Here is a 107,868-nt window from a genome sequence, read left to right on the forward strand (position 1 = left end):
CACCCGTTGTCCTGGTGGGCTACAGCTCTACACGTGTCTTTCCAGATTTTAGATCGCTCGCGGTCGGTTATTTTCATTTTCTCTGCCGTTTCCTCGCCAGAAGTCATGGAAAATCGGATTATAAAACATGAACACATACGTTTACTTACGATTTTTTCTGTTGTAGAGAAGTGAAGCAAAAGTTTCACACGTGATCAACAGTAATCCCTGCCCATTATATGCATCAATCTTCTCAGGGCTTCCCCTCTTAGTAAATTTTCAACTTTTATGCACATATATCTGGGGCTGCAACTTGGGTCGGGTTTATCCGACCTGCATCAACCCAAGAAAATAACATCAGTCAGTTTTAGAAAGGGAAATATGATTTCACTGCTCCAATGTTTTGATAAACATGCGCTCACTTGTTTGACGTGTAGTATTTAAACGGTTTAAAGAGCTTTCTGAAAACCGTAACATCCTCTGACATTCCTTTAAATACCACACGATAAACAGGTGGAGCGCATGTTTATCAAAACACTAGAAAGGGAAATATGATTTCAGTGCTCCAATGTTTTGATAAACATGCGCTCACTTGTTTGTCGTGTAGTATTTAAAGGGAGAGCTTTCTGAAAACCGTAACATCCTCTGACATTCCTTTAAATACTACACGACAAACAGGTGGAGCGCATGTTTATCAAAACACTAGAGCGCAGAAATAATTTTCCTTTAGAAATCTTGGGTCTTACATATGGTAGGGTTTTAAATTGAAAAACCCAACTCAAACTTTAGTAGGGCCAGGTTTAAAGAAAAGAAACCTGAAACCCAACCCGACTCATATGGGTGTGCTGTGACTTTCTTAAATATCACTTGAATAACAGAGCAAATTATTTTCCAATACATTGATACAATTGTTTTCACTGAGGTGATCATGTCTGTTATGTGAAAATATGGTGTCCTTAAATTTATACACATGATAGCATAAATTTAGAGATTTTTGGTGTGAAGATATGTTTTTATTTTCTTCAATCTTTAAAATTAGTCACTATCATTCGCTAAAATATGAAATCATGACCCGATCCAAACCGAGAAACAAATCTTGGGTTCTCCTATAAAAAATTATACCTGCCCGACCCGAGTTGCACCCCTACATATATCTCATTTCCTTTTCCCCGAGAAATCTTTCAACAAAACCCTATTTTCCTGTTTTCTTCCGGCAAGGTCTAATTTCCCCACGAGCACAAACGCAACGGCACCTGTGTAAGTTTTCATCTGCACGTGGTAAAAAACCGAAACCAATTAACCTCATTAACACACCCATGCAACAGACTGGTGCAGTTTTTTTCTGCCTAATGAAAGAGTGTAATATAAAGTGAGCAGGGTATCTATCAAAACAAGAGATAAATATGAACATCAACCTTCTTTACATGATATACAGACCATTTATTAGGCTTCCTGGATGTTCTCACCATTTAGATTGCAAGTTGCAACTTCTGCTTCCCATCTGTACGATTTATTCCCGACATACCCTCATCTATTTAATTGCGCGTGCATGGATGTGCCTTTTCTTTCATCTCTTTAATACCAGTTATCCTGTCCTAGAAATAAAAAGGAAAAGAACCGGGTCCGGGTCCGGGTGATGAACCCGGATAACTATCCATCATTCCATTCCGTTTGCCACGTCCTCAAACTCCGTTGGCCAGAGGACGGGGAGTGGCTGTATCCAAACGCAATGCGGGTTCTCTAATACTCCTTGGGCCCCACCACTTCTCTTCTCTACATCATAGCTTCTACATACGCGGAGAGATTATAAAAATATAGATATTTGTCTTTGGAAGGGCCACTTGGGGAGATGTAATTGGGCAGCTACCAGAGCGTCAGCTTTTTTCTCAAGTTTCAAGGAAAAAACAAAGTACCGGCCACAAGTATCATTACCAGAAAAGTTACAGAATGACAAATCTGTCCTTCTGAGCTTAACCAGTAAGATAATACAATAGAACTCAATGCTGGGAGCTTGTCTTAGGCGATATCGGCTGGAGAGCATTAGAAAAGGGCACAATACTTGGTCCATTGTTCACATGACACACGTGTTGGATGACAACAACCGTTGATCTTCTGAGTTGCACCAGCTAGGGGATCGACCCTATTTGTCTCAGTCTCATTTTGATCAATGGAGATTCTATTTGTTAGATAAATAATGCAAAAATCAATGGCTACGTACGCTTTTTCTACGAAGCCCCCTAAAGGTTGCCTTTTGATCAAAGGGCTAGGATCATCTGATCAATGTGTGAGATTGTCACTGATGAATTGCTCTCATCGTGCCTGACTGTATCCATGCACCCAATCACCTCATTGTCCAAGCAAATTTCTAGTTGCACCATCATTCACCACATCCTTTGCGTTTCTTATTTGTTCTTAAGGATGTTAATATCATTTAACTGTCCAGTAAGAATTAACAAATATTTTCTGATTAGTTTCTCATTTAAACTTAGTTGATTTTACTATACCTTCTTATATATGGATGTTAATATCATTGGCCAAAGCCATCATTCACCACATCCTTTACTTTGTGAAAGATGTAAGCAGTGGGACCCAACTTGAGACCCTTGTTACACGTTAAGCGGTTGCCTATGCCAAGTTGGCAACACAAGGATGGAGAAGGATGAAGAAGCTTTTGCCTTTTTTATTGAAAAGAAGAGGCTCAACCAATGGACAATGGCGTTTTGAGACACTCACATTTGCACACACAGGATAAAATGGTGAATGTATTTTTAAGGATCAGTCTGTTTGTGCAACTCACAATTTCATATTCAGAGCGATTTGTGTCCAAACTGCAACATAAGAAGCCTTTCTAGGTTTTAGTTGATACAAATTGCACCCAATATCCACTTGAGTTTTACACACAAATTAACCATAAGAGACTCATACTTTATCGAACTTATACTTTCCAACCTATCATAACTTGGAAGATATTGATTAAGAACAATATTAGAAAATTTTTTGACCATGGTTAATCTAAATGGGTGCAACTAGATAAGAAGAAACAAGTCGTGTTATACAAAATGTTTAGTTCAATATGACATCGGCACATTTTAGATCCACATGATCAAGGAAAATAGTATAGTAAAAAACAACCCACCGGCATGTGTATGGACAATTAGGTGTTTGAATCTTGTCGTCACTCACAATCCGATCCATTGCCTTCCAGTTCTCCCTCATCAGATGATCCTACTTCTTTGATCAAGGGTGATGAAATTAAAAGGTAACCATTTTAAGATATCTCCAAGCCATTGGTTCTCTGCCCTTTTACACCCCTCAAATCGAATCTGATCGACCCACTGGGCTACCATGTGATGACCCATCAAATTAACGGTCCCTATCACCAAAACCATCTCACTAGTCTGTCTCTTTTCTAGAGCATCCAGAGATGGTGTCACTACATCTTTAGAGTGTGTTAGAAACATATATCCATGTACTCATTTCAGTTATTAAGGTTAAACTAGGCTGCGTTCGAGAGGAAAATAAGAGTGGCCACATGGGAGCACGTTCTAGGAAGAACGCTGCTTCTGCTCGACAAAATTCATTCACACTCTCACGGGGGAACCCCACGCGCAAGGACACCCTATCCTCTTTACTTATTATTGCTCTACATGTACTTTCGGCACGTGAAAAATGTAGCTAACCATGAAAACGTAATGCTCTCTCTCTCTCTCTCTCTCTCTCTCTCTCTCTCTCTCGTCTTCTGTTAAAGGGCATACTTGTCATTTTAAAATAATTAGTGTGAGTGGGTTGAGATATTATCATCACTAACTGTTACAATATTACTATATTAGGGACCTTAATGAAAAAAAGAAATATTTCTTTCTAATAGAAGAGATGGGAATCCTTTCCTAATTTGGCCTGCGATGATAAAATTTAAATAAAAAAAAGGCCTTTCTAATTGAAAGTGGTCATGGTTTGACTGAAAACAGCCTTGGTCAACTCTCTCTGACATAGTCAGCCAAAAAAATGTGCTCTCCACAGCTTAATGGCTCTAATAATTACTGTTCACTGTCTTTTATTTGTGTTCCTGTCTGTGTGTGATATTATATAGTTATACATAATAAATATTAAGTTAGGAAGTTAATGAAATCTCACCTTTAAAAAAATAATATCATGAAGAATTATGATTACATTTGGTTTATATGTCCCCTTCAAAATAATAATGACAATTATCACAATAATAATAAGAATAAGAAATAAGAACAATAGAGAGAGAGAGAGGAAATTGGAATGATGAGGGGGTCATATGTAGAAGGGAGCAGAGAAATTGCCTGCAGAGATGAACTGAAAACTAGATAAAGATGAAAGTAGAGAAAACTGTAGAAATAGGGGTGTGGTTGAGAAGTTGGAGGTGAAGGAAATTTTAATTTATCGTGATATATATATGATAAGTTGTAGGTGAAAGATATATGCGATCATGATTAGGATGGAAGCGTGGGGTGGATGGGAGAGCTGAGTCAACGAAGATGGGTGTCCATATCATTACAAGGGGGCCGTATTTGTTCATATAATGTAGCATCAATATGAGGAAAATGATTGTGAGCTTGAAGCTCATATAGCTTATATGAGCTTGAGGGCCAAATACATGTGGGCCCACATTGTTATGATGATCCAAAGCATTCATTTGACAGGCCCTTACATAGATAGGGTGTGTACAAAAAATCAGCTCCATTGGATCATCCTAACCCATCCAAAAGTGGATGGCAAAATGGACAGACACCGTTTGCCACAAATTTGCCCATTTTTGCCCTCCGCTTTTCGAGGGGTTAGGATGATCCAATGGAGCTGATTTTTAGTACACACCCTATCTATGATGGAGCCGTGCAAATGAATGGTTTGGATCACCACAAAAATTGTGGGACCCATGTGTTTGGGCCCTCAAGCTCATATAAGCTATATGAACTTCAAGCTCACAATCATTTTCCTCATATATATATATATATATATATATATATATATATATATATATGAGGAAACTGTTGGTGAGCTCAAACTTATGGTGAGCTAGCTTGCCCAATCACATGAGTCCTACATTTTGGGGAGTGATCCAAACCATTCATTTGCAAGGCCTTATCATAGATAGGGGGTGTACCAAAAATCAGCTCCATAGGATCATCCTAACCCCTCCATTTGTGGAGGAAAAAAATGGGGCAGATTTGTATCTGTCCATTTTTGTCCTCCACAAATGAAGGGGTTAGGATGATCCTATGGAGCTGATTTTTGGTACACCCCCATCTATGTAAGGGACTTTCAAATGAATGGTTTGGATCATCCTAGCAAAGTGGGCCCCCATGTGATTGGGCAAGCTAGCTCACCATAAGTTTGGTGAGCTTAACAGTTTCCTCTATATATATATATATATATATATATATATATATATAGAGAGAGAGAGAGAGAGAGAACGGTTCCTACACACATGTGTAGATAAGTTATCTACACACTAGCTTAAAATACAGTGGGGGCCACATTATTTGGGTGATCCAAACCATTCATATTTAAGGCCCTCTCATAGATAGGGTGTCCACAAAAAATCAGATCCATAGGATCATCCTAACCATTCGAACTGTGGAGGCAAAAAATGGACTAATTTGTGAAGGTTTAAAGACATTCATTTTAACTCCACAAATCGTAGGGTTGGGATGATCCTATGGATCTGATTTTTTGTAGACACCCCATCAATGATAGGGCCTTTAAAATGGATGGCTTAGATCACCCAAACAATGTGGGCCCCCACTGTATTTTAAGCTAGTGTGTAGAGAACTCTCTACACATATGTGTAGGAACCGTTTTCTCATATATTATGTGTAGAGAGTTCTCTACACACTAGCTTAAAATACAGTGGGGGCCCACATTGTTTGGGTGATCCAAGCCATCCATTTTAAAGGCCCTATCATTGATGGGGTGTCTACAAAAAATCAGATCCATAGGATCATCCTAACCATTCGAACTGTGGAGGCAAAAAATGGACTAATTTGTGAAGGTTTAAAGACATCCATTTTACCTCCACAAATTGTAGGGTTGGGATGATCCTATGGATCTGATTTTTTGTAGACACCCTATCTATGTGAGGGCCTTTAAAATGGATGGCTTGGATCACCCAAACAATGTGGGGCCCCACTGTATTTTAAGCTAGTGTGTAGAGAACTCTCTACACATATGTGTAGGAACCGTTCCCTCTCTCTCTCTCTCTCTCTCTCTCTCTCTCTCTCTCTCTCTCTCTCTCTCTCCTCTATATATATATATATATATATATATATATGAGGAAAGTGTTTCTACTCGGTCCCCTAGATAAGCTTATCTACTCCTCCCTTTAAAAAAATACAGTGGGCCCACGCTGTTTGGATGATCCAAAGCATTAATTTGATAGGTCTTAACATAGATAGGGTGTGCCCAAAAAATCAGCACCAAAGGGTCATCCTAGCCCTTCGTTTTGTTGGGCACACCGTGTCCAAAATGGACGCATATGTCCATTCTGGGCACCACAAGGCACTACAAAACGAAGGGCTAGGATGACCCTTTGGTGCTGATTTTTTGGGCACACCCTATCTATGTTAAGACCTATCAAATGAATGCTTTGGATCATCCAAACAGCGTGGCCCCACTGTATTTTTTTAAAGGGAGGAGTAGATAAGCTTATCTAGGGGACCGAGTAGAAACACTTTCCTCTATATATATATATATATATATATATATATATATATATGAGAAAAGTGTAGCTACACATACGTGTAGCTAACTTAGCTACACCAAAGGCTTAAAATACAATGGGCCTCACATTTTTTGGGTGATGCAAACCATTCATTTGATGGGCCCTCACATAGATAGGGTGTGCCCACAAAATCAACTCCATAGGATTATCCTAACCATACGATTTGTGGAGGCAAAAATGGACGTGTAAAAACCTTCACAAATCTGTTCATTTTTGCCTCCACAATTTGAAGGGTTGGGATCATCCAATTGAGCTGATTTTTTGGGCACACCCAAACAATGTGGGCCCACTATATTTTAAGCCGTCGGTGTAGCTAAGTTAGCTACACATACGTGTAGCTTCACTTAACTCTCTCTCTCTATCTCTCTCTCTCTCTCTCTCTATATATATATATATATATATATATATATATATATATATATATAGGTCATAGAAAGGGTGCTAGGCGTCCTTCTAGGAATAGATGTTTGATAATGATGTGGGACACCAGGATTGAGCCTTTGGTTCAATTGGTTAAGCTTTGTTCTTCAACCTTGTGGTTAGGTGTCAATCCCAGCTTACCTATGAAAAAAAGGGAGATGATATATTCGCCCCTTTAGTTACTTGGGATAGCCCTCTAGTGTATTTATGACTACATTTTTATACTCAAGGGGCTGTCCCAAGTAAAAAAAGAAGGGGGGCAATATATCAATATGGGACCCATCAATGGTGTTGGGTCCGCCGATTAGAATGGGCAAAGGCAATTTGGAGACTTCCCACGACGGGCTCTTGAAGAAATGTCCAGTAAAGTTTAATACTGTTTCGATTGGATGACAGTTTTCGGTCCCTCAGCAATCCATGGTGGGGTCCACCTGAATATATCCATGCTGCGTAATTAAAAGAGAACAGAATTCTTATGTTTTTTAGGGTGAAAAAATACATTTATCTTAGCTATTGGCAAGAAGAAGAAGAAAAGCAAAGGCGTTGTTGAATTTCATTTAATTTCATCATTAAGCTACAAAGAATTACAAACATAAATTAAGTTTCTTAGATTTAAGTCTGATTTAATTTCACTTACTTTAGGTTTCAGTTTGCGTGGTGAGGAAATTGGCTGATAGAATTAGTATTTTGTAAATTCGGAGGCTTGCTAGGTGTTCCATGTTGAATGATAATAGTGTTTGCTAAGATTTCCCAAAAGATCACCCATTGTAATACCACTGTCACCCAACCATGCTTAAATGTGTAAATGCATAGAACTCTAATGAGATCTGGTGAATTAGTATTGTGTGTTCACACCCAAAAAGAAGAAAAATAATAAGTTCAACACACGGACTTCCCAAAGGATACCACACTCGAAAAACCAGGAACAAGTTTCCTTTGTAAGCCAACTACAATTAAAGAAGTTAAAGACATAGAATCTAGGCACTAGTCTGATTGCTAATCCATAGCTAACCATCTTGACATCACGTTAGAAAAGTTTGTATCATATGTGAGCATGTTCATTTACTTAGAAGAGTATGCCCAAAAAAAGGGTATAACAACGCTAGCACTGTCACTGGATCCATCTATGTCTTAGTCACGATCCATTCAAATCTCTTATCGGTCAGATCGGACTCATAGTGTTCTTCGGATCCTACTTCGTGCACCTCAATCACGATCCATTTCAAATCAGACCGTCCATTGGAGTGTAATAGTGGATTCTACTATACATATGGCAAGCACGAGCTTGACTAGTAGTTGCAAGGGGTGAGCTGCAACAGTGGTGACGCAGTGGGGTAGGGACTTAGGATCAATAGTTAGAGAAGAGAAGAGGGTGATTAAATACAAAAATATACTTTATACATAATTTGTGGGTATTTTTGTAAAATAGTATAATAAAATCGAATTTTGGACCGTACAATGAGCTTTTCAATAGTTGTTTGGATAAGGGTCCCAAAATATGTCCATGGATCTTGGTACTCTGTCTAGATCCTGTCCGTTTAAGTTCAGTTTTGGATGGCCCATTAGACCATGTGTGTCCATTGACACCTCCAAATAAGGCCCACACATTTGCATTATTTAAAGGGAAGTGATATATTCACCCTTTTTTTTTTACTTGGGACAGCCCCTCTATTATATTTGCAGGTTCTTTCAAGCCCTGAACATTTTCAACTATCTCTACTGCCCTAAGCCTCATCTGCAGAGGTATCTGTTTGGTTCCCTCTATAATATTGAATTGTAAGATAACATGTAATTTTAGGGTATGGAAATTAACCAAAGCAATCGTCTACGTGTTTACTGTAATGATTACTACCGGCTCGGCCATCATTTGTATAAATCAGTAGTGCAAAGTTCCTGTAAACAAAAGAGAGGTTAGCAGGCGGAGTATCTATGTGTTGAGATGGAATCATACAGTTTATTTCTGAAACTGATTTTCTATACTTCAATTATATAGGTATTAGGAGGGAGTGTAAAGTGGAAATGACTCTGGATGGGATGTTTTACAAAGAATACAACAATATTGCATTACATAAAACACATTAATTTGCTCTTTCCTAAGATTGGGTCATGACAATATGAGTAGGGTGTTTTCTCACCAAATGGTGGTGAACAAATGTTACGAACCTACATTGGTTCGTAAGGGATTTGATCTTCTTAGAGGGAAGATCAGCCTCTTGATCCGCTTCGAAGGAAGGATAGTCCTCCTTTGTGCACAAAGACACACTTTCTGGAATAGATTGCTTGATTGAAAAAAATGATTTCTCATTAATGATAGCTTGTGGTTTCTAATTACAATTCTTTGATCAGATGTCTTTTCAAAGAGAACCAGATTGAGGAAGCTGATCACTGATAAGGTTCATACAGGAAAGAGGCATAGCTCCTAACATGATGACTTGTTGTGAACTTAGGACATAGAATTGGTCCTCAGGGTCTTTGAACAAATGATTGAGAGAGGAGATCAAAAACATGATCTCAGCCATGAACCTAAACTATGATCAGTTGGCAAACTCAGTGGCTTTGGTCCAACAGAAGCAGTAGGGATCGAATCACAGTTCTCCTCAACGAAACATACGGAACACACAGTTTATGATTCCATCATTGGTTATTTATGCTCATATGAAAGGTTGAACAAAGCGGAATTCATGTTCAGGCAGGTGTTTGAGGCGGGGGTCATACCGGATGACATTGCCTTCACACATCCATTAATGGTTACTCTATATAGAGGCTTATCGATGAGAGGATAGGCTATGGATTTCGACCGAATTTTTATGCTTACACTGCTCTTATAGATGGATTAACAAAGGAAAACGTGGTTGAGAAGGGATACCAATGCTTCATAGAATGCTGGAAGATAACTTTGTATGGGACACTGTTCTTTATGTGATTCTGGTCGATCACAATGCTACCAGATTGATGTTTAGAAACCAGATTGAGCTTTATTTGTTCGCGTGTGGAGCACTGCTTAGTGGGATTCTTGACCATGTGATGTTTAGAAATACAATGGGAAGCAGGACATTGATGGAAAGCGGGACCTTTGGTTTGCTTGAATATGGGAGAAAGCAGGACACATGCTTTTATGTTTGCTCCCCATAGAACTGTAACACCGTGAGAACTGAATTGAAGGATTTCTTGCTGTTCTTGTGGAGAAAAGATTGACTCATATTAAATCCGATGCAAGATATCATAGATGCCACGTTAATGCCAGACTCGTGTATGAAATGCAACGATCAAATAATCAATGGTTTTTTCAGAACAAACATGCTGTAACATACATAAAGTTTGATGCTGATGTGGTCCTCAATCAAGTGATTTACAATGGTCATAGTGATTAAGTCAAGTTGATTTTGACATTATGGTATGCAATGACATGAATGTATGGGGCACTGACAATGTACCCATAAGAAATGGCTTGGATTTTGCGATTGATAAAAATGTGCTCATTTGTCTTCATTTTCCCACAGCTGGGCAAAATTTGTGAGAACTTGTTTTCATTTTCCCACACCCGGGCAAAATTTCTTGAGTAATCAGTCCAAAAAAAAGGAAATAAGAAAAAAAGTGCAATGCCGAGTTTCTAGCTTGCTGTGCACAGAAATAAAAACTGGCCATGGGGAATTGTACTCCTTAGCGATAAGTTTTCACCTTTTGGATAATCTTATCTTTTTTCAGTTGTATACTCGTGGGCGCATCATTGGACTTAAGTTAATCAATATTAAATCCTGAAATTCCGTTGTTGATTGGTTTATTTTTATCAGGGAATTGGTGGAGGCTGTGCACCTATTCATGAGATATACAAAGCCTATTCTGTACAGCTTACAACCATCAGGTAGTTTCTATAATATGAAAAACTATAGGAAATACCTCTGGCAACTTTGGTGGTTCTATTCTATAAATATATCAGTTTATGTTGTAACATCCATTGTTTCTCTATTTGAAATGATTATGCAGTTACAATGCAAGGTAGAAACCTCAATGTTCATTTTCATATGTGCAAGACCACGGCAACCGAAAAATGATTGGGTTCAATCTAGATCACATAATTTATCAATCACCTTCTCTTCTTATCTTTTCTCCCTCAATGATTCATCAAATGCATTTTACCTTCAAATGAATGGGTTTAGCAACTCTTATTTATGTTGGGTAGTCCTTCAAAAGTACAAAATAGTAAGCTTTTAAGATTTGAAAGCTTTATTGGTGTACCTATGTAATCCTCTAAACCTATACAGTTGAACATTGAAATATTTTTTGATGAGTATGAACATTGAAATATCTTACTAGTATGTTGTTTCCTGCAGGATTTGTTGCTACCCCTGCCTTTTTCAAGAGTCTAGAGATGGGTTCGCACGGGATGGACACTGAGATACTGGAAAAGAGATTTCATTTCATTAACAATTGGAATTATAGACTTTGATCAAACTGACAAATCAACTTTTACAGCTTTGAATTTAGTGGGCACAAGAGAAGAGTTAGCAATCAGAGGAGAAATGGACTGGTTACATAGGAAACCAAGGTCATCTTGGATCTTTGAAGGATTTGTTTGGACTCCCCCATCACTATAGTAATTCCCAGACCGCCACCTTCAACCTGTAGATTGGACCGTCACCGAAAGAAATTAATTTCTTTTTTTCAAAACTGGGAACATGGCTAACATCACCTAGTGTTATCACCATTCCATCAAACATTTTTATTTTAATTGTTCCTATTCCAATGGTTTTTCATGCTGCATCATTTCTGATTAGAACATTCCCCCACATTATTGGGATTTGTAAGAATTAATCAAACCACTCCCACTTGAGCACATGTAATAAGAGAAACCAGTGTCTACTATGCATCTTTCAAAATACAGGAGCACATCTGCTAAGAACAACCAGTGTCTACTATGCATGTTTCGAAAAAGATAATTTCTACCTGTTATGACCAATGTTAGAAGATCCGCATCAATATCTGATTACATTTTTTGACCAATAGAAGATACACAACTGGACTATCTTTTGCCCCATCTACTTGCTCCGAAGTCATTTCCTTATTTTTATTCTCTCTATGCCCCTTGATGTTTCTTGCAGTCCCATTTCATAATCCCTTCTTGCAACAGGAACACTGAATCTTGTTGTTTTTCCATTTAACGAGAACTCTTCTTATTTAACCCTCTATCATTTGATCTACCCCATGAATGTTTGTTTTCACCTTTATCCACCAACACTTATGCTTGGAAATCCTCACCGGTCGGTATGTCGTTCTTCAAGAGAGCCGCAGTGACTTCACAGGTCTCTTTTCTAAATAGAAGAGTACTTACCAAATTATCATAAGATAGGAGAGGGATGCAAGAAGAAGAAAGGCCTCATCTTCTTCCTCAATCTTCACATCTATACTTAACCGTTGAATTTTGATTATGTTAAAATTGTTAAGAGCTGGTCCCTTAGATTAGTACTTCTATCTGTAGTCCATGTTGGGGTTACCACGTAAAAGCAAAGATCCCACATCGGAAAAGTGAGAGACATGTGGATGGGTTTATGAGGTCTTGAACACCCTCTCCTTAATGGCTAGCTTTTAAGGGTGAGTTCTACCCAGGTCCCAACAGTCCATGCAGTTGTTTCTTTAGAAACAGTTTTTCAGTAAAAAGATTTAACCATGTACAAACTTTCAAGTTTCTTCCTTAATTTAGGAACAAAGTCCTCATTAAGATCATTTTACATTACCTCATCTGCGAGATAGAGACAAATTGCAATAGCTACTTTCATCACCAATTCTTCTCTTTCCGAGTCTTCCATCAATGTTAGTTGTTTTCCTTCGTGTACAATGCATTAATCAATCCTTGATGCACTAAGATGTCTTTCACTCTGCACTGCCATAGACTGAAAATATTTCATTCGTCGAACCTCTCCACCTCGAACATCGCATTCAATCCCTTTACCAACTGCATGTAAAATCCTAATATTGAGAATCCTGGAAGAATCCAATGGTCATCGACAATTAATCTCGATTCATGATTTGTGTTTGCCTAGTACTCATCAATGACTAGATGGCTGATTGACGACTCTTGATCACCCTCCTCTGTCTGACTCCACATGCAGATGAAACCCTCTCCTTTGTCGTCTGCTTTTTCTTCTAGACTTCTCACCAAAACCCCGCTTTGATACCACTGTAGTGATACTTTCAGCAAAATCTACCATGAATATTTCTGTCATTAAAACTAAAGAAATAAATAGAGAAAATAGAGAAATGTAACACGTGCATGCACATCATTTTTTGTGGTTTGGCAATGGCTTTCCCACGTACATGGGACGACATATGTTCTTCTGCTATGAGAAAGATACAAGATTACAAGAGATCCAATAACCGACTACTCTGTTTTTCCTTTTATTTTTTAAATTTAACTTAAAAACCTTGCGCTCTCTCTCTCAATCTCATCCTTGGCGATTTGTGCATTGGATCGATGAGATTTTGGACCGTGTGGCAGAATCTTCTATCTCCTTTCATTGTGTTCGTATGTCGGCAAATGGTGAGTGGCTGATAGGCTAGCCAGGGAGGGAGCTTCTAGAGTGTCATTGGAAATCTTCGATTTCCTTCCTCGTTGATTGGTCTTGGTTTTGTATTTGTTGATTTTTTTTTCTCTCGTGGGTTGGTTTGTTCTTGTTCAGTTCGTTCGCCAGGCTGCTGCCCTAAACCCTAAACCCTAAACCCTCATTTGATATTAATAAAATTCTTTACCATTCCGAAAAAAAATCAATTTTAGACAGATTAAAACAGTAATAAATTTGATCAAACATTATCAAAGTAGAGCCATTCAAAAAAAAAAAAAAAAAAAAAAAAAAAAACATTATCAAAGTAGAGTAAAACAAATGAAAAAACTTGTAACTATTCATTAACCTCTAAAAGAGTCCAGCAATTATACATTAACCTCTCAAAAAGTCCATCAAAATTTCATGTTTCTTAGTTTAATCCTATCATTTGTATATGATATATTTCAACTCTTAGATCAACCTAAATAAAGCCTAACTTTTATTTCAATGTTGGCATCACACTAGTCGTAATGCTCCATTCTTACTATTCTTACGCAAGATCTTAGGGTGCCATATGTCTTGATTGCTTTTTGATGCAACTTGACAACTTACTATCCCGTTTTTCTATTGTTTTTTTTTTAATTTACAATTATAAAGCATTATCTCTCTCTCTCTCTCTCTCTCTCTCTCTCTCTCTCTCTCTCTCTCACACACACACACACACACATACATGAAAGCTGCCCCTCGTCATTGTCTGATTAAATTTGATTCTAGTTTATGGATAATATTGTCTTTTTTTGCATAAATTAGTAACAAAAAAGAGCAAAATAATTTTAAAAAATAACAGAGATTAGTCTTTTGATTGCTTGAAAATGGTGTCCCCCAAATATGTTGCATGTTGAGAAGGCGATGACATTCCATCCCCATAGAAATCTTCTATTTCAGAATGTCCCAAAGTAAAATTAGAAAATGTATTGAATGTTGTTTAAAAATCCCAGTAACACCAACTTACGAATCTACTCTACTTGTTAAAATCAATTGGCTATTTTTTTTGTTGGGAAAGTTGCCTTATTTCCCACCCATGGTGGTTGCTTGGGTGGGAAGGCAAAGGCAAAAAATTGAGATTTTTATTTTTAGCTTTTGGGGAAAACTAAACTATAAAAAGAGAAGTGTTTTTCTCTTGGGTTGTTGCGAAGCAAGACGTCTTTAGTGTGTCGGCTGCCAAAGGAGAGAGAAGAAAAAGTGAGAGAGAAAGGGAGAGAAAGGGGGAAGAGGATTTTCATCTCGGAGTTTTCTCTTGGGTTCTTTTTCAGGTTTATCTCTCACGTTATCTCTTGTGTACGGTCTTGGGTTTGAGAAGCAAGGAAAGGGTTGCGGGTTTATGGGTTTGCGATTAATCCATTGTAATCCTTGTATATTGTTTTTCTCATAGTGGAAGATCGTGTTTCTCGCCCGTGGAGTAGGCGTGGTCGAACCACATAAAATATCAGTGTTCATCTTGTGGCTTGTTTGTTTATTTTACTTTTCCGTTTAATTTGTGCACAATCGGATCGGATTGCCCGGCGGATTTTCTCAACATTCTCTATACAACTTAGTGATACACCGTAAATATACTGCTTTCTTAACTCGAAAAACTTTTTTTTTTCTTTGAATGGTAACTCGAATTTTTTTTTTTAAATAGAATGGTTTCAATTTGTGACCTAAAAGTAGTATTCATGTTCACTTTCCGTAGGGCCTACCAAAACCTATTTAAACTTTACTCAAAAAGTAAATTAGAATTCTTAAAAATAATCATAAATTATTGTGATTTAATGCTCCAATTTTCACTATGGGCAGAACTCTATAAGCGCCATAGAAGCATAAGCATGAGGTTTCCATCTCCTTTGGCCTTCTTTTGGATCTGGGTCACACCTCTTCTCCTTTTAAATCTGAATTTTTGGCTTGATGGACTTGTTTATGGACTTTGCTTGCATAAAAAAAGGTTCTTGTTTGTCTTATGGTCTTAGTGAGTATCCAATCATTTCTCTTTGATAGGCTTTAATTCCCCCTTATAATTCGGGTTGGCATTGGGCATTGAAATCTTCTAAGAAGATTCTCATTTTGGAGTTGATTTCTACAACTTATTTCCAAGTTTGTAATTATATGCATATGTTCCTTATTGATCGAGACCATTCAAATAAATTAAGGAAATAAAAATCCTACGCAAATTACTTGGGTAAATGTGATCATATGCAAATAATGGTTATATTAGTTTTAGAAATGATATAGTTAATGACTTCCAAAGAGGCCTTGATTTCTCATTTGCAAACAAGATTAGATTAAGATAATTTTATCTGTAAATAAGAGGACCTGCTCTGTTGGCATCTAAAAGAGGACCTTAATTTTATCTGTAAATAAGAGGACCTACTTTGTTGGCATCTAAAAGAGGACCTTTAACAGGGTTAAGACTAAAGAAACCAAAACAGAATGAGTCAGTCACACAATGCTAATAAAAAAATAATGTATCATATTGGCTCATTGCCATTACAATACATTAGAAACCAGTAGTTTAAGCTAAGTTAGTTTTCAAACAATTTTCTTTTAGACTCCAAACAATGTCGTTTGTACTAATCTGACACTTGAAAGACACTATACCAATCTCCCTGCTATGACTTTTCTTGCTTCTAGAGAGGAAGGTCTAGCGCCCATTTCACTGTGAACATTTATAATACAAGGTTGATTGTATTAGTTTGTTACTTGTTTTAGATTCATTGGCTTGTATTACTTACCATGACTTGCACGAGATAATGTAGACATACTAAAATCTAAGAGACGAATTATAATACTAGAGCCCAGCAATCAAAGGAACTTTGTGAGGGTTTGAAAAGTAGATCGTCCAATTAAAGAAAATAAAAACTTGTTTCAAATGTGAGACTGCTGACTAGTATATGCAAAATCAACATCAACGTTGTATTTCATATCTTCTTTACCTAAGCTTGGATCCTTTTTTTTTCTGTTTGTGTGTGTCTTTGCTGTGGACTTATTGGGGAAATGTTGATTAAAAATTTGTCATGATATTAACATCTGCCGACTCTAATTAGATTGAACCAGTGATCTTGGGCTCTGATGGTTTTTGTAATCAAAATTCCTGGTTGCAATTAATTGGCTGGAATTTAATTCTTAATCAAATACTATCATATTAGATCACAGCTTTGTTTTAGGTTAATCATAGGATCTGATTACTGAATTAGCAAGCTGATATTATTGTTTCATTGTCTTGTGGCCTGTAACACAGAATGTGTGATTTCTCGTGCAATGAATGACTAAAGCTGTTTTCTAGTCACCTTCCGTGGGTTCTTAGCACAGGCAATAGATCAATTGTGGACCACTTGTAAGAGACTCTCTGAATCGACTTTTCCGTAGACGACTTCAGCACAATATCATATTAATCAAGGGGGCCACGTTAGAAGAAAATAACTACACTGATTTTGGGTCCTTATGAGACGTATCTACGAAACAAGCAGACACGAGGGTACGACCATGTACCATTGGAGGTAGGGAGGGTGGAAATATAAAATCTAAACATATATTTATATAACAATCAAAGAGTACCGGTAGAATAATAGAATGAGACAATTCTTGATATTTAATATCTTTGCGCTATGTTTGTATTGTATTTCTTCAAGGTCTTTGTCTTTGCCTTCCTTTTTGAGTCAATGTCTGATCTTGAGATATTCTACTTATCGATGCTATTACAGCAAGTACGCAATTTCCAATCCTTTGGTCTTTCACTAAAAAACAAACTCATGGAAGTGAATAAAGGACACACCACTTGTCCTCTTCTAGAGAAATTATATGGTGTAAGGCCTTACGTCAATAAGGCCCTTTGTACCGTGGAAGTACCACCCTTGACATTTGATCCAACAGCTCCTCAAAAAGCTCAAAAAGTAAGCTGCTGCCGTATTGTTGTAAGGCCTTACACCATATAAAATCTCCTTTTTTTTTTACTTTTTTAGTTGTCATTGTTAGTGTGCTCCAAGCACCACTATTTTTATTTTAATCACTTTAAAATGAAAGGCTTTCCTTCTCCTCCTTTTTAATCGTTTATTTTAAGAGAATTGCTATTGCCCATCGAAAAAGGGTTTTCGTTGCTGGTCTGTCGCACATCAATCCAGCCACCTCGTTAATGAAGACAACAGCTTTTGTCTCCATTCACGAGGTGGCTGGTCTGATCAGAGGCGTGCATTTCCTTCTTTGTCCTTTTTCCTAGGTTTTTAAAGCGTCCTGTTATAAATCATTTGTAAGAACAGATGCGTAACAGCATACACACAGATGTCACTAGTATAAATCATTTGTAAGAACAGAGATGTAGCAGCATACACACAGACGTCACTAGTGTTACGGGTGTGTTTCTTTGTTTTCTCTAGCATAATCCTTACCCCTATTTTTGGGATTGATATCCGCACTACCATTTTTTATTATGGCGTAATCACCATATTTTACACTTTTTTAACCAGCTGTCAAAGGCTATTGCAGTTTTAAAAAACTCTCATCAGCCAATTAGCAAAGTGTAAAACAAAGTGACTAGTGATTTAGTGCCATTATATCAAAACGTGGTGGTGCTATATGTGTGCGGACTGCGGATCTACTTATTTCAAAACGTGGTGGTGACTAGTGACTAGTTTCGTAATTCATGAAAGTACAAAACTACCCCCAGTATAAAAATACCCTAAAAAGAGAAAAAAAACCCTAATTCAAGATAAGCGGGACCGCCGTAGTCGGGGTAGAGTGTACAGTACTTTCCAGATTAGACTGAGATCAGGCTTCACCAATAATACGTATCAAGAGCTAGCCGAACGCCTAGTCTCACTGTTTTATGAGGTGGTTTTCGTCCATGTGCCTAGAGACAAGAACCACCTAGCCGATGCTCTAGCTACCATGGCCTCTATAGTCGAGATGCCGTTCAACACCTGGAGGGTCTCCCTTCCCCCAGAATAAGAGATGAAATGAAACAAAAGATTTTTGATCAAATCGAAAAGGGTATTCCAGAGATTATGGTAGTATTGGTGGAGAAGATGGTTGAGCTAATTCAGATTCAATAGATCCAGCATATGCAGATGCATATCGAGATGTACCAGATCCAGATAAAGATCTATCCCACTATCAGTCTCTTTTCCCATAGCTAGCAGGTATCAGTTCTATCTATCTCTCCCATGGAACAAGATAGATAGACTTGTCCCAGATAAACTTGTTCCATAACAGGCTTGGTCTCACGTAGTTTCATACCTAGACGGCCCCACTTAGTACCGTAACATTCCACCATAAAGATCTATCCCACTTAGTACCATAACATTCCACCACACCTCTGCATCCGTTATCTTCACTGGATCACTTTCACTATAGCCTTTTTTCCTGGGTAGCCCTTTCCACAGTCACCCCTTCTGCGGTAGTCCACTATGTGGTAACTCTTACTCTGGCTTTTATACCGAGTATCCCTTTCTAGGAAGCCCCTTCCATGACTTGAACATGTGATGTGGTGGCTACTCCAACACCAAATGTTACGATGTTACGTGCCTAACTGATGCATCAAAAGCTACATAGCTAATGGAAAGCGTTAGGTTAGGCCCTTTAAACCTCTCCCATACCACGTTGGGTCCCACCTAGGCTTATACATAAGCTTCCCTCACTCAAGACCGCAACAATGTCATCCAGACCCTTCATTGGATAGGGTTTTTTTTATATTGGAGGTGAGATATCGAAAATGAAACTTGTTGGGTGATCCCAATTCTCTCACCGATTGCCATCAAATGGATAAGTTAAGACTCTCAATCTTGAATATAAATGTCCATGGCTAAAGAAAGCAATATTGGAGATTATAAAAACCACCCTCCTGAACTTTGACGATTGGAAACTCACCCACTCCTGAATTTTGACGATTGGAAACTCACCCACACCTGGCGTGAAGCTAATAGGGCAGCAGATTTCCTTTCAAAAATTGATTGCCCAATCAAAGGAGACGACATAGATCCATCTAGTATCCCCTCTCAGCTGAATGAAATTGTTGTAAAAGATGCCAGTGGCTCTACTTACCTGAGGTTGTAATGCCTTTTGCCATTTTTTTCAATAAATCTGGTAGGGGTCCAGCCTAACCCTAGCTTGCCAATAAATAAAAAACCGTATCAATTATCAAACGCTTAGAGAGGCTTGGATTGAGTGATTTACGAGTTATTTCGAGCGTGTTCAGCATGGCTTCTAAGTCTCTCTTACTACATGGGGAAAAAAAGAAGTGGTGAGAATCTTCCACACCGACTCCTGAGTCATTAGCCACAAAATAGGTAAAACGTGATAGTTTTTTTTTTGTTTCTCTTTTTACTGTTTTACGGAACCTAAAAATCAGGTGGACAAAATCGGGTGGACAATGGGTGCCGAATGCAACCTGGCCACATCCACATCATGTGGGTGATCTATAAAATCGTGTGCTTCTCTTGAGAGCTTTTCTCCCTCGCTATAACTGATCTCTTTCTCTCCATCACTTGAATCCTTTCTATCACTTGAATCTCATCTTGATATAAACATCTACAATAACTCAATCTAACTCTGCATTAACTCAAATCAGAGTTTTCTAGCGTTTTGGTAAGATTCCTGCTAAGGAGACCAAGAGTGGAATAGAACAAATCCCACATGCCACATGGTATGGGAGAGTAGTTTGGCCATTTAAAGAATAAAAATAAAAATAAAAGGAATGAAGATTTCTAAGGTGTGAAAAGGCTATTTGTTTGGTTCCACACTTGGTACACAATGCACAATGGTGATCTGAATCCAATGGGGGCGCCCCTTCATCCCATTTTTGCAAGGGCGGCATTGAGTTTAGCATTCGTCTTATTTATAACTTTTTTTTATTAACTATATTAGCTACCAAAAGAATATAATTATAATTTAAAATAAGTATGTACTGAGCTAGATGGTAGACCCTCGCAGAAGGCATTCGTGGACTGGCTTTTCTGGCTGTTGCCTGAGAGAGCAGCCACGCTGACTTTTCAATGGATTTTGTCTTATTCATTTGTGGCTGATTTTCGAGAAAGTAACTCCAACAATGGGAAAGCATGAAATTCTAGATATGTATTCAAGAGAAATTCCAAACTTTTCAAGAAAGTCACTCCTGCAATCCAGCATGGTCGATCCAAACAAGGTTTTAACTTTCGGTTTCGATACCGGTTTCGGACCCCCCGGAAATTGAAATTTCGGCCAAAACCCTGCTGAACAAAGAAAATAGTATTTTATTTGATATAAAATTTAGGTAATTTAGGTAAAATATTAAAATTAAAAATTAAAAAAAACAGACATTTTGGGTGAAATTTCAGAAAAAAACGAAATTTCGGCCGAAATAAAATACCGTTTCAGGTAAGTGTGATTTCTGTGTTGGTCTCCACCGAAATCCGAAATTTCGGTCCAAATTTAAAACCATGGATCCAAATAGGCATGCCTAAGCAGGCGAGGCGACCACAATTTTCCGAATCCGCGTTTCTATAAAAACGTTTCGCTCTCGTAAATCAACCCAATTTCTGTAGTAAAAGAGATAAAATATGCGTGCCATATGTATGTGACCCGACTATTTATTTTTCCTAAGTTAATGTCCATAAGGGTAATATTAGAATTTCACTACACCTAATTATAATAACGAATAAAGGAAGGCAAGACTCCGCGGGCAACGGGAAAGCGATTTTCGAAATCCTCGTTTGTATAAAAACATTTCTACCCGCAAGGACAAATTCCAAACACCACGCCTTTAAAAACATGCCACTTAGCCTAGGCGCGATAGCCGAGAAACTTCTCATAGCTGACCCTTGACCACCTCTATATCTCTCAAGTCAATCCTCTCCTTCCTCCTTCCTCTCTATGCGATGTTCCGACCCTTTGCTTCTTCTTCTTTCTTCTACCTTTGACCCTCCAACACAAATCTCCTTATATAAACAGCTTTGTAAATACAAGAAAATCATTCCAAAAACCATTTTTCAACTCATCTGCACGAAGACATATCAATAGAGAGAGAGAGAGAGGAGGAGGAGGATAAAGGAAATGAGGAGATGGAGAGAAGGACATGGTAGAGTAGAAATTAATTAACCATGACTAACATTCCATCTTCCCTTTCTGATATCTGTCTAACCCTATTCCATCTCACCATATCCACCGCAGACCCTTGGCCCTTTTCTTGAACAACACCCCTTCTTTTTCCCTCTTCCCTTTTCTTCTTCCCTCTCTTTTATTAGTAATCGCACTCCTCTTATATTATCCTATGAGGAAAACCAGGGGTTTTAGGCTAGGACGGAAGCTCCTCGGTTTTTGGAGGAGGGTTCTCAAACCCAAGTGTAAATCTTCTGGGTATATGCGATTAAATGATCAGGACCATGGAAAAAGCAAGATGATGACGAAAATCTGCAAGTGGGGCAAATGCTTAACGACGAAGCTCTGTTTATCGAACCGGTCAAAACCTCTGGGCTACTCCCTATTGGATCAGAACCGGTTTGAGTCTAAACCGGTGTCGGTCCCGAAAGGACATCTGGCCGTTTATGTGGGTGAGAAGGACGATGATCCTCACAGGGTTTTGGTGCCTGTGATTTACTTTAATCACCCTTTATTTGGAGAGCTCCTTAAAGAGGCTGAAAAGGAGTTCGGTTTCCACCATCCGGGTGGAATTACTATTCCTTGCCGGATATCTGAGTTTGAGGACGTGAAGACCAAGATTGCTGGAGAGAGTTGCCTGAAACTAGCCTTGAATCGTCGGTTCTGATGACAACTGTGATTAGTGATTTAATTTGTAGTTTTTTTTTTTTTTTTTCTCTGTTTTGGTTGTGGAAAGTTGGGATTAGTGATGTAGATAGGATTTTTATTGATGAATTTGTTGTTAAAATGGAAATATTATTTTTCTCGAGGGATTAGAAATGAATCTTTATTTTTGTTGTCGTTTTCGTGATTTGCTTTCTGGGTAGAGGAAGGAATTGAATAGGTGGTTCGAAAGGGTGGGTTGTTTTAAAAGGGGATGTCTCTCTCAGATTTTTTTTACTGGTAAGCAGGGGTTTGGCAGGGACCCCTACTGGGTCATGATGATGTGAAAGCTATTACAATCAGCATACAAAAAACTAACCCTAGCACAGGAACACTGAATAGGGATGCAGACCAGGAGAACAAAGACAAGACCTATCCTTGCAATCTAAGAAAAAGTAGACCAGGAGAACAAAGACAAGACCTATCCTTGGAATCTAAGAAAAAGTGGAAGAACAAGTATCTCAAAAAACCACTAATAATCAAGGGCGTCTATCATAGTTTTAAATTTCGACCCAAATTTTGTATTTCGTTCAGAAATTTTGGTAATTTTGATCCGAAATTCCTTTTAAATGCCATTATTATTAAAAAAAATTAAAAGTGTAACAAAATATCGGTTTTCGGTGGGGTCCAAAACGGTTACCAAAACCGAGATTTTAAGCCATGGGCTCAACTTCCTAGCTCTCCTCCTCTTCCTTGAATTTTGTAACACAAAAATTAAAAGTATCCTTTGAGATTGTGGTTCTACAGGACTTTGGAAGTGGTGGTCACTGCTCCCCTCTGGATTGGGATGTTATGGAAGGTAATTGACCTAAACAACTACTGCAGATTCTGCACTGATTATGCTTTTCTTTCTTTCTTTCTTTGTATGGTCTGCACTGATTGTGCTTTTCTTTTCTTTTCTTTTTTATGGTCTGCACTGATTGTGCTTACAGCACAATTTCCATGGCTCCAGCCATTTGATTCTTTTTTTCCTTTTGGCAATTTGGATGCTGATAGTGATAGCTCCTTCAACTTTGTTTCGGTACCCCCACAATCCAGCACTTATGCCCCATTTGGATTGCAGGAAATTTCTGGAAATAAAAATCTTTCTAAAATTTTCCTACTTTTACACACGAAAAAACATAACTTCAACCAGCCCTATTCAATTTTACTTTACCTTCGATTTACAATGATGTCCCTCTAAATTAATTATAATTATATCAATTCCCTCTAAATCGTGGAAAGAAAAAAAAATTCTAGAGAAAAAAATTTCCCATCAGACTTCTAAACCGGGCCTCAATTTAGAATATTTTCTAGTGAAGTACTTAGTACCCAGGAGGAATACATGCATAACGTGGTTGTACGAGTGGATGACCCTAGGCTAAAGATTTTTATTGGAAAGGAATATTCCATGGAAAAAATATACAGGGTCGAGAATGGTTTAAATTTTCCTTAAAAATATGGAAAAATGATTATTCTTGACAAATTTTCCATAAAATTAAGTTACCCAAATGCTATAAAACTCGTTTTCCTTGGAAATATAGGTCGAATAAAAGCTATTCCTATATCCAATCAAAAATCAGAACATCCTATCACAGACCTTCGGCAGTATGAATTTTGTACAATGACCCATTGATGGCATATCCCACTATGGAGCTTCAATCATCCACAAACAGCCACTGCTTCAATCATCCACTAACAGCCACTTGTATGATGGTGTGACGCAAGAACAATGAACCCAGAGGACTTCTAGGCAATTTTGTGGAAAACCATTTGGAGGTGAGGACACCCACCTCACCTCAGATGCAGAAAAAGACAAAAATCTGCTAAAAAAATAAACCTGTGTGGCTGTTCTCTCCTGCAAAACTGAGACACAACATGGCTTTCGGTGAAATTTCCTAGAAAATCCCAAAAAAAATAAAAAAACTTTTTGCACCTTCTTTATCCCAATGTACATTCCTATGCACAACTCTTACTGCATTGTAGGCCCGAAGGGCCAGTGAAACTCCAGTCGGAAAGCACATAATGGGGACATCTTTGTAATATAAATAGGGAAATGATAACAGCACAACCATGTTTGTGCAATTATTAAAACATGTTATGCTGATATCATTTCCCTATTTCTATTTTATAGTTTTCTTGTTGGAGTGAAACTTATTCACATTGGAATTAGGGTTGGGATTTTATATAAGGTCTTACTTATACTTTGTAATCTGCGCTTATAGTAGAAGTTCTTAGATCTCCTTCCCCCTGTGTATGTAGTTACAGAACCTAACCAATCATGTAAATCTCTTGTACTCTATCCGTGTCTTTGTTTGATTTTTCAGTTGCATGTTTTTATCTTTTCATCAAACCTAGATTGAAGTTTTAAAATTGATTGAAACTAATTTTTGTTTTCATGATGATGGATGTCCGAATGATGATCTAGATCGTTCATCTCATTGGCCCCACCATATATAGATAGCCCAAATACAACCTCACCAACAAAACAATTCAACCCAGATTATTCAGACCATTTTGTCAGGGTCAATTGGTCCATAAGCACATCATCATATGTGTGAAGAGTAAATTACGAATCCCCATTTGGCACACCTTTGATTGGTTGGATCCGTTAGACTTTATGGCATGGTACATTTTTATCAAATTCTAGTCAAATCAATACTAGAAAACCATGTGTTGATCTAATCAAAGAGGCGTAATGTAATGATGTAATGCCTGGCCAGTAGCATCGTATGTTAACTCTCATTTTCTAGTTGAGCAAATGGTCAATATAAGGAAGAGAATTTCTATGGTGGCCGACCGTCAAATTTACAATGGCAGGTGGCAAAACCCTGCCCTTTGATTTTCTATTTGGTCAAACCATCTTCTTTTACTTATCTTTTAGATCAAAAATCAAAATTTTGACTTCTCTTTTAGATCAAAAATCAAATGGGCAGGGTTTTGCCACCCTGCCCTTGTAAATTTGACGGTCGGGCATCATATAAAAACTCTTTTAAGGAATAACCTTAATTGGAATTATCTCAAAATACTAATAGAAGACTAAGGCAAAGACGGTGGTTGGGTTTTTGATGGGTGTAGAATATGTGAAGTCGTTTTGGTTTTATAATGGCACTAATCTGTAAGTATGTTGCCTGCCAATTTTAATAATGACACCCTCATTTCCCTATTCATTGACAACCAAGCACTACAACCACTCGACATTCTACATCACTAATCTTGTCTCTCATATCAACTATCTGCACTATTCTTGTCCCTATGTATATGAAACATGCAGGAATGCTTCATTAGGGCCCAAGGCCACTACAATTTAGTGGGACACAACTTTGATTAATCCTAACCGTTCATTTGATAGCCTTTGCATTGGATCTCCTAATATCCCAAAACTAATGGTGATCATGTAATCAAAACATCCAAGAATGCATATTGTTTTGTTGAATGTGAACTGTTGCTTATTTATAATTTTAGCCATAGGAGAGGATCAGACAATCCTACAGTGACATCCAAAAATGGGGCCCCTTGGGCACATCCTATCTATGTCAGGGGCCATGAAAGTGAATGGTTTAGATCATCCATTCATGTGGGCCCTGCTGTACTTTTGAGCCGTGGGATCCATATACCCGGATGTACCAGACGAAATCTACACAGAGAAAGCTCCTGGATGTAGCTCAAATGAAGTTATCAAAGAAGCCTGTTCTAAATGATATTCCGCTAAATAACATATCCCACATTAAAAACCTTACGCCGATTTTAGAAGTTTACTTCAGACAACTAAAATCCTACCAGTTTAGATAACCTAAACCCCCTTCACAAATGGCAAAAATACTCGGGATAAAAAAAAAAGTTTCAGTATATAAGTTGTTTCCTAGAGGGTATTTCCTTCCACACATTAAATAGTTTAGAGACCCAGTGACAACCTAAGATACTCCCTGCAGTAAATATTAACATATACACTGGTATTAACAACACCTGCAATATGATATGAACTTGCTTATTCCATATACCAGGTAAGATACTTTCTTTACAAACCCCCCCAAAAAACTCAGAATCCAACTCACAAAAAACCAGCAGTTTCACTACGATCAAGCACTATAGCCATGGCTTGATGGGCTCCAGGATCCTGAAAAGTAACTGCCACATGCACCCATACATGCCTCTTCAACAACATCCTTTGAGATTCCCCTGTTGCAGATGTTTGCAAATGCCCGCATATATTTCATGCCATGTTGAGTAAGCGAACCACAGTGCAACTCAAACACTTGAACCTGTGGTACAAAGTTCGTTGTTCAGAGGCATGAACTGTTCTGTATTGGTGAAAATTGGAATTCTTTCAAGGTATGATGAAAATGGGTGTAATAAACTTATTGAATGCCAGGCAATACGACTCAAATACACCAGTCTTTGTCTAAAATCAAACAGATCGTGGGACGAATATGAAAACGGATACCAAATTATGCGACATCTACACACCTAATTGCCCATTGGAGAAAATTGGGGCCATGTTTGGCAACCACGAAATCTTTTTCGTGGAACATTAGCTTACCAAGTGTTGAGAGAGAGAGAGAGAGAGAGAGAGAGAGAGAGAGAGAGAGAGAGAGAGGGCAAGAGGAGATGATGCAGAGTCGCAGAAGAATAAGGAAAAATAACTCTATTTTGAATAGGAGGAATGCTAGACTGAAGGGCACCCTCGCAAGAACCAGCCACAAGAGCTCCCCTATTGGATCCGCATCACCATAGGGCATAACTGCAATGAAAAATGTAAAAGGAATAAAAAATGCCCTTTGGTGATGTGGATCCAATGGGGGCGCCCTTGTGGCTAGTTTTTGCAAGGGCTACATTCAGTTTAGTATAGCATTCCTCCTATTCAAAATAGAGTTTTATTTTTCTCTATTTTTCAGCCACTTCTCACCCTCTCCTCACTCATGCCCTCTCAATTCTGTTCGTCTCCCACCTTCCTTTCCCCCCTCTCTCAACACTTGGAAAGCCAATATTCTGTGGAAAAAAAAAATTCATGGCCGCAAAACATGGCCTAATGGTCAGGTGGAACTAGCAAGTGCACCAATTAGACTACCCTTCGTGTTCCTCCTAGAAAATCCATTAGTGAAGTTTTCATTTTTCCAGGTAACAAGATTAAACCAACATAATATTAACAAGTGACGCCACTACCATCTAATGAAATGAAAAAATAATTTTTCTTACCATTTCTTTCAGGCAACCCCAGTCATCAACGAGGGCCAGACCGGATGGCCTCACTGTTTTGAGAATGGAAGGACCTTTTTCTGATCCAAAAATAAGCTTCCCGATAAACTCGATGCTGTGGTCAAGATGCATCCTGTGCGTCATCACCTCTGTGATCTCTTTGAGCGCTTTCATCTTATTTTCAGATCCATCCCCCAATTGTTTGTACTGGAAGGCAGGGAAAAAACATGAGAAATCATGAGAATCATCATAGATTGCACAAACCTCCATTTTAAGGGATAAAACTACCCAGGAAGAGATCTGCTAAAAAAACGCTTTCTTGAAGAATTTGTCGAAATTGTATCGCTGCTTGAATTTCATGATACAAACCAACCTTGGGTGAAAACTGGAAAATGGGATAAAAAATGACAGCAAAATATCAGCTATGTTACCTAAAGGGCGAACATTATGCAAACAAATAATTTAGTCCAGAGCATAAGAGTAAAATCTTTTTTCCCTTTGTTAACTGAGTTTAGTCTCACAGAAATTGTATGACAGTATAATGACATGAGACCACTACATTGATGAATCAAGGTCTCCATGTCAATATTATTCCATATGTTTCCCTTGTTGTCTCCAGGCCAAGTAATGGGTATTTATCCCATTGCTAACCCTAAACAAGGCAACTAAAATGGATTGCAAATGCCAATGTCTTCGAAGATGAATGCTTGGTTGAAAACAATTTCATTTTATTTTATGGATAATCTCTAGCGACGTGGCCCGCCTTCGAATGACATACGTACTCTCCAATCTAAATTGAAAACCCAAAATCCCAAACAACCTAGAGTTTCTACAAGACTTCCCCTAATATTCCTAATCCTACCAACAATAGTCATTACATAATAGAAAACTACTCCAATAAATTCAATCAACCAAAACAGGAACTCCAAATTAGAAACTAACTCTAAGCAATAACACTAAAATTCTTAACCCATAATAGAAACTACTATATCAACCACACGTGGCCCCAAGTGTAAAGAAAGACTCTTTTGTCACCCATGATTGTTTGACCATGGTCAAACCAGTCAACGATAGAACTGCCCCGTCTCTCTTTCACCTTCATTTGGTACCTCAATAAGGAGTAGGTGGTCCACTTGGCCCCACTTGAGAGAGTGGTGAAGAACAACTCCCCTAGTCTTCTTTTCTTCATGTAGTCCCCATCAGACCATCTTCGCTCGAACTTTTTTTGCTCAAAACTCTACTTGGAAGGGAACCTTTCCTTTATGAAGCAGTAATTGAGGCTAGCAAAAAGATGAAGTGAAATCAGCTTTCATCTTTAGAGCTCCCCTTAGAGGGGGTTCATTCATAAAGGATAATGTGAGCAAGGCAAATATCCTCGAGTGCCTTGACACAGGAATGACATCACTTTTTTCAGCAAAAAAGTATACCAAGGCATACAGTATCCAAGAACCAGCTTTACAACTCAGCAGCACTACACAGTATAAAACCCAGCGACCATCCGCACATAGTGGATGCAAAACACATACATACAATGCATAGGTGGATATGGAAAACCAACCTCTATCTCTTGGGACTAATGCTAGCTTGCATCATCCTTCACCTATGTTGGGTTGTATCTTTAGTCTCCCAATCTCCACAGAATAGGTTTAGGCATGGAATTATGTTCTTTATTTACAATCCTAGGACATCAACAAAGGCTCTAGGATCAGTGGTCCTTGGTCAATTGATTGATGGAGTGCTTTGTCCAACTCCAATGGTACATTCTATTGTGAAAGACGAACTATCTAGGGTCCATGAGAAGAAAAATAAAACAGAGCAAGTCAAACAAGGAGACACAAGAACATGAGAGATTTTATGTGGTTTGGCAATGATGCCTACATAAGGGTGAAAACAATCAAAGACCTTCACATTAAGATTATAAGGTGATACAAATGGTCTACAACCAAACCTTATATAATATCCCAACCTTAGGTCCCAATATGGAAGTTTCACTTAAACACGAAAACAATGTGACTTTTACAGTAAATGTGCTCTTTGCGAATAAGGCTCAATTTTCTTAATACAAGCACCCTATACAATTTGGAGAATTGTGCTTCCCAACAGAATGGGCTTGCACCTTTTTTGAAATATATGCCATTCCGTAGTAAATGGTTACTGTTGAAGCATTTCCTATATCTTAATCCGGCAGCATTGCCTATCAGGCAATGTAAAATAGTTTTTTTGGGTTGACTGTAGAGAAGATGCATCATCTATGCTCCGAGATGCCACTCTACTAGATGGCATTTTCTATGTAGCTGTCTAGCCTCCACCCTCTCATTGTGTCCCTTATGTTCAGCCATGTCCCAATTATTTTGCTTGTCCATGATAATCTACAAAACTTGTTTACTAGAATTAAACAAAATGGTTGGCTATGATACTTTCCTGGTATAAAATGTCACACCCCGACACCACCACTATGTAAATAGTCTTGTTCTGGTTTTTCCCACCCTCGCCAGTTTTGTTTTCCAGTAGCACTAACCGTGCTCGACCCACTCTGTGGGGCCACCCCTTGGAGATGCTGAAAATGCGTCTACACAAGGAGAAGGAGAGTTCACATATATAGCCCGGTAACTTTCTCTCACTTTCCGATTTGGGATCATACAATCCACCCCCCTTAGTGCCCAGCGTCCTCGTTGGCACACTGTACTGCAGGAGGTACAACTCTGATACCATTTTTTCACACCCCGACACCACTGGGTAAATATTGTCCAGTTCTAGGTTTTCCCACCCTCGCCCGGTTTTGTTTTCCGGCAGCACTAACCATGCCCAGGCCACTCTGTGGGGCCCACCCCTTGGAGATGATGAAAATGCGTCTACACAGGGAGGAGAGTCCGGGAACTTTCTCTCCCTTTCTGATGTGGGATCTTACAATCCACCTCCTTAGGGCCCAGCGTCCTCGCTGGCATACCGTATTGCGGGAGGTACGGCTGTGATACCATTTTGTCACACCTCAACACCACTGTGTAAATATTGTCCGGTTCTGGGTTTTCCCACTCTCCCCAGTTTTGTTTTCCAACAGCACTAACCATACCATTTTGCCACACCCTGACACCACTGTGTAAATATTGTTCGGTTCTGGGTTTTCCCACCCTCCCCAGTTTTGTCTTCCAGCAGCACAAACCATGCCCGACCCACTCCGCGGGGCCCACCCCTTGGAGATGCTGAAAATGAGTCTACACAGAGAGAAGGAGATTTCACATATATAGCCCGGTTACTTTCTCTCCCTTTCCAATGTGGGATCTTACAATCCACCCCCCCCTTACGGCTCAGCATCATCGCTGGCACACCATACTGCCGTAGGTATGGCTTCGATACCATTTTGTCACACCCCAACACCACTGTGTAAATATTGTCCGGTTCTGGGTTTTCCCACCATTGTAAGATCCCACATCGGAAAGGGAGATAAAGTTACAGGGCTATATATGTGAACTCTCCTTCTCCCTGTGTAGACGTGTTTTTAGCATCTCCAAGGCGTTGGCAACACAGAGTGGGTCGGGCACGGTTAATGCTGTTGGAAAACAAAACCTCGGAAAGGGAGAGAAAGTTCGTGGGCTATATATGTGAACTCTCCTTCTCCCTGTGTAGAAGCATTTTCAACATCTCCAAGGGGTGAGCCCCGTGGAGGGGGTCGGACACGGTTAGTGATGCTGCAAAACAAAACCGGGGAGGGTGGGAAAATCTAGAACCGAACAATATTTACACGGTAGTGTCGGGGTGTGACAAAATGGTATCAGAGCCGTACCTCCCACAGTACGGTGTCCCAGCGAGGAAGTTGGGCCGGCGTGGATTGTAAGATCCCACATTGGAAAGGGAGAGAAAGTTCCCGGGCTATATATGTGAACTCACTTTATCCCTGTGTAGATACGTTTTCAGCATCTCCAAGGGGTGGCCCCGCGGAGTGGGTCGGGCACAATTAGTGCTGCTGGAAAACAAAACCGGGGAGGGTGGGAAAACCCAGAACCGAACAATATTTACCCAGTGGTGCCGGGGTGTGACATAAAATCTTTCCAAAAACGTTTAACATCATTTTCCATAAGAGCAAGTAAATGTTGGGCATTTCAACAATCAGCCATTTCATGAACATTAAAAAAAAGAAATTAGAGAACCATAAACTGATGGAAAAATAATCTGTTGACCTTTATAAATGACCAAACAAGTATATATAGGTCAATGCCTATTCCGGGAATATGATTAATCATGAAATATCTAATGTATATTATCCTTCTCATCTTTCTAATTTAAATGATCATTAAACTATGCCAAGTTTTAGAAACTTTAAGAAGCTTCTATACTTTTTTTCTTTGAAGAATTTGAAGATAATTGACTACTTCAGGGGAGGAATTCAGATAATTTCAAAATTCAGGGTGATTAACGTACAGGGACTTTTGCCCAGATGTTACTTTGGAAATCTAAAGATCAGTGCTTACCCTTTGCCATAAGAAGAGAAGATCCGCATCTCTTTGATTGACAGCGTCCAAATGAGTATGATGGCGAAGTGTATTCTGGCTAATGTTCTCATTGGCAGGGTCAAAACCTTGATATAAATACAGCCTCTCAGCTTTAATGCTTTTGTTCCCATATTCCATCACATGAGATCCACCATTGTAAGTGTTGTAGTTGGAAGTCCGGTCTTTTACCTGAACAAAATGAATCTCCCTACTTAACTCAATTTGCACATGGCAAGACTAATGCACGATTACATTTGGACAACAAGAAAGAGGTGGTTGTTTCATCTGTATTCAACTATTTAGAAACTATCCCATCCCTACTACAATCATGACACAACATATGCTTAAACTACGTATAACTTACTGTCACATATTGTTGTTGTATTGTTTCCTCCTTTAGATTGTGAATCTCGCTGCAAAAGGAAAAAAGAAAAAAAAAGAAGGAAAATGCTAATAAGAAAAATCAAACCAATATAAATATAATGCTTTGAAACGAAAATGAACATAAATTCAATTGTAGACGCATTTCTTAATCCTACCGCTTCACCTATTGTTCTTGGCCGGAAAAACTAGAAATATGGCTTTGACACATTAATTGTAGCAAATAATTGTCATTTCATTTGTAAGAGGTGTACATATTTCATTGGCTGCATTTGGGTTTGCTCTGACTCTGTCTATATATTATTATATTGCGTAGGGCTTGGACCATTTGCGATACCAAATTAGCATGCAACCCCAGACCAACAAACCAACATCTGGCAAATTCAAATTGGCAAAAGTAGAGACGATCTTTCTTTTAATTTCGCCAGGCTCAGTGAATCAGGCAACACTAGCTTTGGCAATGGTTGGTGATGCCATAGCCATGACTGTTGAAGGAATGAAAATCTAAAACCAATATTTTTACGAAATATAATGAATCACCAAGGGTTAGACATTCTTTTCCAGACTAATCAGATGATTTAACTCTAAGCCACCAAATCGAACAATTGGAGACTGGCACAAAAAGATTAACATAATTAATGTTATAAGGACATGTGTGATGATGGTGTAATACATAGAAGGGCCTAATGAGAAAATGGTGTGAATTCAGTGTTGCCCATGGCATATTTAATTAATTTCAGGTTAGTAGGTTAGTGTTGCCCATGACTTTGTCAACTGAAGCTAGATGAAGGACAATGACGATGCCAATATGTAGTAATTTTTTATATGTAACATGAAAAGGTAACCAATATTCATCAGTGTCATCACATACGCCAAGCGTGTACAAGACCTTTTAGTTTGTATGTTTTGTCTCAGTCATACCCATGTTTTTAGGTTATCCGAATTTTCCTCCAATTTCTGCTTCTTCTATTACTACGATTCATGCAATTAAGAATATCAATTACCGTGGCCTTCCCAAACAGAAGAATTACAGGTATAATTTTTCCAGAGAAACAGAGAAAAATCTTTTAATACAATTTGGGAATTTAGCTTTGAAAATGGAAAAAAAAGGCGTGCTTGGGGGGAAGGGAAAGGGAAAGGGAAAGAGAATATATCTATCTATCTAGAGCCAATTTTCCCTTTACCTGATCCGTGATTGCCGAATCTATTACTCTGAAACAGATGCGCGGGAGACAAAAAGAGGAGATTCGAGGGTTCCAGCTGCCGAATCGAAAGGAATAAAGAGACAAAGAGCAGCAGGGATTTTACTATCCCTTGTTCTTTTTCTTCTTCTTTCGCCCAAAGAAAGGAAGCTAAAAGATGCCTATATTTGCACGGATGAGCCCACAACAAATATTTGATCAAAACCATCGTCCCCCCTTGACGGCCAATGTCAAATCGAATGCTCCTAATCATCTTATCTATATATTTCTAACTATTGACTCTACAGCATTAGCTCCTGTTCTTTTGTTATAATGGATTTGTAGGGTCTTCAATGGACACCTGTGGTTGTGTCTAGGGTGCAACTTGGATAGGGCTCAACCCAAACCTGACGGGTTTAACCCGATTTCGGCTCGTGTTGAGTTGGCATTTCATAGGGTTGAGTTGGGATTGGGAAAAGCCGACCCAATTCAATTTCGGGTTGGGCTAGGGTTGAGGCCTTTGGCAACCCGACCTCATCCCTAATTTTATCATGATTTTTAAGGTTGTGCTGTTTTCTAATAATTTTCTGTTTTTGCCCTAGGCGTTAACCCAACCTGAGTCAACCCTAGGGTTGAGAGACTGAGATGAGTTGGGTTAGGATTGACCATCCTCGACCTGAGGCTTGGGTTTGCTCAGATTAGGGTTGAGGTTTGGCCTCAAACCCGACCCAAACCGGCCCAAGGTGCACCCCTATCTGTGTCCTTGGTTTTTATGTGTAAATATGGTTGTTGCTAGTACTATTAAAAAAATTTAGAAAAAAGTGCAACATATAACAAACAATCCAAACCTGTCTTCCATCCATGCAACACTATACAGGTCTCCTAAGCAAGTAATGAACTCTGGAGGAGGAGGGGGCTCCATTCCAGGACAGTAAGTCCCAAAACTGCTCTCTTCTGCATTGGAAGCCGTTGTCACATAGATGTCCAGATTTTCTGGCATCAATCCTTCAAAAATACTACCACTTTCGCATGCTTCCACATAGACAACCTACACATATACGCTGCTACCATTCAGCTATGATAAAGGATTCCCTTTCTAAACTACAGATTTGAAGTAGCCATGAATGAAAAGAAGGTACAACACACTAGTTCTAAGCAAACAAGATATAACTCACCATCTTTTTGTAGCTTTTGGATGCATGTTTCTTCTTCAAAACCTCTATGAAATCCCCAGCATAGAGGAAAGGCATATTGGGCATTCCTAAACTCAAGAGGAAAAGTAATCAATATAGCAACATTACAATTCTAATGGACAAGAATTTGCCCAAGGTAAAACCGAGTTAACCCAGCCCGAGTTGCATCCCTAGGCAAAAGAGAGTCCATTTGAGTACCAGGAAGTTTTTAAACGTATTCCAACAAGTATATATGACTTTCACCCTTGCCAAACGACAGTACGGCCCACTTCACGGGATGATCCAAACCATTCATTTGTTGGGCCACACAGTGCCCCAAAACTCATTCCCATAGGATGATACTAACCCTCCGATCAATATAGGTTTCCATAATGTGCAGTCCCTTAATAGATCAGAGGGTTAGGATCATCTATGGAAGGCACACCCTATTTATGTTGTGGCCCAACAAATGAACGGTTCTGATCATCCCGTTAAGTGGACCGTGCAGTCCTTTAGGAAAAATACTGGACTACACGGCCACACACCATATTCTATAGGACTTTATTAAGTAGAATGTGCAGCAAGGCTTTACCCAAAAAACTAGAACTAAGAAATACACAAATGAATTGAAACTACATGAAAGAAGACAATATCTAAAACTAGGAATACACAAATGAATTGAAACAACTTGAAGGAAGACAATATCTAAAACTAACCAAGCACTCCTGGACCTCCATGATCAGAGTAGTACACAAAGATCCGATCGTTTGCTTTGCTATCCACGACCTTCCCGCTTCCACCTTCAACACCGCTCTTATTGCCAAGGAGCACCGCGTATAAATTCTTTGTATTTACTTGCTCCCCTGTGTAATCCTATCACAGGGAAAAAAAAAAAAAAAAACACGAAAACCCATGGTTTTCTTCTAACATCATTACACATCAATTTAAGATACCAAAACCAGAATAAAGAAGAAAAAAAGTGATTCTCTTGAACCTTAGGCACGCCCGAGTAGACATCTTCGCCTAGGGGATGATTTATAATAACACCAGGCCTAGGGTTTAAATCATTGGTGGCAATATCATCATACATGAAAACCACTATATTTTCTTCCTTAAGACCCCCCTTCTTCAGTAACTGATATGCGTGACAAATATCCGCCTACAGATAAACAATCAATCAATCAAAGGACTTTAATAGAGTAGTGGGTTTTCTATTAACATGAAGGGTGTGCTGTTATCAACTTACCTGGTGCCTGTAATTTCCATAACCTTTAGAACCCGCAACCAGAACGGCCCACCTCGTCCCGATTTCATCCCCTTCTTCTCCCGATTCTGTCGGCATTCGAATTACAGAGTCCCATGGATTTAGTCGAGTTCCAGCTCGCCCGCTAATGGTGGGTTTGGAAAGTAACAGAGAGAAAAATATTAGGAAAATGAAGCGATTAATTGCCGAGGAATTCTCCATTGCGTGGAGGAGGAGAAGGGTAAAGGAGGGGGAGAGAGATTTGAAGGAAAAAAAAACAGAGGAAAAGCGGTGGTCTTAGTTGCGGAATGACGGAGAATAGTGTTCGGTTGCCATGCAAAGGAGGGGAAACAAGTGAACGACACGTAAGAGAGATTTCAGAAAGAACGTAAGCGATGTGGGTCCCACTCTTTTCCTCGCTTAGCATGTGTCCTCCTGCTTTTGTTTTTCTTCCACCGTCATTTTTCATTTCAGTTTTCTCTTTCTCTGCACTCCTTCATCCCTCTCTCGTGTTCTGCAATCACAAAAAGAAACATTGAGAAGATGATATCTGCAGCCTGACATCCATGTGCGATAGTGACCGTTGATCTGAGCGACAATGACGTCAACTCATCTGTAGGATAAATAAACCGATAAAGGCCTAAATGTGCCTTGATGATCGTTCAATGAGCAAGGATCGTCGGATCAATATCAAGCCTCTATGCTAATGACTAACGAGTTACAAATGAATATGTACTATTTTTTAGCAATTTTCATAATGAAAATGATGTAAAGAGAGCCTTTGATCAATGGTTATTATCAGTGTTAAACGCGGATGTGACGCGGAATGCAGTCAAGAAAAATCCTTGTCGACTCGGTGCGGACGCGGCCAATAACGCGGTTGACATGGTCATAATTCGGGAAAGTCAAAGAATCGAGTTTATTGACTCTGTAGAGCAAAATACGGAATGCTGATGTGGTGCAACTCGGAACTTGGCTAAGGTAAAAAGGAGTCGACTCGGCCGAGTTCCTTATCGAGTCAAGGAGTTTTTAAACGCTGGTTATTATAACGCAACTAGGTGGGTCGCAACGTTGCGCAGGAACCTCCCGTGCAACACACTAAAATAAGGGGAAACGCTGGGGGAGGAAATATCAAACAAGAAGTGTAAAAATATCAGACCATGGGATTGATATTGCCACACCCCCTGTTTCCCTTGATTTTAGCGCGATGCGCAGGAGGTTCCATATTATCGTGTTGCGCAGTATTTGTGATGGACAGCAAGATTCATGGATTAAATAACAATGTGGAAGTCATTGATTAGAAAAATAAAACTGATTTTGTGCCATATTATCGCAATGATGGGGCCTATCAAATGAAGGGCTCAAATCCCTTTAATGCAGCTTAATGGGATGGGGGGGCATAATAAGAATAATAAGATTAAAAAAATGAAAACAACTACCATCTGATCTTGTTTTTTAAGTTTGAATTTCAAGAGAGTTTAAGATAACTCTCCCAGCAGCAATCTATAACAAATCTATCCTTCCTGTGAACATATTTTAAATATAAATTCAAATTCCATCTCCTCACACAATCGATCATGTTAAGGGATCCTCACACGAGTGAGGAGATGCAACGTGTTAAGGGATCCTTGACGTCAAGGATTAGATAGACGCAATCCAATCCCTTAACACATGGGGCGACGCTGAAGAAGAAGAAAATTAGTAGTAATTAAGAACCACTAAACCAAGATGAGAGACTGCAGTGCGACCCACTTGTTCTTGTGACTTTTCACCCATCTCATTATTTTGATTATTTTTTAGCAAAACAGCTTCAACTGGTGGCTTGGTATTTTATTGCTCCACACTTGCAAATTCCATGTAGAAAAAAAATAATTATTGCACCCAAATGGGGCAATGCAAAGCATTTATTAGGATCAAATAACAATTAACAAAAAAATCAACAAAGAATTAATTATTCATTTAGGGTTTCCCTGCTGAGTTCAACATGTACAGTAGATCAAATCAAAGGCCAGGATTGAAAGGAACGCCAGTCGACGGTATCCATGACTCGCCCGATATGAAGTTCTCTACGGTAAACTCGGATGCCTTAGATGGGTCGGTAAGGGCATGATAGCCATGCCATTTTACTCGATTGGACGTTGAAGAACCTGGGCCAGTGTTCCTATACTCTCCATAATACAAGTTCTTAAGAGCAAAATGACCAATCCATCTTGACCAACCAGATGGGTCAATTAGGCTATCGAGAAAGGTTTCGAGGTAAACGGTCCGGGAATACTTCTTCCATGGCCTTCCTAAGTATGTCTTTACTGAGCTTTGTACCTTTTTCAACTCGGAAGAAGCGATGATGGTGCAATTATGTATGACGATTCCTGTATTTTGATCTGGGCTTGTTCTGCCATGTGCTGTTATTGTGATATTTTGCTCATTTAAAGGCCTCCTTGGGTAGATGGTGCAGTTCTGGAGAACAACAGCTGCATTTCCAAAGATAAAATCTACTGTCCCATATATGTCGCATTCTCTGTAGAATTGCCTTTGTGTGTAGACATAGAGGGTGTCCTGGTATCCTTCGAAGCTGCATCTGTAGAAGACAGAGTTGTGGGACCCCGAGCGAAGAGCAACTGCTTGTTCGTTGCTGGGACCAGCAGTGTTACGAAATGTCATTCCTTGAGCAATAAATCCATCCCCCATGACCCCTGTAATTTATATTGTACTGTGAAATATACTATGGATGAGATTAATACAGGATTACATACAAAAGATTCTTTTTTAGGACAGGGTTTGGGTTGTTTAGTGTAAGCAATAAAGAGGTCAAAAGGCCAACCAAAAGTAACAGGTCAGAGGTCAAACGAAACGCCATGGCTGCAAATTGTACTTACCGAAGGTTGCGGACCTAAAAGTAGTATAACCTTGTGAAACGCTTTTGCTGCTGGTGACTATACTCTTTCCAATCCCATCACCCACAAGCATAATGTTCTTCAATGAGTGTCCGATCTCCACATTCTCATTGTAAATTCCTGCCTTAACATAAATCACAAGCCTCCCACTTTCCTTCCTATTCGAAGCAGCTTTGATAGCTTCTTTAATGGTCCGGAAGTCCCCGGACCCGTCTTGGGCCACCACGATATTAGCCTGCGAATCCGACGGAGATGAGTGCAATAGGTTCCGATCACCTCCCGACACCCAATTTGGAAGCCCGGAATTGTATTTTTGTCCGGACGATGGCTTAAGCTTGTTAAGTGCTAGGGCATTGACAATCAATTCATAGACATTGTTGGACAATAGAGATAACATATTTTTCTGTACACCTAGCTCAACGAAGCCCGTCCTGCACGTCTCAAGGTTTGTGAGGGCAGCACTTAGCCATGTCTGGATATCGTCTTGGGTGAACCGGCCCGACCCGTCCATGGTCCGATTGAGTTGGAGTATGGTGATCTCATAAAGCACGAGACAGTCTTCCCATGCCACCTTCTCAAGCTTGTTTTGAAATTTATCTTCTAGTGACCTGATATGGCTTTGCGCGTGAAGGGCCCGTTCCAAGGCAATTTGAATTGCCATCTTGTGGAACTCGGATTCTCGTTTCTGACTCGAAGAATAAGGCCCATGGCTCATGAATTGCTCACAAGGCGCCGGGTTTGGCGTGTGACTGCACCACGACTTCATGTCCTTGGCAGACAGAGAGGGGAATGCTAGGAGGCAGAGGACGAAACCAGAAATAGATACAGCAGATAGCACTAAGAATATCACAATTAATAGGCCTTTTCGTGTTGGCTTAGAGTTAGACCCAACGGTTTCTGGATTTGTGTCTATCTCTATGGAAGCTCCTTTCTCCATTGGCATGGTGATGAGGATGCCAAGTTTTTTCTTCTTCGAGGAGGGATTGTGACAATAACAAACTCAAGAGCAATACGCAAATATATAATATTTTCTGCATGTTAATAGAAACAGCTGTCTCCAAGAGCAGCAACTTACTGTTATTGTCACAGATTTTAGAAGCAATAAAGGAAGTGAAAGCGGCTGTTTTTAGTTGCTAAAATCAGGTGCTGAAACTAAGGAATCTAAAAAGTGTGTGTTGCTGAATTTATCACTTGCCAACCCAAGAAGAATAGCTAACTTAATTTGGGTGAGAATTGAAGTTGCTACCGTAAGCAGATTTCAATTTTACTTCCAAAGTTAGGGATTTGAGAGGGACAATCGCATAAGGCATTTCGCGGACAGTCGGTTGCATCAGAGAGCAGCCACCTCAGATGAATTAAATGAATCAGACAAAATATGAGCCAATGTGGCTGCTCCTTCATGCAACAAGCGCTCTACGAAATGCCTTCTGCGATGGACGCTAGCAAATCCCACAAAGTTATTTAGTTACTGAATATTGCTTGGAAGTAGCTGCTCATACTAATTTTCTATTTGTTAAAATAGCAACACATACTAATGAGACGTATGCTGTTTCAGAGCAACTAATTTTATACTGTAAAAACAGCAACCCATACTAATTGCACGTACGGATTTTTTTTTTCTTCCCATCAATTAAAGGAAATAATTTAATTATAGTTAATTTAGAGAGATACTATCGTAAGTTGAAAGTTCCTCTATGTAAAAATTGAATAAAGTTGGTTCAAGTTACCATTTTCTTCTATCAAAAGAGTAGGATATTTTAGAAAAAAAAATTTCTTTCCAAAATTTTCCAGAAATTCCCCTCCAACACAAACAGGGCCTATGTGCGGTCCAGATTTAAATGGGTTGAAACTTGTCATTTAGGTATGGTCAGTTTCCATTTCCGCTCACCCCTCCCTCATCTAGTTCTTTAAGTGGATTTCTTCGTTTTTTTCAGCAGCTGATCAATAACAGAACGTAAATCCAGAAAAAATGTACTGTTACATATTCATCAGAATGTAAATCTAGAAATGGAGAAAAAATTGAAATGTTGAAGTATAGATGATCAATAACATCTTTTCCAACAGCTTAAGCTTTTGGAGTTATTGGTAGTTTGACATGGTATCAAAGCAACATGTTCTGGTTCAAAACTCTTAACTCCTCTATATTAAAATGTCCAGGTGTATGTCCAGGTGTAAGGCCAACCAAAAAGACAGAGGGTCCACAAGTGAGGGGGAGTGTTGAAGTATAAATGATCAATAACACCTTCTCCAACAGCTTAAGCTTTTGTAATTATTAGTAGTTTAACATGAAATTTATTAGTCTTGGATCTTCTCATTGGCACTGTTCAAATTGGAATCCTTTGCTACCATCTTTGATCTATATAAATGCTGAGAGAGCAAGGAGCATTAACATACAACATGCTAGCCCATGTAAGCTCTAATTGCATTGTATTCAATCAATGGAAAAATAAATGGTGGTCCATTTTCTATCCCATCCGTGCATCTTTCCAGTGAAATGCTGGTACTGCGATGAGTTCAATTAACATAAATTCTTATGAAAATGAGCGGATGATAGAAATATTTTGTACGAATTCCAATCCGGCTTATTTATTTAAAGAGATCGGTGATTTGGTGAAGAAATGAATATGAATAGGATTGAGAAGTCAACATCTAATGTTGATTCCAAATCTTGAAATATTTTGGAGTCGGTCCCTAACGACCACAGGCACTGGCTCGAGCTCAAGAAGGTGCTCCATCGCAATTATCGAAATTCCAATATCACCGCCATGAGTTCTACAGGCAATGAACTTGAAAGCTGAACTCTCATACTATGTTTCTCATTTGATATAACATAGCAATGATCTTGAAAAAAAAAACTGCTATGGGATAGCAAAGTTTTGAGAATATAGGCATGTATCTTCTTCAATTGTGCCATGCTGGAGAAATTTTGCAACATTGGTAGGACATGATCTTCAGTTTCTCAGATAATTAAGGCAATGATTGTCTTCTCTCTTTTTTTTGTTCTTCAAACTGAACTACAGATAAATCCAATACTCTGTTTCCATTCATTGTATTGGCGATGAAGCGATTTCGCCTTTGTCGAGATGTAGGTGAGACGGCTGAAAGAAATGAGCCATGTAATTAGTGGATGCCAAAGTGGGCATTGGCCCAAACTGGTATTCATGTGTAAGGAAAGTTGTGGGTGCCAAAGAGGCCATTCCTTCAATTCTACAAGGGTATAGTCGTACGTTCAATAAGAGTTCCAACTTGAAAGCCTTTTATAATACCTAAACTAGTGCAAGGTTTTAAATTTCGGTTTCAGTTTCGGTCACTACAGAAATGGAAACATTTCGATTTCGGTGAAAATCATGTAAAATCAAGGAAATGCATGCAAATGATAGAATTTAAAGATGAAACATCAGGAAATGCTAGAATAAGCACAAATGCACACGTAGAAACCATGATATAGGCAAGACTACCATCCATAATTGTTTTAAAATATCAAACACCTAATGAGATGCATCGTCGCACATTTTGCATCAAGTGTGTCTGTGTGTGTGTGTGTGTGTGAGAGAGAGAGAGAGAGAGAGAGAGAGAGAGAGAGAGAGTTTCTACACACAAGTGTAGATAAGTTATCTACACACTAGCTTAAAATACAGTAGGGGCCACATTGTTTGGGTGATACAAAGCATTCATTTGATTGGCCCTCACATAGATAGGGTGTGCCCCAAAAATCAGCTCCACAGGATCATCCCAACCCTACGATTTGTGAAGGCAAAAATGGATATCAACCCCTCTCCAACTTTTCAACTTTCCCCTGTGAGACTATGTGTATCTTCCCACAAAGCAGTTTTCACCTCTTCCAATAAAGCAAACATATTCTACATTAAAAAATTCTTTTCTTTATAAAACCTTTTCAAAACAGTTTTTTTATTTTGAAAATCCTCTAACACAAGAAACCTCTTCGCCTTCAATGTTAATTGCAACAACATTTCTGTAGAAATCTCATAAATAACCAGGTAGGTTCTGACATAAATGCCTTCTTTGATAAAAGTTGTATATAATAATAATAATGATTTTAGAGTCATCTAAGAATAGAAAACTTAAACATCTGTAGTTTTGTCATTTGGTCCATAGAGAATGATTAGTTGTTGGTGTTAACATAAGAGGAAAATGGTCCTAAGCTATAGCTTAGATAAGCTTATCTAAGCAATAGCTCAAAAACACATGTGGCCCCACATTTTTTGGGGATCCAAAGCATTCATTTGGAAGGCCCTTCCATGGATAGGGTATGTACCAAAAATCAGCCCTATAGGATCATCCTAACATTGCCATCTGTTGAGGGGAAAAATGGGCAGAAACATGGTCCATAGAGAATGATTAGTTGTTGGTGTTAACATAAAATAGATAAGTAATTCCGACGACATAGAGAGAGAGAGAGAGAGAGAAGTGTTGGTGCGCTTAAGCGCACCATTTTTTTTGTGCGCTTAAGTTGTTAAACGCCTCCCATTGGTGCGCTTTAGCGGGACCCAAACATTTAAACGAATGGGAGGCGTTATAACAACTTAAGCGCACCAACAGTTTTCTCATATATATGCGACCATGTTATGGTGTGACAATGTTCGGCCACATATCGTACAACAAGTCAGAATTTTCAGAGCCTTTTAAGTCCACCCACCTCATTATTTTTGTTTTTTTCATTAATCAAAAAAATCGTAAGAAACAGTATAAAAAGCACAAAAACATGAGAAGACAATAGCAAAGCAGCTTCATCTGGCTTTGTATTTTATTGTTCCACTCTTGCACGTTACATACAGAAATAAACAAGTAATTGTTGCACCAACTTGGGGCTATACAAATCATTTATTAGAATCAAATAATAATTAACGAAGTATCAACATACCATTTTTTATTCAGGGTTTGTCTACTAAGTCCCACAAGGTCAAGTTTGACAGAGCAAACCTCAAGTAACAAGGATTTGTTACAAGTTATTAGTCCCAACAAGTAAACTTGCCCCTACTCCACATAGTAGATCAAATCAAAGGCCAGCAGTGAAAGGCACCCCGGTCGATGGTATCCATGACCCGTCCGATATGAAGCTCCCTATGCTAAACTTGGATGCCACAGCTGGGCTAGTTATGGGATGATGGCCAGGCCATTTTACTCGATTCGCCGTTGAAGAACCAGGGCCAGTGTTCCTATACTCTGCGTAATACAAGGTACTAAGAGCGAAATTATGATTCCATTCCAACCAACCTGCAGGGTCAATTAGGCTATCGAGAAAGGTTTCGAGGTAAACTGTCCGAGAATACTGCTTCCATGGCCTCCCCAAATATGCCCTTACTTGGCTTAGCACCGGTTTCAGTTCTGAAGATGCGGTGACTCTGCAATTATCTATGGAGATTCCTGTATATTGATTTGGGTCTGATCTGCCTTGGGCTGTTAATGTGATTTCCTGTCCCAGTATAGGCCTCCTTGGGAAGATGGTGCGGTTCTGGAGAACAACAGCTGCATTTCCAAAGATAAAATCTACTGTCCCATATATGTCGCATTGTTTGTAGAATTGCCTTTGGGTGTAGACATAGAGGGTGTCTTGATATCCTTCAAAGCTGCATTGGTAGAAGACTGAGAGGTGGGACCCTGAGCGCAGATCTACTGCTTGATGGTTGTTTTTTTTGTTGAAAGTTAACAGAAATTTTATTAAAAAGGAGAGAGGGGACAAGATGTCCCAGTACAAAGGTGCTTTAAACTATACAGCAGATCAACAGAAGGTCATAGCCCCTGTAAATACTACAATGACAGACATTAAGATAACACCCTCTTTTGCCAGCGTGTCTGCCGAGGAGTTGGCAGTTCTCCTACGATGTGTGAGAGTAGGGCGAATGGCCCTTACAAGGTCCCGGATTTCATCAAGGATATTATGTAATCTCCATGGCCCTCCACCGTTATTAGTTGCCCATGCTAAGATATTAGAGGAATCCCCCTCCACCATTAAAGGCCCAAAGTTATGAGAGAAGTACCATCTGAGTCCGAAAAGCAGACCCCTAGCCTCGGCTTCGTTCGAGTCGCAAATCTCTGCGGGTCCGGAATATGACATTATAGTTCTCCCAGATGAATCGCGAATCAAACCCCCAAAACCAGCAGGTCCAGGGTTGCCTTGGGAACTGCCGTCAAAATTAAGTTTTAGCCATCCCTCCTCCGATGCAACCCATATCTGTGTTATCTCCCTCCGAGGTAGCCTCTCATGCGCCATCACAAGCCAGTTTTTCAATGCCAGACTAGTAGAGTAGGGAATGCTTCCGTTCCCCTTTGCGCAGGAGATAAGGGCTAATCTGATTTCCAGAGTAATGTGCCTCCAATGCCTCGCCTTGTCGTTGAATATGCGGTTGTTCCGTTCCTTCCAAATGTACCAAGTAATGGCCATCGGAAGAGGTTTCCATAATGCTTCACCTATGCAATGTTGGAAGGCCCCTCCCCAATTAAGCAATACATCGGATATTCACGCCTGCAAAACCCATTGAACTCCAAAAGCCCGGAAAATAGCATTCCACAATCTGGTTGAGAAAGAGCAGAGTGAATGAAGATATGATCGAGAGACTCCTCCTCCATACCGCATAAGACACATCTACTAGCGAGATGAAAGGAACATCTTTTCAACCGGTCACATGTATTGAGACACCTATGGGTGACCGACCAGGTGAAAGCCAATATCCTAGGCGGAATTGATTGCTGTCAAAAGGTGTTATAGGAAAGAACGAACCGTGAACTCACCTTCCGATTATGGCTGGTAGACAATTGAATCCTCGGCATTCCAGGATACGTAACAGCCCTCCAATAATTGAAGGAGGGAGGTGTAATTATTGATCTCTTCTTCTTTCAGATTTCTCCGTAGCTTAACATCCCACACCAAGCTATCAGTCCCTGCCCTTCTATTGAAGTTGTCTTGCACAGATGCAAGGTTGTTACGGGCCAACCTGAATAGGTCTGGGAATCTATCCATTAGCTTTTGTGTCCCAATCCATAGATCTTGCCATAATCGAACATTCGCGCCCTGACCCACCTTGAAACTGCTTGATGGTTGTTGGCACCAGCCATGTTACGGAATGTCATACCTTGAGCAATAAATCCATCCCCAATGACCCCTGTAATTTTTAATGTAATGCAAAATTATGGATTAGATTAACAGGAATTATAGTGTTAGACTCGTCAAACTTGGCCTTCTTACAAAATAATAATAACTATTATGATAATAATAACAATAATAATAATAATAATTACTATTATTATTATTATTATTATTATAAGGGATTCGCTAGGAAGAATCACACAAGGCATTGCATGGGCGGGCTGTTGCATGAGAGCAGCCACCTCAGATGAATTAAATGAATAAGACAAAAGCTGTTGAAAAGTGAGCCTATGTGGCTGCTCTCTCATGCAACAGCAGGCCCGCGAAATGCCTTCAGCGATGGTCCTTAGTAAATCCCTAATAATAATAAAGAATTTTAATTGATTAATGGGATTTCTTATGGAATCACCATATTTTGAAATGACTCTAGAAGTTGTGTCCAATAATCATTTTTGGACTCACATATCAATTTTCAAAATCCAAAACAAAGAGGGCCTAAGCAAATTGAATGGTGTCCTACTGTTCATATTTCATTTTGGGAGTTTAGAGTTTGGACTGAGTCTACTTTCACTAATATGGATAAGACATAAATGATATAGATTATCTGTAGAGGGGTCTGGAATCTCTTGTATGTATGTATGTATGTATGTAGTCTCCTATATAAACAATGTACTTTGAGATATCTTATTGGAGAAATTATATGATGCCCGACCGTGACTCACGTGAAGCTGGTACTTCAAAAGTACCACCTAGATATTTGATCCAACAGCAGCCTCTTAAAAAGTGGCCTGCTGTTATCATGGGTGGTACCGTACGTTTTGACTGCACTTACGGTCGGGCACCGTATAAAAACTCATCTTTTTTTTTGAAGAAAGCAACAGAATATATATTTATATATATGAATAAGCAGAACCGAGATGGTCCTGTCGGAACAATGAGCAAATAAAATAGCAAGACAATGACTCAAGGGGGGAGATAGTCAAAACACTCCAATTCGGCCCGGGAAACACCACTCTTAGCCAGAGAGTCGGCTGCCACATTGGCCGATCTCCGGACATGCTGAAAGACCATGGAGTAGCCCTTTCCTCTATCCTCTATCTCCTCAAAGAAGTGCACAAATCTCCAAGGGGGAGAAGCGTCTCCCGAAAGCCAGCGAATAACATTTACGGAATCGCCTTCGACAATCAGACTGTCGCACTCCAAGCGAGGCATGGAAAGAATCCCACTGTGAATGGCTCGAACCTCCGCCTCAGACGAGTCGGCAAATCCAAGAGGCCCCGAATAGGCCCAAATGACTTCCCCTTTATGGTTCCGACATAACCCCCCCACTCCAGCCGCTCCTGGGTTACCGATAGAGGAACCGTCAAAATTGAGCTTCAGAGACCCCGGTGGCGGGGGGGACCATGAGGGTCGGGATTTCACTTTGTTAACCGATTCCATGCATATGGTTGACCACCCTTCCCAAAGGGCATACGCAGAAACAAACCGAAAAAGAGGAAGTGAACGGGCCCAGGAGATGACCGCTGCTACCACCTGTATATAAATCCAATATGGGGACCTGACCTTCCCTTCAAAGACCCGCGCATTCCGCTCTTTCCACAAGAACCACCAGGAGGCTAAGAGACACATCTTCCACAAAATTCTACCTTTCCTCTTCCACGGAGCCCAGTCCCAACTCCTAATAAATTCGGCCATAGAATTGGAAGCAACCCAACTGACTCCAAATCTAGAAAAGAGATGACCCCAAATATATGAAGCAACCTGGCAATGTATAAATAGGTGGTCGATGGATTCCCCGGCGGATAGACATAGGGGGCAGTGATCCACCAGCCACATTCCTCTCTTCCGTAAGAAATCTATCGTCTGAATTCGTCCCCAGCTAACCGACCACCCAAAGAAAGCAACTCTTGGAGGGCATGCGAGGCGCCAAACCGCGGAGGACGCATGCTCCACTAGAGTGGGGATCAGATGGAGATAAAAAGATTTAACAGAGAAAATCCCCGACGGATTCCAAATCCAAATACGACGATCTAAGCCCGAAGACTTGATGAAGCAAGAGCCTAATAAGGAGATAAGGGCGCTGTAATCGCTTAACTCCCGAACAAAAAAGGCTCGACGGAACTTGGGAATCCACTCCACTTGCCCTTGGACCCGTTCGAAACATTCCGATACCCAAGCTTCTTTCTGAGAAGATACAATATATAAGTCAGGAAACAAAACTTGAAGAGAATGGGACGAACACCAAGGGTCCTGCCAAAACCGAATTCGATCCCCCCTATAGACTCTGAAGCGAACTCCAGGGGCAAAAAAGGACTTCAAACGCAATATGTCCCTCCATACTGTGATTCCTTTGATTTTGAAAGTATCAACGGAGTCCCAATTCCCAGGAGATGAACCATACTTACTGTCAATGACCCGAACCCACAAAGAGGAGTGTTCTTCTCCGTATCTCCACAACCACTTGCCCATAAGGGCCTGATTAAAGAGCTGGACTCTCCTGATACCCAAACCTCCGTTTTTAATTGGAGAGCAGACTAGACTCCATTTAAGAAGGGAGACCCCCTTGGAAGTCCTTGAACCACCCCACAGAAATCGTCTCTGAATTTGCTCTATGCGCTTAGCAACAGAAGCTGGACAATGAAAAAGGGATAGAAAATAAATTGGCATATTAGAGAGAACAGCCTTTATAAGCACCAATCTACCTCCTTTGGAAACCAAACGGCGCTTCCATGTGGCCAACCGACGCTCAATCCTTTGTATAATAGGAGCCCATAGGTTGTGTCTCGGACGGCCCACCCCGAGAGGTAGACCCAAATAGGTAGCAGGAAAGACATCTAGACCGCACCCCATAATTCCGGCGAAGGATGAAGCCTCGCTCTCAGATACATTAATCGCATACAACCGAGATTTGCCAAAATTGGATCGTTGACCTGAGACCATCTCATAACACCGAAGCATGGCTTTAAGGTTGAGAAGCTGGGAGAGGACCGGTGAACAGAACAGGAGGGTATCATCCGCAAACTGAAGCAGCGAGACTTCCACCTTACTGGTCCCAATTAGGAATCCTCTATATAGCCCCATGTCACTACCCTTTTTCAGTATACTGCATAAGGATTCGGCCACTATCAAGAAAAGAAATGGAGATAGAGGGTCGCCCTGCCGCAATCCTCTAGAGGATTTGAAGAATCCTTTTGCTGAACCATTGAGTAGAACAGAAAACCATGCAGATGATAAGCAATTCCGGATCCACCCTCTCCACCTTTCCCCAAAACCCATACGACCCATAAGATAATCTAAAGCGGCCCAATCCACACGGTCATATGCTTTCTCCATATCAAGCTTACATAAGATGCCGCCTTCCCCTGACCGCCGGTAATAGTCAATTGCCTCATTTGCTGTTAAGGAACAATCAAGAATTTGACGCTTGCCTAGAAAAGCACTCTGATTTACCGAGATAATGGATGGAAGAACTACTTTGATACGGTCCGCCAGCACCTTCGCAAGTACCTTGTATAGGCTGCCCACCAAGCTAATCGGACGAAAATCTGATACTTTGGATGCTCCATCAATTTTGGGAATAAGGACTAGAAAAGTCGCCCCCGTCCCCTTGTCGAGAATAGCACCCTCAAAAAATTCTAGGAAGAAACGAATAAGATCCGATTTGACTGTGTCCCAACACGTCTGAAAGAAAGCCAAGCAGAATCCATCAGGGCCAGGGGCTTTATCCTGAGCTAGAGAGAATAGAGCGATTCTGATTTCCTCCTCGGAGAAGGGGATTTCCAATCCAGCAGAAGCTTCCAGACTCAAATTTGAGAAACAGATGTCTTGGGGTATTGGGCGAACAAGCCCGTCATCGGAGTACAAAGATCGGTAGAATGCAATAGTTTCCGCAATAATCCTCTCCCGGTCCGAGACAACAGCCCCTTCCACCTCTAAAGATTCAATTCGGTTCCTTCGTCTGCGAGCACTGGCTATGGCATGGAAGAAGGCTGTATTTTTATCCCCCTCCATCAACCACTTGACTCGGGATTTTTGCCGCCATGAGATTTCTTCAAGCCTTAACAACTCTTTATGTTCTTGTATGAGCCTTCCTTGTTGCTCAAAATCCTCCGCCGTTGCCGATCCACGATCAGCCAATGAATGGATCTCCAACAATCGGTCCTCAAGGACCCTCTTCCTGCCGAGGGCAATCTCTTTCTGCGCCTTAGCCCATGCTTTTAATTTCCCTTTGATGAACCTTAATTTTTTGCCAATGACAACATCACTGGGTCCCGAGAAGGCACAGTCCGCCCACCATCGAACTAATTGAGCCTCCAAGAGGGGATTTTCCAGCCAAGCTAATTCAAACCGGAATGGAGGGGCGCCCCAGGACTCCATTTTAGGGGACAAAAGAAGAGGGCAATGATCGGAGACAGAATGGGGTAATGCCTGCTGGTAAACTTCTGAGATGCCTGTCAACCAGTCGCCCGATAAAAGAAACCTATCAAGGCGGCTCCGGTTCGTACCTCTTGCCCATGTGAAAGATGCACCGCCCAACGGTAAATCGACTAGCTCGTTGTTTGCGATAAAATCAGCAAAATTTCTCATACCCACAGTAATGCGCTGACCCCCAATTCGATCTCGTGAATCTAGAACTTCATTGAAATCCCCCCCAATACACCAAGGAGCGGAACATAGGCCACGCCTCTGATTTAATTCTTCCCAAAAGGAACACTTGTCGGAAGCGGACAAAGGACCATAGACGCCTGTGAATAACCATTCTGATTGATCATTACATTTGCAGAAGGCTACAGATAGTGAGAAGACCCCTCGCCAAACATCCGAGCTGGCCCACAAGACTGTATCCCATGCCACCAAGATACCCCCTGAAGCTCCTTTGGATGCTACAAAAGCAAAATTCCAATCAGAGTTGAACCCCATGCTACTCATATCTATGGAACTGATTTGCTCCATCTTAGTTTCCTGTAGACACACCACCTCGGGTCGCCGGTGTTTAACTATTGCTTTTATTTGAATTCGTTTCTCCCGAGAGCCCAAACCATTGATATTCCAGGATAGAATCTTCATCAACAACTAGAGTGCAGTGAGATCCTCCCCTCCCCAACTCCATTTTTTCTTCCTTTTGTCTTACGCTTGAGACCACTGCTATGCGATCCAGAGTCATAATTGATATCTGAGTGGAGCCGTATCAATTCTCTCTCCGTACGTTTCAGATTTGCATCGGATATAGGAGCAGGAGATGACACTCCATCGACCTCCCTCAATTCTGCCGCCTTTATGTTGGATCGGTAATCTTCAGCCGGCCCCGGATAAACTAGGCCCAAGTGTGAGCTGAGAGACACTGTATGATCCACCATCAATTCAATCACCTGATGGATAGTAACTGGACCAGATTCAACCCGAGAAGAAGAGAGTGATGGGGCACAAAGCAGGGGCTGTAGGACTGCCTTGCTACACCATCTTGGAGAAGGAGGATGGGAGTAGTTGCCGAGTGAAACCTGGACCAGTGAACAAAAGGGCCGCCCCCTAGGGGTACCGTAGAATAAAGAACGCATATCACCCCAGCAACGATTGTCAAATAGCACCACCCTTAGCCCCACCCGGCACTGAAGGGAAAAACAGTCTTCTCTAGGTAAAAAGAAACATCTGCTGGTGGGATTTATTGTCTTAGGTCCTCTCAACTGGCTGACCCCAGTCTCCTCTGCTGTCACATAATAATAAGATCGATTGTTACCCGAGATACTTAAGACTCTTCTGGGTAGAGCTCAAAACTGCCAAAGAGGAGGGGGTGGTTGAGCCAGGACATACGTGATGAGGCTCGAAATCCCTCTCCCCTTCCTGGGACCCAAGATCCGCCAGCGAAGAATCCCATCTGACTTTATCGCCAACCCCTTGTGCATCAATTTCCTCGCGCTCCGAAGCGAGCACGAGACTGACACCCACTCGAGAGGAGTCTCTTTGATACGGAGAAGATAAGATGGATATAATATCTGCATAGCTGTTGACCTGGGAGTACGGAGAATCGGAATAGGGAAGTCCCTGAATAGGCCGATCGGCACTGTGCCACCTGAGTTCCTGTGTGGGACCCTCTGTTTGAATTTGAACATTTGCCTCAGAGGAAAGGTTGAGATCCGGCAACTCCTGCTGAGCCCGAATAGCGATTGGTGGGAGCGCAGATTCCACCATTCCAGGGTTGGCGACATTGAAGGCCGACTCTGAGAGGATCTCTGGGACGACAATGGATGCATTAAATGCATGCTGGACTTCGTTGATGGACGGTGGGTCTTCATTGATAACACTCATGTTGTTAGTAATGAGATGATGATTTACCTCCTCCTCCTCAACCAGCATCCCATTTGAATCAATAGCTGATAAATTGACACAGTGCTTTTGTCCTTCGTCAATTTCCCGGGAGGCGAGAATCCAGCGAATGGTGCCATCGATAGAGCTCTGGATAGAGAGTTCATTTCCAGGGCGACCTGCAGTTACGATCTTCAACCTACCCACCCCATATCCGGAACCAGCATAGCATGAGACATCCACCTCCACCACTTGGCCTAATTTTTTACCGATGCGCCGAAAATTGTCTGCACACCAAGCATCAGGCGGAACGCCTTCTATTTTCCACCAGGACGATTTCCCCCCCTTAGGAAATTTTAGATCCCAATTTTGCAGGTCTGCCAAAGGAGAATCGAATGAAGAACTCCAGTCTCTGATCAAAATCGAACGATTAGCACCTGCAGGGATGGCAATGTGTAGTTCAAGAGGAGCAATTTTATACACCACTGCTTCACTCCCTTGTCTGCTATTCTGAACAAGCCATATCTCCAAGGCATCCAGATCACCATCCCAACCCTCCTTCATCTTCCCCCATAGTCCCAAGTCTGCATTACTGATAGATTTAAGGGGGACTACCTCAATGCTGAAAGCTACCCCTTCTGAAGTCGCAGGAAGCAAAGCCTCCGATCTAACTGTCTCCGCAGGGAGCTCCTGTGGTTGAGGAGGACGACTCACCACCGGAGCCGCTCTCTGTAAGTGTCGACCGGGAAAATTGAAGTCCAAACTGGACCAAGCTTTGTGACATTTCCAGCAGCTGGCCCTCCTGCTAAAATTCCGAAAAGTACACCTGTGGCATCTCCAGTCTCCCAAAGCTCGACTTTGTCTTCGGTGGAAGGCATTCTCCAGACGTCTGGTCTTCCTGGTTCGGACGGGAATCCAAGCCGCCTCTTCAGCTCGGCGAATCCGGAGGCTCACCTCATCGGTAGGCCCAGACCGTAACGGATGCCCACAGGCCGTCCGGGCGCCCAAATGACTAGGTTCATGTTGGATTCGCCGGAATCCAAGCGGGGTTAAATTCGCCCCAGTTGCCCATCTAGAGTTCACCCCCACTACACGGCTGATCCCGCCGGAGTTCATATAAAGCACCAAAGGTTCCACCACCCAGCAAAATGTGTCGCTCTCCCAATATTGTGAACGGATCCTTGACGGAACTCCGATCCCGGAATCTAAAGCAAATTCCGGCGATCCGCCCAGCGTCTTGAGTACGGCTGCCGTCTGGAAGTCGCCGGGGTCGGATCTCTGGTGCCGGATTCAGAAACAGGGACCGGATCAGGATGGAATCTCTCCGCCGGTGAGCACCCGCCGGATTCCGTTGCCGGTGCTCGGAGCAACAAGGCCGGATCTCTCGGTAACCTGTCAAGCCTTCGTGGCTGACGTGACAGGTGAGGAGAGAGAGGAGGAGATATTTCCTGCCGCATTTCTCGTACCTTTTTCTCCAAATTCCACCCAAAAATTCCTCAGAAGGAGAGATATTCTTGCCAGACTTTATGATCAGATGAAGAGGAGTGAGGATGATGCACACGTGTGGTGGCCTCATCTTACTCTATTATCTTCTGTTAGGATACGAGGAGACTCTCTTGTGACCTGAAATAAAAAACCATTCTCCTTCAGAAATAGAAAAAATGTAAGAGGATGGCCATAGCGTACACAGCTACTACTCTTAAAGGAATAATTTTGTGCAATAATTAAATTAAAAGGGGTGAGAGTCCAGGGCCCAAAGTAGACAATAATCGTCAGAGTGACCACTATTGCCCTCATTTTTATAACCGTAGAATTTCAAATTCGTGGATATTATGGTAATTTTACTTCGTCGTGTAACCCATAAGCCCAAAGTCCGAACTGATTTAAATATGGGACCCAAACAACACTGGGTATGGGTCGTTTGGTTTATAGGAAATTATAGTCAAGACATCAGCGAAATGACCACAGTGCCCTCGACTCTATCAGTTTTGAGGAGAGGAGAAGGTTCAAGTTGATCAACTAAAAGGGAAAGGTCAAAGGTCAACCAAAAACTCATGGCAAAACCCCATGGCTGCCAAGTGCACTTACCGAATGTTGCAGAACCAAAAGTGGTAGCACCTCCTACAACGCTTTTGCTGCCTGTCACTATACTCTTTCCAATCCCATCACCCACAAACATAATTTTCTTCATTTTGTTGGTGATCTCCACATTCTCCCTGTAAATTCCTGCCTTCACATGAATCACAAACCTCCTACTACCTGCCCTCTTCGAAGCAGCACTGATAGCTTCTTTAATGGTCCGGAAGTTCCCCGACCCGTCTTGCGCCACCACTAAATTCGCCAGCTAAGCCGGAGAAGATGACTGCAAAAGTTTCCGATCACCGACCGAAAGCCAATTCGGGAACCCGCCATTGTATTTTGGTTTGGAAGGGGGTATAAACTTGGTAATCGCTAGAGCGTTGAAAATCAATTTGGAAACATTGTTGGACATTAGAGGTAACATATATTCCGGTACACCGAGCTCTATGAAGCCCGTCTCACATGTCTCGAAGTTTGTGAGGACCGCACTTAGCCATATTTGGGCATCGTCTTTGGTGCACCGGCCCGACTGTTCGATGGTGCGGTTGAGTCGGATTATGGTAGTCTCATACAGCTCAAGACAATCGGCCCATCCCACCTTCTCAAGCTTGTCGCGACATTTATCTCCTAGAGACACCATGTGGCTTTGCACGTGAATGGCTCGTTCCATGGCAATAATTTGAACTGATATCTTGTGGAATTCGAATTCTTGTTCCATGGCTCATGAAATGCTCACAAGGCTCCAGGTTTGGTGTGCGACTGCACCACCATTTAATGTCCTTGTCGGACAAGGAGGGGAAAGGAAGGAGGAAGAGGAAGAAAATGGATATGGATACAGCAGATATCCCTGAGAATGTCGCCTTTAATGGGTTTTTTTGGTGTGGGCATAGAATTAAAGCCAATGGTTTGTGGATGTGTGTCTATCCCTGTGGAAGCATGTTTGTCCATTGGCTTCTTCTTCTTCTTCTTCTTATAGGCCAAATGTGGTTGGTGGTGCAACATTTTTTTTCCCTCAAGGTGGAGGGATTGTGACAATATCAAATGCTAGACCTGGCAAAACCGACCCGTGCCCGCGGGTCGACTCGACCCACCCACAAATTTGCGGGCACGGGTTTTAGTGGCCCGCCAAAATCGACCCGCGGACCACCCAACCAGCAAAAACATGGGTTGGGTCGGGTCAACCTGCGGGTTTTATGCCTTTTTTTTCTTTTTCTTGTTTCTTTAAAAAAACGTCTTGTTGTTCTTTGTGAGTTCATGTCTTTTAGTCGTTCTTCAATTGACTCATTTTCATGGAAAATAAGGATGTGGTTTCAATATTACAAGTTTTACTTGTCCTTCAAATGCCATTTCCATGGAAAATAAGGACGTTGTTTCAATATTACAATTGATTAGGATGCTACTGGAGCCAAATGTATTTCAGATAAAAGAAACTTCTTTTTAGGCAAATTTGTTTTTCTCAAAGTGATAATAAATTAAAAAATGCTTTGAATTTGCGGGTGACCCGCGGGTTGACCCGCGGGTTGACCCGACCCACTTGCACTGGGCGTGGGTCACGTAAATTCTGACCCACAAAATGCGGGTCATTTCCTGACCCGACCCGTGTGACCCGCACCCGTATCAACCGCGGGTTGACCCGGCCCTGCCCAGCCCACCCATTTGCCAGGTCTATCAAATGCCGCAAGAGCAAGGTACAATTAAATAAAAGTAAGGACCACGGAGTCGTCCTAAAATATGTGTACGAAAGAAGTTAGGAATCAAAACAAAATGATATTCGCACCCCATTTCCTCACATTTCCGAAAAATGATTGCACTTGCACTCTCTTTTGTTTGACTTTTCAAGAATGACAGAAAAAAAAAGGGGGTGGAAATGCTGGAAAAGGGGGTGGGAATATAATTTATCTGGATTAAAAATCTAATCCATTCACTTAAATTGACTTTGGCATGTGTTGACCTGAACCGATACTGAAATGAACAAAGCACGTAGTTTTTTAGTGACTGGTCACTGGTGACAAACAAGCAGTTAAATTGTATGCTCACTCTTATCGTGAGTTTCGGGGCGATTGTCATATTTCGTGGTAGCACACAACTTGAGGTCAAGGAGGTTTTTGCTTACCTTTAATGTAAGTTTTTTGATGGGTTTGTGTTGACGCTCTGATTTCACCACAGACAAGTTCGTGTCTGTTCATATCCCAAGATTGAATGATTTGCAGTTATAAAGACTGAATGATTTGCAGTTACAAGAAGTTACTATATTCGAAATTTGAATAGAATGATCTACAGTTAAAAGAAGTTACTACATTTGAAATTTGAAATTATAACAGTTGTAACCGACTTTGTAACTTCTTTGTTGTCTGTAATTATAAATACTAATTTGAGAGCACTAATAAAGATCCATGATCATTTGCAGAAAATGCAATACACTTGTTAATTTCATCTATCAATTCTTGTATTTCGTAGGAGTAGTTCTAATTGTTAATTTTACTTTCATCAATCAATTTCCACCATTTGACCAATCTGAACACTTAGTGTGAAGATTTAGAACCGGGAAGATAATTTCTTCCTCCAATCGCCTGAGCAGATTGATTCGATTGGGGTCATTTGATCCCTGGCACGCCTGTCCATTTTTTGCCATAAACAATTTGGCACGCCCGGTGGGACACCTGGGTAATCATGGGGAGAAAAACCAGATTCGGTGGTTCTGAAGATAATGAGCCAGACAACGTGAGGCCTCTGGAAGATAGCAGGCCTAACAATGAACAAGTTCCTGATGAAGAAAGGCTTTCTGAGTCAAGGCCAGAAGATGGAACTAGAGTCATGGTTGAAACAAGACCACCAGATGCTGAAACCTCTGCAAGAAGGGAATCATGGGCCCAAAGAGGCCGAATCTCTTTAAGAACTGATTCGAGTACCACAGATTCGAGAAGGGAAGAATCATTTCCCCCAGGATGGAACGAGATCACGGCCAACTTCCGTGGACAACTAGAACACGAAATGGAGTTGTTCGCCCAGAGAATCGAAAGGGTCAACGGAGACACGTTCCAAAAGGTACTTGAAAGTAATAATAGTCAAAATGGTCTCCAAGGTAAAGACCTTAGGCAAGAATTTGTATCTTGCGTACAAAGGCTGACTAATGTCTTAGATAGAGACCCAACTCTCATTCAGAATTTTCAAACAGTACCTAATACGGTTGATAGGGTTATGCCTCCTGGCATGTACGCTATCCCGCCTAACGGCCTGGAAGGGACAAGTAGTCAAGCCCCTAGGCCGATCAATATAAATAATGGAGTTCCAACTATGGCCAATAATCAAAACAATCAATATGTTCCTCCAATTAATGGCCAAGGGATATCTCCTGTAAACAATCAGAGGATACCTCTTGTAAACAATCAGGGGATACCTCCTATGAGTAATCAAGGGATTCCTCCTGTTAATAATCAAGGGTTTCCCATTGTTAACGTAGGAAATCCCAATTATCCACCTCCTATGGGAAATCCAAATGTGCCTACTGGTTATCCACCCAATGTAGGACAACAAAATCACAAAATCAGAATTACGGTCCTAATCAAACCGGTCTTAACCACAACTGGGGGCAACCCCAATTTGGCCAGAACCAATTTAATAATTGGGGGCAACCTCACTTTGGGCCGAATTTAAATCAAAATCCGATTCCACACTTTGGAAATGTTAGTTACGGTCAAAACACACCGAATATATATAACTGGGGGCAAGACCCAAACCTAGCGATGAATCAACCTCTTAGGGATCAGATGGCAAATTTCATGCAAGACTATTTCGGTCTCTCAGTTAGACCGACAATGAAACCTATGTATAGAAAGCCATACCCTGAGTGGATTGACGAACTATACCCATTTCCCAGGAATTACAAGGTTCCAGAATTCATAACCTTTTCAGGAGATGGAACCCAGTCAACCATAGAACATGTAGGCCGATTCACGGTCCAATGTGGTGACGTAAATGATTATGTAAGGCTGAGATTGTTTGGGAATTCCCTTACAAGTACAGCCTTTAATTGGTATGTGTCCTTACCACCAAACTCCATTCAGGAGTGGTCACAACTAGAGCGAATGTTTCACGCTCAATTTTATAGGACTGAACCTGAGGTTACTATGGTTGATTTGGCCAGAATTAAACAAATGCCTCAGGAAAGAGCAGAGGATTTTATAACCCGATTCAAAAGGGCAAGGAGTAAATGCTTTGTCCAACTCCCGGAAAAGGAATTTGTTAACATGGCTAGAAGCGGCCTAGCTTTTGAACTTAGAAAAAAGTTCGAGGATAGAGATTTCATTGATCTCTACCAGTTAGTATCCTGTGTGTCAAAATATGAGCAGTTGCTCAAAGAGGAAGAACAGAGGAGGAGTTCTTCCATGGGAACTTATTATAGGGACCCAAATGTAGAAGTACACATGGGAGAATTAGAACAGACCGAGTTTGATTCTGATGTCAAAGATTACGATATCAATATGGCCGAATTAATAGTAGGCAAACCTTACATTTGTATGGCATTAGCAAGACCTGACCCTAATAATAGACCGAATACCACTAATAATAATGTGATGAGATTCAAAAATACGGTCAGAAGAAATCAACCTGAAAAACAGTATGCCTTCGATATTACGAATAAACAACTTAAATTATCTGAAGGCCATAAGTTACCTCTGGCCAATGAATTGCAAGGAAAGAGATATTGCAAGTGGCACAATGCATGGTCACATAACACTAATAATTGTGTTGTATTCCGTAATGTCTTGCAGGATGCCATAGAAAAGGAACGGCTAAAATTCCAAGAAAAGAAAAAGGGCGTAATGACTGTGGATCAAGATCCTTTCCCAAAAACGACCAATATCAATATGGTCAATCTTGATATGTCAAAGCTATCAAAAAGGTTCAAGTTGGTGCTGGATGATGCCTCGGAAAAGAAGCCAAGTGTTCATGACCGAATTGAGGCACCGCGAGTCAGAGACTGATTGCAGCCTCCAAGGAACTTCTCCCATTTATTCCCAAGACCTAAAGGAAAGATTAAGGTTGAATCTAACCAGTTATGTGTCAGATGTAAAGGAGAATTGGGACTGACCGAGGTAAAGCATACCAGGATCATACCTAAAGCTTTTTATCCTAGGAGCTTTCCTTACAGGGAGAAGCATCAAATGAGGACGTTTGGTACGATTTTATGGCCAGACCGACATCAAGAGGAAGCATCATCATCAACCTCCAGGCCGAAAACATTCAAAGTACCCAAAACACCTGCTGAACAATGGTATGAGCATTCTTATCAACCTCCTGAATTCTATGACTTGCCACCATATCATTTGATGACCAAGACACAAAGGAGGAAGTGGCAAAGGTTCAACCAATTCAAGAGGAAGACTGTCAATAAAGACCGTTTTCCGGTCTCATCTCGTCCTAATCAGTGGATAAGAAGGATTGAACAACCTATAGAAGCAGGGGAGAAAGGGAAAGTTGTGGCAGACATGAAATTGGCCTCAGAAAAGTCCAGGCTGCAGTTGAAGTCAGAGTCCGAGTTCCCAGCTCTTAAGAATGCTGTAAAAGAGCAGAATACAAAGCAACAGATTCATCCAGCCAAGAGCATTCAAAGCACGGTCAAGAGTAAGGCCGAGTCTGTTCCATTGAAGCCTAAATCTGAGGTTAGTGTGGTTAGGCAGCAAACGATCCAAAGTGTAGTAAAGAGAGATTGTAAGACAGAAGCTGCAAAGCCTACAACAGGAAAAGATGAAGATGATGATGATGATTTAGACTATGAGGATAGTGAAGGTGATCATGAAATGGAGGAAGTTGAATTATTCAAGTTTGGATCATTGCCTTCAAATGTCTCCACAAATTATCTCTTACCGTTAATTTTCGGTCCTAGAGATGATTAGCCTGTTGGTATGGAAGATGATATTGAAGAACAAAGTCTTCCAGTTGCTGAGATAGTAGCCCAAGTCCATCAGACAGAGGCCGAATCTCAGAATCATCAGTTAGAGGCCGAATCATCAAGTAATCAGGTTCAAGTGGAGTTGTTTCAAGAGATTGTTGAGAGCGGTTCAAGTTCAAAGGTGACAAGGAGTCTTGTGGATCGAATCACTTTTAAGAAGCCACCTCTGGAGATGACTCAGCACCTTCGACCCCTTTATATCAGAGCTATTATGGATGAAGTTCCAATAATCAGAGTCCTAATAGATAATGGGGCTGCAGTCAACATTTTGCCAACCAGGATGCTAAAGAAGTTGGTAAAATCTGAGAAGGAATTAATTCCTTCTGATATTATAGTGACCGGTTTTGATGGGGCTGTTGCCCATGCAAAAGGGGTAATACCTGTAGATCTGACCGTAGGAAGTAAGAAATCAATCACGGCTTTCTTTGTGGTGGACGGCCCCACAACATACAACGCTCTACTTGGACGTGATTGGATCCATTCAAATAGGGTCATACCTTCATCTCTCCATCAGTTCTTAGTCATGTGGAATGATAAGAACGAAGTTGAAATGGTAGTTGCTGATAACAGGCCGTTTACAGTGAGTGCTAATGCAGCCGAGGCTCAGTTGTATGATGAGCAATACGGGCCAGTTAGATTCACCGGTACAGATGAAGAAGGTAGGCCAACAGAAGTATCGGCTTTAGTCCAAGACGGTGGGTCAGTACAGAGAAGTCTGGAAGCAATAGTTGAGGCTTTGAGACCATCAATGGTTCATATTGATGGTCGGTCTACCACTCTAAATGACTGATTCCTCCAGAGAGGAAAGAATGACCGCAATTACGGTCTTAATGAGAAAGTTGTTCATCTACTCAAAGCAGAAAAGGCAATACCTTAAAAATCGGTCGAACATTAATGCGGCTGATTGTATCTTTGAAGATGATGACGACCGACCTCCAGTCATAGCAAGGGAGTTCAAAGTATTACCTCCCATTTCATCTAGTATCGACCGAAATACCGATGTCGAGGATCCACTGTTGGAAATCAACCTTGGGAGCGAAGAAGATAAACGGCCTACGTTTATCAGTGAGCTCTTGGATCCTGAAATGCAAGCAAATCTTGTTGCATTGTTACGTGAGTACAAAGACTGTTTTGCATGGGATTATGAGGAGATGCCCGGTCTAGCGAGGGAGTTAGTCGAACATAGGCTGCCGCTTAAAGGAGAATTCTGGCCCTATAAACAAGCACCAAGGAGGATGGCAGATGACATCATGCCTAAGATCAAAGAAGAGATAGAGCGATTGCTTCAAGCTAAGTTCATCAGAATAGCCAGGTATGTAGAATGGATATCAAATATAGTTCCTGTAGTTAAAAAGAACGGTAAATTACGTATATGCATAGACTTTAGGAATTTGAACTTAGCAACTCCCAAGGATGAATACCCTATGCCAGTGGCCGATATGTTAGTTGATACGGCCTCGGGTCATCAAATATTATCTTTTATGGATGGATATTCCGGTTATAATCAGATATATATAGCCGAAGAAGATGTCCATAAGACCGCATTTAGGTGCCCACGTTCTTTAGGAACCTTTGAATGGGTAGTTATGCCTTTCGGCCTTAAGAATGCCGGTGCTACCTATCAACGGGCAATGAATGCAATCTTCCATGACCTGATAGGTAACATGTTGGAAGTATATATAGATGACATTGTAGTCAAGTCTGACACAAGTCCAAATCACTTGGCCGATCTAAGAAGGTCGTTTGAAAGGATGAGACTCCATAAACTGAAGTTAAATCCTTTAAAATGTGCCTTTGGAGTTTCGGCTGGTAATTTCCTGGGTTTCCTTGTTCATCAGCGAGGAATTCAGGTCGATAAAAATAAAACAAAAGCAATAATAAATGCTAAACCTCCCAGAAATAAGAAAGAACTGCAAAGTTTTCTCGGCCAGATTAATTTCTTACGCCGTTTTATATCTAACTGTGCAGGAAAGACGCAATCGTTCTCTCCTCTACTGAAATTACGGTCTGAGGAAAGTTTCGTATGGGAAGACCAACACCAAAAAGCCTTTGAAGCCATCAAGGACTACTTGGCTCGGCCACCGGTGTTGATTTCCCCAAAGAAAGGAGAACCTTTAAAGCTATACATCTCGGCGGCTGATGCGTCAATTGGGAGCCTATTAGCCCAGGACAATGAGTTCGGTTTTGAACAGGCCGTTTATTATTTAAGTAGGACTTTAAATGATGCCGAGAGAAAATATTCGGCCATTGAAAAGCTGTGTTTAGCTTTGTATTTTTCATGTACTAAGCTAAGATATTATTTACTTCCTGTATTAGTATATTTGGTCTGTAAAACCGATTTGATCAAATATATGCTAAATAAGCCTATATTAAGAAATAAAATAGGCCGTTGGGCAATCGCCCTTTCTGAATTCAGTTTGCAATATGTTCCTCAAAAATCAATTAAGGGTCAAGCATTGGCCGATTTTTTAGCTGATCACCCATGTTTTGATATTCCAGAGGAGATACTATATTCCGTTCAGACTATAGATATCTTACCTTGGACTTTAATGTTTGATGGGTCTAAAAATGAGAATGGAGCAGGTGCAGGAATTATATTAATATCTCCCATCGGTCTTAAATGGCAATTTTCATTTCAATTGGACTTTCCATGTTCAAATAATCAGGCCGAATATGAAGCTTTAATAATCGGCCTTGAGTTGTTAATTGAAATGAAAGTAAAATTGGTCAAGATAATAGGAGATTCCCAATTAGTTGTCAAACAGTTGAATGGGGAATATCGATGTTTAAATCAAACATTGACCGATTATCATGATATGGCAATTAAATTGTTAGATACGTTTGCAGATGTGGTGATAGAATTTACACCACGTATTAATAATCATGAAGCAAACGAAATGGCTCAACTAGCATCCGGTCTAAAAATTCCAGAAGGCATGATAGAACGAGTTATTACTGTTCAAAAGAAACATTTACCTTCTGTGTTTGACCGAAAAGAATCAGTTGAGATTATGCTATTAGATACTTCTATAGAGATTGATGATTGGAGGTTACCAATCATTCAGTTTCTCAACAAGCCTAATATAAAGGTAGACCGAAAAATAAAACTTAAGTCATTGAAATATACTTTAATGGACGGTCAACTTTATAGGAGAAACTTAGATGGTCTGCTATTAAAATGTCTGAATAAACACGAAGCCTTGCTTGTTATGGCCGAAGTCCATGAAGGGATATGTGGGGCCCATCAAGCAGGTATTAAAATGAGATGGCTAATTAGCAGACATGGATATTACTGGCCTAACATACAGGCCGATTGCATTAAATATGCTGAAGGGTGTGAAGCTTGTCAAAAACATGGTCCTATACAAAGGGTACCAGCCAAGGAATTACAGCCAATAATTAAACCATGGCCATTTCGGGGTTGGGCTATGGACCTTATTGGTAAAATTTATCCTCCATCATCCAAACAACACACTTTTGTGTTAGTGGCTACAGATTATTTTACCAAATGGGCAGAGGCCATCCCCTTAAAAACGGCCAATCAACAGGCCGTGATTAAAACCATCAAAGAAAATATTATTCATAGATTCGGTCTTCCAGAAACAATAACGACCGATCAGGGATCAATATTTGATGGTGATGAAATTAAAGAGTTTGCCAATACCTATGGTTTTAAGATTGTGCATTCAACTCCTTACTACGCACAAGCTAATGGCCAAGCTGAATCATCCAATAAGACTTTGAAAAACATCATCCAAAAAATGATTGATGACAATCCAAGGTCATGGCATGAGGTGTTGTCTGAAGCCTTATGGGCTTATAGAACATCCCAGAAGACGGCAACAGGTATGACACCATTCAGCTTAACATACGGTCATGATGCCGTTTTACCAATGGAAGTAACAGTCAAGTCATTGAGGGTGGCTTATCAAAACAACCTAACTGGTGAAGATTTTAATGAGGCCATGATGACCGAATTAGAAGACTTAGATGAAGTCCGATTAATGGCTTTAGACCGTTTAGTTATGCATAAGAAAAAGGTAATGCGGTCTTATAATAAAAAGGTAAAGCCAAAGAATTTTGAGGAAGGTGAGTTAGTTTGGAAACTCATTTTACCTATTGGAATGAATGACCCTAAATATGGTAAATGGTCTCCCAATTGGGAAGGACCGTTTGTTATACATAGGATTTTGAAAGGTGGTGCTTATCATTTGAAAGGAATGAACGGCCGATTACATTCAAGATCGATTAACGGTCGTTATCTTAAGCCCTACTATCCTACTGTGTGGGATATGAGAGGAGAATGATAAGTGCATAGTTAGACTGATATTATTATTACGGTCATACAATCATGGCATAAAGTCCTCAACTGAAGAGTCTGATGAGATCGATCGATAAGGGGGATTAACACACACCTCAGCATTAGCATCATGCAGAGCTGTGTGGGGGGCATTGTTGACGCTCTGATTTCACCACAGACAAGTTCGTGTCTGTTCATATCCCAAGATTGAATGATTTGCAGTTATAAAGACTGAATGATTTGCAGTTACAAGAAGTTATTATATTCGAAATTTGAATAGAATGATCTACAGTTAAAAGAAGTTACTACATTTGAAATTTGAAATTATAACAGTTGTAACCGACTTTGTAACTTCTTTGTTGTCTGTAATTATAAATACTAATTTGAGAGCACTAATAAAGATCCATGATCATTTCCAGAAAATGCAATACACTTGTTAATTTCATCTATCAATTCTTGTATTTCGTAGGAGTAGTTCTAATTGTTAATTTTACTTTCATCAATCAATTTCCACCATTTGACCAATCTGAACACTTAGTGTGAAGATTTAGAACCGGGAAGATAATTTCTTCCTCCAATCGCCTGAGCAGATTGATTCGATTGGGGTCATTTGATCCCTGGCACGCCTGTCCATTTTTTGCCATAAACAGTTTGGACAACCATTTACGGCCTCATTGACTGCACCATGAAATGAGCTTTGTTGTAGTAAGCAAATAGATACAAAATTCTATTAGGCCACGTTTGGATACCCACAAGATTAATATTTGGATTTAGTTGGATCAGATCCTTTAGATTCCCAAATCAGCTACGACAGTGCAAAAAATTCTAATTTTCAAATCTGTTCTGCAAGATATTATTTGGAAATCAATATTTGTGGCAACTTCCTTCACCGTCACTGCTCCTCGACGTTGCTCCGGCAGCCGCGAGACCTCCCTCCGTCCCCCTCTCTCTTTCTCTCTCTCTTAAAACAAGATCATGAAGATGATTGATGCAGTTTGTATCCAAAACTCAAATCCAAATCAAAATACAAATGCATGAGGTATCCAAACGGGCCCTGAGGGAAATGATAAATGCGCCCCTTTTTATCACTAGGGACACCCAGCAGCAGTGCATCCATGACCGCAGAGGGGCTGATGTACTTCACGTCAGGAGGATTCAACATATTTGATTGTCACGTACACTGCAATTGGTTGTCCCATGTGATGAAAAGGGGTGCATCTATCATTTCCCTTATATTAATTAAATTAGTGTTTTCTGAAAGGTGTCTCTCTCAAGTTTCCAAGAAATTGGATAGATAATCATGAGAATTTGGGATTTGCTCGCGTCAATCGCAATAGGCATTTGATGGTCTGTTGCATGTCATGACCAGCCACCCCGTGAATGATGATAAAGTTTGTTGAAAAGTGATCCTCTGTGGTTGGTCTGACATGCGCAGACCATCTACGAAATGCCTATTGCATGGACACTAGCAAATCTCTAAGAATTTATATGATGGGCGGCTGTATTATTCAAAAAAGTACAGTACGACCCACTCTCTAGGATGATCCAGACAGTTCATTTGTTGGGCCACAACGTAAATAGGTTATGCCCCAAAAATTGGAGGGCTAGGATGATCCGTTGAAATGATTTTGGAGGCATAATCTATTTACGTTGTGGCCCTATAAATGAACGGTTTGGATCATCCTATGGAGTGGGTTATACTGTACTTTTTGTAAATTTTCACTCATATAGGAGAGTTGCCTCGGGACAAATTAACAAGAATTGCATCAAAATTTAAGAACACAAGAAAATTTCTTCAACTGGATGAGGTAGAAAGATGCAGATAAATCTTAGCATATGGGATAGACCAGAAATTAATAATAGCCGAATCCCATGCAAAGAGAGTTGAAAATTCAATCCAAGGTAATGAAGACTGATAATAAAAGAAAGAAACAGAAAAAATTTATAAAAAAGAGGGAAAAAGAAAAAAAAATAACACATTATAGCTGATGGTAGAGACTGTGTTGTGAAGATCATACAACAGTCGACAAAGAATTAAGAAATAAATTAACATATGATTTCACTAACACTCATTAGGGCTCTTCATGTCCTATCTTAGAATGAATCAAAGACCAGAAGCGAAAGGCACGCCTGTAGATGGCAACCATGATCCACCTGATATAAATTTCCCGACCGTGAACTTTGAGGCCTCCGACGGACTAGTTATGACGTGGTACCCACCCCACTTCACTCGACTCGCGGTCGAAGAACCAGGGCCTATGTTCCTATACTCCCCATAATACAATGTGTTAAGAGCGAAATTCCCACTCCATTCCAACCAACCCGCCGGGTTTATCAAGCTATCGAGATAAGTCTTGAGATAAACAGTTCTAGAGTACTCCTTCCACGGCCTTCCGAGGAATGTCTGGAACGACCCTTGTACAGGTTTGAAGTCAGGTGCAGCCATAACCCTAGAATTATGAATTGAAATTCCTGTGTTTTGATTTGGGTCAGTCCTGCCTTGGGCTGTTACTGTGTTCTTTTGTTGGCTCATTGGTGTCCTTACTAAGATCATGCAGTTTTGAAAGACAACTGCAGCATTTCCAAATATGAAATCTACTGTACCGTATATGTAACATTCTTTATAGAATTGTCTTTGGGAGTGGACATAGAGGGTGTCTTGATATCCTTCAAAGGCGCATCGGTAGAAGATTGAGAAGTCTGAGCCTGAGCGTAGGGCTACTGCCTGATGGTTCTGAGGACCCGCAGTGTTGCGAAAAGTTATGCCTTGTGCTATGAATCCTCCACCAACCACAGCTGAAATTCATACAAAGATGCAAGAATTACACATACGTAGATAAGGAATGAAATGGGGAAGAGCATGGCATCACGGTTTTAGGAAAACACTCAATCGTACATCAATAAGAAATTTATGACCGTTATCTTTCTATGAAATGACTAGCATATCATACTATCTTGGTACATGTGGCAGCATTACAAAGGATGTTTGGAACACCTTGACACAGCAGGTCTTCAGGGAGCTACCAAATTGTTTTCCTAAGATAAAGTATGGTTGTTAACATTTAAACAAAAAGGTCAAATGGGCCCACATGAATGGATGATCTAAACCAATCATTTTTTTAGATCTGTTGAAGTTAGGCCATAGGATCGATGACCCTAAATCCTTTGATTTGTGTAGTTTTCATTATCATGCCGTTCAAAATGGGAGCCACAAATCAAAGGGTTAAGATCATCCTATGTCACCCATTTTTTCGAGAGGCCAAAAAGAATTAACTGTTTAGGTCATGGGCCTCATGGCACTAATCTCTTTGTTTTAGACTTTCTGATAGGCTGGTGACAGCTTTTGGGTAATTGTAACGACAGTGGTTAAAAAGGTATGGAAGGACACATTATTAATTATATGATTGTGGAGGAAAGTCAAAACATGGTACCAAAGCTCGAAGCCCTTACCGAAAGTTGCCGAGTCAAAGGTGGTAGAGCCTCCCCCAACGCTCTTGCTACCGGTGACTATGGTCTGTCTCATGCCATCGCCCACTAACATGAGATTCATCATATTGTTTCCGATTACCACATTCTCCTTGTATATCCCTCCCTTCACATAGATAATAAACCTCCCACTTCCTTTCCTTTGCTTTGAAGCAGCATCAATGGCCTCTTTAATGGTCCGAAAATTTCCGGACCCATCTTGGGCCACCACCAGATTCGCCTGAGAAGCCGGCGAAGATGCCTGCAAGAGCTTCCGATCCCCGGCCGAGACCCATTTAGGAAACCCGTCTTCGAATTTTTCTTCCACGGGTGGAAGCTTGTTAATTGCCAAAGTATTGCTAATCAGTTTGGACACATTGTTAGACATTAGAGGTAGCATATAGTCCGAAACGCCAAGCTCCATGAATCCCGTCGTGCAAGTTTCGAGGTTTGTCAAGGCGGTACTTAGCCATGTTTGTGCATCAAAATCAGTGCACACCACGGATGGATCAAGGGTCCGATTGAGTTGGATCAAAGTACTCTCATACAGCTCTAGGCAATCGGCCCATGCCGCCTTTTCGCGCTCGTTCCGGCACATACTGCCGAGCCACATTGTCTTGTTTTGTGCGCGAAGGGCTCGGTCCATGGCTATTTTCATGGCCATCTTTTGGAATTCGGATTTGGTTTTAGGAGCTGAAGAATTAGGCATGTGGGTCAAGAAATACTCACAAGGTTTTGGGTGTGGGGTGCGACTGCACCACCATTTTATGTCATTGGTGGCATTTTGGGAGAAGACAGGGAAAGAAAGGAGAGAAAAGGATGTGAATATAACGAATAATGCAAGTGTTGATGAAGGTGTCTCCATTGATGAGCCTCTGAGGTTATGATCTGTGGGTGTCTATCTGGGAACCTATGACTCCATGGGGTTCTTTTTATAGGAGAAAAATGAGGGCACTATTGATGGAAATGCCATCTTTTTTTTTATTATTATTCTGAATGTGGGTTGAAAGTGATATTAACAAATTCAATAAAAAATGTGAGAAGCAGATGGAAAGGTCAGGTCAATCTCTGTTTTTTAAGAAGAGATGATGCCCAAACACCCTTTGTTCTGATATTGGCACTTCTTTATTTTATACTTCTCTTTTGGCTGCTGACATGTTGCTTGCTAGAAAAGGGAACTGGCAGATGGAAGGAGAAAACTGAGAAATAAGGAGTGGAGTGCCAATATCAATACAACAGACCCGGGATATCATCTTAGTGACTTTGAAGAATCCAGACCTATTCATTGAGGAACGTGTTGTTAGAATTTTTAAATGGAGGGGGAGGATTGTTGACTTAGAAGTTTCAGGACTGCACACAACGCGTTGGATGTACTGACCGAAAACATGCAGCTGTACTGAGATTTTGTTAGAATTTTATAGGGTCTGCCCGTACTTGCATGTATTTTATATGATGCTTACATGTACTTGCACATATTTTTCAAAAGGGATTTGATAGTGTCTCTCACGCAACAGACACTCGGCGAAATGCCTTCTGCGATGGACACTAGCAAATCTCTTTCCAAAAAGTATAATGAACCTACCTTGTTTGAAGATCCAAACCATTCTTTTGCTTTGACACAACGTAAATAGGTTGGGTCCCATAAATCATCTCCAAAAGGATGCCCTGGCACATACATTGCATTGATCCAAATGAATGGTTTTCGGACTCTAGAATCAAAGCATGTGCCACGGGCACGGCCAATCGAGCAGGCATATGGCTGGTCTTAAATCATATCACATGTCAAACATCAAAGAATTGTCATAATTAAGTAAAAAATACCAAAATAAATATGGTGAAAAGTCCAACCGAGTTCTGTGGGCCAAATGGCACCGTTAGATTAGAAAATTTAGTTTGTCAATTGCCTAATTCCATAGTTTCGAGTTAGCTATTAATTTAACCCTAATCTGAAAAGGAAAAAAAAAAAGAAAAAACAAAGCACTACTCTGAAAGTTGACCTTCGCCCTCTATGGAAAATGATTTTCTAGTTAACAATATCCTTGGCAAATGATGAGCTGCGTTTTGGAATCTAAGTTTATCCAAACCTAGGATAGTCTCACATAGGGGTGTCAATTTTGGCTCGGGCTCGGAAGCTCGCTCGAGCTCGGCTCAATTAAAGCTCTTCAAATCCTTAACGAGCCGAGCCTGAGCTAGGCCAGGCTCAGCTCGGCTCTGATCGTTAAGGATTTAATATATTTAAATATATATTATATATTAATTTATATATTAAAAGGGTTGTCCAGAGAGTGAAAGGGGAGGTAAAATATGTCACTTCTTTTTTGGTACCCCATTTGTTACTTGGACCACCCCCGTGGTGTAAAAAGAGTAGTCAAATTACACTAGATAGGGCTGTCCAAAGAAGATGAGGGATGTGAATATATCATTGACCTTAATATAACCCAAGCTCGGTAAGGCATGGCCGAGCTCGAGCTTGGTTCTAGCCCGAGCCGAGCTTTTGAGCTTAACGAGCCGAACCGAGTTGAGCTCGGCCAAGCTCGGCTCTGCTCGTTTAAACCCCTAGTCTCACACAGGCAGTCATGGAAAAATGAAGTCTATCTCCCTTTCTTGCCCGCCTTCTATTACTTTTTTTTTTGACCCTTTATAGTCTCGGCTGTTAATTTCCAACGAGAGATCGTAGCCCTTTCACACCGCGGCAAATAAACTTCAAATTCCGAAAAAACTGCTTGTGATGGGTGGTGCAAGGAAACCCTTGGAGCTCAAGCCCTGAAATTTTCAAATGCAGAATAATTCAAAGCGAATGAAAATGCCTCTAGATTTATTCTTTTTTTTTTTTTACTTTGGTATGAGCTCTCCACATGCACCATTTTCTTCAACTTTAGTTTTGTCAGCTGAATTATTAGCTTTTGATTTCGAGATAATATTCCATCGTGACATTTCCGGTCAGTTTGGGTGGGCAACCCAAATGCATTTTGGGCACTGTTTGTCTAGAAACTGCTATTCTAGAAGCCTTTTTTAGAAAGCCAAACTGACCCTTCAAATCATATGTGACTCAAAAGCTAAATGCTTTTCCCCTCTTTCTTTAAGATTTTGAGAACCAATTATTGATCCAAAACTGATTATTGGATTCAAAATTAAACATAGATTTGGATCCAACAAACCGTTTTGGACTCATTGGTTCTCAAAATCCAAAAACAAATACAGGGTCTTAGTAAATAGTAACCCAAATTAGCCTCCTTAATTACATAATCTCTACGCCCATTAGCCTTAAACTCACTCATAAATGAACCTCTCAAGGCAAATAGTAACCCAGATTAGCCTCCTTAATTACATGCTATCTACACTCATTAGCAAATAGTAACCCAGATTAGCCTCCTTAATTACATAATCTCTACACCCATTAGCCTTAAACTCACTCATAAATGAACCTCTCAAGGCATGTAAAAGAGCTTTTCATGAACAGACACACCTAGCCTGTGTGTGCAGATGGTATGGTTTGGTTATTAAGTTGGCACTTATGCCGCATTAGCAGGCAATGGAGTGATGTAAATGAAACATTAACGATAATGAATGGAACCAAACGAGGTGGATGAACTTCGTTCTGCTTTGTCAAATTTTCAATGTACTAAAAAATAGAAGCTCAGCCTCCAGCTTGCCCCAGCCATCCTTCATCAAAAATTGCATTACTACCTGCTCCATCTACACAAACAAACTCTTCAGTACTCATCATTCAAAAAAAAAAAAAACTCTTCAGTACTTCCTTCTCCATGCATACCACTTCAGCTTCAACTGAAACCACAGAGGAGAAATTCCCAGAACCCCACGCGCCAATCTCGGATCAAATACATCAAACTGCCTCCGCCGCAGTGAGTCTAAAAGAACTTGTGCCGGCACACCCGGTAAAAGAACTGGGAAAGCCTCAGCCGGCAGCTTTCCAGCCAACTCTCGAGCCTTCTGCAGATGCATATTAGCGATCGAAGACATCTCAAAAACTGCATTGGACAAAGCTTCGCCGGGTTCCACTTGGATCTCCGACCGACCTCCCTGCTTAACTAACAACCCGTGATTCGCTGCCACTTCAGCTGGTATATAAGAATAACCACGGCTTGCGTGATATGGAAGCGATCTAAGAAGCAATAAAAGGCCACTTGCCTTTCCAATATGCGAGGCAGCATGACTAGCCTCAGTAGACTGAATTCCTCCAGCTTGGAGTGTCATATATAGAATGGTAGATACTGTGTCCTCCGCGTATTGCTCTAGTTCGTTAGTTGTTTCTGGGACGTCATCGTCTTCCCTGCTGGCATCTTTTATTCGAGCTTCAATGGATCTTTTCAGCCAATATTTGCTGATTTTATGCGTTGAGATTACAGAAGAGAGGGCCTGAGCTGTTGGGTGTTCAATTATCTTGTTGGAGAATATTCTGTCTATGGCTTCTTGCCACCAAAGGAGGCGCATGAGACCGATCTTGGGATCAGAGGCAACATCCATGGCTCTGGCAGTCTCTACGTTGAACGCGCGCAGAGCAAATGCAGCCTTACGGATGGTGGGGGGAAGTTGGAGGAGGCAGAGGTAGTGGTGGTAATCATAGCTGCGTACTTGCTGTACGCAGTAGGAGAAAGCCGCTCGAATGCTGCTGCCAGATGTGGAAGCTCCATTCATCGGATACTTTGTGTTTCTTCTGTGAATCAAACAGGAAATTAAAAAAATAAAAATGAAAAGGATATCCAGCACTCCAAGAAACTGCATAACAGCATAAAGGCCCTTTTCAAGTGTGCAGTCGGGATGAAGATATGGCGAGTTTGGAGCCTTTTGATACATCAACCCCTTGATAATAGAGTGTGCTGTGAGAGCATGGTCGGCAGAGACAATATACCAATTTCCAGATGGATTTAGAATTTCTTGACAAAAGGGCGTTCTATCACCATGTAAATCTAGAAGTTGTATTATGAAATTTTGGGTATATGCAAACCATATTACCCATGGAACTGGGTATCATATTTGTGATTGTGAGCACATCCAGTTTAAAGGGTGAAAAACATATTTTTGAATTGGGTATCTTATTTGTGAGCACATCCAATTTAAAGGGTGACCATATCTATGTAGGGTAAAATTGGTGGAACACTGAAGAAATATGTGCTTTGGCTTGATTAAAAAACGGTTAACAAGGGCATGCACAAACACAATACGTGCAATGAATGTGGATTCCACTATTCAAGGAGTAGAAATGTGAACAAAATGCATCCAATGGATGCAAAATTTTCTAATCTTTAAACGGAAATTTTTTTGCATCATTTCCAAAGAGGAACTCTAATAAATTGTTCATAAGTTGGGAACACCTTAAAAGAACCTCAACATTGGTCTTACCTTACCATAACTCCATGTTTGTAATACTCAAAAGAGAGATTGAAATGACAAATTGAGTTAACCCTATGTCAATGCAAGAAACCAGAAAAGAGATATTTAAAAGTTCAACAAACCGTTTTTCCTTTTTTGAATTCTCATTTGAAAATATTTCCGAACAGTTGAATTTTTTGAGTTTTCAAAACACCCCCATGGAAAAACATAACACAAAATTAGGAATAAAGCGATAGAGGGCAGCCACGTGACATCTTATCACTTTTTTCAAAGAAGCATCTACACATAATAATAAAAAAATAGCAAGGGCAGAGGTTGCCCTTCATATAAGATATCCCTATGCATGCCAGAGTTGGATCAATAGCACTTCAATGTATGCAAACAAAAGATAAAGAAAACGTTGAATTCCGACAGTCGCAACCACATCAATGAAATTCCCGAATCTCCAGGGTCCCACATTGCTACCAGCAGCCCAAGCTAGAGGAATTGACGAGTCCCCCTCTATGATTAGCAGGCCGTTAATAAAGACTCTAGGGTAAATCCTCAAACCAGGGTCCTACATTGCTACCAGCAGCCCAAGCTAGAGGAATTGACAAGTCCCCCTCTATGATTAGCAGGCCGTTAATAAAGACTCTAGGGTAAATCCTCAAACCAGTAGGCACCATTCTTATCTCTGGCCTGTTAGAATCCACTCTGTCAATAAGTCCAGAGTAGGAGAACAATGTGTTCTCTCCCGCATCTCTAAGCACCCCTCCAACTCTGGAGGGTCTTGAGTTGTCCAAGGAGCAGCCTTCAAATTTGACTTTGATGGTAATATTCGGAGGAGGGTTCCATCTTTCCAAAATCTTCCCATTCCACTTGCAGTCCTTCAATATGTCGGTTCACTTTCTTGTAAAATCCTGAAAGGAGTAACTCTTGAACTCTTCTCTTGTCATAGCCCATCTAATAATCATCACTTTAATTCTCCATAGCACTTGCTTCAAGGATGAGTCCTTGTTGTCAAGAACCCTATCACTCCTTTCCCCGTCAAAGAATCCATAAACCTGCATAGAAACTCATTACCCACAACATTCAGCCCATTGACCCAAGATGACGGCACCTCCCTCCTTTAAAGAAGTCACTAGCAGTCCTCAGCATGACACGACTAACACTATACCATTTCAACACATTCGCCCTAACTGAAACCATAATTCTCAAAACAAGAAGAAACTAAAGACCCCTTATTTTGCTCAGATAAGCTTGGGAAAGAGGACACGCATGAAACACCTATCTACCTATCCTCCCAAAAGCAAATCCCACCCCCTCTGCCTATCCTAAAACTCACTCTTTGATAGACCTCATTTCTCACACCACAAATGGACTTCCAAGATCCCGTCTCTCTTCTCCAAATCTGCATAGACATTTCCTACAAGCACCCCATCCCGGAGGATAAGGTTAATAATCCCAAGGCCCCCACTCTTTTTGGACTTGCAAACCATCTCTCATTTCATCGGGTGTTTGAGACATTTATTCTCCTTTTTCCTCTCCCATGAGAAATTTCTTTTGACTCTTCATTCTATCAGCTATGGCCATACATATATTGAACAAAGACTTAAAGTAGATTGGGATATTAGAGAGAGCTGCCATTATAACTGTGATTCTTCCACCAAATGCAAGGTAGTTTCTCTTCCAATTGGTTGATTCCTTCACTCTGGACTCAGAAGTTGTGGCAAGTTTAGCGATCTTTTGAGATCAGATCCAGATAAAATGCATGATCTTTTCGATGTTTTCTCAGATAAGTGATGGTAAAGGGAAAATGAAAAATGAAATGGTCCTCGAATTAAAGAGGGAAAAAATCCTTTAATTTCAGGTTTCTCCAAATGCAAGTGAACCAATTGCTTTATCCTATATGTTAACAAACTACTGCTGAAAAGTAATGTTTTTTAATTGGGAACAGAAAACAAAAGAAGTGATCAAACAAAACCTAAAAATCACAAACTCAGAAACAGAAACCCTAGGATCCAATCCATAATATGGAAAAAGAAACGTAAAAACACCCAACAGGCTTTCACGAGATGCTTACCTTGAGATTACAATCTAAAAGCCATTAGAGAACAGAGAGGATGGTTTTCCTTTGAGTTGAAACTTGAAAGCCATCCATTTGCGAATTTTGTTGTTTCCCTTGAACATCTTGAAGATCTTTTTTGCCCAGTAACTTATTACATGTTAAGACCCCTCTCCGCAAACTAAATTCGGGCTAGAGAGAGTGAGGCGAGACTTTTTTCCTCTCCTCCACTTTTGCCCTAAGATTTCTGCAGAAACACATAAAAGGAGATGATGTCCCGATTCACCAATGATATGTGCGTGTTTATTTTGGAGTTACAACTTACAAAGCACTTATCAGATAGTTATTTATGTGAGAGTTGTGGGTGTTAGTTTTTATCATGTATGGTGTTAGTGGGTAAATGGGTTGATGGTGTGGCACTCTTTGTACTTGTATTTAAGTTGTTATATTTCAATGAAAAAGAGGGCAGAAGATAATTTTACAGGACAAAGGAAACTTTGTTCTCTAGGGTAGTCCATGGCTCCTCTCAAATCGAACCGTTAGGAGGTCCGGTTGCTTGGAATCAACCTCTCTTACCCTCATTTCTATTTTCTATTTTGTTGATCTGTATTACCGCCAATTAGGCACGGAACAACCGAGTAATCTAAGCCCGGTATCGTGGTATCACAATAGCAGATAAAATATGTCAAAGTAATTGATGTATTCCAAGGTTCAATCGGGTGAAAACTTACGCGCGGGGGCGGGGGGGGGGGGGGGGGGGTAATTTATAGTTTGTCCACATTGGTCTTGGGGGCCGATTATTATTACCGGTGTACCGGTGTTCAAGAACCTCGGCATATGTACTTTTAGCTTTAGCTGTGTTCTTGAACGCTGGTAAAACTCTTTTTGTGATGTAGTGTATAAAACGGATTTTGCAACTCATTGGGGAGCCATGGCCCCCTCAGGCTATATGTAGCTCCGCCCCTGGGGTTACTGGGATGGTCTGATGTATTCCAAGGATCCGCAGCTGAATGAATAGGATTATGATATACACCTCTTTACATTGTATGTGTTGTAGTTGAAAAGAACTTATTAGGTAGTTACTTATGTAGGGTTGTGGGTGTTAGTTTCATTACGTGTCATGTTGGTGGATAAAGTTTGTGGGTAGTGGGTTATGGAAGTGGGCAAATGGGTTAATGATGTGGCACACCTTTGTGCTTGTATTTAAGTTCTTTGATTCAACGAAATGAGGAGAGAAAAGAAATTTACAACAAAGGAAGCTTATGTTTCTTGGAGAGTCATGGTTCCTCTCGATTTGAGCCACTAGGAGGTCCGGTTGCCTCAAATCAACCTCATTCCCTCTCTTTTCTATTTTCTTTTTGTTTATTTGTGTTAAGGCCCAATTAGGCACGTAACAGATTTCCGCACAACAACTAGATTCGAGTGAGTCTATTTGATCCATGTACTTCAAAATTATTTCGGATAGCGGCCACAATGTACCTTATGATTTTCTAACAATTCTAAAAGCGCGATGATTTTTTTTCAGGTGATTTGACATAAAAAAGCCTAAATTCTGCCACAATTCACGTGACGGAGGGCGCATAATCCCACAGGGGGTGAAAAAATCATCTTCCTTCTGAAATAGGTCCCACACCCGATTAAAAACTTTGGACGATCCTAACCATCCGACTCTTGCGATTTTTACATGTTTATTTAATTGTGTACCCTGGGTCTAGCGTGTTTTAACCGTCCATATACGGTCCAAAGATGCCCTCCAATCGGATGGTTAGAAATATTTGATGATGCCACTTTTGAACTATAGGCGATCCATAATGCGGCCCACCAAATGAATCAGGCAACGTACACGTGTGACACGTGTGAACTACAGGCGATCCATAATGCAGTCCCAATGAAACTCATTTTTCTAAGACTCCAGTCTTTAGATTTAAAAGCCAATCACTGCAAATCCCTCAACCCTAACTCCTCCCTCACGCAATATTCTCAAACATTTTCTTCCTATTTCACCTGAACTGGAAAATATCGCCGCCTCAGGTATTGAAATCCCTGCCCCTCTAAGCCGGAGATGTGAGCGTGCTTTCTAATTGATAGAAACATCGTTAGGTTTCCTTGTACTCTCTTTCTCTTGTTTGTTTTTTTTTCAAAATTTTCGGAGACTCTTCTTCCCGTTAATAGCAGAAACCCTAAAATTTCAGAGCGTTAAATTTGTTTCTTATTTACTCGAATGGCAGAACGTCTCTTTCGTTCTTCTGTTTATCACATAATAACATAACAATCTATTCAAAGAAATTAGTTTTCGGTTGCATGTTTTCTCTAATTGTCGTTTATACTTTTCTTAGCAGCTGTGAATTTTAAAAGAAATTAGTTCAATGGACGCTGATTCAAATCTTCAGGCAGATTCGTCTCTGTCCTGTTCTCGTTGTGGCAAGCCTGCTCATCTTCAGTATGCCCTTCTATTCCTTTTTATTATTCTCGTGTTCAAATCTAACTGTGAAGCATATGCCAATCGTGTTATATTCAGTTACTATTTTGATAATTATCCAGTTGTCAATAATTTTAGCTCTTTATTGACCTATGATTATTACTCCAACTCGTAATTTTCAGGCTTGTAATCTTTGGTAAATCCTCTGGCTTATTAAAAAAATGAGAAATGCCTTGCTGAAAACTTTCACATCATACGCTCGAGCTTAAAGATATTCTTTTGCTAATATTGAGTTCCCAACTTCTTCCTCAAACAAATGAAAGTAACATCTTGTTAAATATTGACCAAGGTTCCAGAAGTTCCTATAAGGTTAACTTCATATCTTAGGCATATGATCCCATTTTACTGAGATTATAATTTGTGCAGTAATCTGCTCATCTGTTTCTCAATGATATTTCCTCGGTTTTGACGCCTTATTGACAACGCAGAAAATATACCAAAACCAAACTCACAAAAATTGTAATCCCGGGAAGTGGCTTAGCAATGAAGAAAGAGAGGAACAATACAGTTTAGTACTGCTCTGGGAAACAGTGGGAACCCCAGGGTTAATATTCATGCATAGTACAAAGCTACATGAAACATTGGTTTAACACCAACACATTGAGGTCTAGCACCTCTCAATTCTTTCATATTGCACTTAGAATATTTGTAGATTATTCCCATCTCATAAACCATTCTCAAGGAAATGTTTAGGGTATCTATACTTCTAAACCGTCTAAGGTATATCCTTTTTTTTTTTGTCATAGATTGAATTGATCTTCAGAAGAAGAACTAGGACAAATATTTAGTTCATAAGGGGAAAATGGAACTATAATAGACGATTAGCAGATGTGACACTTTCATAAACATTCTCATAGAATCAAGAATGAAAAATGGATTTCTTCAACCTACAAACTATATCCAATGATTAACCCCCCATCCGACTGTATCCAGATGACATATAAGCTGCATGAACATGAAAAGAGCAAAGTATCTAATTCGGATCTAGCATACAAGGAGACAAGTACTTATTTGGAATCTAATCAGCAACAATAGTCTTCACACACGATCATCGGGCAAGATTCCACGGTTGTTCGAGCTCATTATCACCAAGAGGATAGAAACCTGGTCACTATTCCTCTTTAATTTGGCCGAACCAAAGAGGAATAAGGTCATCCAGGCATGGCCAAACACACAAAGACAAAGATGAAGCTATAGAAATAAACTTCAAATACCATTAAAAAAAATGAAATAAGCTTCAATTGTAACAGTCACTTGCTTTTGTTGGTAACAGGAGCTGAGACATACCGAAATCCAACTTGATTTTATGCTCGTCAATCTTGTCCTGTATGTTTGTGAACTCATGCAAATTTTTTTAGTGTTTGTGCATCTATCATATTGAATGTCTGCTTATGTAATCCGCTACTACAATGGTCATGGTTCTCAATTGGCATGTGTTTATTATTTCTGAAATTTGTTGGTTTTTATGCTTCTTCACTGTGCTCACCTATCTTTTTCTTATATGCAGATGTCCCAAGTGTCTGCAGTTGAGACTACCCCGAGAAAGTGCTGCATTCTGGTTTGTAGCATTTATCTGCATTGTGAAGCATCAATTGTTTTGTATCTGTTCAATATTCAATACTCTACGAACACACTTAGTTCCACCATGACATGGTGATGGAAGCATTTAGTGAATGAGAAGAAGAAGTGCTTCTAAAACTAAAATTGTAAAGTTACTTCTAAAACTAAAATTAGAAATTAACCTTTTTTAAGGCAAGTGCTTTTAAAACTAAAATTAGAAATTAAAACAACCAAAACTCTAATTCATCATTAATCCAGATCCCATCTCTGAGTTTTTAGTTACTTTTGGAGGCCCGAGAGGATCGAATCTTGAAAAATACGAAGAAATGGAAATTGTAGGTCTTGATGGGATCTTTAAAACAATATATAAATTGCTTTAAAAACTTAAGCACAAAGTTTTGCCCTCTGGGACGTCAGGTTGTCTGGTCATAGCACGGCTTGGATTTAGCACTGTATCATTTATGTCTATTCTTACATTTGTAGAAAGCTTTTCAGTGTGTAAGAAAATTTCTGGCCTTTTCATATAACAATTGGTAATTTAAGTTACCTTGAAGCTGCGACTTTATTTGTGATCGAGGCGGCCTGTTCATCCTTTTTTAGGAGGTTTTTTTCTCTTCTTGTAACCGGCTCATTCATCTCGGATTGCACTTCCATTTATTTTTTCTTTTATTGTTCTTTGCCTTTTTGGTTTTCCACATGTACCAACTTATGTTATATTTTTTTCCATTTATTCTCAATATTTAATTATTGGCTAATATTGAGATTGCAGCACCCAGGATTGTTTCAAGGCATCGTGGAGCTCCCATAAGTCGGTACACTTGAAGTCAAAGGTGTCGGGACTTACCGCAAGTACCCCAGATGAACAAATTTCAGCCGCACTTAACGAGGGTTGGCTTTATTGCTTAAAAAAGGGCCAGGCTCGAACACCCATACTTCCTCATTTTGATTGGGCAGGGTATTTTTCATTTTTAACAAGCTCGTAAATGTCGATGCATTCCTATACATAATGATAGTTCTGATGTTTCTGGCATTGCACTTCAGCTAGACGTTATACCTTTCTTCAGCAATTGAAATACAGTCCTTACCTTGTCCATAATCCCTTGGAATTACTTTGTTTACCTTGTCCATAGTCCCTGGGAATTACTTGGTTCAACATGTTGCATACAAAACTCTTATACAATCTACATCTTTTATTACATGAGGGCTTTTTATTGTAATGCATAATGTCCAACAAATTAATTCTATTATGCCACCGTTGATTGGCTGTGAACACTAGATTCTCCATTATAATTCTGACACGATGCAATAGATTACTGGTATAAATCCAGTGTTTATATAGGATTCTGCTTGAAAAAAGTTTCAGTGGCGGTTGTATGACACAATCTTGCCACCAATCCAAAAGTCTTGCTACAGGGTTGTCCACTCTGGTGTTTCCTGGTAAGGTTTGTCCGACCTTTTGCATCTGAATGTGTGAAAAAAGTGGGTTAGTATATGACTAAGAAATGCTTTATAAACATACAATGTTTATTTGTAAATCATGACCTATTTAATTATTGTCATTATGAAGATATAAGAGATATATGTAAAGTAGAAATATGATCATTTCAGACAATAATGCCAAAATTTTCTGTCTCAATGATATTAGTAGTCTCTTTTATAGTTTGCCCATAATTAGGGGGCATCTACACACTACAAGAATAAAAAGGGCGGCCCAGTGTACGAGGCTCCCGCCATTGCGGGGTCTGGGGAGGGCTAGATGTACGCAGCCTTACGCCTGCTTTGCAAAGAGACTCGAACCCGTGACCACCAGGTCACAATGGAGCAACCTTACCGTTGCGCCAACCTTACACACTGCAAGAATATCATAAATAATTATAGGACTAGCATTACTTTTAGCTCGATACTGTTTCTCCTTGTATGCGATCTCCTTCAAAATGTTGTTATTGTTTGTAGATATATGTTTACCAATCCACCTTGCTCGTTTTACATGGCTTATTATTACATGTACAATACTATGAGGTGGTAGCCTTCATTTTTCTGTCTTCTTGTTCTGTTTTACTCTTGTCTTTTTTCTCATCTATCTATTTTTGTTCATCATGTGTCTAATTGGCATTAAAATTTTCTCCTATCATGTTCTTTTACCCAGTTTTCTTTCATGTCCATGTGCAGATCACTCAGACCGTATCCAATATCAGGTCGGCGTATGGTACCTGCAAGCATTGAGAGACCTGACTGGGCAATTGATGTGAGTCCTTTTCATTTGGGTCTTATTGCTTGCCTTGTGTTTTGATGTTTTGGCAGGGAACTGGATAGGTCAACATGAAAATGAATGTGATGTTGGACTTGTTGTCCGTGTGTTCAAACTTCATGCATTAAACATGTTAATTTAAGCATGCATGTATTCCTTCTATTTTGTTCATTCAAGTGAAGTTCAGTGTCTGGCTGCATTGGCCACACATCATACATGCCCATTGGCTACATTTTTTTTTTTTGAAATGGCAGGACTTTATAAATGAATGAATAGAAAAATGCGACCAAGAAGGCCACGGATAAAATGGCGAAAAAACTGTACAAGGAGAAGGAGACAATTGCTCATGGCCCCCAGCTTAGAGCCTTTCAGGGGGCAAAAAGTCATAAACCACAAGGCTACGCCCGTTGGCTACGTATGCATGATTATATAATATATATCAGAAAAGTCTTTCTGCGCTTGAGCGCAGATAGCTTATCTGCGCTCAAGCCTCAAAAAACCATGTGGGCCCACATTTTTTGGGTGACCCAAAGCATCCATTTGGATGGCCCTTACATGGATAGGGTGTGTACTAAAAATCAGCCCCATAGGATCATCCTAACGCTTCCATTTGTGGAGTTTAAAATGGATAGATATAAACCTCCCACAATTCTGTCCATTTTTAACCTCCACAAATGGGGCTGTTTTTTTGTACACACCCTATCCATGTAAGGGCCTATCAAATGAATGCTTTGGATCTTTCAAAAATATGGGCCCAAATGGTTTTTTAAGGACCAACGCAGATAAGCTTATCTGCACTTGAGCGCAGAAACAATTAGCCCTAAATGTCCATTTTAAGGGTGAAAAATGGGCCAAAAATGGACAGATACTGTTTGTCCACAAATCTGTCCATTTTTGGCCTCACAAATGGACACCCTAAGGTGATCCAATGGAGCTGATTTTTGGTGGACACCGTATCCATGAAAAGGCCCATCAAATGAATGCTTTGGATCCCCTAAAAAATATGGCCCCACCCTGTTCTGCGCTCGAGATTTTCTCCCTCACAAATGGACACCCTAAGAGGGTCCAATGGAGCTGATTTTTGGTACACCCCCCCATCCATGATGAGGCCTGTCAAATGAATGCTTCGGATCACCCCCCCCCCCCCCCCCCCCCAATGTGGCCCCGCTCCTGTTTCCAGCACTCGAGCGCATGAACCCTTCGCTCGCTCTCTCTCTCTCTCTATATATATATATATATATATATCAGAAAAGTGATTCTGCTGGGTCGAGCGAATAACTCATCTTCTTAGTCGGCCACAAATACAGTTGGGGGCCCACATTGTTTGAGTGATGCAAACCATTCATTTGATGGGCCCTAACATAGATAGGGTGTGCCCAAAAATTCAGCTCCATAGGATCATCCTAAGCATTCATTTCATAAGCCATTACATGGATAGAGTGTGTACAAAAAATCAGCTCCATAGGATCATCTTAACCCTTCGATTTATGGAGGTTAAAATGGATGGGTATAAACATCCACAAATCGAAGGGTTAGGATGATCCTATGGAGCTGATTTTTTTGGGCACACCCTATCTATTTCAAGGCCTATCAAATGAATGCTTTGGATCATCCGAACAATGCGGGCCCACTAGATAATGTTATCTAGTCGGCCGACTAGAAACACTTTGTTGTGTGTGTGTCTACACACGTATAAATGTTGAATTTAATAGATGATAATGCTAAGGAACTCTCTCTCTCTCTCTCTCTCTCTCATAGTTAGCAAAACGCTGTTTAAAACAGCTTTTTTTTTTGGAAAAAACTTGTTTTAGTGAGATACCGTACAAAACGGCGTTTAAAACGTTGTTGCCGTTTAAAACGGCAGATTTTATGCGAAATCGTATAAAATGCAAATCAAACGCATAAAAGGCGTTTTTTCACGTTTTTTTTTCACCTTTTTCCAACTTTACCCATGTTCCCTTTCAAAATAACAAAATAAACCGAAACCCTAAATCGATTCTCTTTTCTTCGTCTCTCTAGTTGTCGTCGCCCTCTCTCTGCAACTCTCTCCCTTTTCCATCTCTCCCATTTCTCTCATCCTCTCACAACCCAATTTTATCTTCCCCTTCTCTTCCGATTTTGGTTTTCTTTTATCACCATTTCCAATCATCCCCATCATCATGCTCCGAAATCCCATCATCATTTCGGACCAATTTCTTACAGTTTGAGAGTTCGAGTGGTACTTTGGATGTAAGGTTGTTGGATGATAAATCTAGAAGGTTGAGATCGGTATGCTGGTCGAGTTTGGACGGAATATATGTTTCCACTCAAGAGGTTATGTCCGAGCTGGAAACGGATTAGCTTTCTTGATTCAACAAGTGCAAAGGAAATTGGACCTGAGAAGTTGTTTGTCAAGTCCAGTATCATAGGAGATTATGAGAAATTTGATGATTGTAAGATTTTTCAAAATGAATGCTGTGGATGATATGCTTCTATTGTTTTGCTATTCTAATGTTAATTAGTTATTTTTTTCCTCTATCTATATGCTTCTAGGGAAATTTTTTGTTTAACTTATTTCTTGCCTGGAATTTTAATGCTTTACAAGGGATTTGTTTTGATTAGACATCATCTTTGAAGGATTTGTTTTCTACTTATTCATATGCAACCACGCATATATGCGCACAAACCCGTTTTTTTAATCTGTTTTTTAAAATCAAAACGTATTAAACTCGTTTTATTCATTGAACGTTTTTTTGGCGTTTCCGTTTTTTTGACCGATTTTTTTACTACGTTTTTTTTAACCAATGCCGTATTAAACCCGAATTTTTCCCGTCCCGTATCTTTGCCGTATCACGTTTTGCTAACTATGCTCTCTCTCTCTTTACTATTATATACATTTTCCACATATGTTTCTTTCTAATAGATAATGATTAGGAATTGTCTTTCCTGTTCAATTTGTTAGTTATGTATCTGGTTACTTTCTCAACTGGCAGGGAATCCCAAAGATTGAACCCAGTAGTGACCTGCAGAATGTTGTTGAGGTAAGCTTGGACTGGGAACTGCTCTTCAAGGGTTCTTCAAGCCTGATATCCTTGTAAATTCAGTTGGCATTAGACGTTTGAGATATTTTTTTCTTTTCTAATGCCATGGTTATCTTCAAAGATCAAAACGCCGGAGCAGATTGAAAGGATGAGAGAAACTTCTCGAGTAAGTGTATAGTTTACAGTTTTGTGTTTTCTGGTGCAAAACTATTTTCTGTCAATGTTTATCAATCTAAGATGTGTTCTGTGATACTCCATCCTTCTTTTACAACTAAATTGAACTTGCTTAATTTAGTCTTGAAACTTTCTTCATTGCTTACATATGATACTCTTCGGGGGTGCTAAGTTTGGTGGCTTTTGTAAGTATACCTCCAATAATACCATGAAATTAAGTTGTAGCTATATGTGTGGATGCATCCCATAACTCTGACTGAAATTGTTATGCCTCTAACGTACATTTGTAGAGCTTTTGCATAGCCCTATTTTAGTTTTGGTTATATAGTATTTCTGACATCCACTTCTTTGTGTCAGAATCTGTTTGAAGTCATTGAGCTGTTTTCAATTGAAAATGAGCTGTGTTGCATGGATTCTTTGATCCCTATGCCGAATTCGTGTCGACGCATGAATCGGACATGGTTCCGCGTGGGACCCATCCGGTTTCTTTGTTGTATCGCTGTTCCTCACGAATTCTGTTTTTTCAGGCGAATCCACATATCGTTCTCTTTTAAAATGTGAGTCCTAAATATTTTCTCTTTAAACGGATTTGCTTCTTAACTTTTTAATAAAAGTCCCTCGCCTCGTTATCGCCTCTATCGGCCATGCATGGCAAGAAAAGCTTTGCCCTTAAACATGTTTTCTTCGTAACTTTGTTTTTTTAAAAGCACAGCTTGTCCCCTCTTAATAAAAACACTAGTGCCACGCCCCTCCACCCTCAAACATCGACCCCCTTCTCCTCTCCCTTCTTCTTCGACCCTCTTAATAGAACTCCTAACAAAGAAGCTTAACTTTCTACGTCGGGTACTGAGCTCAGTGTTCTAGGTTGTTTCATCCCAGTGAGATTGATCTGTGACCGATGAATCTTGTTTACTTTCTTCTGTCCCCTTTCCAGAAACAGAGAATCTTAACTTGCTAATTGCTCCCATACTCTTTATCAGAAGAGTGGGGCCTTTGTAAATGTCACCTTCTGTTTTCATTTTTTTTTAAGGGGCACCTTCTGTTTTCGTATTTTCTGTATTAACGGCACTTGCTTTTCCTTGAACTTTCTATTCGTAATCTAAGAATCTTTATCGCAGTTACACCTTCTCTTCTTCCTATTGTTTTTCCAGGACCTATGAGACCAAGAGGATGATTAGTGGGTGTTGTGAAGCTCATGGATTATTTCTTTTGAGCTCAAGTGGTGATCAGAACCAGTGTACCAATCCTCCGTCACTAAAGACATCACTCATACTAGGGCATCATTCACTGTCCCTTCTTCGTTATTTTCTTTCCTTCTAAATAGTTCCTTTTTTGAAGTTTTGAGTTTCATGGTGGGTTCCTATGATTTTTTTTTTTAATATTATCAAACTAAGTTCACTTGTAAGATTGAGTAGAAGTCTCATTTAAAAAAGAAAAGAAAAAAAAGATTGAATAGAAGTCTGTTTTGCTGTCTGTTCATTCTGATGGGTGGCAACCAGCTCCCATTACCTGTCATGATGTTTAGAATTTAGATACTTTTCTTGATAAATGACTGTTCGTAAATTATTTTTAACTTTGACACTTAGTTTTACTATCCTTGTATGGGTAAAGTAGACATGTCATAATTTCTGTAATGACATATTAATAATATCTTTGGCAATTTTAATATTCAAATATATATATATATATATATATATATATATATATATATATATATGAGAATAGAGTTCCTAAGGTGTCACCTCATATAGCTTATATGAGGTGGCGCTCACAAAACATAAGGGGCCCACATTTTTTGGGTGATCGAAACCACTCATTTGAAAGGCCGTTAGATGGATATGGTGCCTACAAAAAATCAAGTCCATAGGATCATCCTAACCCTTCCATTTATGGAGGTTAAAAATGGGCAGATTTATGGAGGTTTATACCCATCCATTTCAACCTCCACAAATGGAAGGGTTAGGATGATCCTATGAAGTTGATTTTTTGGGCACACCCTATTATGTGAGGGCCTATCATATGAATGCTTTGGATCATCCAAACAAAGTGGGCCCCTTATGTTTTTAAGCGCCACCTGATATAAGCTATATGAGGTGACACCTTAGGAACTCTATGAGGTGACACCTTAGGAACTCTATTCTCATATATATATATATATATATATATATATATATATATATATATATAGAGAGAGAGAGAGAGAGAGAGAGAGAGAGAGAGAGAAAAGTGTCTCTAGTCGGCCGACTAGAGAACCTTCTCTAGTCCGCCGACCCAAAACACAGTGGGCCCACAATGTTTGGATGATCCAAGGCATTCATTTGATAGGCCCTGGCATAGATAGGGTGTGCCCAAAAAATCAGTTCCATAGGATCATCTTAACCCTTCGATTTGTGGAGCTAAAAATTGGACAAATTAGTGAAGTTTTATACCCATCCATTTTAACCTCCACAAATCGTAGGGTTGGGATGATTCTATGGAGCTGATTTTTTGGGCACACCCTATCCATGTCAGGGCCTATTAAATGAATGCTTCAGATCATACAAAAACTGTGGGCCCGCACTGATTTTTTGGCGGACGGACTAGAAAACTTTTCTAGTCGGCCGACTAGAAACATCAACCCCATATATATATATATATATATATATATATATATATATATATATATATATATATAGAGAGAGAGAGAGAGAGAGAGAGAGAGAGAGAGAGAGAGAGAGAGAGAGAGAGCGGTTCCTACACATATGTGTAGATAAGTTATCTACACACTAGCTTAAAATACAGTGGGGGCCACATTATTTGGGTGATCCAAACCATTCATTTTTAAGGCCCTCACATAGATAGGGTGTCCACAAAAAATCAGATCCATAGGATCATCCTAACCATTCGAACTGTTGAGGCAAAAAATGGACTAATTTGTGAAGGTTTAAAGACATCCATTTTACCTCCACAAATCGTAGGGTTGGGATGATCCTATGGATCTGATTTTTTGTAGACACCCTATCTATGTTAGGGCCTTTAAAATGGATGGCTTGGATCACCCAAACAATGTGGCCCCCCACTGTATTTTAAGCTAGTGTGTAGAGAATTCTCTACACATATGTATAGGAACCGTTTTCTCATATATATATATATTGGCAGTTTTCTCAAAAAAAAATAAAAATCTCTGGCAGCCCGATTAGGAGATAATTTTTTTCCCAAATCAGTTAGAGCTTAGGTGCCCTTTTTAACAAAGTAACTAGTACAGCTATGTTAGAGCAATTAATGAGAGCTCAGATACAAAGCACTTTAGGATCACCCCCTAGAAACCTCTCATCATATCTAGACATTGCAATTGTTTCTTGATGTCCGAAGTCCAAACATGATTGGTGACATGCAAAATTGAATTGAACATGTATGCTCTACTTAAACATAGCGTCCTCCTTTACAGTTGACGAGTCTGTTTAAGAAAGAGAATTTGTGCCAGCAACACCATGATACCACAATGTCCAAAGTCTAACATGGTCACAATCACCATCTCCCCCCCTCCCCCCGTCCTTCTGAAGTGACAGAAAATATTACATTAGCAGTAGCGACAGCACCACATGTAAGGAAGATCTATTTACGCCCTCTACCTCTAACGCACCTTTATATCATTCACTTCTCTTACAATCTAAATAAAAGAAACATTCAACTCTGCGTAGGTCACTATTATCATCTATAATGTAGCCAAGCCTACAATTTCTTGATCCTGGAACTGACACCCACTTGATCGCCCCCCCCCCCCCCCCCCCCCCCCCCCCCCCCCCCACGCACACACACACACAAAAACAAACAAACAAAAAATGTCGCTAAATCTCCCACTTACTAATAGGCCCTAAGTAAGCTTTAAAATTCCACCCTTTTCATCCCTAAAAAGTTTCAACAACAGCCACTATTAGCACCCCTCCCCAACTTTTACCTTAATATTAAATTGTTGGATCCCCGAATCTATGACCTTCTGATATATATTGGTCTCTTGAGTGTAATGGAGTTGCCTATTTTAATGATGGGAAGCATTACTTAGCTTGATATGTGAATTTCTAAATGGTTTTCTTCTTGGATTTGTTTTAATTTGTCTTGTTAAATTTATCTTTAGATTGCAAGGGAAGTTTTAGATGCGGCTGCTCGTGCAATTCGACCTGGAGTGACAACTGATGAAATTGATGAAGTGGTTCATGAGGCTACAATAGCTGCTGGTAGGTTTTCTTCATCTACTAGTTTTACATTGTTGAAGAGACTATTTTTTGACTTTTCTTCGCGTTGGATTTATGAAATATCCTGTACACTATTTTGATTGGTAGATACAGGTCTTATGCTTTCATGTGATGCTAACGTTTGAAACAATGGTTAAAATCTGAGTAGTGGTTCTCCATTTCCCACAAATACATGACAGTGGAAGCGTATGGTTTATTGAGTTGGTACATGCAGTTTCACAAACTCATGAACTATGAGGCTTGCAATGTTCTTCTATGCCTCAACTTGCAGCTTGTAAATTTAATCAAAAACTCCAACCCAGTCAAGAAATCTCCTAAGTAACCATGTGTGAACTCGGCCTTGTCAATCAGAGACCCAACATGCTTTTAATATATACTCAGGCATGGCTAGCTATTTTCTTTATTGACTCGGTAGGGCCAAAAATGAGAACTCGAGCCAGTTAATGATTGACTTAGTGAATTTTTTAACATTGCTTGACTTGGAAAGAGGCTAGATGATTTGGTTTTCTTATTTCTTTTTCTTCTGATTTTATCCGAGTCTTAACACTTGAGTCTCAGAGATTTCTGCTGAAAAATGGGAGTTTGGGTTATAAAATTTTCTTTCTCAAGGAAGGATGACACTTGTGGAAGCAAAGAAGAAAGAAAACCATACAACAGTAGAAAGGATCTCGGGTTGGAAGGGTTTTTTATCTGCCAAAAATTATTTGTCCACCTGTAAATCATGATACCACCAAAAAAATTCAACATTTTCCACATTTTTCCTGTACCTTTTTACTTTCTTGTGATTTGAGGTTATAAAAATGCCGATTGCTCACTTCTTACATGTTTCCTCCTGGGGATGGCATTTGCATGGGTGGGAGGGGAAGGGCATGGTTCCTTGCTCTAGGCCAAAAGGGAATGGTATCAAGTGGGAATGGATTTATACATTTTATACCGCTGCTGGGAAAATCCTTTCACCTTCTTCATGAAAATTTTCTAAAGATTCATTAGCTGACCCAAACTAGTTTGGGACAAAGGCGTAGTTGAGTATACCGCTGCTGGGAAAGGATACATATGATCCAGGAACAAGTAATTCATAAAGCTGTGGAAAATGAGATGCCGAAAATGAGGGAGAAGCAGGAGGTTGCTTTTTCCGAAGAGTTCCGAGTTGTTACTTTTTTGAGATGTATATAACATTTGATAGTAGCATTGTTATATCTTCATATGGTGACAAGAGTTCTCGTGTGATTAAATTCTGCCTCAATTCCTCATTTTATTGACAAGGGTTCTCATGTGATTAAATTCTCATTTTCTTGTGATTAATTTGTTATTTATATGATATGGCATCATGCATAGGAAATATTGGCAGGAAACACAAGTCTGATTTTATGTTTTCAATCACATCATTAAAGACTATGGCCTACTGCGGCAACTATCTCTATTATAAATTTGTACGAAGGATATAAATTAGACATCTCTCTTTTGTGATTTATTAGGTTCATTTTCTTGACTCCTGTTGTATATCCTATTTGTGGGGCAACCTTTAACCATTCTTCTTCTATTTTCAATCTCAAAATCTTAATTTTTGGAAACTGACAAAAGTCGTTTTTTCAACTATTATGGCTATTGTAGAACATAGGCTGCACTCAGTAGTTACTAATGGTCATCATTGGCCTGTTACTAGGTCATTTATTGGATCTCTGGTCATTTTGTAGGAGGATATCCATCTCCACTAAATTATCATTTCTTCCCAAAGTCTTGCTGCACGTAGGTACTTCAATATCTTATTTAACATTGTTTCTGTACTAAAGAGAGAAACGTGTCAGGAAAAAAAAAACAGAGAGATGTTGTTTTATTATTGAAAGGAGCGTTTCCCTGCTTTTTCTGTTGATTCCAGATCAGTGAATGAGGTCATCTGCCATGGAATTCCAGATGCCAGGTGTATATTCTTTTCAGTTATATATTTAATTTTCATATTCAGTTCATTTTTTTTTCAAATTTAATTGTCATTCATTGATATCCAGTAATTGTAAGCTGATTTCTATGATTTCTTCAATTATGGAATTATGCCCAATTAGGTTTGCCAAGAAATGAACATGTTAAATAATTTGTGGAGAATATTACTCTCTCTCTCTCTCTATCTCTCTCTCTCTCTCTCTCTCTCTCTCTCTCTCTCTCTCTCTCATAAATGAGAAGCAATTAAGGTAGCTATTTACTTTTGAGTGGAGTATTAGAATACTACTGTGATAATCTAGTTATGTGTCTTGTTTGTGCCACATTGCGGGATTGTCAAACTGATTACATAACTAGTGTTTTTTAATTTTGGACTTGGAACGACTACAGAGAGTCTATCCTGTGTAGTTTTCATTGGACTACACTAAAATTAGCTCATTATTGTAAGAAATTCCTTTGGTGTCTAGCCAGCCTAAGAGAAATGTATGTTTAGTCAACAGCCACTCCCTCTTTTGTTCACTTCTGATATTTAAACTGATACTGTAAGGAAGTTTATCTTCTCATATTTATGGAATGAACTCAAGGCACATGCTTATAAGGGGGGGCCTTCTGATCATAGTGTTCAGTGAAACCATATTAATATTCCCCACTTATTGTAAGATCAGTCTCTGTGTTTCTTTTCAGCCTTATGTGAGAAATATTTTTTTTTTCTAGGATAACTCCCTTCTGGTTACCCTTGAAGTTATTAAACAGATATGATTGGAGAAGTGTGCTTTGTACTTTAATGGAATGACCCAGCACCACAAGTATATAGGCCTTGAATGGCTCTTTAGGTCACAACTTTCATAGGAGCCACACTTAATTTATCTCATCTAATGCAAGGTCAATCCCTTTGTGCCTCTTGTTAACCTCCCGTGAAATATCATGTAGCCAAGGATCACCATCTCTTCAGTTCTTGATGTTAATAAAATGGTATGGATAAAAATATTTCCTAATATTCATGAATTGACCAGGCACAATATTCGTATGGATTATATTGATTCTCCAGACCATAGTTTTCATTGGAACCATCCTGAAATTGGTTAATTCATTGTAAGGTTAGTCTATTCGTGCCTCTTCCACGCTGTAAATCAAACACCATCTGATCTCTTTGGCTTTAGGTGAGAACAGTCATGGCATATCCACACCTATTTCTCGTTCACAAATGTAAGATTGTTGAGAATCTCATTTGTTTGATTTCTCAAGAGTTATGACTCAAGTAGCATGGTGCAATAGAAATTGGCTAAGGCCTTAGGATTACAGACTTGCTTTGTTACCAAAATTCATGCAGCCAATGGAAAGAACACTAGGAAATTTGATAAAATTGTTTGTAAGATACAGATAATAGATAGAGATCAAGGATGAAGATTATCTGTTTTTTTTTGAGGTGGCGGGATGGAGATGATTATACACAATTAATCTAATTATCATCTGGCAGAGCCAACAAGTGAATTACAGGTCGAGCTGACATACGCGGGAATTGGAACCCTTTTGGGCTGGAGGGCTTGGTGAGGCATATGTAAGGGTTGTTCTCAAACAACAGGAATAAAAACTCCGATCTTACAGCTGCTGCGCGGAACACAGATGGGCAGGACGGACGAAAGGGGCCGAAGTATTAGGGGCTTCAAAGCTCCATATGAAAATTCCAGCAAAAAGATTATCTAAGACCTAATTAAATCTCAGCCCTTGTTGTAAGACCTGAACTGAAACACATCATTAAGAGCCTCAATCATAAGTAAAAAACATATTGCCCTGCCCAAAACCCACTTAAAATGACCTAGTAAAATCATTAAGAACACCTAAAACTGAAAAAAAAAAAATTGTTCTGCCACTAAACATTGAAGAAGCCCCACTAAAATTAAGCCATAACTTATGGCTCCTAAACCCCCCAAAACTGCTTGATACTAGTAAAGTAGGAAAACCATGAAATTTTCTGCCACAACTGATTTGATCTAACATGTCGGGGGCCCATCGAGGCCATCATATCTCTCTCTCTCTCTCTCTCTCTCTCTCTCTCTCTCTCTCTCTCTCTCTCTCTCTCTCTCCTTTTGATGGGTATTTGACATCATAATATGTTTCTTTGATTCATTTGGCGAGGATCCAGTGTCACAATATTTTCTTTGATTTATATTAACTACAACATGTGCAATAAACCGGTTTAATCCCTTATGCTGTGATTGGAATAATTTGGGCAAAAAAAATGTATATATAATAGGACTACACATTGTCAATATTTACCAATGAAGAAGTATATGTTCCTTTGTTACGGGCCTTCTCCCATTGTGCCTTCTAAGATTCGCTACACAGAAATGATAATCCTCATTAAATAAAAGGATTAAATGCCATGCATGTGTACAATTGAAACGGTTGCAGAAATTATATTATGTGGTGATTAGTAATAATGTAAAACTACGACAAAGAAATGTCTAAGCAAGATAAGTGAATGCTCATCTGTTAACTTTGTTTATTGTTTATAAAATTGTTCTTGTTGGGTCAATACGAGTCTCCTCACTATGTGCATAGTGAATGCTGCACATCTCCTTCGCAGCATGGCACTTTTTAAGTGTGTAAAAATTAAGTCATGCCTATACAGTATTTGGTTCTGTCTTTTAGTATTATAGTTGGATGCTTGCTCTTCCTATTCCATGTCCAACTGTTCGTGTCTGTTATAGGAGATTGGAAGATGGTGACATTGTCAATGTTGATGTGACGGTCTACTACAAAGGTGTCCATGGTAGGAAACACAACATCCACACATTTCTCTTGGTATATGCAGGGAATTCTTTACCTGACTCTATTGAAAAAATGTGCAGGTGATCTTAATGAAACATATTTTGTGGGAAATGTTGACGAGGCATCTCAACAGCTGATACAATGTACATATGAATGCTTGGAGAAAGCTATAGCTATAGGTACTTGTTAGATTTTGAACATCTGGTGCATTCTAAGTTCATTAGATTTTTGTTTTGTTGGTCCCTTTTTGTACTTCCTACTAATGCATTTCCAAGGAATTATTTGTGCACCTACCATATACCAGCTCCCCAAGTAGAGAAAAAAACGTAAAACAGCAGGCTTTGGCAGGAACACCTTTTATTTCTTAAACAAATTATATTATTATTTAATATATGCTTTAAGACCTATTGTCTTTGTTTTACTGATAGTGCATGGCATTGACATCTACAAGGAGCATACATTCAGTTAATCTTATTCGGCACTGAGAATTATTAATCGTATTATTTTATTCTGTTCTTTCTCAAGCTCAGTTAAACCTGGAGTGCGATTTCGTGAAGTAGGGGAGGTTATTAACCGGCATGCATCAATGTCGGGATTCTCTGTGGTAATTTTTATATCTTCTCATTGCAAATCATATTTAGTATTCAAGTACTCTTCATTTTATAATACATCCTTACCAGTGATCTTGTAAAATCAGGTCAAATCATATTGTGGTCATGGCATTGGAGAGTTGTTTCATTGTGCCCCAAACATTCCCCATTATGGAAGTATCCTTTCCTTGTTATCAGTATTATGCAATTATCCTTGCTAAAATAGATTCTTATTTTTGTCATTAAAAAAAATAGTTTCTTATTTTTCTGAGATGTGACTTCTCATTTCATAGTTCTGTTGTGGAACAATCAGACAACATGTCATTAAAAAAACAAACAAACAAACAAACATAACTTTGGAAATCTATCAATGGTGAGTTCAACTGAATCACAGTCTCATACACGGTTTAACATATTTCAGAATGCCTTTTCAATCACATTTGACTGTTTGCGATTAGGTGTGGGTTGCTTTCTCCTTAACCCATAGCAGGAAATAAAGCAGTTGGTGTGATGAAGGCTGGACAGACCTTCACGATTGAACCAATGATCAATGCAGGTTATTCTTTTGAAATTTTTGCTAATGTGAAGCCAAGCATCTCATGGTTAAAAATTCCTATAAGTTCTACTTGCATACTAAAAGAAACTTTCTTTGTAGGAGTTTGGCGAGATCGGTCGTGGCCTGATGGATGGACAGCTGTTACGGCAGATGGTAAACGAAGTGCTCAGTTTGAGCACACTCTTCTTGTAAGTTTTCATATTCACTCGACTTAGTTTTATTTGTCTGACCTGTCAATTTGATAGGTATTCTTTAATAATAGTAGCTATTCCAATTTTCTATCTCTTTATAGATGAATGCCAAATAAATTATTCTTAACTTGTAGGTTCAGCCAATTAATTTTATGATATAACTTAGTGCTACTTTCCAACATTCTCGAGGGATCAAAACCTCGCTCTGATGAAAAGAAAAATCATTCAAAATAAAAATAAAAAATTCTCTAGGAAACAGAATTTTATAAGCACAAGAAACAATTTTTCTGAGAAAAGTATAATGAGATCCAGAGCATATTCATATATGCCTGATGATCTACCGTATTTTGCCAGAAATAAGCTTATAACCTGCGTGGTTGTTGAGCATGCCACTTTGTAATTTCATACCCTCATCCGCTTGATACCAAGCCCTGGCATTCACAGCATGATTATTTTGTTTACTTGGTTGTTGGGATCCCAGGGATATCATGGTTTACTTGTTACGATTGCTCTTGATTGTATTGAATGTAAAACTGTTTTATGGTATTGTACATGAGATCAGGTTCAAAATATGAACCGACCTAGAGCCATGGTGTTAACAGTCGCCAATATGGCTTAAATTGTGTTTTGAGATTTCAATGTTATTGTTATCTTAATATAGCTTATTAAAATAAATTTCCTGCCATGAACACTTGTACAGATTATCTTGGATTTGCAGCCTCTCATCTTGTTCAGTACAACAAGGAGTGAAACACAGTTGATTTCATGGAATCTCGATATGCATTAGAATGCTTCTTGTATGATTTAGTAATTCACCTTAGGCACTTGATTCACTCTAATTGATGAAGGTTTTTCTTCAAGTAATTAGATGTTTCCACAAATGCGTGTTACCTTTATAAGTATATGTTTTAACTATTTTATTTTCTATATAATTAACAAATTTATGAAAATGAAGATACAAATCGAATGGGCCAATATTCCCTTGTAATTAATAACTAACTCAAAGTACCATATGCAATGAGTCAATTACTTCATTAGCCTCTCTTAAAATATGTGAAGGGAGAAAATTTTAATTCTTCCACCCAATTTGAAACTTCATCAAGGATGAATGACTCATTTTTAAAAAAATAAAAAAATCAAGGATAAATAACAGTCCTCATGAATCCAACCTCTCAGTTAAAAGCCACCTTAGGTAAAGAAAATTCCACTCTGAAATAAGAGGGCTTGCCAAAGTCAAAGAAAAAGGTTTCTTATTTTGCAACAAAGTTCTTGCATTCTTTTTGTCAAGACTTTTATGCCATTTGCTTAAGGAAAGCCACTGATTACATCTATCTATGAAGGCTCCGAGTTTCCACGCAAAGTGTTACCAAAATTGACATCTTTAAGAGGCTTTTCAACTTCACCAATGGCTTCTCTTTCCACTCGTTCTTGACCTCCATATTCCAATCCTCATTCACTTTACAATGCCTAAAAGTTCTTTCCTAAAGTACGGCCACTGAATGTTAAAATCGTTTTTCAATTTTCATAATCTTTCTATTCAAAGCAACCTTGTCTCTAAAAATCCTATTGTTTTTGTGATGATAAAATCGTTTTTCAATTTTCATAATCTTTCTTTTCAAAGCAACCTGGTCTCTAAAAATCCTATTATTTTTGTGAAGTTTATTTTCATTGTATTTATTGTGGTTGTTAATATGAGGGGATAAGTTGTGAAGCATACTATGCACTTTCTTTTTCTGACCTCACGACTTATCTCTCTTCTAGAACCTATCTTCTTCTTTCTCATCTTTTCTGTTCTTTTTTTTATCACCATTTCTTGTCTTTTCTCTTTTCCTCCCTTCTTTCCTTCAACCATTTTCTTAATCTCATAATTTTCCTTCAAATTTTCTAAATCAATCTAACGGACTGATCCTTCATAAGATATGCCCTCCAATACCAAATGACTTTAACGACCAACCTTGTCCTAATTCTGCCAATTTCGTAGGATAATTTTCAGATTATGCCAAAGAGATTCAAAAAATGGTTCCAAACCCTTCTTGAAATTGGACAATGAATAGTAGGCGATCCATTGATTTCTCAACCTGCTTGCACATTACAACACCTATTCTGATGGTGATGCGCCCCACCCCCCCAGCGCAACGTGAGGAAGACATTCCCTCAGCACCATAAAGATGGGCAAGGTGCAATGGTGCAAACCCAAGGTTCACTGGTTAATTTCTGGGAACTGTGGGGCATAATAGGGTGTCTAGTTCAAGCAACTTATATTACAAAGACAGATTAACTATCACATAAGAACCAATTACAGCTAAGGTTTTGTAGGAATTCATAATCATTGAATTCATTTATCAAATAGAATTTAAATCATTCCAAGCAGGTTTCATGCATCAAGTCCATAAACAAAACAACTAGCTAATGGAAATAAATGAGACCTCAAATAATGCATCACAAATATCAAATCTAGGAAATAAACATATCTGTGGCTCAACAAAATCTTGTAGTGGCTAGGGAGTGGTAAGAGATTTTGGGGAATGTGATAATAGTGTAGTGGGTATGGGGAAAAGTTCTGTAAAGGGGTGTAAAGAATGTGGTGAAATATTGAGAGAATATATGAGGAAATAATTGAAAGGAGAAAGAAATCAAAGGAGAAAAAGAATATAGGATTAGGAGGGAGGGCTCAGAACTATGAGCTAGGCTGAGATAGAGAAGAGTAGAGAAGGGGAAAGGGGGAAAGAGAGACTGTTGTAACGGCTCTCAGCTGTGGGGATAAGAAAGAAGAATGGAGATAAAGATAGGAGGGGAAAGGGGGTAAACAAAGAAAGGAGGAAGGTGGGGGTGGGTGCAGCAACAGCCGAGAAGAGAGGGAAGGGTAAGAAGGAGAAGAAAGGGGAAGGGAGGATGGCGGCTCCAAGCCCTCCAGCTGAGAGGTGCATTTGGGTAGGAAATAGAGGAGGGAGAGAAGAGAAAGAGAGGGGGGCGAAGAGGAGGAATGAAATGGGAGGAGATGGCTGCTGCTGCAATCTCATAGTTGCAACACAAAGCACGATCCAACTGAGATATGGCCCTAAGTCTATAAAAATTGGGGAGAAAGGATGAAAATTCTGTTGCAGATAACCTTGTATGTGGTGTTATGGTGTCATGGGGATGACAGGAATAAGAGAATCTTGGAGAGAGAATTCGACCCACATGGAAATTGTTTGTGGAGATTAAACTAACCATCATTGATTGTGCATTATTGGCTAGAAAATTTTTTAAAGGCTTTGTTGGTGGGGAATGTGCTTCAAATTTGGAAAATGTCATCCCTATTAGCTTATCCCCTTTAGAACGGGTGGTTGCTATATTTTCCTCCTTAGGCACAGATTTATTTTGACCAAATTTCCAGTGGTAATCCAAGGTCAACAGGTTTGAAGTCTTTTGAGTCGTTAGTAATCCTAAGGGGGCGCCTATTGAAATGTTCTCTGCTCCCATTGGTATCAAAGATTCGAATGTGATGGAGCTTTTGGTACTCCTAACAGTCCTTCACAACTTAACTGCAGTGCAGTTTATGGGTGGAAGGCAACTCATGTAATGCAATAGCATATTAGCATGTGCATCAAGGTCTTGTCCAGGGTCTTAGGAGATTAGCTCAGGCCATTTGGAGGTGGTGGACCTTAGTAGAGAATTAATGAATCTCTTATGAACATATACCAAGACATTCAAACAACATGGCAGAGTTTTTGTTTTGCCCTGCATCTTTTCATGTACTTGTTTTATTACTGTAAATTTGTAATCTTCATTACCTTCAAATTAAAAAACAGAACACCAATAGCCTATTGGCTAATTTGCCTATTCTGATTACAGTACCTGATTCAGTGAAGTATTTTCCACAAATTATTTTTTATGTGTTTTCCAATTTGAGCACCATAGGGTGAAATATATTGAGATTTATGGTGTATTCCATCCTGACGCTCTCTTATTCTTAAAAGGTGGTTTCTTGACCATACTCTTTCAACTGCTCCAAGCACCTGACTCATTTTCATTGATTACGGGGTATGAGTGAGGGCTTCTTGAGCATTGAAGTCTGAACTGGTTTCAGTGATTATGGTGTTTCCTAATCCTTCCTGTAGGAATACCATGCAATATTTGAGATAGATTTTTTAGTGTAAACAGTATGTAGACATTGTATGGGCAGCATAATATTTTCCGAATTAATTTCCATCAATCATGTGATGCCACCTACAAATACATATATACTATGAATCGTTTCAGCATGGAAATAGATGAGCACAAATTCTGAATACCTTATGCATTTTGGCAGCTTAAACTCTTCCTTTGCAATCCACATTTGTCTTAGGATGAAACATTTTCATGCAGGTGACGGATTCAGGAGTAGAGGTTCTGACATCAAGGTTGCCCACCTCACCAAATGTGTTCCCTTGGTTGAATCCGTAACCATTGCCAAAGTTTAAATTGGTATAGACTATTTGATTGATACAAACTGCCCATCTATTACGTTATTATGTTTCATTAGAATGTGTGGACGCATTTCCCTGTGCCTAATTTATATCGATGACACTCCGAGCCATTTCCCTGTGCCTAATTTATATCGATGTTACTCCAAGCCATGATTATGCCTTTTCATTGTATCTTTCCAGCAGTCATGTATCGATAATTTAGTGAGAAATGCAATAAATTATCTGCTGTCGCTGACCTTTTGATCGGGTTTAAGTTTGCTTGTTTGTAGCATTTTTATTTTTGCCAACTTGTAGAGATGATTCAATTCTATGAATTGGTAGACAAAACAGCTTGGGATTTGAAAGCACAGTTGATTATGGGTACCATCTCCATTATCTTCTTATAGTAGATTTTATTTGAAACACTTATCTAAAGCTATGTGTGACCAAATAACCGAGTTGGAGACTTGACAATTTTCTGGGTCGAATTGGCAGCACTTCTGGAACTTCTCTGTTGGATAGATCAGAAAAGTGCGTGTGATCTTATGAGAAAAATTGAATAACGCGGTACAGCTTAGCTTGTTCCATTTCACAAATATTTCCCATAAAAAATCCTGCTGATTGAGTCCGATAATCAGTTTTGGACTGATTAACAAAATCTAAAACCAACATGACCTTAGGAATTACATTTAATTTGGATTCAGTTTCCACTAAATCCTCTTTGTATGCTGGGCTCTCTCTAGTATGCAGACTTGAATATGCTCAGTATGGTAACACGTTTCTCAAACTTCCCAGTAATTTGAAAACCGAAAATGATCTAATGAGATGCGACTTTATTGTAGAAGCCATAGATTGATGAATCCACAATGAAATATGCCTTATCTGGACTATTCATTTGTTGGGCTCTCTACCTTGGATATCTAATGATCCAAAATTCTTACTATGGGATCTCAAATGCCTGATAAAGGGCTTGCAAATGGACGGCCAAAAGCCAAAAATCATATTGAAATTGACCAAATCATCAGTCAAATTCACCATTGTCACGTTTCAGAAGCGTTTTCCAAATTTTATTCCATTTCTGTTTCTTTTCACTTTTCAGTTGAGCCGTACCAGATAAAGTTCTCAATTTCTCATATAGTTCTCAGAGAGGTCTTTTTTTCTCAATAAAAGAAAAAACATTGGGAAAAAAAGGATTTGCTAGTGTCCATCGTTGATGGCATTTCACAGATGGGCAGCATTTGAGAGAGAGCGGCCACAATGGCTCACTTTCCAACAGATTGTCTTCATTCATGATGCGGCTGCTCTCACATGCAACAGCCCATCCGTGAAATGCCTTCGGTGATGGATGCTAGCAAATCTCAACAAAAAAAAAAACTAGTATCGATAGATTTTTTTTATTAGGTGATTAGAAATAAGAGAGTAAAAATTATCAGCATCAGAAGAGTGCTGGTTCATTGTCAGAGCCATAAGAAGTATGCAAATAAATAATAGGAAAAATAACCCATTAATTATTAGAGCACCAACTGTGTGCAAACTATAAATTCATTAGCACATACATGATATGATAATCAACAAATAAATCATACATGACATTCCCAAACAAAAAAAAAATCATACATGAGAACTCTTCAATACACGAGGGTTCTGGGATTTTGCCGATGGCAGTGATTCTATGCAGGAAAGGTAAAAACTTGCCCAAGACCCTCCAACAAATTCAAGAATATCCGTGAGAACCTCCATATTATTCAAAAACCAGTGGAATCAACTAGTGAGGAGTAGGACTCGTTTTCGTCAGCTGGAACTCTCTTTTCACCATCCCTTTTGTCTGATTCTCTGTTACTAAAAGAAAAATGACCCATTGATGTTATAGACAAGACCAGTAAAAAAGAAAAGAAAAGAACATAAAACTGCAGAACATTACAGATTATAATATTCATATTGGAAGTAGAGTTAGGAGTGACATAATTAATACAATTTCTAATGTAATCAGAATAAAAATGAAGGAGACCAAGAGATTATAAATACAAAGAATAAACAAAATTTAACTCACAGGCGCATGGCCCTTGAAATTTCGAATAGTTCAGTTGGTGAACAATGGGTCACCTAATGGATCTGTCTGAACGTTATTGTTCTAACTTCTAAATGTCGATATGTGTCCAACATGCTGTCCGGTACGATAACTTTTCAAAAGAAAAGTCAGTATTCTTGCTGAACATATAAGTCATAGCCATTTCACTTAAATTAATCCAATTATAACATGACTATAATTAGAGTAACAAATAACGATACGAGGACACTATCATGTCTACACACACAGCACAACACCTGTGTAGGAAAAGAAAACAAGAGAAGAGAGAGAGAGAGATGGTAGATTTTAGTTTTAAGATTAAATTTACCCTTTTAGGGTTTCGGTTTAGATCTTTAGGGTTTAGATTTGGGGTCTTTAAAGCATGGGGTATGGTTTTAGGAAGTTTGAGGTTTTGGTTTATAGTTGTAGGGTTTTATGGTTCAGCTTTTTCCAGGTATTATTTTCCGGCCGCTGACGGGCCACTTTTCACCAGGCTGGCTGCGCCTGATCTGGCATCCAGACGAGCGACATGATAAACCTCTACTTGGGAGGGCATTATGGTCAAGAGCACTGATTTCTAAGCACACAATGGTCGGGCTGCAATTTTAATGAAAAATTATGATCTTGTATTATATTGATAATCTAGAAAAGTACCTTAAGGCCACGTTTGGATACCCACAAGATCTAGATTTGGATTTCTCACATTCGCAGTTGAGATTTGGAACTGGATCAGATCCTTAGATTTCCAAATGAGCTACAACAGTGAAAAAAAAAATCCAATTTTCAAATCTGTTCTGCAAGCCATTATTTGGAAATCAATATCTGTGGCAGTTATCTCCACCCTCACCCTCGCTTTCTGCAGCAGCAGCGAGACCCTCCCTCCCTCCCTCCCTCTTTTCAAATCTCCATTATTTGAAAATCAGTATTTGTGGCAGTTACCTTCACCCTTGCTTGCTGCGGCAGCAGCGAGACCCTCCCTCCCTCCCTCTCGTATAACATGAGCATGAGGATGATTGATATATTTTGCATCCAAACTCAAATCCAAATACAAATACAAAAACATGAGGTATCCAAATGTGGCCTAAGGGGTTTATTTTAGTTGCTAAGTGGGACATGACACACATTGGGGAGGATGTTTGCATCAAGAATACATGTGTTTTCCTAGCAGGGCTCTAGAGTAATATGATCCACATGAAAGTCCTATTATTTTGCCGTATCCACTGGCAGTAAAGTACATGCAAATTACACTTTTGAATGGAAGATTGGATTTATCTTTCAGATCATTCAAAAAAAGATGGGATTTATCTTTCAGAACACATTTAAAATTTTGAATTCCTGTGCAAGGCAAAAAAAAAAAAAAAAAACACCCCTGATAAGAGAATGTGTACCTTCAAAGAGGGTATAACAATTCTGTCACATTTTTTATACTGGTGGAATACCCAAAGGAGGTCAGTGCTTAGCATATACTCTCTGGCACTTCTTATTTCACATTTGTCAGTTTCTGAGACTTGAAGATAATCTAACAAAGCTGCAACCGACACCTTTCGCAGGGAATCTTGTAATCCACCAATGGAAATAACTAGCCCAGAAAGCACAAATTTGCTATAACAACCAAATTGAAGTAGATATTCAAAACGTGGATACGCGAAACTGGGTACCTACAGATAGTGTAGAATAGAATTCCTTGTCAGACAGTTTGAAGTCAGCAGTATAGCCTTTCAAAAAAAGGTGATGATAAATTCGCACCCCCAGTAGGATAATTCGCACCCCTTTAATGTCAAAAAGCATTAAAGTATGCCACATATTCTCCTCTACAGGGGTGCGAATTTATCATTGCCCTTCGAATAATAATAATAATAATAATAAGTTCCCCAAGAATAGCCTTGGGAAAAATAAGTAGGAGACAAACATTTAATACTCTTTGATTGTCAGACAAACACTGAATTTCCTTGTTTGGAAAAAATATAGGGAAATGATATATGAACTGCCACGTTTTAATAATTGCACTAACTCGTCTTGTCTTTTATTATTTAAAGAGCTGTCAAAGGTTATTACAGTTCCCAAAAAGCTCTCACAAGCCAACTAAAAAAGAAAAGAAAAGCTTAGTTTGCGCAATTATTAAAACATGGTTGTGCTGATATCATTTCTCAAAATATATTATAAGAATAAAACCAGGAGAGGCTTGGAATTTTGTGGTCCACAAAATCCGACAAAAATGGCAAGAACAAACTGAGTGCATGATTTTTTTTTAATGGTAAACTGAGTGCATGATATTTTCTGTGATGGATAATTTTTCCCAAGTATGAACCACACATGCCATAAATCTGCATCATTGGGAACAATTTCTTCCAGCTTTTCCCTATGAGGTATGCATGGAACAAATATATTGCAGTTGTACAGAATCCTTTGAAGAATCTTCCCAGCCATTTCTCTTATTTTATCTATCTTCTCAATAGCTTGTTTCACAAGGCCTCCAATTAAATCAGTTGCAATACTTTCATCAAACAATGAGAGTGTGTGATATGTTGTAACCAAGTCACCATCAAACGCCTTTGATAAATATTCAACTCCAGGTATTATTCTTGTGAGTCCAGCAGATTCTCTCTCGCAGAGGATATATGTACATTTTTCCAGTCCATCAATGGCAGCCTCACGGACCCAAGAGCCGACATCACCTCTGTTCTCTACACAATAATCATCAAGAGCTTTAAATAAAGTTCGCATCACTTCGTTCTTGATCGAAAGATAGAGTGACATGTCTTCTTCCATATTATGGAAAACAGAATGTTCTCTTGCTGCAGTTAAAGTTCCACACAGTGATAGAAGTCCACGGACAGCATTCACAAGTGCTTCGGCATCGCGGTCATCAGGATTATCCTGCATATAAAAGAATTCAGTTTACTAAATCAAGCATATACTTGATTGAAAATTCAAAAACCTCAAGGGGCTGTTTGGATACGCAGATTTTAGAATCTTGGATTTCCTCAAAATTGTGCATGGAAGATGAGAGAAGAAGGTGACCGCCTGTCTTTTTCTGATTTCTCACCCTTCTTTTGGTCGAGCGAGAGAGTAGGAGATCGCCCCTGTTTTCAGGTTTTAGAAATCTCAGGATGGGGGAGAGATTCTAAAACCTGGATTTCTTACGTAAACCCTTCATCTACAACCTACTTCCCACACATCTGCAACCTACTTCCATTGTAAAATCCAGAACAACTAAAACCCGGATTCTGAAATCCACGTATCCAAACAGGGGGTAAATATACAATGTAAATAGCAGTAGCATCCCACTACCTGAACCATACACGAGCTACAGAGTTTCCTCAACATAGCCCTCCATCTTGTCGCCAAAAAGTCAAAGGGCAAGATACCTATTGCCAGTGCCGATCCTCGCCTAGCAGCCACATTAGGATCGTCCAAGAGTTCCAGGTACTTCGACAATATCTGATTCGCAACTTCATCTGTAGCAGATAAGTATGCTGGAACAAAGTGTTTTAATGCTTCCACAGCAGAACCCTGTAAATGGTCAGAATATAATTTACTAAGGAAAAAATTTACAGAGAAATAGCATGTAGAATCAAAGACACCAAAGCAGAAGACAATTCATTCTCACCGATAATGTTATGAACGCGCCAGCACCCAGAGGGTTCAAAATGCCGACGGTTCCAGAATATGACGGAACCACCGACCCTGTTGACCACCTGGAGACGTTCAGGACTATGATGCTCTTCTACGGCGCCTCTGATGGATTCCTCTGCAGGGCATTCCCGACCACACTGACCGGTGCAGCCCGGGACAGGTACTCGAGGATCAAGCCGAACTCCATTAGCAACTTTGAGGGCTTTGGGGACGACCTGGTCCGCCATTTTATGAGCAGCCGGAGGCAGAGGAAAACAACAGCATCCCTGATGGCTTTGCGGTAGGAGGATAATGAACCTCTAAAAACATTCGTGAGCCGCTTCAACAGGGAGGCCCTCCAGGTGCCAAACTTGGACCCCTCAGCCGCAGTAAATGCGCTCCTAGCGGGCGCGAAATCTAATGATTTCCAGCGATCAATAGCTCGCCAAAACCCGCACTCACTGGCGGATCTGATGGCTGGAGCCGAGGAGTACCTAGCCGTGGAGGAGACGCTGGCAGCCTTAGATTCAAACCGGAGGAGGACCTCTGAAGAAAAGAACCCTACCAAGCTGCGTAGGGATGATAAAGCCCCGAGAAGAGAAAGATCCCCGCAGAGGAGAGAAAGAGAATTACACCCCCCTCAACACCTCCAGGAGAAGCATACTGGCCGCAATCGAGGGAAAAGAATTCGTAAGATGGCCAACCGGGATGATCTCAAAAGGAAACAAGAGAGACAAGTCGAAGTATTGTAGGTTCCATAGAGACCACGGGCACGACACAGATGAATGATGGCAACTCAAGGAAAAAATCGAGCTGCTGATTAATCGGGGGTACCTACAAAGGTATGTTAAAAGTAATGGCGACGGAAGAGAGCGCAGGGGGAGAAGCCCTCATGGCCAAAGCCCTCGACGACCCCCACCGTTTCTTGTGCGGAACCAATCTCCCCCGTCGTCCAGTCCACAGCCGGAGATACACCGATCCCAGCCCAAGGGGGTCATCGACACAATTATGGGCGGACCAGCAGTCGGGGGTACATCATCTGCTGCTTGAAAAGCCTGCGCACGCCGAGTCAACACCGTGAACACGTGCATCAAGAAGATGAGGACAGAGAACGAGATCTCCTTCTCAGACGCAGACCTCGACAACTTGATACTCCCCCATGACGACGCCCTGGTCATAACCATGCTAGTCGCAAACTGGGAAGTGAAGAAGATCCTCGTCGACAACGGGAGTTCGGCCGACATTCTCTACTACCATGCATTCGAGCAGATGATGATAGGAAACGACCGCCTAAGGCCGGCGAACTCCGATCTGTTCGGTTTCTCAGGGGAGGTCGTGAAAGTGGAAGGACAGATTGAACTCCCAGTCCTTGTCGGAGAGCCGCCCTGTCAAGCTTTCACAGTGGTCAACTTCCTGGTAATGAGGGCCACTTCTGTTTATAGCGCTATCTTGGGACGTCGAGTCCAGAACCTCATATGTGCAGTCACCTCAGCGTATCACTAGAAAATGAAGTTTATAACGCCAAACGGCGTGGGAGAAGTCACAGGAGATCAACCACAGTCCAGGGAGTGCTATGCCATGGCACTCAAAGGCAAAAATGCATCAGAATCGTTGCCGATTGAGCTACTTGATCTGAGAAACGAAGCCCAGATGACTGAACCTGCCGAAGACCTCAGAAAATACTATCAATAGCCTGCCGCCCGACACAAAAGCGGATGCCATTGTAATTACGCTTGTGTGGATAATGAAAAAAGGCTACTACTTCTTTGCAAAGTTCCGACTTCCTCAGATCATGCCGCTGCTTGGTTCACCCCGGCTCGTCTCCACAAAGACTGGAAGCGCACTCCTGGTCGGGAACGAGCCCGCGCAGAAAAACCAAACCATCTCAGAAACCCAGTTCACTAAAACTTGGGTACTCGCTGCTTGGTTCGCCCCGGCTCGTCTCCACAAAGACCGATAGCGCACTCCTGGTCGGGAACGGGCCCGCGCAGAAAAACCAAACCATCTCAGAAACCCAGTTCACTAAAACTTGGGTACTCGCTGCTTGGTTCGCCCCGGTTCGTCTCCACAAAGACTGGGAGCGCACTCCTGGTCGGGAACGGGCTCGCGCAAAAAAACCAAACCATCTCAGAAACCCAGTTCACTAAAACTTGGGTACTCGCTGCTTGATTCGCCCCGGCTCGTCTCCATAAAGACCGTGAGCGCATTCCTGGTCGGGAACAGGCCCGCGCAGAAAAACCAAACAATCTCAGAAACACAGTTCACTAAAACTTGGGTACTCGTTGCTTGGTTCACCCCGGCTCGTCTCCACAAAGACCGGGAGCTCAATCTTGGACGGGAACGGGCCCGCGCACAAAAATCAAACCATCTCAGAAACCCATTTCAGTA

At 40.0% G+C, this 107,868-nt stretch overlaps 6 protein-coding genes and 2 pseudogenes across 9 annotated transcripts; 3 read left to right on the forward strand and 5 right to left on the reverse strand.

Annotated features, from left to right (window-relative positions):
- The first annotated feature begins 21,434 nt into the window (after positions 1-21,434).
- Positions 21,435-22,628, forward strand: LOC143877349 (auxin-responsive protein SAUR36 pseudogene; annotated as a pseudogene).
- A 3,667-nt stretch (positions 22,629-26,295) lies between these two features.
- BETA-VPE (beta vacuolar processing enzyme) lies at positions 26,296-36,414 on the reverse strand. Its single transcript, XM_077379350.1, has 9 exons — positions 36,128-36,414; positions 35,876-36,040; positions 35,598-35,754; positions 34,885-34,970; positions 34,558-34,757; positions 32,512-32,560; positions 32,127-32,336; positions 27,661-27,867; positions 26,296-26,726 (listed from the first exon to the last, which is right to left on the reverse strand). The coding sequence occupies exons 1-9, from the start codon at positions 36,344-36,346 to the stop codon at positions 26,544-26,546; spliced, it is 1,476 nt and encodes a 491-aa protein (XP_077235465.1). The 5' UTR covers positions 36,347-36,414; the 3' UTR covers positions 26,296-26,543.
- A 1,711-nt stretch (positions 36,415-38,125) lies between these two features.
- LOC143876562 (pectinesterase 2-like) lies at positions 38,126-39,784 on the reverse strand. Its single transcript, XM_077378269.1, has 2 exons — positions 39,001-39,784; positions 38,126-38,817 (listed from the first exon to the last, which is right to left on the reverse strand). Exons 1-2 carry the CDS (start codon positions 39,782-39,784, stop codon positions 38,126-38,128), a joined length of 1,476 nt encoding a protein of 491 aa, XP_077234384.1.
- Positions 39,785-44,035: 4,251 nt separating this feature from the next.
- LOC143876335 (putative pectinesterase/pectinesterase inhibitor 17 pseudogene) lies at positions 44,036-45,421 on the reverse strand (annotated as a pseudogene).
- A 12,824-nt stretch (positions 45,422-58,245) lies between these two features.
- On the forward strand, positions 58,246-59,487 carry LOC143876336 (uncharacterized). The gene has a single exon (XM_077378057.1). It carries the CDS (start codon positions 58,246-58,248, stop codon positions 59,485-59,487), a length of 1,242 nt encoding a protein of 413 aa, XP_077234172.1.
- A 7,258-nt stretch (positions 59,488-66,745) lies between these two features.
- LOC143877351 (Plant invertase/pectin methylesterase inhibitor superfamily) lies at positions 66,746-69,104 on the reverse strand. The gene is made up of 2 exons (XM_077379353.1): positions 68,206-69,104; positions 66,746-67,551 (listed from the first exon to the last, which is right to left on the reverse strand). Exons 1-2 carry the CDS (start codon positions 69,083-69,085, stop codon positions 66,860-66,862), a joined length of 1,572 nt encoding a protein of 523 aa, XP_077235468.1. The 5' UTR covers positions 69,086-69,104; the 3' UTR covers positions 66,746-66,859.
- Positions 69,105-71,788: 2,684 nt separating this feature from the next.
- On the reverse strand, positions 71,789-75,941 carry LOC143877352 (Terpenoid synthases superfamily protein). 3 transcript variants are annotated; one of them, XM_077379356.1, is made up of 3 exons: positions 75,635-75,941; positions 71,993-72,895; positions 71,789-71,916 (listed from the first exon to the last, which is right to left on the reverse strand). In XM_077379356.1, coding segments are annotated over exons 2-3 (885 nt in total). In that variant the 5' UTR covers positions 72,877-72,895; positions 75,635-75,941; the 3' UTR covers positions 71,789-71,915. The 3 variants fall into 3 exon arrangements, with proteins under 3 accessions (XP_077235471.1, XP_077235470.1, XP_077235469.1); XM_077379355.1 differs by having other exon boundaries at positions 71,789-72,892; XM_077379354.1 differs by having other exon boundaries at positions 71,789-72,895.
- A 1,572-nt stretch (positions 75,942-77,513) lies between these two features.
- LOC143877353 (methionine aminopeptidase 1A-like) lies at positions 77,514-100,167 on the forward strand. 2 transcript variants are annotated; one of them, XM_077379357.1, is made up of 17 exons: positions 77,514-77,647; positions 77,956-78,056; positions 79,603-79,653; positions 80,425-80,610; positions 81,825-81,900; positions 84,876-84,923; positions 85,045-85,089; positions 89,212-89,311; positions 91,024-91,075; positions 91,206-91,247; positions 93,973-94,034; positions 94,114-94,212; positions 94,564-94,637; positions 94,731-94,800; positions 95,114-95,179; positions 95,279-95,367; positions 99,718-100,167. In XM_077379357.1, the coding sequence occupies exons 2-17, from the start codon at positions 77,983-77,985 to the stop codon at positions 99,793-99,795; spliced, it is 1,212 nt and encodes a 403-aa protein (XP_077235472.1). In that variant the 5' UTR covers positions 77,514-77,647; positions 77,956-77,982; the 3' UTR covers positions 99,796-100,167. The 2 variants fall into 2 exon arrangements, with proteins under 2 accessions (XP_077235472.1, XP_077235473.1); XM_077379358.1 differs by having other exon boundaries at positions 77,523-77,647; positions 77,953-78,056.
- Positions 100,168-107,868: the final 7,701 nt, after the last annotated feature.

This window comes from Tasmannia lanceolata, unplaced genomic scaffold (assembly GCF_043159265.1).
Source record: "Tasmannia lanceolata isolate RefF3 unplaced genomic scaffold, GAP_Taslan_0.1 ptg000005l, whole genome shotgun sequence".
NCBI classification, from domain to species: Eukaryota; Viridiplantae; Streptophyta; class Magnoliopsida; order Canellales; family Winteraceae; genus Tasmannia; species Tasmannia lanceolata.

Coding starts and splice junctions, on each gene's coding strand:
- LOC143877351 (XM_077379353.1), bottom strand. CDS start 69,085: ATGGAGACACCTTCATCAACACTTGCATTATTCGTTATATTCACATCC. Junction 67,552..68,205: donor CTTTGACTCGGCAACTTTCG/GTAAGGGCTTCG, acceptor TATGAATTTCAG/CTGTGGTTGGTGGAGGATTC.
- LOC143876562 (XM_077378269.1), bottom strand. CDS start 39,784: ATGAAGTCGTGGTGCAGTCACACGCCAAACCCGGCGCCTTGTGAGCAA. Junction 38,818..39,000: donor TTTTAGGTCCGCAACCTTCG/GTAAGTACAATT, acceptor TATAAATTACAG/GGGTCATGGGGGATGGATTT.
- LOC143877352 (XM_077379355.1), bottom strand. CDS start 72,876: ATGAATGGAGCTTCCACATCTGGCAGCAGCATTCGAGCGGCTTTCTCC.
- LOC143876336 (XM_077378057.1), top strand. CDS start 58,246: ATGAATCAACCTCTTAGGGATCAGATGGCAAATTTCATGCAAGACTAT.
- BETA-VPE (XM_077379350.1), bottom strand. CDS start 36,346: ATGGAGAATTCCTCGGCAATTAATCGCTTCATTTTCCTAATATTTTTC. Junction 36,041..36,127: donor ATGGAAATTACAGGCACCAG/GTAAGTTGATAA, acceptor GTTTATCTGTAG/GCGGATATTTGTCACGCATA. Junction 26,727..27,660: donor GGGGTTGCCTGAAAGAAATG/GTAAGAAAAATT, acceptor TTTGTACCACAG/GTTCAAGTGTTTGAGTTGCA.
- LOC143877353 (XM_077379357.1), top strand. CDS start 77,983: ATGGACGCTGATTCAAATCTTCAGGCAGATTCGTCTCTGTCCTGTTCT. Junction 91,076..91,205: donor TTCCCAAAGTCTTGCTGCAC/GTAGGTACTTCA, acceptor TGTTGATTCCAG/ATCAGTGAATGAGGTCATCT. Junction 94,801..95,113: donor AAACATTCCCCATTATGGAA/GTATCCTTTCCT, acceptor AACCCATAGCAG/GAAATAAAGCAGTTGGTGTG.